The sequence below is a fragment of the Taudactylus pleione genome, unplaced genomic scaffold, assembly GCF_031769625.1.
Source record: "Taudactylus pleione unplaced genomic scaffold, aTauple2 ptg000116l, whole genome shotgun sequence".
NCBI classification, from domain to species: domain Eukaryota; kingdom Metazoa; phylum Chordata; class Amphibia; order Anura; family Myobatrachidae; genus Taudactylus; species Taudactylus pleione.
The window spans coordinates 28,449,040-28,576,356 of NW_028284518.1; the positions used below are offsets into that span (position 1 = coordinate 28,449,040).

At 42.5% G+C, this 127,317-nt stretch overlaps 1 protein-coding gene across 1 annotated transcript; it reads right to left on the reverse strand.

Annotated features, from left to right (window-relative positions):
• Nucleotides 1-49,086: 49,086 nt before the first annotated feature.
• Nucleotides 49,087-117,339, reverse strand: LOC148524852 (UPF0489 protein C5orf22 homolog). The gene is made up of 7 exons (XM_088471750.1): nt 117,212-117,339; nt 101,698-102,151; nt 100,815-100,877; nt 98,354-98,475; nt 84,948-85,014; nt 72,882-73,021; nt 49,087-50,260 (listed from the first exon to the last, which is right to left on the reverse strand). Exons 1-7 carry the CDS (start codon nt 117,337-117,339, stop codon nt 50,128-50,130), a joined length of 1,107 nt encoding a protein of 368 aa, XP_088327876.1. The 3' UTR covers nt 49,087-50,127.
• Nucleotides 117,340-127,317: the final 9,978 nt, after the last annotated feature.

Here is a 127,317-nt window from a genome sequence, read left to right on the forward strand (position 1 = left end):
TGCACACACTGCAGCAGGTATTTTGGCCCACTCTTCAATGCAGATCTTCTCTAGGTGTGTCATGTTTTGGGGCTGTCGCCGGGCAACACAGACTTTAAACTCCCTCCACAGATTTTCTATTGGGTTGAGGTCTGGAGACTGGCTACGCCAATCCAGGACCTTGAAATGCTTCTTACGGAGCCACTCCTTAGTTGCCCGGGCAGTGTGTTTGGGGTCATTGTCATGCTGGGAGACCCAGCCACATTGCATCTTCAATGCTCTTACTGAGGGATGGAGGATTTTCCCCAAAATGTCACGATACATGGCCCCATTCATCCTCTTCGTAATACGGATCAGTCGTCCTGTCCCCTTTGCAGAAAAGCATCCCCAAAGCATGATGTTTCCACCCCCATGCTTCATAGTGGGTATGGTGTTTTTGGGATGCCACTCATCATTCTTCTCCCTCCAAACACGGCATGTGGAGTTTATCCAAAAAGTTCTATTTTGGTCTCATCTGACCACATGACATTCTCCCAATCATCCAGATGGTCACGGGCAAACTGTAGACAGGCCTGGACATGTGCTGGCTTAAGCAGGGGGACCTTTCGGGCTCTGCAGGATTTGAATCCATGACGACGTAGTGTGTTACTAATGGTAACTTTTGTGACTGTGGTCCCAGCTGTCTTGAGGTCATTGACCATGTCCCCCCGTGTAGTTCTGGGCTGATCCCTCACCATTCTCAAGAACATTGATACCCCACGAGATGAGATCTTGCATGGAGCCCCTGGTCGAGGGAGATTGTCAGTGATCTTGTATTTCTTCCATTTTTTAATAATTGCTCCAACACCAAGCTGCTTGCCTATTGTCGAGTAGCTCATCCCAGCCTTGTGCAGGTCTACAATTTTGTCCCTGGTGTCCTTGGACTGCAACCTCTCCACCATGGCCAAGACCAGAGAGCTGTCTGTTTGAGGGTGTGGACAGATGTTTTTTATACAGTTAACCAGTTCAAACAGGTGCCATTAATACATGAGTGGAGGATAGATGAGCTTCCTAAAGAAGAAGTAACAGGTCTGTGAAAGCCAGAATTCTTGCTGGTTGGTAGGTGTCCAAATATTTATTTTCCGCAAGAATATACAAATAAATTGTTTAAAAATCATACAATGTGATTTCTGGAATTTTCTGATCTGATTCTGTCTCACAGTTGAAGTGTACCTATGATGGAAATTACAGACCTCTCTCATCTATTAAAGTGCAACAACTTGCACAATCAGTGGCTGTCCAAACACTTTTTTGCCCCACTGTACATATAACCTCATTGTCATTGGCTTGCTTTTCCATATCTTCTTACCCTGCACAGTCTGGAATGTTAGATCTATCTGTGTTATGCCTTCAGCATAATATGTTTGATGTGTCCATTTGTTCTGTGTAACTCCACCTAGTGGTCAGTATGATATCAATTAATTCTGATCTATTCATGCTTCTGTAGTAGCTTCCCAGTGCACTGTGGGTAGGTTATAGGTTATAGTGCAGACTCCATCTTAGTTTTTCCACGTGGTCTACTACATACAGGTGCATACATTCCTCCTCTCAGCACATCATTGATGGTAAAATCTGCTGACAGTTACAGTTCAGTTGTTTTCATGTTGTTTGAATTATAGCTGTGCATGTTGTAATTGCATTCTACTATTTGTGTTTTCACTACAATAAACACCATTTTTCATATTTTCACATCTAGATTGGATTATTGAAAATTAGGAGTGGTTATGCTGTCTATCTAATTTTTATCAGAGGAGATTATAGTGAGGGCAGAACAATCTGCAACATAATCCATCCATTGACAAACTATGCTTCTCTAATACGTTTAGTCTCCTTACCACTACTGGCACTGCTTCACCTATGGCTCTCATCTATAGGTCACGATTTCACTAATAATTGATGGAGTAGGATTTCTGCCTCATCTGGCTGCAACTTCTGAATCATGCAAAGAGTTATATACTGGAGCCGCACTGAAAAAATCCTGCAGGATTAATTGAGTAGATTGAGTTAATATCTCTTGAAAATACCTAAAATAGACTTGGTAGATACCACACATATGTGTGTCAGTATTCCTAATATGGATCATAAGACCACAGTCAAGACCTGTCACTAGGAAAGTCTATGGTGCTCCCCAGAGTCAATGTATCAACATATAAACCAAAAAAAAAGGGAAAAAGGACTCTTGGTGGGGGCACACTATAGGTATTGAGATTAGCCATTAAAAATTAACTTTTATTAAATACAATATAAAAATTTAGCAACTGAAAATGATTCAACAAATACAGAGACATATAAAACATGTATACATAAATCAAAGGAGATGCACTCTCCACTATGGATTTGAAGAGCCAGGTGAGATAGTAATAGAAAAGTATAGATATATAAAGGCGCCTTTAGCCACAATTTGATATTCTATACCACTTAATTTCTAGGCATATATAAATAAATCCAAGGAGATGTAATCTCCACTGAGAATTTAAGGGACCAGGCCAGTATATACTATGATGTTATATATGTCTATGCCTATGGCCATACCCCCTGCACTGCCTAGCGCATCAGGGCAGATGGCCACCTAACCTGACAGCTTATTGATTTATTACTTCACATCACATACACTTGCTGGATTATCTCCATACTTCACTGGCTTTATTTTTGCAGCATTATAGTCAATCACATTAGAGGGACTAGCGATTCATCCTACCATATACCCTCATGATATGCTAGTAATCTGCAATATTTATTATATTGATATTTATTAATGAGGTTTATCCTGGCTTTTTCCCTGTGATGTCTATGTTTCACATTCCTTGGAATTTTTTTGTGTGAGATGCACAATATGTGTTGAATTTTGGCATGTACCCTATTCTAATTAAACTACACTAAATTATCTCACAGAAGGAAGGTTTATCTGATAACATCTTATCTGGATCAATTTTCAGTGCATGTGGGCATATAAATATATATACATGATCATCTCTTATGTTTAATAGGAATTCATCACATTAGGAGATAGATACTAGCATCTACAGCAATTGTTTCTGTTACTATATGCCCTAACTGTGAACATTCTGATATAATTATCATTACATTGTGGCTATAGGCATATACTATTAATTATAAATACCATCTCGCCTGGCTTTTTATAACCTATAGTGGAGGATAGATCTCCTTGGATTTTATTCGTATATGTATTGTGTTTTTCCTTGTTTGTCAAATCATATTCAGAAGTCTATTCTTCTGATGCAACGTGGATTCTATTTATAAATTCCTTTTCTTCTTGATGTAGTACGTTTGTGGCCATAGGCATAGACATATTTATATATATATATATTTATATATATATTTATATATATAGACATTTATATGTGCCTAGGAATTAAGTGGTATAGAATATCAAATTGTGGCTAAAGGCGCATTTATATATCTATACTTTTCTATTACTATCTCACCTGGCTCTTCAAATCCATAGTGGAGAGTGCATCTCCTTTGATTTATGTATACATGTTTCATATGTCTCTGTATTTGTTGAATCATTTTCAGTTGCTAAATTTTTATATTGTATTTAATAAAAGTTAATTTTTAATTTCTGAATCATGCCACTAGAATCCTCCTTTGAAGTTCACATAATCCATCTCTTCATCTCTGTGATGCTGTCATCTATCATCTTGCAGGCCCAATGTCCCAATTTTCTGTCAACTTTGCTGCATTACTTTCTCACTTCCTTTCCACTCTTATTCTAAGGGACTTCAACATCTCCATTGGCACTGCTACCTCATAGCTCCTTTCACTAACTTCTTCTGTGGTCTCTCTGATATGACATAATCTCCCTTGACTTCATGTACTACCATATGTGTGCCATCTCCCATCGTTATTAGCCTTTTCCTTTTACCTGAGAATATGAGATATGAGTAAATCTCTCACTTCTGCAATGAGAGTCTGGTACTCAAATACATACAAACAAAGCAACACCTAAAAAGTCTTGACCTGATCCTCTTGTCAGAATCACTTTCTCTTTCTATCCTATCTAGATTGTTGTACAAAGCCTCTTTCTACAACACTGCATAAACCATAGCTTTAGACAAGGCAGCTTCAGCTACAACCATGTCACTCCTAACATGATTAGAGAAATTATATCTCAAGTGCTGACTTCCTCTACTGGCAATGATCCTCTCTTTTAATTATACTGCTCTTCCTCTTACCCGACACACCTACTGTAAGTTCATAATATTCACCAATTTGGCCAGCCATCTTTGATACTATCAACTTGCTTCTTTGTGCAACCTGCTTCCCTTCCCCTTCTTCCTTTAATGCTTATGACTTCACCATCTTAGTAAAAGACAAAATTTACACCAGCTGTCCAGAAATCTCCTGATGTAACACCCCACACACAACCTCTCCATGAGTCATCTACCCAAACTCAAGGATAGGGCATTTCCTCCTCTCCTCTCACTTCCAAACTACTTGAGAAGATTGTGTACTACCACCTCACCCGCTTTTTCTCCAATCACTCCCTTTTCAACCTTTGTAATTAGTCTTCTAATCTCAACTTACACTGCCCTCATGCCTAAATCATTGATTCATATCTACATAATAATCCTCTGAGCTGTATTGCTGCCTTTAATACACAGTTGCACACCCTCTTCTCCTTGACACCCTTCACTCCCTTGGCCTGACAGCATTATTAGAATCTGGTTCACCTACTCTCTTTCTGAATGCTGCTTTAGTTTCTTAACCACTGACATAAATACCCCTCTACTCATCTATTTTGGTTAAGTCTCTGTTCTCAGCCCTCTGTATTTCACTCTTTATACCTCTTCACTTGGTAAACTGATCATTTTTTTTGCGTCCACTACCCACTCTACACAGAACACAGACAATATATACATCTCCACTTCTGACCTCTCAATCTCTTGTGTCCAACTGCCTCTCCAGTGTCTCTACATGGATAACCCATTCTACATAAAATTAAACATTTTCAAAACAGAACAATCTTCCTCCCTTTCAGTATCACTACCTCACCCCTAGTCCCCCTCACTGTAGAAAACATCACATTCTCCCCAGTTCCGCTATCCAGCTGTCTTAGTATCTTCCTCAATGAATCCCTCAACTTCACTCTAAATATTGCCCTTTTATCTAGTATTAACATTTGTGCTTATTTCATTTCTTTCAGACTATATTAACCTATTTGTAACTTTACATTGGTATATATTAGAGATAAAACAGATGATTGCTTGTGTAGAGAGACTTTTCAACCTATTTCTATCATGATAACCAATTACTTCCTAATGTGTGTCAGTATAAATTAATTTCAATCATTATATAAATATATTCTACACAATGCTAATATCATAGGCAAGTGTAGGGGAAGCATATGTAGCTTGGATTAGTCCTCTAGAGCAGACTTGCTTAAAAAAATAAAAAAAAACTTGCCTGCAATTTTAGCACTTCCATTTACATCATTCTGCACAGTTTTGTGATTTTAAGTATATGTATATACAATTTATATAATTTACAATTTATATTTTATTTTGGTAAAAGGTGACATTGGAGTTCTCTATTCAATGTTCATACTAATATTCTGCCACTATGTATGTGCTCTGATGGATGTTCTGTCTGCAGGGTTATTCACATGTTGCTGAGTGAGTGCAACCATACCAGAATTCAGGTCTATATATCAAGCCTTACTTGGAGATAAAGTGAACAAAGATAAAGTACCAGTCAATCAGCTCCTGTCATTTTTCAAACACAGCCTGCGACATGGCTGGTACTTTATCTCCATCCAAGGCTTAGTAAATAGCCTGATGATTTTGAACTTGCTTGTTCTCATGGTTACTGACCTCACTTTGGATTGTTCCTTTATTTTTCTAGTATTTTGTCTATTCTTACTCAAAGTAGCTAACTGCATATTAAAGTCCTGGAGACATCTGTCTATATTTTGTGTATATGTAACTCTAAAGGGAAAATATGCTACTATAAAATTAAGGAGATTATTGGTATTTACAAAACGTACTGTATGTGACAGTCTTACATTGCATCGCAACAGACAATGGCCCTCATTCAGAGGTGGTCGCAAGAAGCGATCACTCTCTCTGAATGAGGATGGAAGCTTGATTTTTTAAGTGCGGCCTCCTGGTCGCTAGCTAAGCTGTGTGTTACCACCCACAGCTTAGCGACTGACCAGGGTGATGGTCGCGATGGTCAAGACCAAACGTGACCATCGGGGCTTGCGATGAGACCCTAAGGTTGGGTAGTGATCTCCGAAGCGAGAGAATTTCTCTCTAACTCCAGGGCTTGCGCACACAGAGTGCAGCCGCTGCACGTGCGTTGGGCCTTAACATCGACCCAGTTGCGAGTGCTCAGTGCTCACAACCGGGTCTGAATGAGACCCAATATCTCTTTCATCTATGTAAGCAAATTAAGCTCAGGTATTGAGGGATTTCCACTGCCTTAGGTAATTCAAAGAGTGGGTTACCATGGAGATGGTTATTACTTCTCCAGCGGCACCCCTGCTTTGTGAATAAATCACATCACCAAACTTTTGTATGGTGAGTGAAAATCAGGAAAGAATGGATAGCTCAGCTTTCCGTTACTCTGCAGTGTACTGATTATGCCATCACAGTATCTGTACTGTGAACCAAACAGAGCAGGGAAGTTGCATACTTCCCTGCTCTCTGCCCGGCACTCAGCGCTGGCTCTGCCCCCTTTAGCCCAGCATCCTTTGCAGCAGGTGTAACATGACCTGCTGCTATCAGATTCCAGTGCATGCACAGTGGGAAACAGACATATTGGGCTCTGTTACATGAAAATTCTATTTTTCACCATTTAAGCAGTAGCAAACATTTTGTATGGTCCTCACAGATACTGGTCATTTCCAAATATCTATCTTAACCTTTTGTGAGTAGAAACCAGTTTTCTTGTTTTCATTTAGCATATGAAAAGATCAGGCCACACACACATTGGGTTAGAAGCTTCTTTTGTATAGAGATTACTTCCCCCATTTCCTGTGAATGCAGTTACACCCAATATCCAGATAAGAGAATTAACTGAGTCTGAACACACACAGTTGTTTGTACTGTTCACTGAAGAGCTTCTAAGGCCTGTAAACTCCAAGGGCATAAATATAATTTACTATTATATTACATCGCTTACATTGAACAGTTAGAATATACATATATATGTAAACTGTATTTTATATGTGTAATTGAATATATAGTTTTGTAGTTATTTGTAGCAGGTTTATGTATGTACTATGTAATCCTATTTTGATATAGTAAATATTATACAGAGAGCTCTATGGGCGTTTCAGGTTATTTCATGTGGTAAAAGGACTAAGTGGGTAAAGATTTATAAAGTAAAGAGCGAGTTGGTTATAAAGAAATAATGAGGATGTTACAATCCATTTATATTGGCGAGCCAGGGCCCTACTGTTTTAAATGTTATTTTATACTAGGATAGAGTGGTGGAATCAGGGTTATTCTGTAGACCAAAGATTTGGTAGTAAAGCGGGGACAGGTAATAGGTAAACAGAAGGAAGTGCTACTGCATGTCTTTTCTAGAAATTTTGACAGATAACAAGGTTTTGCCTGAATACTAAACAAAAAAAATATAATTTTTCTAGGTTCACTGTAATTAATTGTAAGTTCCCTGGATACTCATTATTCCTGTGTTTCCCCAAATTTGAATAGAAATCAAGGAGCGGATTGTCGCACGCTGAGGACTGGAACGCAGTTTTGCTTTTTGAAGTATTTCCACAGTCCATTGGTAGAGTTCTGCTGGATGGAGAGACATTAAGGATCTTCCTGGATGCAGCAAGTTAAGTCTTGGTGACTTAAGGGGGAGATTTACCACAGTGAGAAATAACGCAGATCACAGAAAGACAATAAGTTCTACAAAGGGACAGATGAGTATGATTTTTTTTTTAGTAGCGGGAAATTATGCAAAAACAGTACATATATTTAGTTGTAATTCCCAACTAAAACACCTCAGCTGAGATATTATGAGCCACACTGTCAGGCTTTTACACATTATTTTTATGTATAAATAAGCACAGTGTGTTAAATAAAAATGCAAATGTTTCCAAATATTAACTAAACTGGAACATGCAGTTGAGGATACAATTTGTAGACCAGAACATGTTGAGATGCTGGTTAACAACAAAATTATTAATGGTGCCAATTCTCATTGCCAGTGCAGTGTTGAAAGTTAAAAAGAGAAAAAAAAAAGATATACTGCGCTCAGCTAGCAAATATTACTAACGTGCGGTGTCTATGAACCAAGTATGGAGTTAATCTATGTTTAGCACGTATGATATGATAAGACAATATGTAACAAATACTTAATAGACAATGTGGATATTATGTAATAAAAAATGATTTATTATCAAAGTGGCTAAACCATATAGAGTGGAAAACCTGCACATGCACACAAACAAACTATATCCTACCAGATCAGTTAGGAATGAAATCAAATCAACATTAACTAATCAAGGACCATAGGATATATGTGTCAGGATAGAGTAAATGGATAGTGAAAATCAAGCCAAGGGATGATATTACTAAAAGTGATAAAGTGCACTGAAAACCAGGGGGCTACTGCTCCCCGGCATTTACACCGTACTCTTGTCCCCGTGAAGATCATCCCGGGCACCATACCTCAGACTGAAATTTTTACCACTTCTTGCTGCCACTACAGCGGGACGCCGCTTTCTGACTAAAAGACTGACATTAAGCATCCAGATTCATTTGGGATCGTGCACGCCAGTGCACTTTATCACTATATGATATGATAACACATGATAACATATGATAACACATACAGGCAAACGCATCTTACGCCTACAGCTCCACCACAGGGTGTATGGAGCAATGTGTGTTGTCATGCATGTTTAAAGTATGGACATATACAATGTAATTGTCCACAAGGGGCACATAGACACTATGTAAACAACCTGAGCAATAATAATGGATTGAAAAAAAGCTTTATTATAACAGACAGGTAGGAGGCCCAATTTATGTTAATCCACTTACTCAAACACAGATGCAGCCCATAGCCCAGATGCAAAAATGCATTGTACTGCAAGTACACACACAGGACAAGTAGAAGAACTGACCCATGTGCAGCCACATACATCGGGACCTCTACAAAAACAGACACAGAAATACCTAGAGCAAGTGAACAGCTGCACAGTACAAAAGGCAGTGATAGCAGTTGGCACAATAGATGTCCCTACTGGAAGTCTGGTGAAACTAGATTAACGGTTACAGGTCCCTAAGGGTCTGTCTCCAATATGTGATCTTATATTGGATTCCTCAGGGAGACCCCATATAATGGCCAGAATAAAAAACAAATTATTGAAATTCATGCTCGACACTGGAGCAGAAACTGCAATCACCAATGTTGAACATGATTTATAGTCAGACAGCCCTCAGTGTGTGGTTATTGGACTTGATCACCAACAAGGGGGGAGATGAGAGCCCATACAATTAGCGAAGTCACTTTAGAAATCAGCAATGACCTCACATTAAAAATCCCAATGTGGTAAACCTCTGGTTCAGATAACTTCATTGGAACGGATGTAATTATACAGAATTGGTGGATCTTAGATTTAGTAAATTGCATGTTGTGGAGTGGCCTGAGGAACTCAAAGGTCTGCATGATAAAGCAACATCACCTAGGACCACCCATAAATGCAATTTATGTCACTGCTAATATGATAATACACAAATGGCCAGAGATCTCTCACAATAAAGACCTTGAACCAATTGTGTACCAATACCCAGAACTATGGGCCCAAGGAAAAATTACTGTGGAAAGATGGTTGATGTCCAAGTGGACATACAAGGTCCAGATCCACAACCTCAACATCAATACTGTTTCACCCCTGAAGTCATGTAATCAGTTATATAAACTCAAACTGATTTAGAGTCAAGGGGGTGGTCATAAAGGGAAATTTCAATTGCAATAATCCTCTATGGCCTGTTTAAAAGAAAGAGGTTCACCATTAATCTTAGAGCTTTGAATAGGTACACCACAATGTTGGCACAAGTGGTTGCGGAAACACCAGACATAATGGCAAGGATAAATGGTAAAATCCAAATATTCTCTACTATTGATGTAGCCAATGCTTTCTTCTCAATATTATTGACAGAAAACTGCAGTTACAAATTTGCATTCACTGTACAAGATGCACAATTCAAGTTTTGCATTACCCCAAGGATCACATAGCAGCCCCACATATTTTCATCAGGCACTAGCAAAAGTGCTGAATGTGTTTTCATGACCAGATTGCCTGTTGCAATATATGGATGATTTAACTCCTCCATACAGAAACTATGGATGAGCACTTAACTCTTCTACAGGAATTGTTATGCCTCTTTTTTCATGCAGGGCTTGAACTTAGCCCTCATAAGGCAAACCTGGCTAGGTTAGAGGTTAAGATTTCTCATGGGACAAAAGGTATAATGGCTGCCCATGTTTGAACAATGGTCAATTTTCCCAGACCTGGCACTTTACAAGACTTATGCAAGGTCATGGAGGTTAAAGCTTCATGAGGGAGTTAATAGAGGATTTTGTAACAAAAGCGAAGCTCCTCTATGAACTGCTAAGAGGTGAGGAACCTTCATTAAAAGACTGGACAGAAGCACAGGAAGTGGCATTTTCTACCCTGAAAAGATATTTTTCCTCTGCCCCAGTGCTAGCCACTCCACACCCAGAAGGTGAAGTAGCCATTCAGGCCCATGCTGGCCCAGAGTCTATATCAATGGTCCTGCTACAATAAGTAGGATCTGTGAGTAGACCACTAGGGTATTTCTCCAAGCTTCTTTCTCCAGTAGAAAGATGTTTTGATGAATGTGCTAAACAACTGGCTGCAATCCATTATGCATTCAAAGTGACAGAACATATTCTAAGTTTCAGACCACTGGTGGTGCAGACCCCTCATTATTCTTTAACCATTCTACTTCGGGACTGACTCCCTGGAGTCTCCCAACAGAGGTTTGGGAGATGGATAATTGAATTAAGTGGACGTAACCTCACCGTAAGCCACAAAGCCAAATATGTTTTGTCTCAACTGCTAAAAACAGCAGGAACAGAACATGACTGTGGAAAAATTCCATTCACTGAACCTACCCACCTTTTCAGACAAACCACACATCCTGATAACAGATACTTCTTTGTTGATGGCTCCCAATCACACAATGAAGGGTTATGTGTGACAGGTTATGCAGACTTGGATGAGACTACAGGACATGAGAGTCTGGTTAGACTATCTGGCCACCTGTCAGTACAAAGGGCTGAATTGAAGGCAGTAAAGGAAGCAACTACTTTAACCTCCAGGATCACGTACTATATATATATCGACAGTGCATATGTAGTTCGGTCTCTTACTCTGCACCTGGAGACATGGCAGAGACATGGATTTGTGGACAGCAAGAAGAAACCTCTGGCACATGGTTCAGTGCATTAAAAAAAATCTAGGAATGGGGTATGAATTATCCTAATGATGCAGCAGTCATTAAAGTCCCTGCCCATCAAAAGGGCAATGATCCCTTGATTACGGGCAACAACTTTGCAGATGAAGCAGCTAAATTTGCATCAGTAACTGGGACTTTCCATGACGCAGACTTTACCTTCATTCAATATGGCAGTCTGTAGCAAAACCCTGAAGAAAGGGCGACCATCATTTGAAGAGGAACAAGCAAAGCATCCCCTCCTTATGCCTCATATTTTTACACCACAGGGCCCCTAGTCAATCAAATAGGGCATACTCTGTTATGCCAGTGATAGAGACTCAGAACCCCTGCCAGAAAGTCCTGCACATCTCCAAGTAGAGCTAACAAGACTCAACCATCAGCTTCTAAGACACCTTGACTGGGATAAACTCCTTTCACTTTTAAAAGAGACGTTAAACTGGAGAGGATTGGCAAAAACTGTAGAAAATGTAACACAACAATGTCTTGCGTGTGCTCAAATGAATCCTAGAGCACCAGCCCCCAAATCAGTCTTACAGCATGTGCCTCCTGCAGAAGGGTCATGCACTGCTTTACAAATTGATTTCATAGGACCACTACTAGCCGCAATTGTCGGTATGCATTTGTAGTCGTAGATGTTTTTTCAAAATGGACAGAGTCGTTCATCCCAACGGTGAACGACTCTGCTACCACAACAGCATGCATCCTATGAAAACAAATTTTGTCACATTGGAGTATCCTCAGGATCATTGAATCAGACCGGGGAACACACTTTACCAGCAAGGTAATGAAAGCACTTTGTGAACTGCTGGACATAAAACCAAAAATTCCATGTACCTTATCATCCCCAGTCAGCTGGGATAGTGGAATGGATGAACCAGACCATTAAGATTTGATTAGCCAAAGCATTGTTGGAAAAGGGTTCTTCATGGGTCGCTGCTCTGCCAGCAATTCTCATGGCTGTTTGGGTAACTGAAGCATCCACTACAGGGATCACTCCATTTGAAATCAAAATGCCACTTTGCTTCCCTAATGAACCGCAACTATCAAACCCCATTAAAGATGTCATTGCCAGAGATGTGCTCCTACAACAGGTACAATATAACCTGAAGAAATTACCACCATATGCAGCAATATGACTGCACAAACCCTATCCACAAGAAAAGACACCCATGCCTTCTGTGGGTAACTTTGTTATGGTCAAAACATTCCATAAGGCATGTCTTTGGGATGCAAACTGGGAAGTTATTGAAGTCATGGGTGATACTATGCTAAAAGTACAAAGACCAGTGGCAACTAAAAAAAAGTCTCAAAAGGAGATGTAAGGTATTCTGGGTCCATAATGATCAGGTGTGCTGAGTTCACACATCTTATTTAAAAAAAAAAAAAGGACACCTCAACAATTTTTTTTTCTTAATGTGTAAATAACAGTTTGTACAGTATGTTTGGAATAGATAGGAGTAAGTTACATATTGACATACCTATATACTAACATTTCTTTCTATTTTTGCAGTACATCGAAATGCAGGTGAAATGTGGATCAAAGAGCCCAAAACATCTCTGATTCTCCTTGCCAATTAATACACAGACTATAGACAGAAGAAAAGGGGGCACTATATGGGTATTTGAAGGATGAAAATTTAGGACTTCCCAGATTAAAGATATTTTGGAGATTTTTATTGGTAATGAGAAAAAAGTAAAGGCATTGTAGGTATCTGATAACTGAATGGACTTTAAGATGAGGACCTTAAGATGATTGGATGGAACACAGATCAGAAGGACCAGGACCAAGAAGATGACTACACCCCAAAAGTGCCCCCCACCTCATTTGGTGAGTAAGATTACATCAAAGAAACAACTATAGAACCTCCGTTTCCAATGTTGAGGGATATTAGGAAAGTGTTTGCCTCACATATGAATTTTTTTTTAATATGTTTATACCTTTGGTATTAACTCTGTTTATCATATTTTATAAGTGTATTTTATGTACACCACCTTTACAGTATATAATTCTGGAGTGCTTTTATTCCCTTTTTAAAGGGTAAGATCAATTGTATGTATAAATAAACCACTCCCATTTTTAATCAATTTTACAATGAATTGGATTGTTTTGCAAAAGATTTTATCCATATATTGTTTTCTCTAAGTCATTTTACATTGGATTGGATGGTTTTGTATATTATTTTATTTACATATTGATATAATATTGTACATATTAGAGGTTTTATCGCCAAAGAATACACACAAAGTTCAACCCACGGCAAACCAAATAACAATGATATATAAAGGAGACAGGTGTTTCAAAGATGGTGCTAGTGAGGGAGGGGAAAATGAAATAGGAGTGCACATGGTATAAAATAAATATAACTGGATAACATATGTATGGGAGATTATAGCGCCAGAGAGAAACAAGATCCCTTCACAATTAGAGTTTAACCCGTAATTCAGGTAATCAATATATTAAAACGTTATAACAAAGTACTCCCCAAAGGTGTGGGTGTCAGCTTATCAGTAAAATATTTACACATTTTTCTTTTAACAAATCACAAATGTTAATAGCAAAACTGATATAAAGCGCACTTTGCTAAGTAGATACAACCATAGTGTAAATAGTATACTAGATGATACCAATAAGAACTAGTGATCTGTGTACATATATATGTGTATACATACACATTTATATATATATGTAGACGTAATGTGCAAATATCACAATATAAAGTGTATAGCGTGCATATGTGATAAACAAGGTAAAAAATCAGATTATTATATAATAAATAATATATAAATTTAATTACAAAAATACCCTGAACATACAAGGCAACAACATACAATTGTAATAAATATGCCACTGATAGTTGTTAAAAACCAGTGAGCATAAAAAAAGATTAAAAAGGTGAGGAAATAAATAGGGAATGGCTTATCTGGATATTAAAAGGTAAGTTCATGTAAGGGGGAATCAGGAGTCTCCAACGCGTTTCGTCCGGTTGCTGGACTTCTTCAAGGGATGTGTAGCTCCTGTGGGGTACCTGGTATAAATACCCACTTGCTGGGACCAACTGAGCAGTGTTTTCCAATTGGAAGTGACCTCACTTCCGGTTTCATTAATTAAATATTTGTTATATTATATAAAATAAAACCATTTAGTAACCATCTATTATTCATATTGCTAAATAGCAGAATCGCCCTTAACTGGATAACACTTCAGGAAAGTTCTTGGTTGGAATTCAAGGGGCTTGACAATGCATTTATAGAGCGATACCAGTCTTCTACAGGGAATGGGTACGGTATAACTTACTATTTGAGTGAAGTATATTTTATTGCAAGTGGAATGATACTTCCGGTTTCGCATCTGCATATGGAAGCCAGAAGGAACGATAAAGTATGGTAAACTGTTTTTTTTTAAAAACAGTACTATAATCCTAAAGGGATTTACTGATGAATTCAAAGATGAAAAAAAGCAGTGCTTATGTAATATCACTTATATTTCCTCAGATTATAAATCCTGCAAGGTGTACTGTGTGCTGCCGTCACCTTGGAATTCTTGCAATAGGGGTGATGGGGAGAGTCACATGTCTGGACCATATGACAGACTACATCCACATGTACTGTAGTTACTGCGTCAAGGTCATCAGGTGTTGGTTTCCCTTTTGAAGTGAAAGTAACAATCTTAATCAGATGGAGTGAATATGCTTTGTTGTTCTTTGTGCTTATAGAAACCACTTTTACATTTCCAAACACAGTAATAGATCATTGCATGTATTCTATGAAGGAATAAGCATGATGACATACTGTATATAGATCATATTAAATGAAAAATAGGTGCAAAGACATTTAATAATGAAACAATATGTGCTATATAATATATGTAATAGGACGTATTAATATGGACATATATAAAATTCTATAAAATAAGAATGCATAACATATGATTAAAACAGAAGCATATACAGATGTGTCCTCATACATTGTTGTTCCTGTTACACCAAACAGCCCCTCTTGGCACTCCAAGTGCCCTGTGTCTTTTTAACATTTTGTTTTTGCCCGGAAATGCATCTTAGTTGCAAGGTCATGTGACTAAGACGCACCAGGAGACTGCATTGATTAATATGATATGCTACACTTGTATATCTGCGTGCAACTCTCTGAATCTGAATACGAAGTGCTATGATGTAGCAGTATTCAACACCAAGTTAGTTGTGCTTCATTTACAGACTTATACCCCTTTTACACCTAATTTTCGGGTCTGACCCAGAGTTGAAACAGGGTTCCAATCCGGATTAGACCTGGAATTTAGCCGGCGCCGACCCAGGACTTTCCTGAGCCGGTGCCGTTCACACCAGAGTCGGGTCTTCATAGACCCGGCTTTTCTGGTGTTGAATTGGACACTTGGAAATGACGTCATCGCCAAGCGCCACTGAAGCCGGACCGATTGGCTGGCATGTGGCGCACTCCAGGTCATCGTGACCCAGAGTGCGCAGTTCACACTGCAGGGTTTCACAGATCCAACCCTCTTCCCTTTTAAACCAAGGAGCTACCCGGGTTAACCCTGCAATAACCCGGGTTTTAGCTTCGGTGTAAAAAGTGTATTAGTGGTGACTCACCAGTTCGGGAATCTGCTCATGCACAGAACGGGTCTGCAATCACACACACAGTGTGGCAGCTGTATTCTTTACAGGGATTGTGGAAGGGGAAATACTTCTGCACTAGTAGGTAATAGCTCTCGCATACAGTAGCTAATAAGATGGCCCCAGTTGTCTATCTTGAACTGTAATGCTAAACATCTAGGTGCTGCCAGAGTCCATAAATACACTCAAGCATAGAAAGAAGAAAAAGAATGTCCCAGAATTTTGTGCTCCAGATAGCCTCTAAATAATCTCATAATAAGATAGCGTGTATGAGAATATGCATTAACATTCCTTGATTGATCCAATGATATTATTCAACCTGTTTCCATAAATAAGTAATGTGGATGCATTCCAAAGTGGTACCATTGCATACAGAAAAAAAACTAGTCACTCTGATATATAACTCTAGTAATTCAGACACTATGTACTTTATGTGTTAAGATTGCAACATTGGATACAATTAGCTCACAGGAGATATATAATGTAACCAATGCACATTAGAAATAAATAAGAAATAGAACATTGGGAAGCGAGATAGACTTAATATTTTCTTTATTATTAGAATAAGTTTTATTCATATATTTACATAATTAATTTTCTTTAATACTGGAGAGGTATAGAATTTCATTGAACATGATAAAGGTTACGTTTTAATATATTTTTCCTTGTGCGCCAACAAAGAGACATTCTTTTTTCTCTTTTGTCAGTGCTGGACAGCCTGCTGTCATTTATGAACAGGGAGGGGGCAGTGTTGTCACCACCAGTGGGGGGGGGGGGGGGGTTAGTGGAGAGGCCAGAAAAATCAGTCAGCGGTTGCCGGCTTGCGTGACCCCATGAACTCAGATGGGTGATGGGATTGCAAATGATCCAATGCTGCATCCTTATATTAAGCTTGAATCAGTAATGCATGCAGGAGGCATGGCACCTTCTGGTGCATTATCATATTAGTGCTATCACAGTTGCTACAATGTTAGCAAGTGCATTCGTAGCTGAATCACCCCCTCAGTCACACACAGATATACAAGTGTCACATATCAAATTAATTAGTGTAGTCTCCTGGTGCATGTTAGTCACATTGCGACCAAGACGCATTTTCAGGCAAAAAACACTTGGAAACCAGAGCAATCGCTCTGGACCTGGCGGCTCACTCACGCCAGGTGTCTCGTACCACTTGGTGTATTAAGGCTAGATGTATGAGAACACATCTGTATAAATAATGCAGGAATATGTATGGTCAAGAGAACAATTAAAAAGGGAAAGGATAACCTCATTCATATCTCTCCATGCCCCTTTCATATTTTTGATTTCTATGAATTTGACAATTTTGTTTGTAGAGCAAATATGATTCACTCTAAAATATTTAAGAGATGTGTCCCTTTTTGATGATGTTTAGATGTTATTATCTATGATGCACGTGTCTACATACATCTATCCTCTGTGCACTACAAGTCGCATTACACAACACGTGAGAGCCATGTGAATCAGTAGCGACAAGCATATTTTCGTGCGACTTTTAACCTTCAAATGTGTCTTATTCGCACAGTGATGTGATTAGGATGCACAAATAGCTTCTGCTGATTGAAATGATATGTGGCATGCCTATATTCTCTGTACGACTGCATCTGCATGCTAAGTTAGTGTCAGTGGTTGTGACATTATGGAGCGATATATACATCCTGTGCAAGGGCAGGTGTCCAGCAGATAAATTGAACACAGAGCCAGGGGAGGCCTAGAATGACTGAACTCATGGTGCAAGAAATTACTAAAACTTTTGTTACAGTATTTCCTTATGTAGCTTCCCTACTTTGAACTTAAATGCAGAGGCATCACCGAGTCTGGTGACACCCGATGTGCACTCTGGATACCCCCTACATGTGCCAGAGGCATGCCTATCTGAAAAGGGGGCGTGACCTCATGGGGGATCCCAATAACATCACTAAGGGCAGCCCAGCATCACCGGAGATGCTGGGCTGCCCCCAGAGACTGGGCAGTCGGCACTGTCAGCTCCTCTTCTATGACAGGAGCCAAGTTCTGCAGGATGATGTCACACTGCAGCACTCAGCTCCTGTCACTGTAGAGGAGCCGGCATTTTGGTGTCACCCCCGCCGAGGGTGACACCCGGATGCGCCTCGCACTGCCATCATGACACCACTGCTTAAGGGGTGGTTGAAACTTAATTAGTGCCATTCAGAACCTGTCATCAATGGCAGTTAGAAAAATGGGAATCTCAATATCATTACCAACAACAAAGAAATTAAATTCCCAGTGGCACTTGAATTTATAATAGAGTATATACTAGAGAGCATGATCGACACAAAGGGACAGCTAAGTGTGACCAAGATAGAACAGTCGCCATGACCAGAGTATGTAGGAGTGTTAAGCTGGGTACACATTTAACGATGTGTACCCAGCAGACCTGTCGTGCGACGGGACCCAGCGGGGTTCCCAGCATCAGCAACTGCATACACACTTACCAATGTCAGGAGTGACATCACGATGACAGGGGCCAAGCTGCATTCGACAGCATGGCCCTCGCTGACTATATCGCCCGTCAGACCTGCAACCCCCAATGGGCGATGTTGCTGACGATGGCCAGATCAGATGACCTATCTAGTGTGTACTGTCCATTAGACATTACCTAACTTGGTCTCTGCTAAATTGGTTAAGATTTGGTGGTATATTTGCAAAGAAGAGGTTTCATAAAATACTCCTGCCAGGATTCACAGTGTTTTGGGGATTCTGTATCATCACATACCAGGGTCAACCCAGAGGCACGCACAATAAATGGGGTACTGGTGTTCACCAGGGATTCCCACAAGGGAATGTGGACTGAGGTGCAGTATCCCCTTCTGTGATGCCGCCATAGGAGAGACCAGTCTGCACAAACAGAGCGGCAGCCAAATGAACCGGCAAGGGAAAGAGGCAGTGGCGGAACTCCCAGAGACAAATGAGACAATGAAGTCATTTGCCGCCGGGTGCCAGCCCTGAAGGGGGCACCTGGCTTCATTGTCACCCGGCCGTTCCGGGCACTTCTGAGGAGGAGTTGCATAGAGAAGGAGCTACATTTCTCCGTTCTGCCCCCTCCCCCCCAGCACCAGCCAGAGCTAACTCTGGCTTCCGGGTCCCGCAGTGCACTCTGGGAGTGACGTCATGACATCACTCCCATAGTTCCGAGGAGCGGCCGCCGGGATGGATGGAAGCAGGCACTGGAGCGGGGTTTAAAGTGGTGTGCGTGTGCACATGGGGGGGCTTACTACAGGGACCTTACAAATGGGGGCATCATATGGGGGCACTACAAGGGCTCTTACTACTGAGGGCACTTCAAGAGACATTACTACTGGGGCACTGCAGGTAGCATTACTACTGGGGGCTCTACAAGGGCATTACAGGGGCCCTTGCTACTGGGGGCACTGCAGGGGGCATTATTACCAGAGGCATTACTACAGGGGGCTTTATTACTACTGGGGACACTGCATAGAGGGACCACTACTGGGGGCACTGCATAGGGGGACCACTACTGAGGGCACTGCATAGGGGGACCCACCCTATTGACTACCAGAAAGGCCCCCTTCCCCCGTGAGAGAGACACCCTTCCAGCGTCCGATAACCCTTTGGTATTTTCTTGACTGCATAGAACAATTAATTAGTAAATTGCCAGATAAAGGGCCTGATGCAGAGATGGACGCAATGCACGTTTACGAACTTCAGCGATTATCGGTGTCTGGGCATGCCTCTGAGTGGCATTGTGCATGCAAGTGTATTACCAATGTTGCTTGCAGAGAGAACTTATTGGCAAAATAATTGACAGGCAGGAATGGTTTGTGAGTGGCGACTCAAATCACATTGTGACCATTTTTGGGGCATCTCTGCCTATGACTCCATATGCAGTCAAAATTACTCCAGCATCTCAGTTCGCACACCCATTCTGCATGACCAGAGGGTTACTCAGAAGTCTGATGATCGACTGATCTGAGACCGATGCTGTATCATTGTACACAGTTGCATGGATTTACATAGCTGCTGGTGGGTATCTCAAAATAGATCTCAGAGGCTGTGAAATATACATATTTTCGCACAGCTGCTGCATACAAATTTGCAGCTGTGGCAACATTAGAGTACATATCTGAATTAAGCTCACAGCACAGTACAAGTTGTTTTTGAACTTGTGACCCTAGTGCAGCGAGCCATAAGCACTCCAGTTGCCTAGGCACGTCTCATGACTATTACAGAGGCTCAAACAGAGGAGCCAATCTAACACATCCTTGCTTTTTTCTCAAGAGCATTTTTGAAAACTAATGTCCATATCATTGCACAAGGAAATCAGATTGTCTAAGAAGGCAAATTACAAGAGGCTAGACCACAACCTTATTGTTTCATTGTAGCTATTTTGTGAGCATGTGGAATTGTTCTATTGTACATACTGGTCCACTGTCCGAATTTCCTGATGGAGCCTAATTAGGTCAGCGGCTGCAAAAGAGACATGCTCTGGATAACTGAAAATCCTCAAAAAGCATTCCAGGAAGATAAAGCAGTTATTAATCGATGGGTCATGCCAGAATTTGATCAGAAGCGAATAGAGTATATACAGTGCATCCGGAAAGTATTCACAATGCTTCACTTTGTCCACATTTTGTTATGTTACAACATTATTCCAAAATGGAATAAATTCATTTTTGTCCTCAAAATTCTACACACAATATCCCATGATGACAACGTGTAAAAAGTTTTTTTGAGATTTTTGCAAATTTAATTAATAAGAAATCACATGTACATAAGTATTCACAACCTTTGCTCAATTCCTTGTTGATGCACTTTGGCAGCAATTACAGCCTGAAGTCTTTTTGAATATGATGCCACAAGCTTGGCACACCTATCTTTGGGCAGTTTTGCCCATTCCACTTTGCAGCACCTCTCAAGCTCCATCAGTTTGTATGGGAAGCGTCGGTGCACTGCCATTTTCAGATCTCTCCAGAGATGTTCAATCAGATTCAAGTCTGGGCTCTGGCTGGACCACTCAAGGACATTCACAGAGTTGTCCTGAAGCCACTCCCTTGACATCTTGGCTGTGTGCTTAGGGTCGTTGTCCTGCTGAAAGATGAACAGTCACCCCAGTCTGAGGTCAAGAGTGCTCTGGAGCAGGTTTTCATCCAGGATGTCTCTGTACATTGCTGCATTCATCTTTCCCTCTATTTGGACTAGTCTCCCAGTTCCTGCCACTGAAAAACATCCCCACAGCATGATGCTGCCACCACCATGCTTCACTGTAAGGACGGTATTGGCCTGGCATTCACACCAAAGATTTAAATCTTTGTCTCATCAGACCAGAGAGTCCTTCAGGTGCATTTTAGCAAACTGCAGGTGGGCTGCCATGTGCTTTTTACTAAGGAGTGGCTTAGTCTGGCCACTAATATACAGGCCTGATTGGTGGATTGCTGCAGAGAAATGATTGTCTTTCTGGAAGGTTCTCCTCTCTCCAAAGAGGAATGCTGTAGCTGACAGAGTGACCATCGGGTTCTTGGTCACCTCCCTGATTAGGGCCCTTTCTCCCCCAATCGCTCAGTTTAGACGGCTGGCCAACTCTAGGAAGTCCTGGTGGTTCCGAACTTCTTCCATTTACGGATGATGAAGGCCACTGTGCTCATTGGGACCTTCAAAGCAGCAGATATTTTTCTGTACCCTTCCCCAGATTTGTGCCTCGAGACAATCCTGTCTCGGAGGTCTATAGACAATTCCTTGGACTTCATGCTTGGTTTGTGCTCTGACATGCACTGTCAAGTGTAGGACATTATATAGACAGGTGTATGCCATTCAAAATCATGTCCAATCAACTGAATTTACCACAGGTAGACTCCAATTAAGCTGTAGGAACACCTCAAGGATGATCAGTGGAAACAGGATGCACTTGAGCTCAATTCTGAGCTTCATGGCAAAGGCCATGAATACTTATGTACATGTGATTTCTTAATGTTTTTTTTAATTAAATTTGCAAAAATCTCATTATGGGGTATTGTGTGTAGAATTTTGAAGACAAAAATTAATTTATTCCATTTTGGAATAAGGCTGTAACATAACACAATGTGGAAAAAGTGAAGCATTGTGAATACTTTCCGGATGCACTGTACTGTATGTAACTTTGGGTTTCAAGGTAGGGAAGTTGTCGAGAAGTAATTAAAATTGGATTGTGCATTATAGGAGAAACAAACCAAACATCATGGGATTACCATGATATTTGGCATACATGGAAATTCATGGATTATGAAATACTGTATGGCAGGTGATTCAGCAGCATCTAGTAGAGCAAGATTAATCATTGTATTCTGGAGGGCATCTAAGCCTGTTGAGAACAATTACAGAAATGGCATTAACTGTACTTGAGTAGTGTCTCATTGCTTCATTAGGCATCAGAGTTAAGGTCAGTTTTCTTGCAGGATGCACTTACTGTGTGCCAGGATTTCACAAGGATGTAATGTCTATTCAGTCAGTCCAGTTTAAAGCTATATACTATGGCATTGCAGAGTCTAATGTGGAGCAAGTGATCAATGGTGACCTCCTGAAGGTGGTATAGACTTCTGACAACACAGTTTACAGTCACCTGCATGAGTACCAAATGTGACTGCCAAAAACATGTGACAATATGGCACAAGGATAGCACTGGAAAAATGAGCAGCTGACAATGTCATGTGCAAGTTGTGAAATATCTGAGAAGTACATGTTTCCACCCATTCCACAATTCTGGTTGACCATCTGAAAGATGCTAGTAGAAAAGTAGAAGACATTGCAATTATTTTATATTTAGTTTTGACCATGCAGGCATTATCTTTCCTTCTATGGAGAAAGGAACATCTTAGTCTTCACCACAATTTTTAGATCTACAGTACTGCAAGATGATTGCTATTGCATGCATGAATCTACAGACAAAAAGTTGCAATAGAAAAGAAATGAACAGCCTTTGAGATGTCACTGGCACTAATGGACACCAGAAAAGAATTTATTTGAAAAACACCTATTTGAATTTTTTTTTTTTTTTAGAAAAGTTCTCCTCATTCATCAAACTTCTAAAAGGTACTCCACTGTATCCTCCAATGCCAGGTATGTTTAGATTTTTGCAGTCATCCTTAAGAGATTGTGCCTCAGTTTAGACAAGGCACAATTTGTTTCATCAGCCCTCTCCAAATATTCAATTCTTAGACAACGGTCTAAAGTTAGAAATTTCCTAAATGGAGCTCTTTTTGGTTCTGGCTGTAATAAAGAAACTTAATTTATTGCCCACTAAAGAAATCTTACTGAATAAATCTCTAATATTCAACTTAGACAGCAAGGAGCAATTTACACTAGCTTCGATAACCGGCATTGCCTTGGCTGAAGAATGGACTTTGAAGTATATCTGCAGCCTTCATTTCCATATTGCAAACCAACATTGGAGATCATGACACATGAAAATGTGCTTAAAGGATTAAGAACTGTCAGTGCAGGTGCAGTGTGACAATTGATCCTGTCTCTCACAGGTCTGGCCACGGGCCTGGCTTGGCTGCCAAAACTTCACAGTCTTAAAGATTTGCTGTGCTTCCTATCACCTGCAGGTCTGAACACTGCCTCCTGGCCTTCACAACTCCACAGCCTGATTGGTCTGCCTCAGTCCTCCTTCGACTGATTCCACTTGGCAGCCATTAGGTGTAGTCACACCATTTTCTTCCCTGTGTGGGCAGATCCATCCAGCCCCACAGAATCCATGGCTCACTATCGCCACCAAGCTTTATCTCGCCAGTGTGGATTCTATTTTTTATTTTGAGTCATCTTTCCTGAATGGCAGTAGCCAGTTTCTGGCTGTGTAGCTTTCCAAAATACAAGTTTATAGTGGCAGAAGGACAGTGTGACGCTTTGTAATTTTGCTTCTATAAAGGAACTCACCGAAGACAGTATAGCTGCGAAACCCTGAGGTAGTACCCACGGGATACCCTGAGTTGTTTAACACAGAAAGCACAAAAGCCATAGGTACAGTTGAGTACCTAAAATGCGGGAGTTTGGCAGTGTGCAATAAGGCGAACAGATGTTGGAAATGTTTGTACAAAGTGTAGTGTGCAATGAAATGCATGGATTTCACTGTTTGAACAACGTGTAGCATGCAATGAGAGGCACAGATGTATTGGCATGGTTTGTGCAGCGCGTAGTATGTAAAAAGGTACATGGAGGTATTGGCACTGTTGGAATAGTACTTGGTGTGCAATGAGGTACATAGAGAAGATGCAATAATCCTGGAGCTCAAAACCAGGCAGCGAGTATGTCAGAGTATACACATGCACATAGATCATAAAGGCAAACAAGTCAAATTGGCACAACCAAATACATTGGCGCCGATTCTAAGACCCCCACTGGATTTCACCAGAGATCCCTGCAAGAGGACATGGAATTTACTGAGGACAAAGGTTGCAGCCCAGTGTAGTTGATTCCTACCTGGAAACACCGCTGATGGAAATGCAAGTATGGATGTGCTGCTGTTGAATTGTCCAACCAACATTGGAAGCAAATTATACTGGAACATATAGTTCTTAAGCAGCAGCATCTATGAAAACACAATTGATGCTAAGGCATTGGAACTGTGAACTGAGCAGCTTTTTATAGTGGCTGGCTGATAGTAAATTCCCTTCACAAGTCATCAGTGCTGGAGGTTTATAGATAACATCTGACAGGTGTTATGTCATCTCTATCCTGAGCCCAGCTGAGTTCTGAAAAGGAATTTAATTGAGAAGCAATTAGTAACCTGCCAAGTGTTGGAGGCAGACCAGTGATGTCTAACTGCTGGTACTGATAGATAGCTTGCAGTGACATCATAGTACTGTGTTTAACAATAGTTGCAATAAACTACAACTTACATTGCTCTTTTAAAAATGTTATACTATACAGAATGTATACGAATATGATAATTTAAATGCTGAGAGTAGAACAAAACCAACTGATGGCACTTTAGTAGTGCAGAGATGGTCATTAATATGTATTAATAGTGTATCCACAGTAATATATCTTAAGAACCACCAGCAAGTGTTTCTACAGCAGTGTATATACAAATAAATCAGAAATTATCTGCACCTTATACATAATTATATCACACAATGTACTAAAAAAGCCCTGTGGAAAAAGGTTCAGTATCAGCAGAGTAAATTATATAAATATTTCACAGTATATCAAATTGTGTAAGTAACTGTTCTGAGTAACAGCAGACAAAACAATATATAGGGATATATTTATTAAAGGTCGATTTTAAACAATTAAATGAAAATCGATCAACATTGAGGTGTTTCAGGGGCTAAATCACACATTTACTAACTGACAATTTTTTATTTGGTTTTTAAGTATTAGTAAATGTGTGATTTAATCCTAGAAACACAACATTGATTATGATCAATTTTACATCGATCAAAATTGACCTTTTGTAAATATACCCCATATAGTCCTAAATCAAATGTTAGTAACAGACCAAATATTCCACAAATTTATGCAAAAGGATAGGCAGCACAAAATCGCAGTAAAGAAAGGAAAGCCAAAGTCATAAAAAATAATAGTGTACAGAACCAAATCCAAAGAGGGTAAGGAAACTAATCCCTCCATGCATTTTAAACTCTCAGAACACAATGAGATCAAACCCACACATTAGTGTTCAGCTGAGCAATCGGTGATGTGGTCAAGTGAACGCTGCAGTGTATAAACCAGCATCCCATCCAACTGTTCATGAGCCACTGTGTTCCAATACATAGTAGGGTCTGTTACGTAATATATTGGATATATAGTATCTTAGCATTCATATCAAACACATTTATTTATTGTAGGTAGATATTTGAGGATCTTTCCTGGATAAAATCTGTTGCAATGTCATGGAAAAAGTAAACAGAATATAAATTCACTGTATATATAGCAACTTCATCCATTACAAATATAAAAGACCTTTTACTTTTCATATAAAAATCTAGGGGTGGGGACAACTAATTTCTTAAATATTTTATTATGCATGGATAATAATTGTGCACTCCCTCCAGCAATATTGTTTCTGAAAAATGGGCTAATTATTTTAAAACAACAAAAAAACACTATTGCTTCCATCTGAATGTTGTTGCCCAGGCAAATGTGTCTAGCAGCTTTAACAACTTAACTGTCATGATGGCATGGTCACATGGGATGTGACCGCAACCAGCTGGGCTCTTGCTGACACAGGCGCATTTCATGTGGCCGTGCTGTCCTGGTCCATCCTCCAGCTTTGAATGAGGAAATTCGTTCTGCACGTGACTGCCAAAAGCAATGCTGTAATTGCGCCTCTAGAATGACGTGCTAACTGCACTCTGGTGCAAATGCATCAGAAACTAAAGTGCAAAGAGGGGAACCTAGTACCTTCCCCCCCCACCCCCTGAGCAGTTTGGCTGATCACTGTATGCGCAGAGATCAGCTGCAGCAGGGTTGAAAGATCACCAGTCCCCCCTGGGCAATGCACTGCTCTGTAGGATGGAGGAGGGGTAAGTGCCCCAGGGCGGTTGGGTAATGCCCCCAGTGGTGTGATATTTTGGCACTGGGGTTGTGTAGGTGTGTGTGGTAGGGCCCTACATAAGTTTGTGTCCCTGGGGTGAGGGGGAAGGATTAAACATATATGTATATTGACACGTGGTGGTGGAAGGGGAGGTGCTTTAGTAGGGGTCTATGGACACTGGTTGCAGGGGGATAATGCCACTGGGGCTCTATTACAACTAGGGGGGTGGGGAAGGTAATGCCACTGGGGACATAGCGCCGCTGGGGGTTCTATTGCCACTCAGATTTAGGAGGCACTATTACAATAAGGGCCTTTGGAGATGGACAGTTGCGAAACACCCCCTAGGCAGGCTTTTTGCAAAAATATGTTCTAAAGGTAAATAAAAAAAAAAAAAAACGTTTTTGGGGAGATAATTAGTCAGTAAAGTGGTTTAATTAGGCCATCTGATTACGCAGTTACATCAGAAGGATATTTGTACAGTAAACTAGTCACTGTAATTTACTACTGAAACCGTAAAACATGCTTCTAATCATGACTGAAATAGCATTTTTAAACATGACCCCAACCCAATTGATATATTATTCATTGAACAACAGCATGGGCAACACGGCTATCAGTGTAGTTTATTTTGGTCATTTTGGTTTTCATTCTAGAAAAAAGCAAAGTACATACAGTTTTAATTTAAGTTTTTTTTTTAAGTGCTTTCATTTATTAAACACATTACAAAACATTTATACACAATAAAATACACAAAACATTATTGAAATGAAAACATGAATGCACACATCTGTTTTTGTAAAAGGCACAGGTTAAATGATAATTACTCTATGTTTAACCAACAGCAGCATCTCAACATCTGGCTAGAACACAGCAAATAATAAAAAAAAAAAAGATCACATAGCTGAAATGATCAACATGCTAATTTTTCCTCATAAGAAGACGGGTTAACCAGATATCAGCATATAAATTACCATGATGGGCACTTTTACAAAAAATACATAATTGTACTGCAAAGCAGAATGTGTTTGCATTAAGAATACTAGATTTTGTCCCTAGTGTATTTTTTCTCTTTCCTCCCTCTCTTACTCCATCTCTCTCTTCCCACTAATAAGTCTATTTCACTTATCAGCACTTGATTTTATTAGAGATTATCCTTTTTCTTTACTTTTTTAAATGCCCTCACTTTTCTCTTCTACTGTAAGCAGTTGTTTTTCTTTCTGTATGTGGCCTGTGCATCCCTGTGTGCTTTTCTCCTTTATTAAAAACATTTTTTTGTTTTTGGATAAATATTGTAATGTTGGTTTATTTTCAAGAGTGTGTCTGGAGACTGTAGATGGAAGTGATATCACTGACATTGGTGGGAGGGGTCAGGGTTCAAAGTTAAGACTATTTTAACCACCCTTAAGCGATAGATGGATGACAGATAGACAAACTGATTGGTGCCGAAGTAATTCACACTTACGTACTGACTTTTTCCTAGGAATAGACTTTTGGATCACAGGGGCTGATGTATAAAGCAGTGTAAAATTGATCAGTGGAGATGATGTCCATAGCAACCAATCAGCTTTGAGGAAGAAGTACATTCTACAAAATGCTCGAAAGATACGGATTGGTAGCTATAGGCAACTTCCACTCTCTTCACTGGCTGATACAACAGCCCCATAATATTATTGCTTACAGTAGGCAACCTGTGGCACTCCAGCTGCTGTGGAACTACACATCTCAGTATGCATTGAAGTCATACTTGCCTACTCTCCCGGGACAGCCGGAAGTCTCCCGAAAATCAGGTGGCGCTCCTTACCCCCCGGAGAGGCAGGCAAGTTTTCCATGTCCAACCGGCTCCTACCCCCAACCTCCAACACAAACCCTCGCAACAGGGGGCCAATGGTGCGATTTGCACAGAATCACAATGCCATTAATCTCAGAATTGTATAGCGGGGCCAAAATTGCGCAATCAGGTGGTCATGCTCCCGCTTCATCCCTAATATCCATGACCCTTTTGCCGCACCACCCAGATATGCTGACCTGGCTGCCCCGTCCCGTAGGGTGGCAGCCGGTATGTCGGCAAGCATCCTTGAAGTATTAGCATACCTTAAAAGCAATACTGTGGCAGGGCATGCTGGGATGTGTAGTTTCACAGCAAATTAAGTGCCAGAGGTTGCCTACCCCTGGCTCACAGAAGGAATTCATCTAGTTGGAAATTTATGGATGAATGACTGAATAAATGCATTGTAACATAGGATTTACTTGGAAATACAGATAGCTGCACAAAAGTGATATTGGTTTTTATTGCTATCCCTTATTTTAAATTAATGGAAAATGCATGGTCTGAATATCTAACTTTAAATTAGAGATTTAGGGGGGAACTCAATTAGCCCCGATAAAAACTGGACTTTTATGCTCTTTTAAGCTTTGGACAATTTAATTAGAGCACACTTTGTTGTGGCGTCCGAAAAATTATGTTTTTTAGGCGAAAACACAAAAGTTCACAGACCTACGTGCTTTCGCTGCTGGCTTCCCAAAAACAGGCTTATCATCAGGGTTTTTTTCTTCGGAGCCTGCGATAAGTGCTGCCAGCGGCTGCGTATTGGGGCTAATTGAATAACCCTGGGGGGTCAAATAGCCTTCAGTAAATTACTATGGATAACTGAATTCCCACCTTGGTCATCTTAAATTGAAATTGGTAGCTCAAAAGCTGTATGACCACCTAAACTCGGCACACAGAGTTTTGACTGGTTCTGCCACATATCCCTTCAGCATTTACACACATCCCTGGCCAATAGATATGCCAATAACAACAGCTGCACTTCCAGGCTGTTGCAACAGTTATAGCAGGTCAAGAAACTTTAACAACTCTAACATAGATTTAAACAATAATTATAAAACAGCAAAGCAGTAATATCATACCATGGAAAACAAGTTTGGTTTCTTGAACTCTAAGAAGTTAAAAATTATTATTATTGCTTACCATACATAGCTCGTGGCTCTGTCCATTATGTTAAAGTTACAGCATGTATCTTAATTTATTAGTGGAAAACAAATTGAAAATAAATGGTGCTTCTTTAATAAGCTAGGTTAGAATATAATAGGTAATCAATAAAGAAATAGACATGCATACGTACATAGGCGTTACAATATAAAGATGTTTGTAAACATTTTTAAAATGTTATCTTATGACTGTATTGGCAGCTACAAATGTTGTTCACCATAAACAAATGCTGTCCTTCCTGATCAACTTCATTCAATGTTTATGCAAGCACAGATGATGTTGCTTGGCAACTTTTAAGCAAGATTACAGAGCTTCCCTGAACAAAGCAATATGTCACTGATACATGGAAAATTCACACACCTGTGAAATTGGCTTCTATTCGAGACAATGAATTAAATAATTAAAAGTGATGTTTGTTGCAATATATTATGCCAATTTTAAGTCTTGTTATTCATGTTAAAAGTGGGAATACATTTTAAACTGACTCACTTTCTTGTAACCGGAAATAATTTTCTAGGTTGTCACTTGTGCAGAATTTCAAACAATTAGCCATAATTTGGTCCTCCTTAGTCCCGATAGGCTAGGGCAGGGGTATTCAAATGCAGCAGTCCAGATGCTGTAAAACTACACATCCCAACATGCCCTTCCACAGTTTTAGCATGTCCCAATAGCAAAACTGTGGGATGTGAAGATTTAAAAAAAAAAACTAGAGGACTGCATGTTGATTCCCCCTGGGCTAGGATATTTATAGCTTTCCAAGTTTATGTAAGATCACCCCCCTGATGAAGTCCTAGCTGAATGAAATGTACTAAGACAGTGGTTCTCAAACTTGGTCCTCAGGACCCCACACAGGTCACGTTTCCCAGGTCACCCAGCAGGTGCACAGGTGTATTCATTACTCACTGACACATTTTAAAAGATTCACAGGTGGAGCTAATTAGTTTACTTGTGATTTTGTGAGACCTGGAAAACATGCACTGTTTGGGGTCCTGAGAACAGGGTTTGAGGACTTATGGATACTATCATTTGATACTTACCTGCTGTTCCATACTCCTGATCAGAGTTTGTGCTTCCAGGAATGGTATTATGGTAAATTATACTATTTTTTATTATAATCTGTTCCAAATTTTGAAAACAATACACTATGATTGTGTCTTTATGATATGATTAAACAAACTCTAATGGTACATCTTACTGATGGTATAAGATCTCCACCCAAGACCCAGAGTTGCTAAAGAAAGATATCAAGTGCCATCAAAGAATTCTTCTGGTATGATGCTTTTTATCAAAACATTATTTCAGATTTTATACACTTTTTTTAAATATATTATGGTGGTACTACACTGTATACAGTACAGTACTTGTTCTTCCTTTTATGTATCCATCACATTGGGTCAGGGGCAATTCACAAATCACCTACTTGAGGAAACAAAACTAACTTTTGGTAGAAGGATTTGTAAAATACAGTATGGCATATTTTGAATGTATCAAGATTTGCAGTTTTATTCACCTGAATGGCACAATCCTCTACAACTTTCTGTATATACTTACAGTGGTGGAAGTGGAAATTTAGAAGTAGCAGTATGTAGAGTGCCAAATGAATGGAATTTGATCATTTAACAATGAAAACAGTAAGAGAAGTGGCGGTATGGCATACCTGTTTACCAGCCCACTGTATATAGATCTTCGGAATGAAGCTCACCTGCGGGTAGTTGTAGGTGCCGGCAATATAAAAATGACTACTTTAACAAGTTTTAGGAGAGAAAAAGACTACCTTTTTGTGTTATTACGTGTACAGCAATGAGAATGGAGAAAAGGAAGAGGTCAGGCACAGTAGAATAGTCAAGCATGGACAATTGCAAGGCTATGAAATCAATCTGCAGAGACCATGATATACCCGTTTATACCATACATAATATTAATTAAGTAGATTAAGGCCTATGGCACTGTAGCCAACCTCACTGTATATAGCCGCAAGCTAACATTTGCACAAAGACTGCTGCACAGATTAAAAAAGATTCAAGATGACCTTTAGACAAAGACAGTTTCAATTTGTACCATCTGTCCCAAACTTAGTGAAAAGGGGTTATATGGTAGAAGGCCCAGGATCCACCATTTACAGAGAGATAAAACATTGATTGCCTGATGCCAGGGCATACCACTCATGAAGCTCCAATTGGTAATTCCTAGGGAATATGTTCACAAGCTTCAGATTCATTCACTACAGGAGGTAGGATCGTCTTTGTTCATGGTACCTTAATGTGACTTTTTCTATATGGTTGGTTGGTTTGTTTATATCAGATTACAGTCCTCCATCTGCTACATTGGTCTAGAATATGATATAACAGCGCAATGAAGAACCCCTAGCACAGAATTATTATATATATATATATATATATATATATATATATATATATATATATATATAAAAAACACCTTCTCTGAATAATCAGAAAAAAACAGCACACCAGCTCGGCAAAAGATTAAATTGTATTGAAATACTGAGTAGCATGAAAAAAATGGTCACACATCATAAAGTGCTGTTATGCATAATTTCTTAGAATAGCAGCATATACTTAACAAGCTCCTCTTTAGGCATCAAACTTGTGTGTAACGGAAAGGTTCCGGGGTAAATGAGGCAGGTCTATAGTATAGACCATAGGATTGTTTATCAGACATCTACACCCCCACGTCTGCGTACCCACAGCGCCTTTATTGTTATGGTTACTGCTGTTCAGTGTTTGGCCTTCTATTAGTATCCTTTACCCATATTAGAACGCATAATGGAGTTCCGGGCATTTTCTTGATGGACCGCATACGTCAACTTCGGCTTCCTAGTGAGCCGCGAGGTCGGACCCTGGGTCGCCATGCTGTACGTGTGGGGTATACATGTTTTGGTAAGTAATCAGATCAAACTCCCATTAGGTGATTTGTTATTTTTTCACAGAAATAGGTTGGGCTTGCAGCAATGTCGTCATTCCGTGCCCCGTGATAAAGGTGCTAGCGAGCACTGAAACAGCTGTTGGGCTGTGAGATACGCCTAGGTTCCTTAGGTTCACAGCTTGTTGGTTCGTTGGCAGTCAGGATGCATGACAATATTGCAGCTGCCTCATTTACCTCGGTACCTTGATGTTACACACAAGTTTGATGTAACAGCTAGAACCCCTTCCGTAGATTGATCATGACATCATCAGCAGTGTCCAACGTCATTCCCTACAATCCAAGTAGGCATAGAGTGGGAATATAACCATGTGGCGAGCACAGCGAGCCACCGTGCCTGAACCGTGGCGAGCGAAGCGAGCCCGCGAGGGGTTAACTTTCTTATTTTGGTGCACTGTGTGGGCAGGAACTACACTTCCGCCCTCAGTGCACGTCACTTCCAGATACAACAACTGAAGTGGAACTAGTCTTTACCACAAGTTTGATGCCTAAAGAGGACCTTGTTAAGTATATGCTATTCTAAGAAATTATGCATAACAGAACTTTAGGATATGTGACAATTTTTTCATGCTGCTCAGTATTTCAATACAATTTAATATTTTTGCTGAATTGGTGTTCTGGTATCTTTTACTAAAGGTACTTGTATGAGTGAAACACGCCATTTCTGTATTTTAAATTTAATATTTGTATATGTACATTTTAGCTACATACTATAATATGTATGTTTAATATTTATATATTAAACACATTCACACACACATATATACACAATTATATGAGCCATTTGTGTCAATTTCATTTTTTGCGGCAGAAGTATATTGGCGACAACTCTAAGTTGTAGGAACACATTTACTTGATTAAGTAGCTCATGCACTTCTCATATTATTATTATTATTATTATCCTTTATTTATATGGCGCCACAAGTGTTCCGCAGCGCCTTACATAGTACATAGAACTAATAAGTGAACAAGAAACAAGTAACTTACAGTACATTACAGTGCAGGACAGGGACACAACTTATATACATTGCTGAAATAGTGATTAAAGCACTCACAATAAGCTGCCGGGAGTTGGCGGTCCCGTGTTAGGTGCCCTAATGGGGAGTAGAGAGTAGAAGAAAATGTAAAGAGAAGCACATGAGGTAAGAGGTCCCTGCTCATGAGAGCTTACATTCTAAGGAATTCATATCTTATAAAGCTGCAATAAAACAAATACACTACAGAATATTGTATACTCAAAGGAAAATAAAAAAATTGTATAATTTTCTGGTTAAACAGCATCTCCACAAGGACTATCTGTCTTGCAACCAAAATCATTACTGTAAGTTAAAGTTTTTGGAAATACATTTTATAATACATATCAAAAGAGCCGGAAGCTCACCACTAACATCACGAGTGATGTCAGTGGGGCCGCCCCCAAACGGCAGGCATTCCGTCGGGAATGCCTCCGTTTGGCAAGTCACCCCCCGCCACGCCTACAAAACGGTGCGAGCTGTTAATCACCATCGATAGCCGCCCCTTTTGTAGTAAGCCCCGGAGTGAGAGAATTTCTCGCTCAGGGGCTTGCGCATGTGCAGTGCAGCCGCTGTGCGTGTGCAGGGCCTCTACATCGACATGCTTGCAAGCGGCAGACGAGACCCTACCACAAGGGTCTCATCGCAAGCCCCAATGGTCGCGACCATCAACCTGGCTGCTCGCTAGAGCTGTGGGTGGTCACCCACAGCCTAGCGAGCGGCCAGGAGGCCGGGCCGGAAAAAAGATGCAGCCGCCCTCAATCAAAGCGAGCACCTCTGAATGAGGTCCAAAGTGTGATACAGTGAAAACAAACACAAGTTGTTCCTGTTATTTTTTGTGCCAAGAATCATGGGAAACAAAAAGAAATATTCTACAAAGTTTAATTCTCAATTTAGATAGATGGAAAACCCGGGCTGGCGTTTACCGTCTGAATGTGAAGAAAGTCGGTTACATGGAAGGGATTTAAAGCAGTTTGAAATCCTCTGTGGTGAATCCTTTCAAATTTATGGTGTAAACAATGTTATTACGTTGAAAGAGATATTTACAAAGCAGAATAAAGATGTCAGTGTATGGTGCAAGGTCTGTCCAGAGAGGACTATGGGCCTGATTCAGAGCCGGACGCTCTGACCAGAGCGCTCGCTCTGAATCAGGGCCCTCCTACCTAAAATTGGAGCGGCCTCCTGGCCGCTCGCATAGCTGTGAGTCACCACCCACAGCTTATGCGAGCGGTCGAAAAGATGGTCGCGATGGTCAAGACCATCGGGCTTGCGACGAGACCCTGCGGTAGGGTCTCGCTGCCGCAAGCCCAGGAATGCTTTTGGCTCTATCAGAGCCAAAAGCACTCCCACTGACATCACTAGTGATGTCAGTGGGGCCGGCCCCAGACGGTAGGTGTTCCCATGGGAACGCCTCCGTCTGGGCAGCAACGCCCCCGCCATGCCCACCAAAGGGGCGTGCTGTCCTCACCATCAACAGCACGCCCCCCTTTGGTGCCAGACCCATAGCGACAGCTTGGCTGTCGCTATGCGGGTCTCGCGCATGTGCACGACGGAGCTCCTTCCGTCGTGCGCATGCGCACTAGGGTATCATTGATACGCTTGCGAGCGGGTCTGAATTAGGCCCTATGTCAGCATGGAAAAAGTTGACTCTCTGTATGAAGTTTGGCGTGAAACACTTATGCGCTATTGCGACCAGATAAGCGACTTGGGAGGACAAGTCTACAAAAAAGAAGCTTTTGCATGCGCAAATTGAAAAGACATTACAGAGTGAGTTGTCATCTTTGAAAATGGCATTTGAGCAGGAAAAAATTAAAAAATCTGAAGTTCTTAAAGAGACAGACCTCAAATTAGCGGTTATGTCTGAACGCCTTGAGGAGGCTCAAATGTTCCAATGTGTTACCAAAGTATGAGAATGATGTGCTCCTAGCAGTGAATGATGTATTAGAGCAAGATATTGTTGAAATGCAGCAAAAGTGTGTGGTACTTCAGCAGGAAGTAGAAGAGGAAAATGTGTCCAGAGACATCAGAGTGATGTAGAGCGCACGCAAGTGAAAGTGGTGGATCTGACTCTGGTGGTAAAAGAAAAAGACTCTTAATTGAGTCCACTCAAGTAAAGCTTAAAGATTGTGAATTGGAGAGAAATTCTCTGGCAGAAAAGTTTTGTGAAGTAAAAGTGAAGTATCTCCAGATGCTGCGCTCAGTGGGAAACTGACCGTGAAGGAAAAGAGATGGAGATGGTCCGTCTTAAAGTCAGCTGTTAGGAGCAAGTACAAACTCTCCATTCCAATTTACTTGCAGCTAAAGCAGTTTCAGAATGTCTGACAGAAAGAAATGTATTCCTGGAGGAAAGTCTGCATAAAGCTGCAAAGCAAAGTGAATTTTTGGAGAGAGAGCTTAACCTTGCCCATGGCAGGGCTTGGACGTTGCAAGAACAGAGTGAGAACCTGGAGAAGTGTTTACTAAGTACACAAAACCAGTTCCAAAAATTCCAAGTGGTGAGGAGTACCAAAGAACTGGAGTTGCAGAGTGAATTGGACGTGGCAAAGTCTGAAATAATTGTACAAAAGTTGAGACTTGCTGAACATGAAGTTGTGGAGCGCAGTCTGCGGCAATCAAAGAACAAGTTGGAAAGTGCCATGGCGAAAATTGCCCAGCTGGAAGAGCAGCTGTCTACGGCTCGAATAAAGTTCCACAGGGTAGTGGGAAAATCAGAAGAGGAAAAGAAGTTAAGTAACATTCTGAAGTTGGATTCTGAACCTAAAATGGCGTCTGATGTCTTTGCTGAACCCAGTGTGGCAGAAGTACATAACCACAAGCAGCAATTGGTTCAAGTTGATCCTGAAAAGGCTGGCACGCAGAGTGATATGCTACCATTGCCGAGTGTCTTGTGTGATGAGCAAGGGACAAACAATGAATTGCGGGAACTAAGATGTTCCTTAATTAGGTCTTTCAGCAGCAATGAGACAATAGAGATGTCCTCATTAACGATACCAGTGTACAAGAAGGGACAGAAGTATCAGAGTTTGGAAATTCCCTAAAGGTCCGTCTTGAAAAAGTGGATGAGATTCCTTGCAGTGACTTCAGCTTGCAGTGATAGCTGAGGGTATGAAGTCCTCCAAAAGGGGCACAGGTCCAGATTGCAAAACTGTGTCCAAAGTTTATAGTAAAGAACTGACGTATACAGATGGTGATCTCATGACCTGTGAAGCAAAGGTACAGGATGTACAGAAGTTTATGGAGATAGTGATGGCTTCAAAGGATGAGTTGCCGAGTGTTCAGTGTGGTGAGAAGGTGACTCAATCACACAGTTTTGCAGGGCAAAGCAGAACCTTGGAGAAAGTTAATTCTGGGAGTCTCGTAAAGAATCACACTCATGTATGTGAAACAATGCCTTCATGCAAGCAGGATGTAATTTGCAGTGCTGCTGGATTTGTCTATGAGGAAGTAGAGTGGTCTCACATGATAAAGCTTGAAGCAAGAAGTCCAGCTAAAGTGAATTGGAAAATAAAGACCTCTGTGGAGAGTGAACTTCAACCTGTGCTGGTGGAACATGTTGAAATTGTTCATTATATTTTCATTGCTCAAAAATTTTGAGCACAAGAAAATCCAAGAGATCCATGCCTTAATGAAGTGGCAGATAGCCATCAAAGCCATGAGATAAATTATGTGGATCAATTGAGTAAATATTCAAGTATCCTACATGGACATGGGAGTCCAGAATCTGAGGGTGACTGTACCAGTACGTTGTCCGTTGACATAAAGTCAAGGTCCAGAAGTTGTGATGCTGGTGACTCAGGATACTGTTTGCTCCTCTTCTTCCAAGGGGCCATCAGTGAAGTATGCCAGTAGCCAATACAGGGCTTCAAGGCTGCAGGTTAAAGATAGGTCAAGTAGAAGTTGGCCAACAGATGTGTCTTTAGTAGGGTTAAGTGGCGGATGCGACCCCCAGAAATGACCAGAGTCAGGGTGATCTTGGATCCGGTGGATGGTTGAGAATAATGAGAATGCCTTGTCCCATGTCGCTGAACCAAAGGGTTTCAAGCTGGGGAGGGGGATATGTGGCAGTAACACCAGAGATGGCACTGGTGAGCAGCAGATTGTGTGTGGGGCAGGAGAGATCCGCCCACACAAAGAAAAGGGTTCTGGGAAGATGTGTAAGTGCTGCCTTGTGGATAGAGCTCAGGTGTGGGCTGATGAGAAGGCAGACCAGTCAGGCTGCTGTGGGAAACAGTCCATGTGGGATTGTAGCAGCAAAGAGCCCAGTGAAGCTGAGCGAGTCATTGGGGGCCAGGAGGCCTGTCTGGACCTTGCAGGAGGCAAGAGGGACCACAAACTCTCAGACTGAGTGACATTGAGGCAGCTGGGCTGCAGGCTGAGGAAGCCAGGGCCGACTGTATAGCTGGAAGATACAGGGAAGGCACAGAGACTGAGAGAGACTGTTAGCAGATTAGCTGCACCCACGGTAGAGAGGGTTGAAGAAGCGAGTTAGTTGGCCTGATTGGGCTAGGCGTTTATTTTTGTTTCCCGATTATGCTCACATTAAAGTACCATTTCCATTTACTTTACCTGGAAAAGCTGCATGGGACCTCATTTGAGCACTAAACACTGCACCACTGACACCCATCTACTGAGCTAAATACCCCAAGACACCACAATTTATTTATTTTATATATATATATATATATATATATATATATATATTCCAAAAATATACTGGCAGGTTAATTGGCTCCCAACAAAAATTAACCCTTAGTGTGTATGTGTGTGTGCATGTGATAGGGAACATAGATTGTAAGCTCCACTGGGGCAGGGACTGACGTGAATGGCCAACTATTCTCTGTAAAAGCGCTGCGGAATATGTGTGCGCTATATAAATAACTGGTAATAATAATAATATATACACATACACACAGTATATATATATATATATATATATATATATTACACACACAGTAAATATACACATATACATACTGACATATACATACATACACACACATATATGTGCACGCAAGTTTAGTTTATATTTTTAATAATATATAGAATATATCATTATGGTAGACTTGCCTAGACAACTCCTTTTCTTCATGGTCCATAGGATCCACAGGATACCATGGGGATGTTATGGATGGAAGACCAGGCACCAAACAGTTAAAGCTTTTGCTCCCAGAATGCCCCAGGTCCTTCTCCATATATATCCCACCCATAGCCATAGGACTTCAGTTTAGTTAACAAGCCTAAAGGCAGGAGTAGGAAGAACAATCGTACACCAGAAACACTCTTACAGAAGATGAGGGAATCTGTGACCGAAAGAAAATCACTCAATGAAGCCAGGCACGTCAGGGTGGGCACCCTGTGGACCCCGAAGAAAAGGAGTTATCTAGGTAAGTCTACAATAACGCTATATATTTATTCTTCGGGGTCCATAAAGATCACACAGGGATACCATGGGGATGTCCTAATGCAGTACCCTTAGGGTGGGGGACACTCCTGAGCAGAAAGGAGAACTTGTCGCCCAAAGGAAGCATCCTGGGAGGCAAAAGTATCAAAGGCATAAAACCTAAAAAAAATGTGGACAGAAGACCGCGTGGCAGCCTTCCACAATTGTTAAACAGAGGCACCACGACTGAATGCTCACGATGGCCCTACAAACCGTAGAATGTGCCGTCACTGTGCTTGGGACAGGTAGATCAGTGTTTACACCTGAGAGATAGTCATGCGTAGTCATCTCGACAGAGTCCGCCATCTGGCCATCCTCGTTTGTGAAAACAATAATACAAAGGAGAATCTGATTTTTTAACAGTTTGTATGCGCCACATAAATATGGAAAGCACGAACTACATCCAGGGAGGCTTCACCTACAGAAAGATCTGAAACCTGAAAAGCCGGAACAACAATTTCTTTATTTATATAAAACAGGATACTACCTTAGGAAGGTAACCCTCCCTTGTACTAAGAACAGCTTTATTCTGGTGAAAAATAAAAACGGTGAACCACAAGAGAGTGCTGCCAAATCAGAGACTCTGCGAGCAGAAGAGATAGCAAGAACAATAATTGTTTTTGTTGTCAACCACTTTAAATCTACATAGTCTAAAGGTTGAAATGGGGAAACTTGTAACCCCTTAAGAACCAAAGACGAATGCTACGGTGGAACAAAAGGAGGCTGAACTTGCAGAACTCATAGGAAAAAAATTCTAACATCTGGTAATCATCTGGGGCAGCACAGACTGTGTAATGGTAGCATTACTGCCTCACAGCACTGAGGTCGTGGGTTCAATTCCCACCACGGCCCTAACTGTGTGGAGTTTGTATATTCTCCCTGTGCTTGCGTGGGTTTCTTCCGGGTACTCCGGTTTCCTCCCACACTCCAATAATATACTGGTAGGTTAATTGGCTCCAAACAAAAATTAACCCTAGTGTGTATGTGTGTGCGCATGTGATAGGGAACATAGATTGTAAGCTCCACTGGGGCAGAGACTGATGTGAATGGACAAATATTCTCTGTAAAGTGCTGTGGAATATGTGTGCGCTATATAAATAACTGATAATAAATAAAATAAATAAAGTAATGATGCAATCTTCTTCTGGAACCAAACTGGCAATGCAGATACCTGCACTCTCAAAGTTGCCAGGCGGAGACCATTGTCTAACTCTGCCTGCAGAAAAGCCAATATCCTGGAAATCCTGAACACCCTAGGATCATATTTCTTATGAGAAACCCATTGATCAAAAGAATGCCAAATTCTGTAGTAGATGCGGGCATGAACAGCCTTCCGTGCTCCAAGCGTCGTACAGAACTGAAAAATCCCTTCACTTTTAAGATGGAAGATTCAAGAGCCACGTCGTCAAAGTCACGGGACAAGTCCAAATGTCGGCAGCGATTCTGCGTTAGCAGATACTGCCACAAAGGAAAAGATATGGACTGTCTACTAACAGATTCTGTCCAGATCGCAGCCTTTATTTACAAAGGTAAATAGGAGAGGGTGTGTTCAGATTCCCTGTTCCTTACTGGCCAGCTCTGGCAGTGATGTAGAACGGAGGGATAACATTGAAGGTCTTCAACACAAAACTGATTAACAACTGGCTCAGCGATCCACAGGATGATGCTGACGCGCCCTGATTGGATGATATGAAAGCCGACTGGTGATCGGCTCAGCGGCTTAGGTGATGACGTCATTGCACTCTGATTGGCTCCCAATCAGAGTGCAACCAGAATAAAGCCATGCTGGACGGCATAATCGTGTTGCCTTGACAAAACTTATTTACTAATGAGATGTACATCGTGTGCGCGATACTACCGCTTAGCTTGTTCACGTGATGACTCAATAGATTGTCTGTACAAACTTGCACATACTAGTTGAACAAGAGACTAGGTATGTATGTGGTGGGGATGATGTGAATTGCTCTCAATTACTTATATAATGAGCCTGATGATATTAACTAGAAGAAGTGCCCTGCAATCCTACAGGGGGCGCTATAACAACTGCATTGTACTCCTATGGGAAATGCTGTAATATGACATTTCTATCCATATAGTAACTACTTGTACTCAACACACAGATCACCAGTATATATTGCAGTCCTACAGTGGCACTAAAACATTCATATTGGATAATTTATTAACCAAACTACATACTCCCTGTATGGTGTGTGTGTGTGTGTATATATATATATTTATTTAGTTATTAGGTACTCAGGTGACCACAGCCTGGATATCCAGTGACAACTATATCAATTAATCTTACAACAATTCAATGTCTATATCCTGAAGAAATGCCCTGCAATCCTACAGGGCATTTCTTCAGGATATTACTGGGGTGCTATAACTGCAATTATTTATAAAAAAAAACCCCACAGCTGTTGTACTCCTATGGGGAGTGCTGTGATACAAAATTCTATTCATACAGTAACTATTTGTATTTACAATACAACTTACCAATATACACTGGTGGCCAAAATTGCGGACATTTTGAAATTTGAATGTTTTTCAACTTTGAATGCTTATAAAAACTGTTTCATTTGACGGAGTGCAATGATTCATATATCAAATGAAAGGAAATGTAATGCTGAATTTATCACAACAAAAAGGAGGTCAAATATTTGCATTACAACAAGGGAAGTTATGCTACTTTCAGTCAGACAAAGAAGAGAAGACTAACGGAGGTTGGCCTAAAAGGTAGGATTCCCCGAAAAAAGCCATTGTTGAATTAAAACAGTGGCAGAAGCGAACACATTGCATGGACATAAGGTCAGTGAAAACAAGTGATATAGAGTGACGAAACTAAGATATCGATATTTGGTAGTGATGGGAGAAAATATGTGAGACGTCACATCAGGAAAGAGGTACATCCAGATTGCATTCAAGCGACAACAAAGAATCCTACAAGTGTTATGATCTTGGCATGTATGACAGCAGATGCTTTAGGCCGCCTTTATGTCATAGATGGCACACTGAACAGCAGAAAGTACATTGACACCATCCTACAACCAAAACTTCTACCTGCTATCAGGGATCTTTTTCCAGATAATGCCCCATTTTTTTCCAGCAGGATTCAGCTCCCTGCCACACTGCACGGATATGCAAAGAGTGGTTCACGGAGAATGACATACAGGTGCTGGGATGGCCAGGAAACAGCCCAGACCTGATCCCCATAGAACATTTGTGGTTTTGTTTGAAAAAACTGGTACATATGTGTCCATCCAATAAAAGACATTAATTGAGGCTATAATTGTCTCATGGCACCACATAATAAAGAAGGAACAGCTCCAAACATTGGTTGGTTCAATGCCACGTCGCTGTGCTGTTGTCTTGAAATATAAAGGATACCCAACTAAATACTGATAGGACAGTAACATCATAAGTACACAGGGATTTTCACCCTAATGGAGCGTACACACGGTCAGATTTGTCAGACTTGTCAGATTTGTCAGATGAACGACTGAACGATTAAACGATTTGAACGATTTGACCAAAGTTTTGAACGATTTGAACGATTTTTAACTGCATTAAAATGAATGGAATCGTCCAAGTCTGACTGCAAACCCATCAGATGTCAGATATCGTTATCTGACAAACGGGAACGCGCATCGTTGATCGTCCATCGTTCAGGCATGTCAGATATGAACGATTTTTCATCAGATATGAACGACTGAACGATTTTTAAATCGTTATCGTCCATATCTGAAGAAAAAATCTGATCGTGTGTATGCACCATTAGTGTTGTTTTCACTGCATAACTTCCCTTGTAATGCAAATATTTGACCTCTGTTTATTGTGTTGAATTCAGCATTAAATTTCCTTTCATTTGATATATGAATCATTGCACTGCATGAAGTGTAACAGTTTTATAAGCATTCGAAGTTGAAAAACATTCACATTTCAAAAAGTGTCCGCAATTTTGGCCACCACTGTATATTGCAATCCTACAGTGGGCGCTAGATTAGTAATATTGGACATCTTATTAACAAACTAGATACTCCCTGTATGGTATATATATTAGGGATTCAGGTGACAATTGCCCGAGTATTCAGTGGCAATTATATAAATTAATCTACTAATAATTTAATATTTGTAGTTTGAAGATGTGTCCTGTAACCCTACAGGGGACACTATATTTGTTTTTCAAAAACACACAGCCTTTATACTCCTATAGAGAGTGCTGCAATATGAAACGTCTAGTCACACAGTATTTATATTTAATATGCAGCTCATCAATATATATTGCAGTCCTACAGAGGGTGCTAGAACGGTTATATTGGATGATTTATTAACAAACCATATATTCCCTGTATGGTATATATATTAGGGACTCAGGTGACAACATTCTATGAATTCCCATAGGGGGTGCTGTAATGAGAACTACTGTGGATACAATTTGATCTTGCAGCAAGATACCTACAAGCTGTGTTCAATATATACTGCTTCCCAAGTTAACACTCCCGGTATGAATATTGCCGAAATGGACATTCTGCCCAAATCAGAACCTTTGTCACTTCTTTCATGTCTGCATAACTTCTTGTGCCTCCCTCATGAATGAGTTAGGCCACTGTAGTCGCATTGTCGGACTGGATCTGGACCAGCCCGTAGACTGTTAATATCAGGAGGTCGTCCAAGTATGGCAGTATCCTGACTCCTTCCGAAATGAGCAGTTATGTCCGCCATTATCTTGATAGACACCCAAAAGGCTGTGGACAGACCAAAAAGGCAATGGTAATGTTGTTGACAAACAGCAAAACTCAGAAACCCTTGGTCGATAGTGCCATAGGTACATGCAGATATTCATCCTGTATGTCCAGGGAACCATGAACCTGTTGAGAGATTTCAGATTCGGAATAAATCGATACCCATTTAGCTTCTGAATCAAGAACAAATCTGAGTAACAGCTCCTTCCTTATTAGCTAAAGGAACCGAGAGTTGTGCAAACAACCTTCTGGGGAGTAACCCCTTAGGAAGGTGTCACTCAAGAATCCCCAGGAGGGAGGGGGATATCCCACCTAATGCACTCTCCCTGTTGTGTGTAAAAGACACTAGTCTTTTTGGAATCTGGAACAGTCTAGCTGGAGTGTTCCACGCTTCCCCCATAAGCTCAGTGAGCGGTTTAGATTGAGGGAATCCAGCCTTAATCACCCTCTGGTGCGGACCACCAGGTTTATCACAGTTTAGGAGCCGGTACTTCATCTTCTGTAATGAAATTTTAATAACTGTCCCTGCTAGAGAGGAACATCCACTGATGAATGGTGCTTCTCCTCTCTGCGATAAGCCCAGAGAAAGAAACTCTGCTTCCTCAAATGATATATCCGAATCTAAAAACGGTGGATTGAAAGAATGGTGCAGTCCCTCTATATGCTTAGACGGCTGATGTGTTATTTGCTTGTAACCTCTGCAGATAGGTAGATGATAAAAAACAGATTCTGATCTGAGTGGACATAATCCTCCATCCAGAAAGGATGTATGGGAAGAGGAAACATAGTAGGCAGTGTGGTAGCTGATACACTGTCCACTAACTGCGTCATAACCGTAGACCAGGAGGACATTTAAGATGACCCCTGAACAGGTGACGGCGAGGTGGACTGTTGTGGTGTATAATAATCACACCACAGTCTAACCTGTATGAAATCCTGAGAGAGCAGATGCACAGGATTACATGAAACATCACAAGTATAACAGTCTCAGGTTTACCCTTGTCCTGCGACATGGGAAATACTTGAAAGTAAACTACAACCAGTGTAGGGTTAAACTGCACTGTTGCCCTTTTCACAGATAAAAACTAATATTAAGTACTCTCTAACCCCTATACACCAAATAGTTTGGGGTTATGAAAAACAAAAAACTTTTTTTTTTCTTCTTTTTTCCAGCAGAGTTATCAAAAGTCACATAAAATGCAGAAAATATATTTGCAAAATGGCATTAAAATCAACTAGCTAAACCCATAAGTTTGGTAGGATCTACATGCATATACAGTAAATAGGATATAAGTGCAATGCATACAAATATACTTACATTTCGGCACTGAATCAGCTTATACAAACACAAAAGTTGTTAGGATTCCAGTGCTATATACCTTGTTCCTAGGAGAAAGGTATACTCAGAGAGCCCAAATGTCCCCTCAGCATACATTTCCATGATCAACTGCAGCTGAGCGTCTCCAACTAATTAGGAGAGAGTGGGGATAGCAGTTCAGTCTTCACAAGTAAATGTGAAGTACAATTTAACCCCCACCATCATGGTAGCTGAGGGTCAAATGGAGCAATAGCAGTGATAAATAAAATCTGCTTCCTTTTTCGCTTAGCATATAAATGGTAACAATGCAATGGGACTACAAGATGGCTACAACAGGTAACCCGTATTGATAAGGTGGCACTTTATAACAGTCAACACACAAACCCTCCTTTATGTCCTGTGAGGACAAACATGCTTTACATGATTTACATGAAACCAGCGCAGGCTCTGCTTTATCTTTTGACATACTCAAAGTAAACGCAAAAAGTTATGCGACAGCCTTCACAAAATCTCCAGGAATGTGAAGTACTTCAGAAAGAAATAACAGTGATAGTTATAACTGAGAGATAGAAATAAAAAATAGTATCAGTCAGCAGTTAGCAAACAGTCACATACAATGCACATGTAATATAATTACAATTTGCTCTAAATCCACTACAGCAACACAAAGGAATGGTAGGACATAGAGCACCATATACCGTAGCCAAGGGAGAGGTATACAGGGAGACTGACCCAGACCTTCGTAAGACCACAGCACTGCGTGGACCGTGATAGTCTCATACAAGTGGAGGGTAGGCGATGCAACCCAGATGCTCTAAACCCTCGTAGGGACTGCGTATGGGTCGGGGGACGAGCTGCCGGGGGAGCGCCTACCTCCCCTAAGCTGCATTTACCAGCTGGGTACACTGGCCTCATGGCAGCAGATTGCGTTTGCTGCCGATCCCCGGCGTCAGACGATAGGGCCCCGGCTAGTGTAGTAAGGACGCGGACAATCCCTGGTATTTACAGTAGCAGCCCCTGGAATGTCTGACACCAGAAGTAAGGACTGCCACGCGCGATTCCTCATAAGCGAGGAATCGCCTTTCTGATCTCTGAGCATCCGGTGCAGTCCAGGTCGTAGCCTCACTGCTAAGCTCAGCCACGACCTGCCGAAATCACCAGCACAATTACCGATTTTGTAACCCGGTGGAGGTCGATGGACTTGCAGTACATGCGTCTTAATACAGATGCTTGGTACTGCTCACAAAAACTTAAAATAAAATCTTAGGACTGCTCTAAGCAGTCCTCCTGTTACAAAGGTGCATCTGGATCCTGCCACACCAAACTGAAGTCCTATGGAAAGGGGCGGGGTATATATGGAGGAGGACCTGGAGCCAAAGTTTCAACTGTTTGGTGCCTGGTCTTCCAACCATAATATCCCTGTGGATCCCTATGGACCCCGAAGAAGAAAATGTAATTATATATACATTAAATTGATTCCCATATCAAATAAATCAATGATTGAACACATACAGTACATACACATAAAAAATTTAAGTAAAATAAAGATTCCTACAGTATGTGGTTTCTGCTATATATATCACAGCAAATTATGGGACATCCTAAAAAATGACACATTGGTATACACTTGTATCATGGAATATAAAATTGAAACAAAGTTGCTGACTTATTTGTACAGCCTTAGATCACCATAGTTCATGAGTCAGCTAATGGATGATGAGTCTTAATCCATATAGGTCCGCAGATGTAAAGTGACAGATAAGAGAAGAGCAGCTAAAATTTCATGCAGCTATTATTGTGCAATATCAAGCCTCTGGGCCGTGTGGCAGGATAGGGAGTTAGCTTTTGAGAGTATATTCTATATATATTTAATTTATTGTATAAAGGCAAAGAGCCGTAGCCGGCTAGATAAAGGCTTTGCAGGTCTTCACGTCTGAATAGACTGATGAGAGGTGAATAATAACTTAGTATCATTTAGCTGGAGAACCGAAATGTTCGCTAACATTAAGCTGGAGTACCCGGTGAGCTCACTGGGAGCTGGTATTTGTTGGTATAAAGTAAGCTGGCACGTACCATTCTGTTGGAATATCCTGTCACTCAGTGTAGCCTCGATCACTCTGGCTTCCTGAGTCCTCTGCTGTGCGTAGCTGCTGAAAAGTAGATTGCAGCATCTTAAGTCTGAACAGTGATCAGAACAGTGCGGCCAAACAGAGAAAAGCACTATGTGCTGCTAAACCCACGGCAATGATCAGATAATAAAAGTTTCGAACGCGTTTAGTCACAGACAGGGATTTCCTCAGAAAGGTGCGACACTTATCGGGTCTATCCTAGGGCCTTATTCAGAAATTGACGGATTTGCACTTCGGCACACAAGTGGCTGTGCAGATCCATGCAGGTGTTAGATAACTCTCCCTGCTACATCATCCCATCGCTGTGACCATCTATCGCTAGTGTTGTCCCTTTGGCCAGGCTGCAGGAGCAGCCTCCATTGAAGTAGACCCAGGTCTCTTAATTCCTGGAAAATGGAGTAGTCACACCTCCATTTCCGTGAATGGGGCCCAGATAGACCCCTACGCCATGGCTTGTAAATCATGCTGCAGGTTGGGGGGTCTGCAAGGAAGATCACAAGACCCGTTCTACACATGCACATAACTGGTCATGCGCAGGCACAGACCCCAAAACATCAGAGATGTACATTCATCCTGGGATGAACGTACATCGCTGAATCAGGCCCTTAGTCTATAGGCAAATCATAATTTGCTCGTAAGTGCCTCATCACAGAGTTTGATACATTCACAAGGAATGTTCCAATTCGCTGCGTATGATAATTGTGCTCCAGCTAATCAGCTACCAACTGTCATCTGTTTGCAAATTGTCATTTGGTAGATGATTGGCTTCTGCACCATTTATCAAATGCAACAAGTTATTTGACTCATTGTGAATGTTAAAACTCAATTATAAATGAGGACATAAATTATGAACATGCACAAAAACCATTCTGAACATGTGTAGAACAGGTCCAAGCAAATTATACCCCTTTTACACCACAGCTAAAACCCAGCTTCCTGCTAGGTGTAGAAGGGGCAGCAGTCTGAAGGGGGTATGTCTCAGGTCTGACCCGCTTTGCAAACTTCTGCAAAATACTGGGCCTGACCCAGCAATTAAGTGTAAACCATGGATCTCCTAATTGACTCAAGTGTTAGATTAATTTAAACTGTATTTTTTATGCTTTTTTTTTTTTACAATACTTCATTTTGTGCCCAAGTTTGTATTTTATATGTTATTGTTTGCATTTGTACAAAAAGTGAGAAGCATATTCTGATGGGGTTTTTTTATTTGAATTTTCAGATGCAGAACATCAGAGGCCAGAGTGGTAAAATGCACTTGTGGCCGAAATGGTGAATCCGGGAACATTTGGGCCACATCCAAACTTCAGTGGACATAATTTTAAAATTGAACAAAATTATTTTTTTGGGAAAGAAAATAAATTTACCGTATATACTCGAGTATAAGCCGAGTTTTTCAGCACATTTTTTGTGCTGAAAAAGCACCCCCTCGTCTTATACTCGAGTCATGCCCGCATGGTTCGCAGCTGAGTAGCGTACCATGTGGGCCGCGGTGCAGGGATTACTACTGGGGGCACTACCAGGGGGAATTAATTCTGGGGGCACTGCCAGCTGCTGCATTTCCCACCCTAGGCTTATACTCGAGTCAATAAGTTCTCAGTTTTTTGGGGTAAAATTAGGTACCTCGGCTTATATTCGGGTCGACTTATACTCGAGTATATACGGTACATTTAAAAAAAAAAAAAAAAAAAAAGTGTTAAAAATAAATATTGTTAAATTGAATATATATATAGTATAGCTTAGAAGTAAAGATCTAATACACAATAAAAAAAAAAAACATTAAAAAACAAACACAGAACTTCATATATTTTTTAAGTAAAGTGTATTTTTAAAAATAATTAAATACTAGTTAGATATATATATATATATATATATATATATATATATATATATATAATATATCTCTAGTTGTACACATTGCACACAGATTGCTAACAAAAAAAAATGTGCCTTTGTACAACTAGTCTTGTGCTGCACTGTATCACTTATGTCACAATGCACCAACACCTGTGTTAATATCCTGAGTCTTTGCTATAAAACTTGCATGACTAAAAGGACCCCTTATTGCCCTAGCTCAGAGGTTCCCAACCACGGTCCTCAAGGCACACTAACAATCCAAGTTTTAAGGATTACCACACTTAAAAATCTTAATTAGTACCTCAGTTACTTTGATTTAACCATCTGTGTTCAAGCATGTATATCACTAAACCCAGGACTGTGTGTGCCTTGAGGATCAAGGTTGGGAAACACTGCCCTAGTTAGTAAAGGCAGAAGAAAGTCTTGGAGGATTATGCACTACCTACACATGCACGTTTATAATGTACGAAATGACGGAGTACCATTTAATTATCAATAGATTCTTTTTTTTGTGGCTTAAATGTCAAAGAACAATTACCATATCAATTCCAATTTAACTAGAACTCAAACTAAAATATTGCTAAAGATGCTTACTACATTTAAAAATTCATCACGCTGTAAAACATTGCTATTTGCAATGTCAAAGACTTATAGAACTTTAATAGCTATAATTTCTATGATACCAGTAAACACTTCTAAGTCTCCAACACCACATATGGGGTCCATTACACAAACTGGACATCTTATTCACTTAGCAAGAAACGTTTCCTATTTTAGTTCTTTTTCTAAGAATAGAAGATGGTCTAAATGTTCCCGTCTCTCCCTTCACTCCATACTAGGGCATAGATCCGTTTTTATAGGTATACTGAAACTGGTCACTCTTTCATTGGAGACATTATTGAGAAAGAGAATAGCTCTCCTGGGTTATCCATGTATATTATCTCATAATGTCCTGTGGTTTGCCCCTTTGTAAACTCAAGCAAAATGAAAATACCAAAAAGCCATGCTGTAGACTACTCTGAGTATAAAGGCTCCTAGTTCCACCAAAAATAAAAAAAAGATGACACCCCTGGCATAACCATCAGACAGAGGATGAGCCAGGAGAAAATTGTAAATGAACATCCAAAGTTCCAAAAAGCGAACGAAGAACATCCAGGACTTTTTCTTGTATGAAATCAACTTGTTCAGAAGGGCAGTAATCATCTAAACTGGACCTATTAAAAAAGGACAAATCTTATTAAATACATTTAAATAAAATAAATAAATACAGTACACAAATATTAATATGTAGAGAAAAACGATGTAAGGACTTTTCATTTACATATATTAATTTATTTTAAGAGCTACCACTTTACAAAACCAGCGTTATACTGTAATTCCATTATCCATTTTAATTTGCATGGTTCCTGTCCCCTGCACAGAGGGAGGCTGCTACTAGTGTGCCACAAATCAGTTATATGTAATTTAATCTTCAAATTGAGTTATTCTGAAGCTCTGCAATGGAAAATTATTGTGCTTCCACAGCAGGAGTTTTCATCTCAATTACTCAGGAGTGTATTTATAATGGGTGCAAGGTGCGTGGTACACCCGGGCCCCTGGGTCCAGGGGGGCCCACGCACCACACATCCTGCACCCAATATCATATACTTACCTCTCCATCAGCCTGGCACTGGCTGCAAAAATCACCAGGAAAATGGCCACCACGGCCAAATCCCCGGTGATTTGCACATGCTCAGTAGAGATGTCCCGGTAATATAGATCGGGCCCCCTCCTCGCTTAAAGCTCCTCTGCAATTACTGCTGCCTATATTGGCAACTGAACACAAGCTATCTGGTAACACAGCAATCAACGAGCACTGGTAATACTGGATTAAATAACTATACAATACAAAATTATCCTAACCCTCATATGGTCTCCCTCAAATATCCACACATTCTTTATTTTGAAGAAAGCTTTCAGTGCTATTGTACACAGATGTGACCTCATACACCGAGCTTCAATACACCATAGGGCACAAAATGCCTGGCGCAAGTGAGCTGTGTGATGTAGCATCTTTCTCGCACAAGGGTGCATCCTAGTCGTAACGTGATGCAACAAAACTGCTTCACGAGACTGCACTGATAAATATGTTATTCAACACTTGTATATTGGTGTACCAATATTCACACATAATAATCTGGAGAGCATGCAAATACATACAGTACATCTAGCCACATACAGTACATCTAGCCTCCTTGCGTGTTAACAGCCCTTCTAGTCGCGCCATGCCGTGGCGTTCGTACCGTTGAGCATCTTTTTACCATCCAATGCGTCTTCATTACATCGATGCGAATAGGACGCACAAGCAGCTTCTGTTGATTAAAATGATATGCGGCATGCCTAGATTTTGTGTGCATCTGTATGCGAAACGCTACATTACAGTGTCACAGCCGCTTACACTGTAACGTGGCAGATACACCCGCAGTTGCACACAGAATATAGGCATGCCACATATTCTAATCAGCTGCTTGTGCATCCTATTCACATCGATGTGCAAATAAGACGCATTGGAAGATAAAACGTTGCATGAAAAGACGCTCAGCACTACAGAGTCACAGGGTGCATACGCGTTGTGTGTAACGTGACTTGTAGTGCACGGATGATAGATGTATGTAGACACATCTGTATAAGAGGGCTGATTGAAAAGTAATAAGACTATATGACTTGTTTCTTTATTCAGAATCAAATGACTGCACAGGATCTGAACATTTTTCTTTCAAAGTAGCGTCCTTCACATTAAATACATTTTTTGCAGTGTTTAAACAACGATTCAAAGACGTGCAGTAGACTGTTCTGTGACATCACTTTTAGTGTTGCAGCTGTTTCATTTTTCACTTCATCATCTGTTGAGAACTTCTTTCCATGCAGTTGTTTTTTAGGAGTTGGGAATGGCCAGAAATCACAGGGCACGGAGTTTGGGCTATAAGGAGGGTGTTCCAGTGCTAACCCATTAATTTCAGTCAGTGCTGCCAATGCAACTGCAGCAACATGTGGTCGGTCTTGGAGCAAAACAATTGTTTCTTCAGCAAATCTGGTCTTTTCTTCAGGACATTTGCATAGTAGTCACCATTAATTGTCTATCCATAATACAGTGCTGTAGGATCATACCGTGCGCATTAAAAAAAAAGCAGAAGCATGACTTTACACTCCATAGGAATCGCATTTTTTTTTTGGCAGAGGCGAATTCGTGTGTTTCCATACACTGGACTGTTTGGATTCCGGATCATAATCGATGTCAGAAAATCAGGTATCCTGTCTGACATTCGAACTGAGGGCCTAATTTAGACCCGCTCGCGAGCGCTGAGCGCTCGCAAGCGGGTCGCTGTTTGCCAAGTGCGCATGCGCATGACAGAGGTGGCTCCGTTGTGCGCATGCGCGATACCCGAACAACGACGGCCAAGTCGTCGCTATGGGTCTCGCACCAAAGGGGGCATGCTGTCGATGGTGACTGACAGCACGCCCCCTTTGCTGGGCGTGCAGGGGGCGCGGTTGCCAAGACGTAGGCGTTCCCATGGGAACGCCTACCGTCTGGGGCCGGCCCCGCTGACATCACTAGTGATGTCAGCGGGAGTGCTTTTGGCTCTGATAGAGCCAAAAGCACTTCATGGCTTGCGGCAACGAGACCCTACCACAAGGGTCTTGTCGCAAGCCCGATGGTCGCGATGATCTTGACACCAAGTTTGCGTAAAGTTAACCTTCTGTCATTTTGCAACATATTCGTAGCTGTTGCAATGTTCTCATCTGGATGGATGGTCTCCCAGAACGTGCTTAGTCAGTCACTTGCGAATTACCCTCTTTGAAGTGCTTCCACCACCAAAATACTGCAGCACGGCTAATTGTTTCTCTGCTTGCGTAACATTTCATAAGTTTCATTTCCGCTTTTTCCAAATTTAACACAAAATTCAGTCACACATTTGTAGTGTATCTCAGACACATCTTCCTCATCCGCCATGACAAAACGTATGAAGATATTCCACTTAGTGTGACCAAAAGACGACTATGGCAGTCCAACTGCAGATTCAGACACATCGCTGTATAAGCGTCACAATAACCAACATAGCATTGCCACGTCTACCTATGGGACAGAATCACAGAGGCAGCCTCGTTTCTTTTCAATCAGCCCTCGTTTATAATGAATATGCAAAATACTTTAGCAACAATAAAACATTTAGTATAGCATTTGTGAACTTACAAACAAGGGAGATTTCTTTTGATGGGGCTCTTTCTCCCTTTACTTCTCTATATTCTACTTCTCATACGATTATCATTATCCTTTATTTATAAAGCACCACAAGGGTTCTGCATCGCCTTACAAAGTACATACAAGGACGTGGCTTATAAACATTGCTGCAACAGTGGTTAGAATTCTCAAACAAGCAGCAGGGCAACAGAAAACGAGTGTTAGGTGCCGTTGTAAGGGAGTATAGAATCGATGATAGTATAAGTAAGGAAAGAAAAGCACATAAAGGGAGAGAACCGAGTTCGGGAGACCTTACATTCTAAAGGTCAGTGGCAGACCTATATGGATGGCATAGGTGGGTGAGAAAATGAACAGGGGGCATGGAGCAATGTGTTAGAAGCTGGAGGGCTTGGATGAAAAAGTGGGTCTTGAAAGCCCATTTGAAGTTTTGTAGAGGTGGAGAGTATGATAGGGGGAGGGAGAGAGTTCCAGAGGTAGGGAGTAGCACAGGCAAAATCTTGGAGGCAAGAACTAATCAGTTGGCAGGAAAGGTCAGCTGAGGAGAGGTAGATCTACATATATACTATAGCACATTGTAAGTTGTAACTTGATATTTATTTGCCCAAAGGTTCCCAAACTTTCTGAAACCACAGCACCCTAGAGTAACACCATTTGTTCAAGGCCCCCATGGCCAAAAATTGAGAAACAAAATTAAATTAAGTAAATTGTATTTACCGGTCAGTTATGTGGTGTTGGACAGGGTTGCGCTCGTTTGATCACGCATTTTATGATTGGCAGCCACCAGCACTGGTTTTACCTATTATATTGACCATAAATAATTTGATTTGGTCCTGGAACACCAACCTGTGGCATCCCTGCAAATGCCCTGCGGAAACCCAGGGTGCCACGGCAACCAGTTTGGGAACTACTGTATTGGTTTATATACATATTTAATACTGTGTGCACGATGGATACTTCTTACGTATTTTATATTTTTTATTCTAGAAATAGTTACTGCACCAATTTGTGTGTGTGCTATTATTACATACTATACTGCATCAGAACTTGGAAAAAAAGTTAATTCACTGTAAAAAAAATTCTAACGCATACCAATATTATTTTAAGCATTTTTAATGTGTATTTTTAAAGTCTAATGTGAACATTTCCCAAAAATGTAAACAAATTGACCCACAAATACTTATCCATTTTGATGTCATCTACAGCTTTTAGAAGTGTTAATGCTAAGTAAAATACAATGGAGTGCAGTGAAAAAAATAAGTGCACATTACCCTATACGCTGCAGGAAAGATTTGAGTCATTATGAAAGTGCTTTCAAGGCGCTGTTAAAAGCAAGGACAAAAGTACAAGGTAATTGCTCACCTCTCCTCCAGGCTGTGTAATGGAGGAGTCATGTGTTAGAAATTTCATTCACTGCTAAAACCCTCCCTCTCTCTTCTAGGACCATCTCTCCTTTCACATTCTTCTAATGTGAAGAGAAACTAGGGTATTTTATTTCAACTTAAACAAGTCATGTTACCAACAATTGAAACAATAAATTATATGGAGTGAATACTTTTATATTGTACGTTTATTAAGTTAACTCTAGCATTAAAAACAATGGAATTTTTGTGCGTCAGTAAAATCCTTTTCTCCGATTTACTGGGGACACTGGAATGATTTGGAGTAAGGAGTGTAGGCACTCTGAAAATTACAGCTTTAATTCAGACTCATCTCTTTATATCCCTATAGGCTGCATCACCATTCAGTTAACTAACAAAACCCAAATGACAGAGTCAGAGTAAGCTATATAAGGAACAAAAATACAGTTAAAAAAAGAAAAAAGAAAAAGGAGTAGACAATAACAATATCATCATCATAGCTGGAGAGACGATTTGAATGCAAGTAAAAAAAGCCACAGGTCTAGCAAACTAAAGAATTTAGTGAAAGTGTGCACATAAGAGCAGGTGGTCTCTGCATATGATCCATACTTTGCCATCCATTTTGTAGAATGGGCCATAACATTTTCCAGAATATGCCTGCCTATCCCAAATGTACAGATGTCTCCTTATACATGAAGCCTCAACATGCCATGTGGCGCAGAAATTTTTATGGCAAACAGTCATGACAGCCCAGAGCATTGGTAAAACAGCTGTCAGTGAGATTTGTTCCAGCACGCAAGGAATTCAATTTGGGACTCCCAGGAGAGGAACTGGGTGAACTGAACTGCTTTAAATGTCAAAACATTTTGCCCAACACGCTCATGCAGAACGAAGGATTTTAATAAAGGATAGATCGAAATGATCAATTTGGCTTCTGAACCAAAATGAGGTTGGATTAAAATCCCTGTGAAGATGAAAAAGACATGTACCCACAAGTAGATAAAATGTATTTTAATATATATTACTAAAACAGATCAGCACTCTAATAACAAATCGTTAATGCATACAAGACAAGACATTAAAGTAATATCAATATACTAGAACATGAAGAATTATTTAAGCATGTCTAAACTGCAACAAGGGTAACTGGACCCAAATCCCGACAGCTCCAATATAAACCACAAATAAATGTATCCAGTTAAATCCTCACAGCTGCATCCAGTCGGAAAGGAATGTCTGTGTGAAATTAATGTTAGATCCACACACCCATTGTGTAAGTTGAGTTCTTGAAAAAATGGAAATTTATTTACACACACATATATATATACACATATACACACACACACACACACACACACACTACCGTTCAAAAGTTTGGGGTTATTTCGAAGTTTCCTTATTTTTGAAAGAAAAGCACAGGTTTTTTGCAATGAAGAGAACATTAATCAGAAATACACTCTGCACATTGTTAATGTGGTAAATGACTATACTAGCTGAAAACATCTGTTTTTTAAAGGAATATCTACATAGGTGTATAGAGGCCCATTTCCAGCAACCATCACTCCAGTTTTCTAATGATACATTGTGTTTGCTAAGCGCGTTAGAAGACTAATGGATGATTAGAAAACCCTTGTGCAATTATGTTAGCACAGCTGAAAATGGGTTTGCTTGTTAGAGAAGCTATAAAACTCCCCTTCCTTTGAGGTAGTCGAGTGCCTGGAGCATCACTTTTGTGGGTTCGATTATACTCTCCAAATGGCCAGAAAAAGAGAACTTTCATGTGAAACTCAACAGTCTATTCTTGTTCTTAGAAATTTAGGCTATTCCATGCGAGAAATTGCCAAGAAACTGAACATTTCCGACAATGATGCGTCGCTTCAGAGAACAGCACAAACAGGCTCTAACCAGAGTGGAAAGAGAAGTGGGAGGCCCCGATGCACAACTGTGCAAGTAGACAAATACATTAAAGTCTCTAGTTTGAGAAATAGACGCCTCACAAGTCCTCAACTGGCAGCTTCATTAAATGGTACCTGCAAAACGCCAGTGTCAACGTCTACAGTAAAGAGGCAACTCCGGGATGCCGGCCTTCTTGGCAGAGTGGCAAAGAAAAAGCCATATATGAGACCAGCCAATAAAAGAAAAAGATTAATATGGGCAAATGAACAGACATTGGACAGAGGAAGATTGGAAGAAAAAGTGTTCTGGACAGACAAATCAGTTTGAGGTGTTTGGATCACACAGAAGAACATTTGTGAGACGCAGAACAAGTGAAAAGATGCTGGAAGAGCGCCTGACGCCATCTGTCAAGCATGATGGAGGTAATGTGATGGTCTGGGGTCTGCTTTGGTGCTGGTAAAGTGAGAGATTTGTACAAGGTAAAAGGGATTTTGAATAAGGAAGGCTATCACTCCATTTTGCATAGCCATGCCATACCCTGTGGACAGCACTTGTTTGGAGCGAATTTCCTCCTCCAACAGGACATTGAGCCAAAGCACACCTTCAAATTATGCAAGTACTATTTAGAGAAGAAGCAGGCAGCTGGTATTCTGTCTGTAATGGAGTGGCCAGCGTAGTCACCAGATCTCAACCCCTTTGGGCTGTTGTGGGAGCAGCTTGATCGTATGGTGCGCAAGAAGTGCCCATCAAGCCAATCCAACTTGTGGGAGGTGCTTCAGGAAGCGTGGGGTGAAATTTCTTCAGATTACCTCAACAAATTAACAGCTAGAATGCCAAAGGTCTGCAATGCTGTAATTGCTGCAAAAGGAGCATTCTTAGATGAAAGCAAAGTTTGAAGAACAAAATTATAATTTCAAATAAAAATAATTATTTCTAACCTTGCCAATGTCTTGACTATATTGTCTATTCATTTGGCAACTGATTTGATAAATAAAATACAGTTTTCATGTAAAACACGAAATTGTCTGGGTGACCCCAAACGTACGTATATATATATATATATATATATATATATATATATATATATATCTATATATATATATATATATATATATATATCTACATATATCTTTGTAGGGACTATCTTTAATTTAACACATTGTTCAGATAGCCATCAGAATAATAATGGATCTCCACTTTAGATATAACCGTTATATCAACAGCTGATGAAGCTGACAGGAGAAAATACAAGCTCAGTCACTAGCCGGTATCTGTGGTCCTGCCGTTAAGCAGCCTCCTCAATGCGGTATCCAACACAGACTGCTGCTTTAGCTCTATGCAGTCATCACCATGGGAAGCAGCCGGCGGACGGCCAGTAGAGCGGCATCTGCAGCGGAATGATACCAAAACAGCGGCTTGGTGAATCCCCCGCTCTGTCTCCTGGTACAGACAATAGCACGCTGCCAGTTAGCGTGTAACACTGTTCCACCTGCAATTTGTCCCGTGTGAAATGAGCGGGTCAAGACAATCGTGTAACGTCCACAGTAAAGTCTTAGTGGAGAATAAAATCTGTGTAAACACCACAGTATAAAGGAAACCGTGCTGTGTAGGTAGTATCCAATGGGATACTACTACACAGCACTGTTTCCATTATACTGTGCTGTTACACGCTAACTGACATGCTTAATAATGCTACATGTTTTAGTATATTGATTTTACTTTAATGTGATGTCTTGTATGCATTCACGATTTGTTCTTAGAGTTCTAATATCTATGTTTTATTAATATATATTAAAATACATTTTATATACTTGTGGGTACATATCTTTTTCATCTTCACAGCGCTGTTTTTCTAACTAATTATTTTTCCTTTTTTTGGTTTGCCACCATTTAACAGCTGCGTGAAGTGAAATATTGTTAGGTTTCCTTTTTAGCGCCTTAGTTACTATATATTTTGTTTTCTTAATTAAAATCCCAACTATTTCAAGGATAGGGATTAAGAATCCTGAGAAAGGCACAGTCTAGATGCTACATTTATCTCCAGTCATTCGTTTTGTCTGTTGGCAGACTTGTGATATAGAACATCTTGGGGAGACAGGTCTATGACATTCACTTGTCACAAACTCCATCATCCAAGCATGGAATTAAGCCACCTGTAATCACAACACACTTCCACCATTGGTGTCCACCGGGCAGGTATCCTGGCAGTCATGTGACTGGCTTGCCGGCAGACTGGGAGCTGGATGGCGAACTGTCTTGGACTGCATAGTTTTGCTGACCTTTGCAGCTGAAATTTGACCTCTTCCTCCTGTACCCAATGTTATAGTTTTGTATACCTCAAGAGTTGAACAAAACATTTCCCGCAAGGTAAGGGACTCCAGAGTAATTCTGGAGTTTGCATCAGTCTGCCAAATGGCAAGGCGCGTCACAACTGCTGAGGCAGAAATCTATGCTCCAAGGAGGCCTGCATCAATGGCTGTTTCTCTAGGTAAAATGAAGCTTTCTGGAAATGGTCAACTAGGGTAAGATGGTCCAACATGGGAATACCAGACCTTAGCCAGTCTTCCAACAGATATACTCACAGCTTCACCGCCTTGTTAACCCAGGCAAAGATAGAAAAATTTGAAGCCACCCTGAAAACTAATCAGTGATAACCTCAAGGGTAGCAGCCTTGGAAATATAAACTGTGGTAGATTTAGATTAGCAAGCAATGGGAAAACTTCCTTTTGGAAGAGATTCCAATTTTGCTCTGTCCTTAGAAGGGAGGAGGTAAAAAGCCTAACCGGTGAGAAATCTCAAATTTCGGTTAAGGAGTTTACACATCTCACACAACAGATCTAACTGAGGGAAAGAAGGAAAACATTGCTTCTTTTAAACAGTGACTGGAACCGTAGCTTAAATAATGCCTTGACACCCTGTGTGCCAACAGGGTTCTCCTCAGTAAGGGATGATAGCTATTGAGTCAGTCTGAACTAGACATTCAGCATCTTCATTAGAAGAGGTCTAAATTGTATCCCTCTCAAGACGTAGAGATAGAATTTAGGATCCTTTACAGGCATGAGGATACCTGCACCAAACAGTGAATAGACCAAGTTAGGCCCAAACCAGCTCATCAGTAGCTGTAGGAAGTAGGGTCTAATGCCCAAGTTCTTTAGTCTCTTTGCCTACATGTGTCCTGCAACAGAATGAGAGTGAGGGGGATCCCTGTCAGCAAAAACTTGCTAAGCGAGCAGACATAATGAGAGCTTTTTGCCGGGCGACTAAGCCAGGTTGGTGGAGACACCCACATATAGACACTCCTCCACCTCGCACCTTGCACAGAAGGTACCCAGAACTTGACATTACCCAAGGGAAATTTGCCTGACTTTATGAGCAGGTACAAACTTTCGCTATTGCATCCCCATTGTTAACGTAGGCCCTGAGAGCACTCCCCTTCCCAGACATAGAATGAGAGAAAATATGAGATATGGTAAGAACTTACCCTTGTTATCTCTATTTCTACGAAGTCCATAGGGTTCCACAGGATACCTTGGGGTATAGGTGTGACGTCAGTCGCAGGGCACCAAAGAGTTAAGCTTTCAGCCTCCCAGGATGCACTAGGTCCCCCTCCTATACCCCGCCCCCGAGCCAAGGCACCTCAGTTAGTTATCAAGCCATAGGCCGGAGGAGGAGAAGGAAGAGAGAAAAAAGATCTGGACACATACAAGAATCACATTCTCACCAGAGGGAGACGGAAAACCGGTGACCAGAGCAAAGCCCATCTGCAGCACAGGTGCGACAGGGCGGGAGTCCTGTGGAACCCTATGGACTTCGTAGAAATAGAGATAACAAGGGCAAGTTCTTACCATATCTCATATTTTCTACTTCAGGGTCCATAGGGTATCCACAGGATACCTTGGGGATGTCCCAAAGCAGTATCCTTTAAGGGTGGGGACGCTCCTGTGCAGAAAGGAGAATCCGCCGCCCGAAGGAAGCATCCTGAGAGGCGAAGGTGTCAAACCTGTATTACCTCACGAAGGTATGGACAGAAGACCACGTAGCAGCCTTGCAGATCTGAACTGCCGAGGCACCACGTCGAGCTGCCCACGAAGGACCCACAGACCTAGTGGAATGAGCCTTCAGAGAAGGAGGGACCGGTAGGCCTTCATGAAGATAAGCTTCAGAAATAGCCATACGGATCCAGGCTGCCAAAGTTTGCTTTGAAGCAGGCCAACCCTTTTTATGGAAGCCATAGAGGACAAACAAAGCGTCCGACTTCCTAAACGAAGAAGTGCGGTCAACATAAGTCCTTAAGGCCCGCACAACATCCAAAGAGGCCTCACCCACGGAAAGACCCGGTGAGTTAAAGGCCGGAACAACTATTTCCTCGTTAACATGAAACTGGGAAACAACTTTGGGAAGAAACTCGGGCCGAGTGCGGAGCACTGCCCTGTTCCCATGAAAAACCAAGAAAGGGGGTCTACAAGAAAGAGCCCCTAACTCAGAAACACGTCTGGCCGAAGCAATGGCCAGAAGGAAAACAGTCTTAGCTGTTAGCCATTTAATATCCACTGAGCCCAGTGGTTCAAACGGCGGTCCTTGGAGAGCCCTCAGGACCACAGCCAAATCCCAAGGCGCCACAGGTGGAACAAAGGGCGGCTGAATACGGAGAACATCTTGCATAAAGGTGCGCACCTCCGGGATTGTAGCAATCCTACGGTGAAACCAGACAGATAGGGCCGAAACCTGTACCTTCAAAGAAGCAAGGCGAAGCCCATGATCTAGTCCCGCTTGCAGGAAGGCGAGAATCCGAGACAGACGAAACTCCCGCGGTGCATAACCTCTCGGTCGACACCACTGGAAGAACGTATGCCACACGCGATGGAATATCCTCGCAGAAGACGGTTTCCGAGCTCGTAACACAGAGCTGGAAAACCCCCGGCACCTCAGCATGGCCGTCTCAACAGCCACGCCGTCAAAGACAGCCGAGTCAGGTCCGGGTGAAGACAAGGACCCTGAGACAGAAGGTCCGGTCGTAGCGGCAACCGCAGAGGACTGTCCACGGACAGACCCTGAAGGTCTGAGAACCAGTGCCGTCTGGGCCACGCGGGAGCTATCAACAGGAGCGTCCCTCCTTCCTGTTTGAATTTCCAATTACCCGTGGAAGAAGGGAGACCGGAGGGAACAGGTATGCGAACCTGAACGTCCACCGGACGGACAGAGCATCCACCAGAGACGCCCCTTCGTCTCCTGTGCGAGACCCGTACACCGGCAACTTGTTGTTGTGCCAGGACGCCATGAGGTCGATTTCTGGAAGACCCCACCTGTCCACCAGTAGTTGAAAAACGTCCGAGTGCAGGGACCATTCCCCTGGATGAACGTCCTGGCGACTTAGAAAGTCCGCCTCTCAATTTAGCACTCCCGGGATGAAGACCGCTGATATGGCCGGAAGATTGCGCTCCGCCCAAACCAGGATCCGAGAGACCTCTACGAGAGCCGCCTGACTGCGAGTTCCTCCTTGCCTGTTTATGTAGGCCACGGTGGTAGCATTGTCCGACTGGACCTGCACCGGGTGACCCTGGAGAAACCGCTGTGCCTGCAGGAGAGCATTGAAGACCGCACGGAGTTCCAAGATATTTATTGGAAGCTCCGCTTCTGTCGGCGTCCACCTGCCCTGGAACAAGTGTGGACCCGAAACTGCTCCCCAGCCCCGAAGACTGGCGTCCGTTGTCAACAGGACCCAAGTTGGAACCCAGAACGGACGTCCCTTGTTGAGGTGGGTCGTCTTTAACCACCATGCAAGGGACAGGCGAACCTCCGGGGTGAGCACAATCGTCTGGGACTTCAGAGACTGAGGCAGCCCGTTCCACTTGGACAGGATCAGGTGCTGCAGAGGTCTGGAGTGAAACTGGGCGTATTCCACCATGTCGAACACCGACACCATGGAGCCCAGTAACCTCATCGCCGAGTGTAAGGACACCCGGCGGCTGTGCAGACAACTGCGCACCCTTGACTGTAAAGCAGAGATCTTGTCCTCCGTCACGAAGATCCTTTGCTGTCCCGAGTCCAATAAGGCTCCAAGATGCAGAATCCTCCGAGACGGGATTAGAGTGGACTTCTGCCAGTTGATTAGCCAGCCGTGCCGTTGCAGCAGTGCAATGGGCAAGTCCAAGTGGTGTAACAGGAGCTCTGGAGATCCTGCCACCAATAACAGGTCGTCCAAGTACGGCAACATGCGGACTCCTTGCAGCCGCAGAGAAGCCGCCATGACCGCCATCACCTTGGTGAAAACACGTGGTGCTGTCGCCAGGCCAAAAGGTAACGCCCGAAACTGGAAGTGGTCGCTGCGGATTGCAAACCGAAGGAACTCTTGATGGCGCAAAAGAATAGGGACATGCAGGTAAGCGTCCTGTATGTCCAATGACACCATGTAGTCCCCAGGTTCCAGCGCCAGAATGATGGACCGTAGGGTCTCCATCCGAAACTTCGGGACCCGCAAAGACTTGAGTGCTTTGAGGTTGAGAATCGGACGATATGACCCATTGGGTTTCTGTACCAAAAATAGATTTGAATAAAACCCTGGCCCCTCTGGGAGAATGGAACAGGCACTATAACTCCAGCCTGGAGCATAGTGTGCAATACCTTCCGCAGCTCCGTAGCCTTGTTCCGGTCTGATGGTAGACCCGTGGTGAAGAATCGAGCCGGGGGTCTGTGCCGGAAGGAGAGGGCGTACCCGTGGGAGACCACCTCCAGAACCCAAGTGTCTGTCGTAGTGAACGACCAACACCGGGAGAACTGCAGCAGGCGGCCTCCCACCCTGGGATCCCCCAAGGGGAGACCCGGACCGTCAGGCCGCAGGCTTGTCATCTGGCTTGGGGGCCGGACGTCTGATACTCCATTCCTGTTTCCGGGGCTTGACCGATTTCTTAGGGCCAGCCTGTCGAGGAAACGACTGTGGTTTGGGCCTGCCCTGGGCCCTAGATGACCGAAAGGACGATGGTCCAGAACCAGAAGGAGCAGCGGCCGACGGGAGACAAGCAGATTTGGCTGCCGCCAGCGTGGCCACAATCTTATCCAGATCCGGACCGAAGAGAACTTCTCCGGTAAACGGCAACGCTTCCAGACCTTTCTTGGAATCTGCGTCCGCCTTCCAGGATCGCAGCCACAAGGTGCGACGAGCAGCTACCGCTGCTGAAGAAATTCTAGACACCAGAGTACTAATGTCTAGAGCCGCCTCAATGTAGGTGGCCGAATCACGGAGATTGCCAATCAACTCCGCCTGTTCGGCCGGACAGTCGGATTCAAAAGAAGCCTCTTATGAATCCGCCCAGCGCTCCATCGCTCTGGCAACCCAGCAAATGGCCATAGCCGGCCGTGCTGCCCCCCCTGCAAGGGAATAAGCGGACTTCAGGCAGATTTCTACCTTGCGGTCCGTAGCATCCTTAAGGGAGGACATGGATGGCATCGGCAATGTGGCACTACGGACAAGACGGGTCACGTGAGAATCCACCTGTGGAGGGGATTCCCACTTAGCAAAATAATTATCCGCGAACGGATAAGCCACCGCCAGGCGTCTCTGCGGCTGGTATCTTTTGCCAGGTTGTTTCCACGCCTCCTCTAAATGGTCCACCAACTGACCCGAAAGAGGAAAGACTGTGGCATCGCCCTTCACATCTTTGAAAAAGGCATACTTAGATTTAGCCGCTGGGGGAACTTCGTCCTCAATCACCAAGGCTGTGCGGACCGCCCGAATAAGTCCAGGAATATATACTTTGGACTTAGCATCAGCGTCCTTAGTATGGAGAGGTTTCTGATCGTAAGGATCCAGAATCTCCCCATCATCAGACGTCCCTTCGTCATCCTCATAAGGAGCGGACAGAGACGCCACCGGCCTTTTATGAGGCCGCATCACAGACTCCCCTTGCAACACATCCGACAAGTGCTGTACAGAACTCGTCAGGGAGTTAACCCACGCTGGCTCCTGAGAACCCGGGAGCGGGGAAATAGGGAGACTGTGGGGTACCACCAATTGTCGTGGGAACCCCTGCATGGGTGACGACACCACAGACTGCTGGGAAAAACCCATCGGAGTAAACGCGGGCTGCGGAGCTAACTGGCCCACTAAAGCTGTTAACGCCTGAGCGAAACAAGCCCAGGGCGGCTCCTGTACCGGTGCTGTAACCGTAATAGGCCGCGCCATGGACAAACACTGCCGGCAAAGGCCCTCCGCGCTACCCTCCCCCTCCGCTAACGGTACTTTGCACGTGGTACACTGTAGCCGGAGGGGAAAATCACTTTCAGACATGATGGCACCACGTATGTGACCTCTCTCACCAATTAAGTATTAAATAGGCGAGAGACCACCCTGCAGCACCGCACCGCAAGGGCTTTAGCAGAAAGAACAGGGACAGTAATAAAGCTGACAGTTTAGAGAAGAAAAGTTACAGGCAGCGCTAGCACAGTCACATACAATGCAGAGAAATAATTCCTGCACTAACAGCGCTGATCACTCAACTACACAGACACAGGGCCTGGTAGGACACAGCGCTGCATACACAGACCTGAGCCACAGCGGAGGAGAGGTATGCGGGGGGACCCAGACCACGATGCTTCCTTACAGACTTCCAGCAGCGTTCACCATGCGTTGCAGAGAAGATGGCCGCCGAGGAGCAGAGAGAAGCTGGCCTGGGGGAGGAGCGCTGACACAGGACCAGTCAGCACAGTGCAGAGAGGGCTGTGTGCAGCGGGGGAGGCGCCGGCTGTGAGACAGGGAAGGCGCGCTCCCCTGGCATGCATTTAACCCCTGGGACGCCGCAGCGCTACCGCTCTGCTGCGGTCCGCTGTCCCAGGGGGTAGTGGAAAGCGCAGGTTCAGTACCTGGCTCCACGCTGCAGCCAGTCCCCAGGGAGCCCCCTGCCTGGGGACTTAGGACCATGTGACCAGCGGGGACCCACCGCGGGACCCCGCTGCTTACCTTTGTCCCCCTTGGATCCGGCCATGGTCAGGAACATCTGGGGTCACCGCTAGCTGTGACCCCAGATGCTCACCAGCATCCCCGGATCGGTACCGGCGGGGTGTAGGGAAGACAGCATGGACGTCAGGCTGACTGTCCATGCTGTACATCCAGATGTGCAGCCACAGCTGCACTGAAGAAAGCTTCAGGGGCTCTTCTAGCCCCCACTCCTACAGGTGCACCCGACGCCGGCCGGGCACCAAACTAAACTGAGGTGCCTTGGCCCGGGGTATAGGAGGGGGACCTAGTGCATCCTGGGAGGCTGAAAGCTTAACTCTTTGGTGCCCTGCGACTGACGTCACACCTATACCCCAAGGTATCCTGTGGATACCCTATGGACCCTGAAGTAGAAACAGGATTTTTGTTAATGGAAATTGCGGTACACAATAAAAGGAAGTGAACTGGTAAAAAGCCAAATAGAATCAAACACACAGAGAGGATATGTGACTGCTGTACTTCAGACACAGAGTAGTGCACTCCCCAGCTACACAAATATCCCTAAAATACACAGAGGACTAATGGGGATAGAAGGAAAGGGATCAATGTCACAAACCTAATAGCAATGAACTATAGAGCTGCTATACACTCCAAATGTTGCATCAAAGTGTCTGAAGGAAGTCTTTTAGCAGGCATTCCTCACTGGGAAGCACACCAAAGTAGAGGGGCTGAACAGGGATTACACCAACCCCAGGGACTGGCCAGAAAAGGGAAGCTGCCATTAAGTTATGGACCATCTTGTCAAGTGGGGCTTCTTGAAGTAGGAGGGTCCAGTGTTCTTTAAGGATGAATTAGAAAATAGGAATTAAGACGCAACAATAAAAATCCTACCTACATAAAAAGGACAATGCGTTTTGGGGAATTTATAAATTAAGAAACTTACAGGTGAATCATTAATATATACTAGTGTTTTTTCAATTTAATACATGGCTGTATCCATATTTATGAGAAAGCACAACTAAAGTCAAACTATCATTATTAATATTACCGCCATTGATATGTAAGGCACAACAGTGCTCTACAGTGCATGACACTGAAGGAATACAGAGTCATATGAAGTGTACAAAATAAATACATATGTAAAAAAAAAAGTAGGGGGTCTCCTAGTGAGAGCATATGATCTAGTGAGAAATTGACTGAGGTGAGAAGAGGAGCAAGTACTGTATGACAAGAGTGGGACAGTAGTGATGGTGTGCCACCAAGTATTATACTGCAGGTGTGAGTAAGCTAGGCTCTAGTAAAAAAGTGGGATTACAGAGAACATTTAATTATTTGACACTTGGAAGTAGTGATCAGGTGATTAAAACGAATTCAACAGGACATGTAGCAAAGCAATCTTGTTAGCGGTAGTCAGAAATGGTTGTCAGAATGAAGTGAAGAGCAAGCTTGAGGCAGGCGAAAAAGGGGTCAGAGGGAGAATTTTTAGATCAGGCTTGGGATGTTTGACAGGATTTCGTTATTGAGGAATTTATAGTTGGGGAGAATAATTTGAAATGAATACATTTGTTTTATTTCCCTAAATGTACAATTTTTTTTGCCAGAACAAATTGGTTTTTTTTTTATACAATTTGTAACAAGTACAAATCAATTATTTACATGTAGTAACGATAATATAAGGTGGTAGGTGCACAAGATAGAGTGATGAATTACTTAATTACAATGCTATGGCATTGGTAATCTATTTAAACATTCAAATGAACAATCAACTTTCTGCATTTAGGGAGATCTACAAGAAGAGAAGGGGGGAGGCATTGCTAATAACATATGCGAGGAAAGAAAATAAGGATTAGGAAATTGTGAAGGAATACAGTAGAGGAGGGCAGGGGGGATGAGTTGGAACAGTACATCTAATAGTCATGTGGTTTATGAGGTGCCTGGTAGCATGGTGAAATGATAGGAAAATAAGGATCCAATAATTTAGGGAAGTTCTTGACATTGTTATTTAGAAGATTAGTTCTATACACACTTCAAAAATAAACCAAATTGCAAATGAATGTTGTGTAAAGGTGGTGGTTTTCTTTCAGTTGCACAACATGGACCCGTTGATTCAGTATATAGAACATAAAAGTAGGTTAGTAAAGGACAAGGAGGAGATTAGCAAGCAGTGAAAAGAGTGGACAAGTGAAGAAATTGCCCATAGCAATCTACCATCATTTTATAAAATGTCCATGATAAATGCTACCTTAAAGCTGATTGGTTGTTATGAGCAACTTCTCCACTCTTTTCACTGCTATATACATTTTTTCCAACTTTAGAGACAGTCCTACAGTGCATTCCAGAATAAGCTAATTCTATGGCAGGAGCAGCAGAATGAAATAGTCTATATGACCACATTGTCCTCTGCACTGCCTTGAAGTGTTAATAATAAGTTTTGTGAACTCACTCTGGAACTAGGTAACTTCTAAGATGTTTTTTCTTTTAGCAACACTAATACCACTTCCAGACAGAAAAAACTCTAAAACCCAATTTTTTTCCATATTTTCAACCCCGGAAGGACCCGGGAATTTGCTCCTAACCCCCTTTCACACAGCACAATAGACTCGGGTAATTCCCGAGTCGACCAGTTTCAGACTGGGGCGACGGTTCATCTTTCAGCAGGACAACGACCCTAAGCACACAGCCAAGATATGTGAATGTCCTTGAGTGGCCCAGCCAGAGCCCAGACTTGAATCCAATTGAACATCCCTGGAGAGACCTGAAAATGGCTGTGCACAGACGATTCCCATCCAACCTGATGGAGCGTGAGAGGTGCTGCAAAGAGGAATGAGTGAAACTGCCCAAAAATAGGTGTGCAAAGCTTGTGGCATCATATTCAAAAAGACTTAAGGCTGTAATTGCTGCCAAAGGTGCATCAAAGTATTGAGCAAAGGCCGTGAATACTTATGTACATGTGATTTTAGTGTTTTTTTATTTTTATTAAATGTGCAAAAATCTCAAAAAAACTTTTTACACGCTGTCATTATGGGTTATTGTGTGTAGACTTTTTGAGGACAAAAATTAATTTATTCCATTTTGGAATAAGGCTGTAACATAACAAAATGTGGACAAAGTGAAGCGTTGTGAATACTTTCCGGATACACTGTAAATTGATCTCTTGGTTTTCTTGTGGTTTTTTGTTTTTTTTTACAGCAAATTCATAATGCAATAAATTGCAATTTAGGTACAGGGCTGCCCTATATTCCAGCGTACCCTGCCACAGATTTTAGATTATGGAGTGCTGCAACTGTGGCAGGTCATGTTGGGATGTGTAGTTACACAACAGCTGAAGGGCCACCAGTTATTAGCTAAAACACCTCTATGCATAGGCCCACCATGCTAGATGGGAAATAGATTGCAAGCTCCACTGTTGTGACTGCTGTGAATGTCCTAAATATTCCCATGACTTTGATGAAGAGTATGTGTGCACTATAGAAAGCACCCTTGAGCACACATTCTCCAGCACCATACAGAGCAGGCCTGGCCAACCTGTGGCTCTCCAGCTGTTGTGAAACTACACATCCCAGCATGCCCTGCCACAGTTTTCATATTAGGGAAAGCTAAAACTGTGTCAAGGCATGCTGATGTGTGTAATTTCACAACAGCTGGAGAGCCACAGGTTGGCCAGGTGTGATATAGAATTGTCACCTATACTATATTTTAATTATTTTGTTTAACTTTACAGAAATCAAAGTTTGGGCTGGGGTGGAGATCCCGGTACTCCTTATTGGAGATGCAGCGTACCCTTTGAGGCGATGGCTCATCAAGGGCTTCACACATCTCCCGCTGTCTCCGGACCAAGTTCTGTTTACCCACACTCTCAGCTCGGCCAGGATGGTGGTGGAAAACGTCTTTGGTAGACTGAAGGGGCGTTGGCGGTGTCTACTTTGCCCTCACCCTGGTGCCGGATGTGGTTGCTGCATTCTGCACAACATATGCGAGCTACAGAAAGAACTCTTTTTACCGGAGTGGAATGTTGTGGACTGTGACCTGTCTGATACTCCGGTAGAAGCAGTAGCCTACGAGGGTGAGACAACTAGTGCCAGTACTGAGGTAATCCGTAACACCCTCACTGCTAACTTACCTACTATGACAGTAGTAGACACAAGGGTTCTGTTGCAAACAAGTTTTTTTATTTTTTATGAAAAGGTCATGTACATGTTACCTCACATGTAACACCTTAAATATAACATGTTTCAGTTTAAAGCTCTTCTTTTAATATTGGACATAAATAGACATAAGCCTTTCATAACATAACCTTTACACATATATGCATTCAACAAGTGAAACTTGTATACAGAAATATGAAAAATAGTATAGCTACAGTTTCAGTGGAGTCAAGAGTTTGTGCAGTCGGGCAGTCTGTAAATTGCAATAGGGGAGGCGCACCAACTCTTAGAACTGTGCTGCAGCCCCACCTTCTGAACCGGCAGTGACATATACAGTAGATTTGGTTATATAGAGGCCACGCATGGCCCTAAGCTCTTGACAGACCTGTTAAGTGCAGGATACACATGAATGAGTAAAAAAGTAGGAAACACATAACTTCTTCTTTGGCTCTGTAGACCAATATTGAAAATAGAAGGTGTAATTTGTGTACATTACGTACACCTCCATATATACACGTAGCTCAGATAAAGGCCACACATCGCCATAAGCTCTTGACAGGCCTGTTAAGTGCAGGATACCCACAAATAAGTAAAAAAGTAGGATTTAAATAAAATAATTTATAAACTGTACTGCAAACATGAAATAGAGAAAACAAGTCTACAACGGTTATGATTAGTGATATGTGAATAAGTATGCACTGAGCCATGTGGAGTATTATTCCCTGTGCCATCTGAATAAGTATGTACAGTGCCATATTGATTAGTATTTCCTGTGCCATCCGGACTATTTTGCACATTGGCATGTGGAGTGTTAGGCACTGTGCCCTCTGGAGTGGTATTGGCATGTGGACAGCTACACAGAGTGACATGTGGAGTTTTATTCCCTGTGCCATCTGGATAACTATGCATTGTGCTATGTGGAGTAATACGAGGTGGATTTGAGGGGTCTGTTAACATAAACGGTACGCCTCTGCTATGCTGTTGGTAATTTCTGAAATGACCCTCAGAGTAGGCGGAGTATTCATTGGATAAGGGTGCAGATTGCGTAATCTAGACACCAGGCCGTTAAGGAAGGACATCTGTGCCTCTGTTTTCCCTCGAAATTCATTTGTGCATACCCACAAGCTGCGTGACAAAGGAATTTTGTAACTCTCATTGTCAAAGAAGCGCTGGAGTCGAGACTGCGATGCCTGGATATCAGCATCGCAATCTCGCAGCTGATTGACCAGGATTCTTGTCATTGTGTCTTTTGCTAGCTCCAGCTTTGAAGTTTTTTTTCTTCCACTCAGGTACATCAAAGACTAGAAATAGAGGAAAAGAAAAAAAAAATTGCAAATCAAATAGCAGTGATGTCAGCATATATATATATATATATATATATATATATATATATATATATATATATATATATAGATGTGCTTGAGGCCTCTCCCTCTTGCACAGTAAGCTTTACACTGCAACAGATATATTAGGAGTTTGGATTTCAGCATAGTGAGTCCGGGTACACACTATAATGGCAGGCAAACCGCACTATGGTCACATCAAAATCCCTTCATCACAGACCATTGGTGCTATTACCATGCAGGTGTGTATCCGCCCAAAGTTATTAGCACTCGTTAATAGTCATAAATGGTGGCCTACAATTTTTCTAATGTTTCCTACTGACATTGTTCAAAGACATGACAGGCAGGAACTGTATGTTTACAGCAACATTTAAAATTAGTAACGAGTCCAAACAACAATACCATTGTGCAATATGGACTATAATGTATAATTGGATTTTATGTATAACAAAGTGGGTGTATAGTAAATAAAAGAAACTTACTGTTCCTACGCAACGTCAGGGTCTCAGTCTGTGCAGGAGTTAGTGTCCCGATCGGTCCCTGTTCTGCTTCCACTTGCCTCAGCCACACCCTCAACTGTATTGGTGTCTGGGACCCCCATGGCAGCCATCAAATCGGTGTCAATGATCTCTGTGATATCATCAAAGAGCATTGGTGGAGTCAGTGGACTGGATTGGCTGTTCTCCGGGGTAACACTTTGTGAGGATGCACAACTGGACGGTGATATAGCAATGATATCAACCAGTGCAGAATTGCCTAATACTTTTCCGCTGGTTATGGTCGTGAACTTTGTTGCAGTACTTTTGGAGAGCTTTCAGTTTATTCACTACCTGCTGCTGGGTCCGCACAATGCCCCTTGAGGTGAATATCTTGGCTATGTTTGTGTAGACTGTCGCGTCCTTCACAATGCCAGTGATCTGTTTGCGGATCTCCTCCTCCCCTCTGACTGCCAGTAGCTAACGTATCTCCTCTTTCCAGTGCGCCATGCACTGGAAAGAAGAGGAGATACTCTCCTCTCCGGTCTTTTCTGCAGCACAATTGTGACATCAGACGCCAACACCACTGCCCCGTCCACTCAGGTAAATCAGTGAGACCCTGCCACTCAGCCAATGCCCCGCCATCTCAGCCGATAAGTGCTGTTTACTGTGACCGGAGTTAAAAAACCCAGGTCGGAGCATTTCACACAATCGGCAACCCATGTAGGACCCGGGAAAAACCCTGGGTCGAAGTCCCGGGACTTTGTATCAGAGTTGATTAGGAGAGCTTAAATCAGGCGTCATTAGGGTAGAATTGCTTGAGATAAGGTTTATATTCATTGTAATTTTATATGTGTATTTTAATGAAATATTTTAAATTTTTTAATAATTTTTTTTTTTAGTTTAATTCTATTTGTTACTAAATGTACACTGTTTAAGATCGAGTTTTTGACCTTTTCATTCTCTGCCATATTGCAATTCATATTTATGTAGAAGCGCAGAATCCATATGTATTGTTCAGTATAGGTAATTTTTATTTCTGTGTAGTAGCACAAACTCACAGAGGGATTCTGCAGCTGTGAGCTAATTAATAAGCAACCCATAGTGTTTATTTAAAGTGCGTGCACACAGCGCTGGAGCAGTTTTTTCTGTTGCTGTCATTGGGGTAGAATGTAAGGCAAGGATCTATTACCCCCTGCAGTTAGGATTGTAGCCACATGTATGCTCATCAATATACCATTTTATTTCAATGTACAAACTGTTTTCCAGGCTGGATATCTTAATCTTCAGTAAAAATGTAATTTATTAAAATATGTGCGTTTGATTTTTTTTCCCCATCTTACACTTTCCTGGATTTCGCATAATTTTATTTTCTGGTTATTTCATAAAACGTACAGAAGGGGGATTAACACAGTTTACACTGTTACAACATAATGGGTAGTAGTTACCTGGCTAATGTTATGAGAGTTGGTTTTGGCAGGTGTTTCAGTAAATGTTGCATGGACTGGACAAGGGCCTCAATCTCTTTCTCTGTGCTGACATGATGTGGAAGCTCTGCATAATCACATGTAAGACCAGCTTGATGGATCTACAGAAACAGAAAAGTGGGATAAATGAAAACAAATAAAAAAAAAACAAAAAACAAATAAATCCAAATTAATGTAAATATTTTTTTTGCAAGAATTCCCACAAGTCACTTGGGCTGCAACTGGAAGATAGAGTAAAAGACATGCCACAGTGCGTTACTGCAATCAATGAAACACAGTATGTAGCAGCGCTGTATGTGACACACTATGTAGCAGGATGATGTATGACACGTCAGTGTCCTTATACAGCTGCGACATTTACCAGTTTGGTGATCCAGTACCAGGGGTGGATCTAGACTTACTTTTAGGGAGTGGGTGCAGGTTTAAAACTTAATCCTGACTTACCGCCTCGCTACTCATGACTCCTCCCACATCCAGCACCCCCTCCTCCATTTTAATAAATTATGCTAAAATAAATAGTTCTACGTACCACAGGCTACATCAGTCCAAACCTACCATAGTAAAGAGTAAGGCACACATACATAATACTGGCATTCCACTAGTACCTTTACATTATATTATTTTTGTTTCTGTGGGATTTTTTTTTTTTTTGCTTTTAACAGGGATTTACATGAACGGGCCACTACTCTCTTATGGTACCATCGGTGGCGTAAGTTCATCCCAGGCGCCTGAAGGCAAGTTATAATTTGGTGCCCCCCTCCCCCGTCACAGCCGCTGACACTGTAACATAGCGTTTTGTATGCAAATACAGCCACAGTGGCACATAGAATATAGCCATGCCACATGTCATTTTAATCAGCAGAAACTGCTTGTGCGTCCTACTCGGATCGTTTCTGTGCAAATAAGACGCATTTGAAGGGAAAAATTTGGACGAAAAGATGCTCAGCGCTACAGAGTCACACTGTGCTCACATGTTGTGTGTCACACGGAGGATAGATGTATGTGGACACATCTGTATGCATTAGTCACAGATAAGATAGTGACCTGTATGGTGCAACTAGCATGAGGCTCAGAGTCCTCCTGATGGAGGCGAAAGCCACCTGATGTGGGGTGGGGAGCCCTCCTGATACCCCTGATGGAGGGGAAAAGCACCTGATTTGGTGGCTTTGAAGAATTTAAATGAAGATACTGTAAGATTACCACTGTGATGGGACTACAAATCACAAAATGCCCAGTCTACTGCCGACTTAATATCATAGTGGGAAGTAACTCCACCAAAGATCTGCCCCCCCAGACTCAGTCGCTGGTGCCCCCAGGCCCTCACCTCCCATGCCTCTAACCCACAGCTCTGTTCAAGGCATCCTTGGTGACATCCAGCTCCTGGAACAACATCTGCAGCCCTGTTTAACCTCAGTCCAGCCACTCAGCACTCTGCTGCAGGGGTCCATGGTTAGGGCTGCTGCCAGTGAGGAGTAGGACAGAGTTTTGGGGGAGTCGGGACTGGACAGGTCCATGGCTAGGGCTGTCGCCAGGGAGGAGTGAGACGCGGAGCTGTTGAGTGGATGCGCCGGGACTGCTGCACAGATCCAAGCCGAGGCTAAGGCTTCCGTCAGGGAGGAGTAAGACAGAGTTGTGGGTGAGGGAGGGCGCCGGATGTGTCACACTGACATAAGAAGCTTCTGAGGAGCAGCGACACAAATGAGTAGGGACAGGCTATAGAGGCGGCAGCTGATGGTGTGACATGGAGCTCTCCACTTGTGTATAGTGGCTTCTCAGGTGCCGGGAAGAGGTGCCATATATTGGGCAGCCATGACGGTACACTCCGGGTACATCGTTACAGCCTTAAGTGGAGTGAAAATATTGTGGGCAATGGAGCCCGGCGGTAGTCGCATCCGTTGTCTCCCATAGTTCTGCCCGTGGGTACCATCACACAAGCAAACAATAATAATCCTATTGATGCAGCCTTATTATTGGCATATAATACAACTTCGTGTATACAACATTGGCACAGGGATTGATTCCAACTGATCAGTAATCAATGATATATGTGGCTGCAGCATACAACCTGCTGTGGAGGAAGGGGGTAGACACTGTACTGCTGTGGGCTGGAAAGTGATCATAGCTACACTGCTATAGGCAGAAAGGGGTTGAAAAGGTGTGTTCGGGTAAGCAATCTCCCTGATTTGTCACTGACCACTGCTGCCCTAGAGTGAAGATGTGGCTCTCCATTGCCTTAAACATTGCTGCTGCTCAGCCCAGTCAGCCACTGATCGCAAGTTTGAAAAAGGAGCCTTCCTTGGTGCCTACTGAGCTGTGATTGTCTCAGCTGAGAAGGCATGTGACATTGTCCACTATTCAATGGGGAGGGTATCCAAAGCCTGTCAACGTCTCCTCCTTCTCCTACACTGTACTACTGATATGATAAGCTGTCTATGCCGAATAGTGTGCAAGTACGATCTATATATCTATACATATCTATATCCATCTCTCTCACCAAACCATGGTGACTCCATAAGGACTTCAAAGTCATACTTTCATCTCTGTGATAAAGTAAAAATTTATGTTTGTTTATCTTTTGGTTATTATTACTTATAGTCTTCTTGCTCAAACTACTAGACACTGGAACAAATTAGCTGGTTTGTTTTACATATGGTTGTATCTGTGCAAATAGAACATTTTGTTTCTCTCCAAAGTATTCACGTGAAAGGGGACTGAACGAACAGATTCTCTTTATTATTATTTTTTTTACAATAGTGACAGATAATTTCCGAACACTGGACAATAAAAGTGAATGATATGAATGATTAAGATATTGTTCAACGATATATTGTACTCTGTATATTGTGTATATATTATCAAATATAGCGCAAACATAGGACATTTGTACAGACATACACACACATATATATATATATATATATATATATATATATATATATATATATATATACACACACACACACACACACACACACATACATACATACATACATACACATATACATACATACACAAATCATACATTCACTCATTATACAGTCAGGTGCATAAATATTGGGACATTGACAGAATTTTAAGATTTTGGCCTCTATTCACCACCACAATGGCTTTGAAATGAAACAAACAAGATGTGATTTAACAGCAGACTTTCAGATTTAATTTGAGGGTAATTACATCCAAATCAGGTGAACGGTGTAGAAATTACAACGGTTTCTATATGTGCCTCCCACTTTTTAAGGGGCCAAAAGTAATGGGACAAACTAAACAATCCTAAATCTAACTTTCACTTTTTAATACTTTGTTGCAAATCCGTTGCAGGCAATTACAGCCTGAAGTCTGGAACACATAGACATCACCAGACGCTGGGTTTCATCCCTGGTGATGCTCTGCCAGGCCTCTACTGCAAATGTCTTCAGTTCCTGCTTGTTCTTGGGGCATTTTCCCTTCAGTTTTGTCTTCATCAAGTGAAATGCATGCTCAATCGGATTCAGGTCAGGGGATTGACTTGGCCATTGCATAACATTCCACTTTTTAGCCTTAAAAAACTCTTTGGTTGCTTTTGCAGTATGCTTCGGGTCATTGTCCATCTGCACTGTGAAGCGCCGTCCAATGAGTTCTAAAGTATTTGACTGAATATGAGCATATAATATTGCCCGAAACACTTCAGAATTCATTCTGCTGCTTTTGTCAGCAGTCACATCATCAATAAATAAAAGGGAACCAGTTCCATTGGCAGCCATACATGCCCACGCCATGACACTACCACCACCATGCTTCACTGATGAGGTGGTATGTTTTGGATCATGAGCAGTTCCTTTCCTTCTCTTCTCTTCCCATCACTCTGGTACAAGTTGATCTTTGTCTCATCTGTCCATAGGATGTTGTTCCAGAACTGTAATGGCTTATTTAGATGTTGTTTGGCAAACTCTGATCTGGTCTTCCTGTTTTTGTGGCTCACCAATGGTTTGCATCTTGTGGTGAACCCTCTATATTCACTCTTGTGAAGTCTTCTCTTGATTGTTGACTTTGACACATATACACCTACCTCCTGGAGAGTGTTCTTGATTTGGCCAACTGTTGTGAAGGGGTTTTTCTTCACCAGGGAAATAATTATTTTGTCATCCACCACAGTTGTTTTCCGTGGTCTTCCGGGTCTCATGGTGTTGCTGAGCTCTCCGGTTCGTTCTTTCTTTTTAAGAATGTTCCAAACAGTTGATTTGGCCACACCTAATGTTTTTGCTATCTCTCTGATGGGTTTGTTTTGATTTTTCAGCCTAATGATGGCTTGCTTCACTGATAGTGACAGCTCTTTGGATCTCATATTGAGAGTTGATAGTAACTGATTCCAAATGCAAATGTCACACATAGAATCAACTCCAGACCTTTCACCTGTGTGTCTGCTGCTCCTTCTCACCCATCTGCCACTCTGCCCCCTCTCACACCCACTCTGCCCCTCTCTACATGCTGCTCTGTCCTGCGCTGCCACCATCTCTGCCTGCTGCTCTATCCGGCTCCAGTCCACCCCACCATCATACTTACCTCGTTGGTGGAGGCGCATTCCTCATTCTCTCCTGCTAGGCTAGGGTTTGTCCCATCCCCTTAGCAATGAGAGACATTAGGGTGTGCGCATCGGCTCACACTGCGCATGCAAGTTGGAGATGGGACAGACCTGCAGATTATATATATTATATAGATATACTGAATATCTATCTCATGTACCGTGGATAAACCATTTAAATCAAACCAGCAGCTTTATTAATCAGCAAACAGTTGTGGCCAATTCTGAAGTAGGACCCTCAGTTGAATCTTAGTGATCTTATTCTTGTGTCCTGTTACTCTAGTGGCAGGAATGTTGGGGACCAGGCCATGAAAACAGGCATTACAAATTTGGTTATTGAGAGGCCCTCCTCTCATTTTTTACGTAGAAAAAGGTTTTATTTTAAATGTTTGAACTGTCTGACATGTTGCAACCTAATTTCGGTTAATATTTTCAGTTATCATTCAGTGATAGCAGATTATTATTTTTTTGTTAATAATCACCTTATTTGTTTCTCAAAATTTGTAGTTTGATTACATACCCATGTGGTTTTCGTTATCTCAACAAGACCAAAAAAGTTTAAAAGAACAGATGGCCCTTCATACATTGTCCGTCCATTCTGCTATTACTAATACCCCTTTCACACACGTGAACGCGCATCAACCCATCCACATTTGTGTGAATGCAAACAACACCTTTTAGTCTGAAAGCTGTATAAAGGAACCAGTGAACAACCGGTTGCGAGACACTATTTGCAGATGGAGCATAATTTATCAGCACTGTTATATGATCATTGATCAGGTCCCATTTTCAGTAAGATGGGGTGACTGATCAAAGAAATTGCTATGCTGTGAATATACAGGTAAGTGATTTCATAAACTGGGTACTTTATACTGTAATGGAATTACTGAAACACCGGGCCTACATTGTTTGTTATACTTTATTTTGAATATAGGTTTTTATATATATTTATTTTGCATACATGTTTTGGCTCTCAGAGCATTATTACCATCAGTCCGGATGGGACTGTCTTGATGGTCAAATCATGTGTACTGGATGATTTTTCTGTATATTTATGAATGCAATGCAGATCGTTGCATTAATTGGGTTATAGGTGTATGAGTGTGTATTTACTTGATGGTTTTCATCCTAGGGCCGAGAACCCTCCTCCCAGGAAATACTTTGTTCCTCAGACCCCTAAACTCCTACGCTAGGCTCACTGCTCTAAATTCTCAGGTAACCATGGAATAAAGGCAGTCTCTAGTAGTCATTGGTGGCCTACTAGGATACGTAATATCAAGAAATTTCTCATGGTCTGCTCCAGTGTCCAGCATGAGATAGCTCAACAGCATCCTACATATACATTATTACCCCTCTTTTCCAGAAAGTCCATGGCACCATATTTTCACAGATTTTTATTAGAGACCTACTTTCCATCAGAGGGTTCTCGGCCATTTAGGACATGGTTGATCGTTTTTCCAAAGAGGGTTTCAAATTACTTCTCAGTGCATCTGTTTTAGCTGCTTTACATGGTGTCCCAAGGAGATGGTCTCAGACTGAGAAGTACAGTTAGCAACTAACTTCTGGAGGGCCCTCTGTAAGAATTTGAGTCTCCCTATATTTTTCTTCTGGATACCACACTCAGAGCAATGGAAAAACAGAAACAGTGAACCAAGACCTCAAGATTTTCCTCCGCATGATCATCTCTGAGAGACAAGACAATTGGGCATTCCTTTTGCCTTAGGCAAAAATGTGCCCTAATAACCTCTATAATTAAATATCCAGTCACTCCCCATTCTTTATTCTATTTAGGCATCATCCCTTTTATCTTCTTTTCTCTCCAATTCCTCCTCCAGGAAATTATCTGATATTTGATGAGACACATCAACTTAAAGCTAGCTTACAATGCTAAAATTTGCTGATCTTAAAATAGATGAGAGTCTGGCTTTACACTAGAAACCTTTGTTTAAAAGTCCCTAGCATGAGACAGGCCCCGAGGTTAATTTACGGTTTTAAGATCATCAGCATAATCAACCCAGTGACTGTTAAACTCGAGCTCCCACCTTCCTTGAAATTTCATCATTTCTTTCACATCCATCTCTCCTTATTGAAGCCATTAGTTCTCAATAACTTCACTACTCGGTTAGCACCTCCTGCTGCTGTTTAAATGGATGATGGTCCAAAGTTTGATTTAGAGTAAATATTAGATCCTGTTAACCAAGTTCTTGGAGAATTGGATGGAATATGGCCCGAAGGAAAGACCGATAGTCAGATATCCATGCTCCCCTCCTGGGTACAACAATTCAGGAAAAATGTTTTTAAAAAATAAATCCTGATTGGAGAGTCCGGTATTAACCCCTTAGATGAAGGAGTAATGTCACAATTCTTACCTTGGGGTTAGATGACTCTTCCCAGGATTGAATTCCTGTTTTTATACTTTGTGGTCATGCGACTCCTGCTCATTTGAGCTCTGACATCACAGGGTGAAGTTTGCTCATTTAGCCTATTTAAACTTCTACTCCAGCATTTACTTTCTGTATCCTAATACCTGTTGAATATTTTGGCTTGCTCCTGGTTCTCGTGCGTCCTACTTTGGTCTCTGTCTCTGTTTTTTTGATCCAACTATTCCTCAGATTATTGGTTCTGCATTGTACTACTGTACTGTATTGACCCTGGCTCTACAACCATTTACTGCTGTTGTCTAGCACGCACCACCTTAAGAGCAGTCTGCTGGGACCATGACCTTTTCGCTTGTCACAACAACGTCTATCACCCCTTGCAAGGGACTCTGGAGATAACCGGCAGCGGCTTATACCCCTCACCCAGTAGTTCGGCAGTGGCAATCTTGATTGGTTTGAAATGCTACTGCTTCCAATGACTGTGGCACTATTCTTTTATGTCTTCGACAGACACTTTCAAAAGTCAACCTTGCATTCATTCTTGATAATCTTAGCTTTTGTGAGGTACTATCCTCTCCTGTCTTACCTCCCATCTCTACAATTGCTCCTCCAGAGTATTTTCTTAATGCACCTGCATCCCAATCTTTTCCTCTGTCGGGATCCCCCAACCCTGTTAACTGAATGCTTTTTTTTTTTTTTTTTAATCCCTCTCTCTTGGTCAACTCATTCACTCATCAGTCTCCAGTATCATCGCAACGCTAATGACATTTTACTGTCCCGTGACCTCTACCCTCCACTTGTATGGCTGAATGCTACATCAAGCTCAACTTAACTAAAACTGTGCTAATCTTTATGCTGGCCAATGTCAAACCCCTCCTCCCATTTTTCCCTGATCATCAAGCTTGCTACCCATGAGGTCATCATTGCACAACCTTGTTGTCGCCATATACATAACATTGCCTTGGTCTGCCTTTTCTTCTCCACAGGTCAAGTTCCTTTTCCATGCTTTTATTATTTCCCACTTTGTGTACTACAATCTCCTCCTCTCTGGCCTGCCTGTCATCCATCTGTCCTCCTTACAGTTGTTGAAAATATAAAAAAAAAAAATGGGGAATCTGTATATGGTGCACAAGTAGTAAAATATAACTTATACAGTCATTTAAAATAATTTTTGAAGTAATGAATAAAGCAAATCAAAATATATTAAAAAGGATAGTAAATAGTGTGTCAGATAGAAAATCTAGTGAGTCAAAATAAGAGTATAAACCTCTTTTATGCAGTTAAGTGTCTGTCAAATAACTCCAAGTTTCAAGGGGTTAAATCAATTCCCTGATATAAATGTCTCAACTCAATATAAATCTCATTCAATTGAGTATCTATTGATGTGATATTTATCTTAATTCAGAATCTAGGGTGTGTAAATAATCTCTGGTGACCTAAAATTGTTACTCAGGATTCTCATAACAATGCAACAGTTGCTAGCTAGCTGCAATGTATCTAATTGTAACAAAATAAGGTAGTTATGAATTTCAGCAGATATATTATCCCAGTGTTATTTGTTCACCCTGTTTTACATATAGGTACATTGTAGTAATCTTAAAATCATTAACACAACACAATGGCTTTAATGCAAGTGGTGAAATTATATAAAATGATCAGCATTAAGATTCTGATATGGTGTATAGCCTGTGTCATTCACTCTGTGAGCTGGGCTATAGATTAAATAGAGGGGTTATAGTTTTTATTCCCTCTTCCCTATGCTCATATATATTCTAACTCTGTGCTTCTATAGCACATTAAATGTCTAAATATTAATTTGTTGACACGATCACAAATCGCTTCTGGCATGTGGAATAACACAGATATCTGTGTTTATATATGACCACCGTAAAATCCTATGTTAAATCTCTCCCTCTCTATTCCTTTCTAAAATACAAGTGGGAGCAGTAATTGTCACATAATCATTGCGGTGAACAAGGTCAGCAGTCCAGCCAGTGATTCGGCTAACACCTTATATATCACACAACAGTTGTTTTTAGTGAGACATGACAGACTCGGCTAGTGCCGACGTATGTTTCGCATAGACAGCTTTAACAAGGCAACCTGAGCCAGAACACAGAGACTCCTTAAGTACGTCCTTCAGCCAGCCACATATCAGTGCAAGTCATTTGAACCAGATTAAGGTGCTATGTCCATTGGTATCGATGCGGTGCATTTTTTATAATGAATACATAATTGGCTTCACTAAATAATGATGAATATTTTTATGTGTTTACCATTTAATTTAAACACATGGAACTTTTTATACATTTTCATTTTTTTATTTATAAGACGGGTTATTATTAAGGCACATCGTAAATTTTTCCATAACATTATATTAAATATTACACTGTTAAATAAAATACACAGGTGATTCATCAATATCTAAATTATGTTCATGAATAAATATATATATGAGATATTAGTTGTTTTATTATCATATTTAGATTAGTTATCTGAATTTAATTACAATTAATTTATTAGATTTTTGATGATTATATTATATATTTTGACATTATTTATAGATTTTTTTTCATCAATTTTTGTGCCTAATTATTATAATATATTTTGTAATATATAGATTTTCATATGTATTTGGGGATGTTATTAATCATTGACTAGAGTGGTAGGATATATACATATATATATTTTAATATTTAATTTATTATCTATAGGATTTAATAACAATGTTCTAGCTCAGATCGGGATAATCTCCAAATAAATACTGATAGAGTAGATGAGAGGCATTGCCAGCAATGGTAGGTAAGCACAGGTATAGTCAGGCTGGCTCCATCTAATCCTGGAGTAACAGGTAGGCAAGAGTTAACGGAGTGATGACCACATCGATGCCAACGGACATAGCGCCTTAATCTAATTCAAATAACTTACACTGATATGTGATTGGCTGAAGGACGTACTTAAGGAGTCTGTGTTCGGCTCCGGTTGCCTTGTTCAAGCTGTTATTCCACATGCCAGAAGCTATTATGATCGGGTCAACAAATTATTATTTAGACATTTAATGTGCTATAGAAGCACAGAGTTAGAATATATACGAGCATAGGGAATAAAAACTATAACCCCTCTATTTAATCTATATACCAGCTCACAGAGTGAAAGACACAGGCTATACACCATACCAGAATCTTAATGCTAATCATTTAATATAACTTCACCACTTGCATTAAGCCATTGTGTTGTGTTAAAGATTTTAAGATTACTACAATGTACCAATATGTAAAACAGGGTGAATAAACACTGGAATATTATACCTGCTGAAATTCATGACTACCTCATTTTGTTACACTTAGATACATTGCAGCTAGCTAGCAACTGTTGCATTGTTATGAGAATCCTGAGTAACAATTTCAGCTCACCAGAGATATTTTACACACCCTAGATTCTGAATTAAGATAAATATCACATTGATAGATACTCAATTTAATGATATTTATATTGAGTTGAGACATTTATATCAGGGAATTGATTTAACCCCTTGAAACTTGGAATTATTTGACAAACCCTTTACTGCATAAAAGAGGTTTATACTCTTATTTTTACTCACTAAAATGTTCTGACACACTACTTACTATCCTTTTTAATATATTTAGCTTTTCTTTATTCATTACTTAATTAATTATTTTAAATGACTAAATAAAAGTTATATTTTACTACTTGTGCACCATATACAGATTCTCCCTTTTTTTTTTTCTTTCCTATTTTCAATGTATATTCTCTCTTGAATCTGTGGTGGCACCCCCATATATGATCCTGATAGATAATTATTAATATTTGAAGATGATTTTGATAATATATATCTCTTAAATCGAATTGTCCTGTGCAACACAAATTATTTCTTTTGTTTTATTATAACTCCTTACAGTGTGTCCTTAATGAGGCACCCAGACTAATTTTTCTCTCCAGCTGTTCAGCTCTTACTGTGCATTGTCTGTATGTTAAATGCCAGTCGAAGAGAAAAATACACCCCAAAAAATAAAGAGGAATGACAGTAACAGAACTTAAATTATTATACCTGTGAGGGAACAGGGTTACATATTTCACGTAGACAGTCACCAGGTATAAATTCTTCTACGTTTTATTAGGTAACAACTGTGTAATTAAGAATATGGTGAACCAATGGGAAAACAAGCAAACAACAACTTCCACTCAGAGGTTAGCAGAGTCCAGCAAGTGGCAGGGCAGAATCACAAAGGCCCGATGGCGTAGTCCCGAACGTCCACAGTTCCCTAATGAAGTCCTGATAGCAAGAGTACCCTGACCAGAGAGTTACCTCTTAAGTCAGTCTTTCCCAAATCGAACAGAGCCTGGGTAGACCTTTTTATACCCATCTCAAACCACCATGGTAACTGACAGTATTCCTGTCAGCCCTGTACCAATCAGGGTGTACCTACTATCTGTGGCCAGACCTTCTCACCTTACACAGGGGATATGGGACAGGTATCACACACACTGTGAGGGCTCCATGGAGTGTAATGGTGGACAAACTAGGATAATGTGACCACTAGCATTAGAACAATGGACAGTTGATTTACTTTCCTTCTGCTTATCCAAAGCCATGCTGAAAATGAACACATTTGGCATTTTATTTTAAGCCTTTGTTGATAAATCCTAGTAACTTAATGTCCAAGTTGCTATTTTCTTACATGCCACCCACTTAGCATAATTTAATCATCAACCAAACATGGTTAACATAACATTGGCATTACAGGTTACACATATAACAATTGCCCTTCTGACCATTGACCTGGTGGTTAACTACTGTATATATCAACCTATCTAGGAGCAATATAACCTTTATTATTAGTATCTGGCACCATACACTTTTAAAATTTATTTTTATTCTCACAGTTGCTATTTTTTTTTTAGATGGAAAAGATCCTTGTGAAAGCCAAAACACGTTGACCTACAAGGTGTAAACATTCCCCCCTCCCCCACAAAGGGTAAGGACACAGGTATTGTTGATTTCAAATGAACATAAAGGTAGGACAATATTTTTGTTAAAACAGACTAGTTTAAGATAATAAAGTACTTTACCATTTCATAATCTGGTGCTTCCATTCGAGATTTCAAACTATGCACAAGTTGGGCAAGACTGCTCATTCTGAAAAATGAAATACAAATTAGAAATACCAAAAGCCAGGTATGACATTCAGAGGAACTAATCAATGTCCTCACAATGGCGTTAGAGAATAGATCCAATAAGCAGCTGCAAGCAGAGGGGTGCAAATCATCCAAAACTCAATTAGGAGCTGAAGCCAATAAGTAAGCAAAACAGAGCTAGAGGTTGGTATATAGATGACTGGATATACTATGTACTTATCAGAGTATGATGAAGATGTAGGAGCGCTACAGGCAAACATGTCAGGCGTTAGGACACAATGCAACAGGACCTCTGTTGGACCCTATATTCATTATACATCAGCTAATCTGGGATATACCAAAATTGGAATGCCTTGCAACAGTTTTAGCATGGCCAAATAGCAAAACTGTGGCAGGGCATGCTGGGATGTCTAGTTCTACAACAGCCAGGGGCCGCTTATTGCCTACCCCTACACTATATGGATCTGGAGGAAAACTTCACAGAGGGGTGGCAATTGGTCTGGGATGCCTAACTTATAATAACTTGAAGATTAAAAACCGGGCAATGCCGGGTATCGGGACCTTTAACCCCCAAGGATGTCTTCTGGGGTCCACTGTTACCACTCTCTAAAGTATTTGGCCAAATTCATTCAGTGGAAAGGCTCACAACAGGGTCAAAATTCTGCCAGGCGTACACCAATGGGAGGTCTGACCGGGATTCTAACCAACCTAAAACATGGACAGGATCCAACTGGACCAGGGGTCGGTGCAGGGGTGCCAGAATGCATAACTGGACAGATAAACAAACAAACCAACCAATTAATTTTATATATAAGATACTAGCTGAAGTCCCCGGCATTGCCCAGGTTTAAATCTTAAAGTTATTAAGTTAGGCATCCCAGACCAATTGCCACCCCTCTGAAGTTTACATCTAAATACATCTAGTGAAAGGCCCAGAACAGGCTCCCCGGGTCAAAGTTCTGTCCAGTGTACACCAACGGGAGGTCCGTCCAGGACCTAAAACCCCTAGTATGTCTTCTGGGATCCAATGTTACCACTCTGTGAAGATTTTGTACAAATCCATCCAGTGGATAGGTCAGAACAGACTTCCCGGGTCAAAGATCTGCCCAGCGTACACCAACGGAAGAAACGTCCGGGACCCTAACCCCCCTAAAGCCTGGCCAGGATCCAAAAAGAACCACCTCGTGTAGGTTTCATCCCAATCGGCGCAGGGGTGTCCGAATGCATAACCGGAAAGACAAACAGACCAATGATTTTTATATATATACACACACACACGTTAGCAGCATATGCTTTAAGTACTGTAAGTTGCGAGGTTTTTCCAGCACATGCCATAGATGCCTGATCGAATTGAGATCTGGAGAATGTGCAGGCAAAGTCAACACCTTGAACTCTTTGTCAAGTTCCTCAAAGCATTCCTGTACAATTTTTGCAGTGTGGCAGGGCGCATTATCCTTCAGAAAGAGGCCAATACAATCAGGGAATACCACTACCATGAAGGGGTGTACTTGGTGTGCAACATGTTTAGGTGGGTGCTACGTGTCAAAGTAACATCCACATGAATGCCAGGACCCAAGGTTTTCCAGCAGAAAATCGCCCAGAGCATCACACTACCTCTGCTGGCTTGCCTTCTTTCCATAGTACACCCTGGTGTAATTTCTGTCCCAGGTAAATGACGAATAAGCACCTGGCCTTCCATAGAACGTAAACGAAAATGCCACCTCCTGCAGTTGATACTGCAGAAAGCACCAGTATTTCTCTTTTTTCTCAGCAGGTGCTTACCAGCACCACCTGCAGTTCACAATGCTCAATATCAAGTATCACCACTTCTCAGCTAATGCTCACTAGCATTACCTGCAGCTCATCCTGCTCAAGCAACTGGTTCTACTATTCTATTTCTGAGTACTCTATCACCGAGCCATCCCGCTCAAGCGTGCTACCACTGAGCCGTCCCGCTCAAGCGTGCTGCCACCGAGCAGATGCTTATAGTCAGTATGCAATTTATCAGTTAATTGACATTTTATCTTAGGTGGAGGCAATCCTAAATAATTAGAAAATTAGAGCTATGAACTATGAGCTTAAACCCAAAATATAATTTAATAGAAATGATGGGATATCGTTTTGATTTAAAAGATATATTTCTATATAGATATATATCTATCTATATATACACACATATATACAGTAACATATAGGGGTGCACTCACCAGTCTCAAGGTAGTTTAAAAAAAAAAAAAAAAAAAAGAAGTACAAAAAAATGCTTTATTCCATGACAAAATGAACAGATTCCGACATTTCGGTCCTCTTTGGAAAACTACCTTGAGAGACTGGTGAGTGTACCCCTATATGATACTGTATCTATTTGCCTGCGGAGATATCCCAGACCAAGCATTGGTGCTGCACCCCAGCAGATAGAACTTTGATAAGTGTGTGGAATTTATATTATATAATATAATATATATATATATATATATATAAATAATAGAAAGAGAGGGGCACTCACCAGGCTTGAAAAAAGTTAATCCAATTTTAATTGACATAATCTAACTCACTCAACGTTTCGGTCACAATCTGTGACCTTCTTCAGGAGTAGCAGCACAGATTATAAATAGATCAGCATCTACAACAATGGATACATACATAATAAATTTATATATATATATATATATATATATATATATATATGTATATATATATATATATATATATATATATATATATACACACACATATACATACATATACATACATATATATGCACACACAGTCAGGTGCATAAATATTGGGACATTGACAGCATTTTCATAATTTGACATCTATTCACCACCACATTAGCCTTGAAATGAAACAATCAAGATGTGCTTTAACAGCAGACTTTCAGATTTAATTTGAGGCTATTTACATCCAAATCAGGTGAACGGTGTAGGAATTACAACGGTTTCTATATGTGCCTCCCACTTTTTAAAGGGCCAAAAGTAATGGGACAAACAAACCAATTCGAAATCTAACTTTCACTTTTTAATACTTTGTTGTAAATCCTTTACAGGCAATTACAGCCTAAAGTCTGGGATGCATAGACATCACCAGACGATGGGTTTCATTCCTGGTGATGCTCTGCCAGGCCTCTACTGCAAATGTCTTCAGTTCCTGCTTGTTCTTGGGGCATTTTCCCTTCAGTTTTGTCTTCATCAAGTAAAATGCATGTTCAATCGGATTCAGGTCAGGGGATTGACTTGGCCATTGCATAACATTCCACTTTTTAGCATTAAAAAACTCTTTGGTTGCTTTTTCCTGTATGCTTCGGGTCATTGTCCATCTGCACTGTGAAGTGCAGTCCAATGAGTTCTGAAGCATTTGACTGAAAATGAGCATATAATATTGCCCGAAACATTTCAGAATTAATTCTGCTGCTTTTGTCAGCAGTCACATCATCAATAAATACAAGGGAACCAGTTCCATTGGCAGCCATACATGCCCACGCCATGACAATACCACCACCATGAGGTGGTATGTTTTGGATCATGAGCAGTTCCTTTCCTTCTCCATACTCTTCTCTTCCCATCACTCTGGTACAAGTTGATCTTTGTCTCATCTGTCCATAGTATGTTGTTCCAGAACTGTAATGGCTTATTTAGATGTTGTTTGGCAAACTCTGATCTGGTCTTCCTGTTTTTGAGGCGCACCAATGGTTTACATCTTGTAGTGAACCCTCTATATTCAGTCTTGTGAAGTCTTCTCTTGATTGTTGACTTTGACACATATACACCTACCTCCTGGAGAGTGTTCTTGATTTGGCCAACTGTTGTGAAGGGGTTTTTCTTCACCAGGGAAATAATTCTTCTGTCATCCACCACAGTTGTTTTCCGTGGTCTTCCAGATCTTTTTGTGTTGCTGAGCTCTCCGGTGCGTTCTTTCTTTTTAAGAATGTTCCAAACAGTTGATTTGGCCACACCTAATGTTTTTGCCATCTCTCTGATGGGTATGTTTTGAGTTTTCTCATGGGGGGGACTTAGGGTTAGGCAGCCCCCCAGGAGGTTAGGGTTAGGCTAGGGGAAGGTTAGGGTTAGGCAGCCCCCGGGAGACTTGGGGTTAGGCACTTTGGGGTGGGGGGGAGGTTAGGTTAGTAAATACAAAAAAAACGTACCTGTCGGGATCTTCACTGCTGGTCCTCCGCTGTCTGTATTTGAACAGCCGGCCAGGGTAAATCATACTGATTCCCTCAGAAGCAACCACCTCCAAACAGACTATATTATATACATACATATATACACATATTAGCAGTGCCTACCAGTCATTGGTGAGCGATTATTAATTTTAAGTAATGATGCAGAGTGCTTGTTCGATTTTGCTTTAGGCATTTTACTGAATCGATTAAAATATTATGTGGACGGGGACTCACTCACTTGGTTGTCAGTGTGATGGCCACCCCTGGTTCACACACAACGCCTCAGTGAGTCTCTCTCAGACTAGTGAAGACAAAAATAGACAATAATTTTGATGTAGTCAGCATTCTGGTGTGCAGGATGCCGACGGTAGGGAACCTGGCTCCAGAAGCCCAACTGACGGCACCTGGAAGGTAAGTATCGGGAGTTAGGGGAGGGTTAGGTTTAGGGTTATGCACAAGTGGGATGGTTTGGCACGAAGGTGGGAGAGTTAGGTTTAGGGAGCAGGAAAGGAGAGGTTAGGTTTAGGCACTAGAGGGAGGGTTGGAGTGTTAGGTTTAATGTGCTGGGGGGAGGTTAGGTTTAGGCACCGGGGAGGGTGGGTTAGGGTTATAGCTACAATATTTACGAATGGGTGTCGGGCTACTGCTGTTGGTATTCTGACCAGCGGCATCCTGACCGCTGGGATCTCATAACCAACCCTAATTATTAATAAGAGTGAAGACAAGTGCACTGAATTAATGTACCAGCTGAACAGGTCACTGAAGTCTCTCAGATTGTGGAGTCACTGTTTGACTGCAGTCACAGTAGCAGTGTCTGGGAAGGAGCGTTCCGTCCAGACCAACCGATAGCCAGAGAATGCCCATGCTGCTGCTGGCGGAAAGTAAAAGATGTCTGGCCGCCGTTGTCATCATAACATGCCCCTCCAGCTGCCCTCCCTCACGAAACTGTGATATCTGGGCGTCTCAGAAGATTGTCTTCGGAACTCCTGGGACACAGAGCCCAATTCCTGATCCTGGACAAAACGGGATGTATTGCATCACTAATGCAATACATACACACATATTCAACAAAATATGGTCTGGATACCAATATTTTATTAACATACATTTTCTACCTACATCCAATATTTTTTTTTAACCACCCTCTAGCACTGTTTTTGCCTACTTAAAAGATAAAACTTTTGCCATAGTTCAGCATGTACAAAATACCCAATTTTATATAAAGGAATGTATTCTTTGACACACAGAATCAAAGTACAGCACCTGTACACAGCAGGAAAGTCAAGAACAAGTTGAGTTCAGGTCAATCAATGACAGATCTGAAAACTGTAGACACACACTGCTTTTTATCAGATGTCAAATGCAAGGTGGTTTTCCCATTATGGAAAGACTCCAATTTTAGGTTCTGCTGTGAAATCATGAATTGCACAGAAATGTATAATAGAACTGCAGAATTCCTACTGAAATTTGTACCTAGCATAATATATTTGTGTGACACAAAGGGCATCTCAGCTCCTAAAACTTGCTTTGCCTGACATTCTCATAATAATAACATCCTTTTCTGCTGTCTTGTTGAAGGTGTGATTTGATGATGAAGCAAATGTCTGTTGACAGTTTAAAGACTGGCATAAAACAAAACTACAAAACCACTGGACCGAACAGAAAGCGTTGATTAATCACTTGGTTCTATATACCTATGGTTTTGTAACAGTAGATGAACATACTTTCAGCTAATCCAACAACTACCTCTACTGGCAAATTTTGAACACTACACTGAAATTATATTTAAGAACTATACCTCCACACTGTAATCTACACATTTCGCCAAACTAAAGTTGAAGTTGTGTGTGCTTTTTTTGAACAGTATTTAACAAATGAACATTAAATGATTGCTATTTGTTTTGAGATGCAATAAAGGGTTTTTCGATTAACTGTATAAGGCATATAGTTGCACACAAAGCTATAATCAGGCATGATGACATATTAAGTACCATGGTTTTACTACATTTTTTTGAGGTTTACATTTTTTTTTATTTACTTGGATACACATTTGAGTGGTGGTCCCTGGTACACACTCTGGACTGTGCTTTTGGATTAAATTACTATTATTAACAAGCCCCTAAGATTATACACAAGTTTGTTTTTTTTGCGTTTTTATCTATCAATCCTCCCCATCTCTATCAGAAAACTAACAGCGATAGGAGAAAAAAAAAAAAGTAAGGAATGGGGAAATAAGAATCCATGGGGTAAATTTACTAAGAATCGAGTTTGTGCGAGTTTGCAAACTCATGCGAGTTTAGCCTGTTTTTCAAACTCGCAAATTTACTAAAAAGACCAAACAAGTGTGATTTTGGAAAGGAGTTCTCTCTTTTCACTGATAGAACTCATGTGAGCTTGCAAGCTCAAGTAAACTCACCATCGGCCAAACTAGGAAGTACTTTAAGTGAAAAAGTTGCAACTCGGAAATTTACTAAGAATCGAGTTTACAATCTGCAGTGAGTTTGGCAGAAACACACACAGATCAATGTGATTTGTGTATGTTTCTGCCTGAATACCTAATATAAAGTGTTTTATTATTTTAAAAATTACGCAGGTTCACCCCCCAAAAGCCTAACCAGCTCCTAAATTGCCTGATAATGCTTTGGCCACAGAGACCCTGTAATAGGGTCTCCGGGCTGTGGCATTACAACCCAGCCGTTTTGTGTCCATGCTGGTTTTAATTATACGGGCACCCCTATTTTTTTCCCCCTATAATTAAAACCAGGACTGGCCCTGCAGCCAGGTGTTGGTTCCTAAATTACTTTGGAACCCTACTCGTGTTTCCCGTAATTTTATGAACCAGGACTGGCTGGCAAGTCCCGGGCTGGATAGGCTTTTCTTTGTAAGGGGGGGGGGGGGGGTTACAGGTAGACCACACAAGCAGCCTTAGCATATTTCACTGATATGTGCGGGCTGCTTGCCTGAGTGCAGTATTTTCTCTCTGCAAAACTCAATCTCGGGTAAGTAATCTCATCTAAACTCACAATTTCGGGGAAAAAAACATGTTCTGCTTCACCATTGGAAAACTCACTTTCAGCTAAACTCACTTCTCTGTAAATTTGCGAGTTGAAAGATGGGAAACTCACCCGAGTTTAGGCGAGTCAAAGGGGGAAAAAAAAAAAAAAAAAACTCGACCAAACTCGATTCTTAGTAAATTTACCCCCCAATGTTTTAGCTGTAAGTCTTGTCATCCAATGCGATCATTTTTATTTCTCATTTTGCGTAGCTTCATGGCATGTCGAGTCACCCTCAATCTCGTAACTGTGTTTTGAGAACTTATCAGTGGTGGCAAATTCTTCATCAGGTATTTACAAAGGTGAATTGCACTTGAGATGTGGGTATTGACTAAGATTCCAGGACTGAGGTTTGCCTTTGGGAGTGGGATATGTGGACTGAGCATTTGACAGTGTGACTGTTTTTGGCTATTAAGAGGAATGCTAGTGGGAGCTGAATGTGGATACAGAATGAGACCGATGTAGGGAGTGAAAGGGATGTTGGAACCCATTGGGATGGCTGTGGTGACAGAGTGGGAAGATTGTGGGCACTGAGTGGGATGAGTATGCCACATAACTGCTCAGACCTCAGTTGCATAGACTGCATGTGTGTATTCCAATGAGCACACAAATCTGTGAATTAGCAGCTCCACCATCTTGTGAGTGACAGCAATCTCACTCCATGAGAGTGCTGAATCTGCAGTTACCTACTGGATGTGATGGCATACCATATCTTCATTGTGCAATGAACACGACCATCAAGGCGTCAGCCTTAATGATCGGAATTGCATTGCTTTTTCGAGTTTGAGTTACAAGTTGCTTTAAATTTTCGATCCTGTATCAGAAGTCTTAATGGGACATGTGAAAGTTTAACTATGGAATTTCCAAATTTTTTTTTTTAAGTTAAAATATTTATGCTTTAAAATTTAGAAACAAAACATTTGCCAGATGCCTCCCCCCCCCCAGTCCAGCCGCTTATTCATCACACATCAGCCTCTACATTTTTCTCACACGTCACCTCCGCATATCTGCTTTTCCCTAACAACCCAACCTCTGCCCTTCTGCCTTTCTCTCACCACACGCTCTCCCCATCAGCTTTTCTTTATTGTTATGGGGTATAGGTCAGTGAACACTGGATATAGGGGTGCAAGGAAGGGATGACAAAACAAGATGCAATACACTGAGGAAATGATATGAGAGATGACGCCAGTGATAATGGGATATGGAGGGTGCAGGGCAGCTAGAATAGGATATGGGGGTGCAGGACAGCAATAACAGGATCATATCTGTGATGACAGTATATGGAGTGTGCAGCACAGTGACAGCAGGACATTGCGCTGCCGAAGATTTACGACAAGAAATGGGAGGTACAGAACGGGACAAAAGTACATAGGGGGTGCAGCAACTATTCATACTGTTCTGTAGTCTCAGATCAGTATGTCCAAAAATGTAAATTTGGAATGGGCTTTGACTTCATTTGTTACAATGTAAAAACTCGAACATTTTGTATTTAGATAGGAAAATGCTGAATTTAATGTAGGAAAAAAACAAAACCACAAACTATGTATAGTTAGAGTCACATGAAAAGGGGAAGGGGAATAATAGCTGTAATGAGCATGGATATAGGTTAAGACAGAGTTTCTCAGGCTTTAAGGATATCTATGCTTGAGTCCAGATAGAATCAAATTGACTCGGGTACTAATTAAGAGACACGTGCTCAAGTATAGATATTCTTAAAACCTAGACTCTAAAAGGCAGAGTTTGGAAAGCTCTGGGTTTAGGGAATATTCTGCTGTACAGTGCAAAAAGCAACGTTACAAAGTAAGGGATTGTAAGATAAGAGCTACATGGTTATGTATGGTAGTAGTTTATGCTTTAATGCACTTGGATATATTGCTAAAATATATATGTTGTCTATATCCATCCATCTCTCTAAATGTGCTATTAAATGCATTATTTTACCAGCAAGAAATAGTCTACATTTACAATGGACATCTATACCACACTTCTACCAGATTACCCCTAGACTATCATATGAACATCATGATGTACACATACAGATGCATATATATGAACTATGTGGACTTTGTTAATGCTTGAGCACCACCAGTACACTGAAGACCCAAAAGTCATGTGATAGATGCCTAGTATCATATAGGACCCATTCTAGCCTGGAGAAATGCAGCATCTAGACATGGCATCATTCCACAAGTGTACAGAAGACCTCTGGAGAGATATTGACCTTTGCTGTCTTTATAGCTTCCCACAGCTCTCTGATTTTTGTAGATGCAGGATCCTAAGTGAGACTGGACATCTCCACCAGGTCCCATGAATGCTTGATCGGGTTCATGTTGGGAGAACGTGGTGGCCACACAATTCCTCGGAACTGAATGCTACTCAACACAATTCTGGACAACTTGGAACCAATGACACTGTGCAATACCCTGCATTATCCATTATTGTGGGGGTACATGAAGTCCATGAAAGGCTGCAAATGGCCATCAATGCAACGTGGTGGTTACCAGTTGACGTGTTCAGGCGGACCACAGCCGTGAACACACTCCACCATTATGGAACCACCACCAGCCTGCATGGTACCTTGTTGACAACTGGAGTCCATGACCTCATGGGGACTGCGTAACATCCAAAACCTACTATGAGCCCGAAACAACTGGAACCATGACTCATTTGATCACGACACATGATACCACTGTTCCAGAGTCCAATTAGCGACATCACGAGCCCAGGTGAGGCGCTGTGTTCGGTGTCAGTGTTAACAGGGGCATTTTGGTGGGTCTTCTGCTCCCATATCCTATGGAAGCTAAAGAACGCTACACTGACCTGCTGGTTATGAACCTGGTACTTACTAGCTAAAATCACATCCACATTTAATGCAGTGTCACTTGTCTGTTACTACGAACAAATCTGGCCAGACACCACTGGTCACGATCATTTAGCACCCATGGTCGGCCATTGCGCTGTCCACGGTGGGTGGTAAATGCCTTTGATGAGGTATTGGCAGTATGCACAGAACACCATAAATCTAGGAATGTTTAATGTTTGCACAACTTCCTCACTTTTGCATCTTCATTCATCCATCCCATCTCCCCACTCACTGGACAAACCAGGTTAAATGAGAGCGGTATCAAAACTATTACTCTTACAATGTAGCCCACACCCATAACACTCCCCAGACTCCCTGTATGACATAAATACATATAATTCTCCAGCTAATGGAATAAATTCTGTTAGCAATTAGAAGTCGGCCATATTGCTCCACTCAAGTGAAGCTATTTATACTAGACCCACTGAGGGTAGCTACTGTCAAAGCTGAATAATTGGCTGAGACAAGTTCAGTTTAAGATTTAATCGCGACGACGCCATCTTGCGATTGGCCGCAAGACGCCATCTTGAAAATGAGATCACAAGACATCATTTTGCGAATGGCCGCCTAAGCGCCATTTTAGATAAACTCACATTTTAGTACATGTGGCGATAATACTATTAGCACCATGCGATTGCATCTTTCACCATTTCTCATACACACATTAATACGCACAATTGCGCTGTTAACTAGTCGCATATTAGTGAATGCATAGGACTTTGTATGAAACCGCTGTTTTATTAGCTTTATGCGCACGCATCTGCCCCAAGTTAACTAGCGTCCTTATATCAAACCCCGAATACTCACACATTACATATTCACACATAAGGTTTAATAAGCTTTAAAGTATATGATTTAAGTTGGTTCAGTTAGTTTAAATGCTGAGAAATAAAGATATTTGATAACTAAGGTTTTTACATGCTAAACAAGTCGTGTTTGGTTTCGTAATGATGCGTACTCTTTCCACAGCATTCCGGTGTTATCGGTGGGGAGATCGCATCATGCATTCTCGAGTTATGGATCGCAGAGACTACAAGCAACAAAATGTATATTTCATGAACAACTGTTAGGATGTTACAGGGGGCGGGAAGGGAAAGACCCCCAGCTGTTAGAGGCAGGGAGAATCTATTTGAACCAGCCTGTTAAATGCTCTGTAACAGATGCTTCTCCCCTGGGAACCAATGACATCAGCAACAAACTTCACTATTGTTCTGTCTATTCTGGGTGGGTATAAATATGTGTGCTCAAACGCTGGGTTCTTAGTCTTCGTGCTGAATGACGAGGGGTCTCTTGCTGATGCCTATCTTCAGGTCCGGAAGCGCTGCATATGTATACTGTACTTGGGTCTGTATAATTCCTTTTGTGCCTAAATTTTGTCTGGATCAATTGCGTGTAACTGTCTGAACTTTTACTTGAATAACACTTTCTGATAAGATTTTTCACTAAATCTGTGCTTTGGAACCACAGATTCCAGGTCTAAGTCTTTATTTACTGTATAACTGCGTACGCAAATTAGCGTCATCCTTAGAGGTTTATAGGAAGGAATTTAGAAGGTACAGGCAGGGGTATATAGAGGTTCATTTTAATATCGTTACTACTTGACTAGCAAAATGTTATGAAAATCCTTATTTTTTAGTACTGAACAATTTTAAATTTTTTTTTAAAAGGAAATTTCTCAAAAAACCTTAAACCCAAGAGGCCCTAAATTGAACAGGAGCGAACAAACCCTTACTCTTAAATCATCCTCTATCCTGAGTTATGCCTTCCAAAAGTAACTCAAAACTGCCACTTGCAAAGTGAAAGTAGTTAGTAATGTTCAACGGTTTAAACAGCCTACTATGAATGTTCAACTTTTATAACAACTTACTCTGTGATCCGCTTAAATGTTTATACATTAAAAATAATTCATATTAAACAGCCTATTCTGAACAATTTTTTACACCTATCCTGTATCTGTTTCACTCTACTCTATAACATCACGACGTACAGCTATTTTGTCACAACAGGGGCGATTCTAGAACTGGTCAGTGAACATGGGTAAATTACCCCATTTGGGGTAAAACTGAAATCCTGGGGGTAATGGACGGACAGCCGGGCATGCATATGAATCATTGTCTGCCCATTACCCCCAGGAATGGATGTCACTGGCGCTGGGTGCAGCGGGTCAGTGACCTCCAGCCCGGCACCGCAGGGAGGCTCTAAGCCGGACGCCAGCTGAGATGTTATTACCAGCGGGCACCCGGCTCCTTCCCTGCAGGGCCGCATTAGCTGGAGGCTGGAGTTCTCTTCTGAACTCCAGCTTCCGGCTCTCTTCATGCGCAGTATGGGAGAGACGTCATGACGTCTCTCCTATAGTTCTGAGGAGCAGCCGGGCGGACAGGACGGCGGCAGCTGCAGGAGCGGGGATTAAGGTAAGTTTTTTTTTTTTTGTAGAAGCTGCACTACAGGGGAATAACTATGGGGGCACTGCTACAGGGGCATAACTATGGGGGCACTGCTACAGGGGCACAACTATGGGGGCACTACTATAAAATGTCCTTCCTTTCAAATCAAGGGGGTAACGTCGCGTATCTAAATATATTTTGGGGAAAAAGGTAAAAAAGTTCCCTGATCCCTGTTCTATAAGATAGATATATCACTCTTGGATTTGCGGTCGTGTACACATATATGCACTAGCTGTTGAATGTGCTTCGCCCACAATGAAATCGCTTCTGCCAACATTGTTTTTTATTTGAGGTGTTCCAGTTGTATTGCTTTGTATAGGGGCCCTGGCGCGGGATTGGCCACGTGACCAGCAGCGCTGATGGCAGCAGTGTCTTCACCCACCACTTGAACCAACATCACTGTGTGCCCTGTGATATAGCCTATTCTATTCAAGTTAACGCGGGCCCAAAGCACCTTTCCCCCCACCCCTAACTGTCTTCTCGTGCATTGATGTCAAGAAATTTTGTTATCATAGCTCAGCTCTAACTTGACAAATCGAGATTGAGCAAAGTGCAGTTTATTTTTAGGCGTTTCCACCACAAAATAATGCAGTTTTCATGCCAACTTGGTACAGTGAGAGACAACGTTCTTATTATGAGTAGAGTTCACTGTTAAGCCAAAGTAAAAGGCAAGTGGTTCTCAGCAGGCCATATCTCCATATCCTTCATTTTCTATATCCTGAGTGCGTAATGTTAAATGTTCTTTTTATCTATATAAAAACTATCATAAAAATAGTTTAATCTGTTAAGGAATACACATTTTTTAATATCCATACCCGGTATTTGAAGACCATCTTTGTACAGTCTCTTCACCATCATCCTCACAAAACTCTCCAAATGCTGCCTCCAGATCTTCAAGCTGACGTATTCGGTTATCTACACAATCAACCAGTGCATCCTGTTAATATATAAGGGAAAACAATCAAATCAATTTTATCAATCAAGATTTCCCTGCAGTGGGAATACATGCCGTGCCAGGGGTATGCGTTCAACATCCCGGCGGTCTGAATGCGGACGCTCCTATTACCGAAGCCAAAAGCCCAGTGCCGGGATACAGAGGGTAAGTATCGGGGTGTTTGCGGTGATTAGGTACTAAGGGGGGAGGGTTAGGCACCATGGAGGGGCAGGTTCGGTTCAGGCACTAGGGGTGGGCGGAGGTTAAGTTAAGCACCAAAACAAGGGGTGGTTAGGTTTTCGGGTAGGGAGAGGGGAAGGGTTAGCATACAGACCAACAAGTGTCGGTATGTTAACCCTTTCAAGATGCCGGCATCGGGATTTCAACAGCCGGGACCTTGAGCGCCAGCATCTCATACCGATTCCGTGCCATGCCTGTCATGCGGCCCATGAGTGGGGATGGCTGTTTTAGCTTTTCACTGTATAGTAGGCCTTATTCACGTTACATCACACATTAGTGCCGCTTAGAACACATTTATGCCCTTTACACATTATGCCACACAGTAATACCTCTTACACATTATGCCACACAGTAATGCCCAGCCTTTATACAGAATGCCGCATATTAATGCCGTTTACACATTATGCCACACAGCAAAGCCCGGCCTTTACAAATTATGCCACGCAGTAATAACCCTTACAAATTATGCCCCACAGTAATGCCCCCTATAGATTATGCATCTCCTTCCCCCCTTACCAGCAGCCCCTCCGAACACCTAATGGTGTACCTCTAGCAGCCCTCATCTGCTGCCTGGCTCCCCCTGGCTCAGCAGGCAACTGCGCCAGCCCTGCACTCAGTGCAAACCTTGCTTGAAAATGGCGCCGCTGTCATACAACTCGGGCACCGTGCAGGAGCCAATCGGAGCTAGAGGACCGCGAGCTCAGATTGGCTCATGACCATCACCTATTTGAATGACAGTAGTGCTGTTAGAAATGCGTGCAGGGCAGATGGACCGTGTCCCGGAGACGCACTGTGCTGCGGCCAATCCCTGGCAGCCTGACAGGGATTGACCGCGGCACAACGCGTCCTTGGCTCTTTTTTTTTTTTTAAAAGAGTCCTTGGCCATTAATACCTGGTAAAATACACACTATAGCGCGTATTTGCGTTCACTGCTCAGTAATGAATAGAATATAGTGGAATCAAATAAATATTAGTTTTTAAAATTTATTATTGATATATTTGATTAATTATGAAATGTGCATATGCATTTTTATTTATAGTTATTAAATGTTTAAAGCAGGGGTTCCCAAACTCGGTCCTCAAGGCACCCTAACAGTTCAGGTTTTAAGGATACCCATTGCTCCTGCATAGAAGGTATAATCAAACTAACTGTTAAGTAAGTCGCCTGTGCTTAAGTATGGATATCCTGAAAACCTGGACTACTAGGGTACCTTAACTACAAAGCTTGGGAACCACTGGTTTAAAGTATATACTAATACTGATAGATGATATTGTCATGGGAAAAAAATCAATCTAGCAGATTTTAATATGAAAACATATGTACACAATCAGGCTTTTCACTGTTTTTTAAAGGTGGAGTAATGGATTAATTATTTCTTTGTGGCGATTAAAAAAAAAAAAAAAAATTGCACATTGACTTAGTTCACTTTATTGGAACTTTAATAAAAATTGGTACTCACTGTTTAATCAATTTCTATTAATCCATCTGAGGACATTACATTTCCAACCCTTCTTTCACACTAATTGGTTTTCACTCTGTTTTTTGGAGTGTGACCCTATTTGGGTGTTTTATCAGGATTTCCCCTGTGGGATTGGTTAGTAATAAACTGAACTCCAAAATGGTGGAGAGAGGTAGACTAGGAGGAGACTGCAGCAAACAAGTTTAGTTTGCAAATGTGGCTACTTCAGGACCACTCTACACCCAGGTATGTCAACAACACTTTTTTTTGGCCATCTTAGGTAGATTTGCTATGCAAGGAGGAATAAGCCAACCAATACCATTTACACAAAAAAAAAATAAAAAAAAAATAAAAGTCTTCTGATAAAACCAGGTATAATTTGTGTGAGTACTACAAAACGGGTATTGGTGTTTGGAATGTGACCAATCCAAAAAGCAATAAAATATGCTCAGGAGCTAAGGGGTTAACAGATCCATTTCAGGGAGGAACAAGGACCTGTACAACTTTTGTTAATCCATGCTTGTGATCAGGTAATACATAATATATATGCTACATTTGAATGATAAAGGATCTCCTTCATATACTACATTTTGCTTATGTTACCAAAAAACCTTATTATGCAAGAATAAATGTATGAGCTACCTCGGTGGAATCAGGGCTCGGCTTCTTGAAGCTGTACAATTGCTGCAAGATTTTATATTCATCCTGAAAACAAAGAGAAAAATAAATAATTGACATTATAAAAGAATACTGTAGTGGCTAAAAAAAACAACATATGAAACATAAGGACACGTTATAAAAGCAAAATCCTCTCCACAATGTAAAGTTAATACAGAAGTAGACAATGTGCTTTTTCAGCTGTAGTTGAGCTACTCCTAAGTAGAACAAGCAGGTACTTAAAATGTTCAGGACACACATTGTAAATCCATTCTTTGGTATTGTCCTGTAAGTCTATTCTGGAAAAGGAATGAACAAACACAGGAGAATTCCCGGGGCCTATGGTATGTTTCTTGGATATTACAAATAAAAATGAAAAGCATTAACAAAATAAAAAACACAACCTAATCCCTCTAAAAAGTAAATATTCAATGCATTTACTGTACTAAAATATATGTAAAACCATTCCCATTTGTCCTTTATGTGTTAAGATTTTAACAAGGCGAGAGACCTGTGAAGGCCATTATTAAAGCCTGCAAAATGCCAATTAATACTGGTAAATCCAAAATATAGTCCACAAACGAACACACTTAATCACAAGTGTCTGAACATGCCACTTTTTAATGTTAGCTGCAGCCTTCACCTGTATTACTGTACAGCATACTGAATATTGAGCATGAACTCCCTGTATATAGGGATTCAGTAAACACACTTTGAACATTCTGTTTTCAGTGAAGAAAGTACAAAATCTCCCTTTTAAAAACACACAATGTGCATCTATGAAGTATTTGAAAAATGTAGTACAAACAACTTCATAAATTAGGGTCTACTAAAAACAAAGGTTTTTAGCCTTGGTCTTAATACAAACCTGTGTGTACATTTCTTTGAAAGGATTCTTGACTGAAAAGAAATCTAGATCTATATCCAAGACATAAGCATTCCCTCTCTCCAAGATCTGAATGATACTGTTAGAGAGTTTAGCATTCTGTGAAGACATGGTGCTGAAATCACTGCTTGTTTCCATGCTGTCACTGAGGGAAGTGCCCTTTATCAAACTGCATTCTGCACTTTCACACATAGCAAAGCTGACTCCCTGTGAAGATGCACATTGAAATGCAGAGGCAGGACCACCCGCTACTTCATCATTTTCCATAAGCTTTAGCTTTTTAGCAGCGGATTCACCCTTTTCTGCATCTTCGCAGTCTGGGTCCCTCACAGGGTTCAACAAGATGACATCCAAATTAAGAGGTTTAGGGTTTTCAAGTTGATGTTCAGGAACGTAAAGACCATCACTTAGGAAGTAATCATCTGTGCTTGTGACCCTGAATTAACAAGATAGAAAACATTTGTAGGATGCAATTGAAAACAATCATCTCATGACTACAGGTCACTGTTTAGCAGCTAGGATTCAAATCAAATCAATAAATGTCTCTATGAGAAGAAGAATATTTGTAAAATTCATATCTGTTCCCTGCAGCACTAAAGCACTTGACAGGAGCTGAGCAGGCTTCACACAACACCATTAGCTGTTGCTGTTATACTTTGAAAGTCAGTGATCTGAATAACTGAACCAATATAATCCAGCGCATAGTTATATTGGATTATATGATTTTGGGCGAAGATAAAACATTTCTCAGTATATTGCTTGGGGCTTTACTTTCTTTTTTATAGTTTTTGAAAAATTATGTTTACAGTTAATATTATTGATAAAAAATAAGAGGTTGCATTGGACCTTACTATCTCACCTCAGTGAGGGATACACTATGAAATGGTCTAGACTAGGACATCTCACTAATAAGGAACATCCTTGATACTCCATATAATTGTTAAATAAATATACTAGATGCACATTACAGAAAGCAATCACATTTTAATTTATTCTAATTACTATTTATGACTTTCACAGATCTATTCACGGTTTTTCAATATTTAAAAAAAGTTTTTTTTAAAGTTTATATATATATATATATTTTTTTTTTTACAGGGAACTATACAGATATCAATATATTAATATTGACTAACATACTGAGCCATATATATTAGATGTAACAATTCCGTTTTAGGCATATCATTGTGTGCTAACCACACTAGTACCCCTTATTACGTTTTTTGCTTGGGGTAGTAGCACACCCATTAGCATGTTTTTTGCTAGGGGTAGTAGCACACCCATCAGCATGTGTCGAAGTCAGATATAAATATGAAATACTAAATAATGTCTTATAGCCAAAATCTTATGCAATAACTGCCCTAGTCTTACAGATTTCAAATGCAATAGATAATTATAGTTTAGCCAGTAACCCTCAAGGAGATGTAAATCAATGTTTGCTGGCCCAGGTTGAATAGGTCAGCTCAAAGAAGCATGGTGTCATAAAATGAAGGATTTATATTCACCAACATTCCCTGTGTTTGATGTACAAATAAGCTGACCCTTACTGGACAATGGATGAACTAGTTATAGGACCACCCCAGGTCTGTTGCACTGAGATTTGATCTTAATTATACGCATTGTATACACACACTTGAGCACATGAGTGCCTAGCCCATTGTTTTAGTGATAAAGACAGAAAAAACCTGTTTAAACTGCCTCCCTAACAAACTAATATATATTTGAAGTACATTAATTCAAGAAATTCACTATTTTGATACATGTATACATACAAACACACATGAACCCCTTGCTATGAAATATATATTAATTTGATGGAAACCACTTTTAATCATTATGGTATATTGATTTAGACAATACCCCTGTGGGCCTGGTGTTATTCAAGTATATTTGATTTTACAGTTGATCACCAGCTGCAGTACCAAGGCTCCCCATTGTGGCCGTGAGAGATTGGTTTGATTAACCACAATTAATTTCCTTTGAGGCATTTCTTGTAAAACTAATCTTTCCTTTATCTTACTATTTAGTAATTTCAGTATATACAGGTATATATATTAGATATTTATATTACATGTCCAATGTAATATATAAATCTCAGCTTCAGTAGCTCACACCATACATATAGTTCAGGGATGGAACCACATAATATCGTGTTTTAGTATCATATTGTGCAGAATTGTGGTATCAGTAATCCGATGATTGCGAATAGATTGCTAATATCTTCTTACCGCAATGTGCGACAATGTCAGATTTATGTTTAATGAATGGTAGGTTTGAGCTAGTTTTTGGAAGGAATCCAGAGGTGAACTCTTGTAACTGCATCATGAGCCTAGGCATCACCCACTGTTTGGAATCAGCCAATGACCCCCAGTGAACTGGATACGTCCCGCCCCTGGACCAATGGAATACGACACAGCTTACCATTATACACACCCAAAATTTAACTGTATAATAATGCGCTCCCCTGATCCAGGAACCAGCAGCTGAAATTCTACCAGTTATCTGGTGACGACTGTACTCTCTGGATCCGGGGACGCGCATGTGAACGTATTTATACTGGTTTGTAACTCTGACTTTTTCTTGAACTGTATTGTACCACTGAATTGCTTGTAATATTAATGTTATATATTCTTTCAATACAATATTTACTTTTGTGCATTGGACCACAAAAACTGGTGTGTGTGTTCATTTGCTTTCACATAAGGTTATTATATATATATATATATATATATATATATATATATTCACATTATAACACTGTAATTCACATTGTATTCTTGATATGAAGAAAGCAATTATTATGCATACTGCTAGTGTTACAATATAGGAAGGTATTGCGTATGCATCATACATTGCATGCACTGTGTCCACGTGGCGTCAACAGACGTAGTGTGATTTAAAGTAGGATTTCACACATGAGTGGCAGTGTGTCTCTAATCCATAACTTTGGGGGAGACCAAACCAAGAATGGTTACTTTTGCAAATTAGGAAGAGAAAGCAGAATATGCAATATGGAGATTATTTAAATCTAAAAATTAAAAGTTACAATAAATTATCAATGATTAAAAAACAACAACATGGTAAAACAGACTGTTAATATATAAAAGTAACTGCTAAGATAGGATGTTCATGTATATCAGTTACTTGTATAATAAAGACAATCTGTACATAGATCACTTGAAGACAACCACCAGAAAGGATTCCACCTGATAAGCAACAAAATAAATTACCCATTGCGGGCTGAATGTAATCCTGGTGTTAAACAGCAGTTACTGTAGTGGCTTCCATGTATGTATCCAAAAAAGAACTTGCAAATCACTTGCAGAGCTTTGACCATAGAAAAGCTTGAAATCATTTGAACCTTAGGCAAATCTGCACAAAGGGGCTAATGAAGAGTGAAACGGGAATGGGTATGAAATACCGCCGGCCGCATGGCCGGCGGTTCGATTCCCGTCAGCGGCAGCCCGACAGGAGCAGAGTGCGACGCAGCGGAAGCCCGACAGCGCTGGAAATCCCGATCGTGGATAGGTAACTATCTACTAACCTAACCCTCCTTAGGGGTGCCTAACCCTAACTTCCCCCCCAAGTGCCTAACCCTAATCCCCCCTCTAAGTGCCTAACCCTAACCACCCCCTTCCCCACTACCTAAACCTAAGTCCCCCCCGGGGGTGCCTAACCCTAACCCTCCCTCCCCCTAGCCTAACCCTAACCCTCCTGGGGGGGTGCCTAACCCTAAGTCCCCCCCGGGAGCACTAAAGCAAACCCTCCCCCCCGCGGCTGTCCACTCGCGGCGCCCGGCATCACTACGATCGTGATGCCGGGTGCCGGTCTCCCGGTGTCGGGGAAATGCGGGCGTCTACATCTAGATGCCTGGCATTTCACCCTTGCCGGGATAAGACAGTCGGGAAGCCGGCTGCCGGTATATAGGCAGTCGGCTTCCCGATTGCTTCCCGTGAAACGAAAGTCAGCTGTAATTAAACCCATATTGTGCGTATGGAAAAGAAGGTGGAAATTTGCCAATTTGTGGCGTTGCTTGCATCTGTGCACAAACACGATTGGAAGCGCCGGGTTTTAGAACCTGATGCTTAGTAAATAAACCCCTTAGTTTAAGAACCATCATCATCATCAGTGTGGACTTGCACCATTACTATAGTAGGTTCAAAAGGTCCTTCTGTAACCAGGAATAATTAAGCACAAGAAACATTTTCTATCTTTCATTAAATTGTATTTCATGTAATTGGTATTCTATGGATTTCCCTGTCAAAAATAGTGAAAACAATTTTACACCTTTTAATCTGTCTCTCCATGACATCATGGTTATGTATCTTTAAAAAGTGCACTTAATTACCTGTTTACATATATAGCTCACCTTACAGGTGAGTAAATAAATTTGTTCCACTAAACATTCATCTGTAGGAGGGCAGGGCGCAGCGCCACGCTAAAACAGCCTAGCGGGAACGCTACTATTGCTCACTTTATACATTGTATATCTATGCAATTTGCTGGTACATTATCATAATATTCAATGAATGATTGGCATTTCATTTGTGTCTTTGTAATTGCTTTTTATATTGGTATTAAATATATATAAACTCAACCAATAGTATTTGTCCTTAGCGCTCAACTCTTTTTTTTCTACATTTGTATTTTTAGTAGTTTTGCAGAAACCACTTTGTGAGTTGCAGACTATACTAGGTAGTTTGAGGTTGATTCACAGCGTACTGTTATATCCATTTGAACTTGTTTTCATTTGCTACTTAGCAGACTTCGGTCCCTCCTCTCTGGGAGCAGCATAAAGTATGTTTAAAACAGGTTTAACAACTTTTTAATTCATTTAAAGGTCACCTCACCCCTCACAAACCAAACCCATCGGGAACCATCCGTGTCCAAGATCGTGCTTCCCACTTCAAAATTGAGAAGAATCAAAATTAATCATTAATCTGCTCAATTCCTTTCCTGATCCCTCTGGCACATTTTCCCCATATGATTCTACAAATTAAGATGAAGTATCTACCATCTTCTTATCTTCCTACTCTACTACCTCTCCGCTCCTGATCCTATGTGCCACAAATCAGTCAAGCCCTGTCCCCTGTGCTTATCTCAACCTTAACTAAAATCTGTAATCTTTCCATCATTAGTTAAGCGTGCGGCGATTACTTCTATAGTGAAAAAGCTAAATTCTGGCATACGCTCTCAAATTACTGTCCCATCTATCACATTTACCTAAATCTCTCTAAGGTTCTTGGGAGACTTGCCTAAACCTTCTTCACACAACCTATAGGACCCACTGCAGTCCAGCTTTGTCCCAATACGTCACAGAGACTGCACTCATGATGAATGATTCCATCACTGCTAGGTTTAATGGCACTCACTCACTTCTAATTCTCCTGGATCCCTCTGCTGCATTTGACAATGCTGACCATGCTCTTCTCATACAAAGACTACAATCCGTAGGTCTTCAGGACAAAGACCTACCCGGTTCTCATCCTACTTGCTTCCTTTATTAGCTGGAGTAACGCAAGGCTCAGTGCTAGGTCCTCTTCATTTTTCTATCTATACTACTTCTCTTACAAAACTAATATGTTTTGGATTTCAGCATCACAGAATCTGTATGTGGATGATACAGATGTGTCCTCATACATCTAACCCTCCTTGCGCGTTAAACAGTCCTTCTAGTTGCACAATGCTGTGGTATAACTTGGTAGCTCCGAGCTCCGACACTCTAGCAATACACCCTACTCCTTAAGCTCGCTGCCTAGGCTTCATTCTTCACTCATAACTGTCCTTTGCTCTCCACATTCAATCTGTATCCAAATCCTAATGAATACATCTAATAAAACATTTCCAGAAAACACATACTTCACATAAGACACTGCAGAAACTTTAATTGATGCACCTATTTCCCACATTGATAACTGCAATTGTCTCCTTCCTGTCTTCACCTAAAATGACTTTCACTTTTATAATGTATTTTGAATGCAACATCTAGACTGAATTTTCTTGCAAAACATATCTTTGTTGCTCCACTCTGTAAGTTCCTACATTAGTTACCTAGGTCATTCCACGAGACTCACATCACATTTCATGTTAATTTTTAGAAGTTTACATGCACCACACTCAAAATTCAACATTTTAAAAACATGGCAACATATGGGGTAGGTAGTCATAATTAATGCTTAAATGCAGAAAAAATGTACACTCTTAGCAGTCACATTTTATTGTTTATATGCGTGACTTGTTATACAACAGAATGGGCATAGAAACGGAGGGGACTCATTTATTTAAACCTGCTCTCCTAAGTATTTTTACAATATGATTGTTATACTATACCAGGTATGTCAAACTCAAACTACCAACCGGGCCGAATATTCAAGGTCTATGAGTGTGTGGGCCGCAAAAATAAAAAAAAGTCAAATATGCAATTTTGAAAGCTTTATTATTACCGTATATACTAGAGTATAAGTCGACCCAAATATAAGCAGAGGTACCTAATTTTACCCCAAAAAACTGGGAAAACTTATTGACTCGAGTATAAGCCTAGGGTGGGAAATGCAGCATCTGGTAGTGCCCCCAGAAGTAATTCTCCCTTGTAGTGCCCCCAGTAGTAAACCCCCCCTGGTAGTGCCCCCAGTAGTAATCCCCCCCCTGGTAGTGCCCCCAGTAGTAATCCCCCCCCTGGTAGTGCCCCCAGTAGTAATCCCCCCCCTGGTAGTGCCCCCACAAGTAATCCCCCCCTGGTAGTGCCCCCACAAGTAATCCCCCCCCTGGTAGTGCCCCCACAAGTAATCCCCCCCCTGGTAGTGCCCCCACAAGTAATCCCCCCCTGGTAGTGCCCCCACAAGTAATCCCCCCCCGGTAGTGCACCCACAAGTAAAGAACCCCTGGTAGTGCCCCCACAAGTAAAGCCCCCCTGGTAGTGCCCCCACAAGTAATCCCCCCTGGTAGTGCCCCCAGTAGTCCTAATAAAATATGAGATATGGTAAGAACTTACCCTTGTTATCTCTATTTCTACGAAGTCCATAGGGTTCCACAGGATACCTAGGGGTATAGGTGTGACGTCAGTCGCTGGGCACCACAGAGTTAAGCTTTTCAGCCTCCCAGGATGCACTAGGGTCCCCCTCCTATACCCCGCCCCCGAGCCAAGGCACCTCAGTTAGTTATCAAGCCATAGGCCGGAGGAGGAGAAGGAAGAGAGAGAAAAAAGATCTGGACACATACAAGAATCACATTCTCACCAGAGGGAGACGGAAAACCGGTGACCAGAGCAAAGCCCATCTGCAGCACAGGTGCGACAGGGCGGGAGTCCTGTGGAACCCTATGGACTTCGTAGAAATAGAGATAACAAGGGTAAGTTCTAACCATATCTCATATTTTCTACTTCAGGGTCCATAGGGTATCCACAGGATACCTTGGGGATGTCCCAAAGCAGTATCCTTTAAGGGTGGGGACGCTCCTGTGCAGAAAGGAGAATCCGCCGCCCGAAGGAAGCATCCTGAGAGGCGAAGGTGTCAAACCTGTAATACCTCACGAAGGTATGAACAGAGGACCACGTAGCAGCCTTGCAGATCTGAACTGCAGAGGCACCACGTCGAGCTGCCCACGAAGGACCCACAGACCTAGTGGAATGAGCCTTCAGAGAAGAAGGGACCGGTAGGCCTTCATGAAGATAAGCTTCAGAAATAGCCATACGGATCCAGGCTGCCAAAGTTTGCTTTGAAGCAGGCCAACCCTTTTTACGGAAGCCATAGAGGACAAACAAAGCGTCCGACTTCCTAAACGAAGAAGTGCGGTCAACATAAGTCCTTAAGGCCCGCACAACATCCAAAGAGGCCTCACCCACGGAAAGACCCGGTGAGTTAAAGGCCGGAACAACTATTTCCTCGTTAACATGAAACTGGGAAACAACTTTGGGAAGAAACTCGGGCCGAGTGCGGAGCACTGCCCTGTTCCCATGAAAAACCAAGAAAGGGGGTCTACAAGAAAGAGCCCCTAACTCAGAAACATGTCTGGCCAAAGCAATGGCCAGAAGGAAAACAGTCTTAGCTGTTAGCCATTTAATATCCACTGAGCCCAGTGGTTCAAACGGCGGTCCTTGGAGAGCCCTCAGGACCACAGCCAAATCCCAAGGCGCCACAGGTGGAACAAAGGGTGGCTGAATGCGGAGAACACCTTGCATAAAGGTGCGCACATCCGGGATTGTAGCAATCCTACGGTGAAACCAGACAGATAGGGCCGAAACCTGTACCTTCAAAGAAGCAAGGCGAAGCCCATGATCTAGTCCCGCTTGCAGGAAGGCGAGAAGCAGAGACAGACAAAACTCCCGCGGTGCAACCTCTCGGTCGACACCACTGGAAGAACGTATGCCACACGCGATGGTATATCCTCGCGGAAGAGGAGCTCGTAACATGGTACGCACCACAGAGCTGGAAAACCCCCGAGACCTCAGCATGGCCGTCTCAACAGCCACGCCGTCAAAGACAGCAGAGTCAGGTCCGGGTGAAGGCAAGGACCCTGAGACAGAAGGTCCGGTCGTAGCGGCAACCACAGAGGACTGTCCACGGACAGACCCTGAAGGTCTGAGAACCAGTGCCGTCTGGGCCACGCGGGAGCTACCAACAGGAGCGTCCCTCCTTCCTGTTTGAATTTCCGGATTACCCGTGGAAGAAGGGAGACCGGAGGGAACAGGTATGCGAACCGGAACGTCCACCGGACGGACAGAGCATCCACCAGAGACGCCCCTTCGTCTCTTGTGCGAGACCCGTACACCGGCAACTTGTTGTTGTGCCGGGACGCCATGAGGTCGATTTCTGGAAGACCCCACTTGTCCACCAGCAGTTGAAAAACGTCCGGGTGCAGGGACCATTCCCCCGGAAGAACGTCCTGGCGACTCCCAATTTAGCACTCCCGGGATGAAGACCGCTGATATGGCCGGAAGATTGCGCTCCGCCCAAACCAGGATCCGAGAGACCTCTACGAGAGCCGCCCGACAGCGAGTTCCTCCTTGCCTGTTTATGTAGGCCACGGTGGTAGCGTTGTCCGACTGGACCTGCACCGGGTGACCCTGGAGAAACCGCTGTGCCTGCTGGAGAGCTTTGAAGACCGCACGGAGTTCCAAGATATTTATTGGAAGCTCCGCTTCTGTCGGCGTCCACCTGCCCTGGAACAAGTGTGGACCCGAAACTGCTCCCCAGCCCCGAAGACTGGCGTCCGTTGTCAACAGGACCCAATTTGGAACCCAGAACGGACGTCCCTTGCTGAGGTGGGTCGTCTGTAACCACCACGCAAGGGACAGGCGAACCTCCGGGGAGAGCACAATCGTCTGGGACTTCAGAGACTGAGGCAGCCCGTTCCACTTGGACAGGATCAGGTGCTGCAGAGGTCTGGAGTGAAACTGGGCGTATTCCACCATGTCGAACACCGACACCATGGAGCCAAGTAACCTCATCGCCGAGTGTAAGGACACCCGGCGGCTGTGCAGACAACTGCGCACCCTTGACTGTAAAGCAGAGATCTTGTCCTCCGTCACGAAGATCCTTTGCTGTCGCGAGTCCAATAAGGCTCCAAGGTGCAGAATCCTCCAAGACGGGATTAGAGTGGACTTCTGCCAGTTGATTAGCCAGCCGTGCCGTTGCAGCAGTGCAATGGTCAGTTCTAAGTGGCGTAACAGGAGCTCTGGAGATCCTGCCACTAATAACAGGTCGTCCAAGTACGGCAACATGCGGACTCCCTGCAGCCGCAGAGAAGCCGCCATGACCGCCATCACCTTGGTGAAAACACGTGGTGCTGTCGCCAGGCCAAAAGGTAACGCCCGAAACTGGAAGTGGTCGCTGCGGATTGCAAACCGGAGGAACTGTTGATGGCGCAAAAGAAAAGGGACATGCAGGTAAGCGTCCTGTATGTCCAATGACACCATGTAGTCCCCAGGTTCCAGCGCCAGAATGATGGACCGTAGGGTCTCCATCCGAAACTTCGGGACCCGCAAAGACTTGTTGAGTGCTTTGAGGTCGAGAATCGGACGATATGACCCATTGGGTTTCTGTACCAAAAGTAGATTTGAATAGAAACCCTGGCCCCTCTGGGAGAATGGAACAGGCACTATAACTCCAGCCTGGAGCATAGTGTGCAATACCTTCCGCAGCTCCGTAGCCTTGTTCCGGTCTGATGGTAGACCCGTGGTGAAGAATCGAGCCGGGGGTCTGTGCCGGAAGGAGAGGGCGTATCCGTGGGAAACCACCTCCAGTACCCAAGTGTCTGTCGTAGTGGTCGACTAACACTGGGCGAACTGTAGCAGGCGGCCTCCCACCCTGGGATCCCCCAAAGGGAGGCCCGGACCGTCAGGCCGCAGGCTTGTCATCTGGCTTGGGGGCCGGACGTCTGGTACTCCATGCCTGCTTCCGGGGCTTGGCCGATTTCTTAGGGCCAGCCTGTCAAGGAAACGACTGTGGTTTGGGCCTGCCCTGGGCCCTAGATGACCGAAAGGACGATGGTCCAGAACCAGAAGGAGCAGCGGCCGACGGGAGACAAGCCGATTTGGCTGCCGCCAGAGTGGCCACAATCTTATCCAGATCCGGACCGAAGAGAACTTCTCCGGTAAACGGCAACGCTTCCAGACCCTTCTTGGAATCTGCGTCCGCCTTCCAGGATCGCAGCCACAAGGTGCGACGAGCAGCTACCGCTGCTGAAGAAATTCTAGACACCAGAGTACTAATGTCTAGAGCCGCTTCGTTGATGGAAGTGGCCGAATCACGGAGATTGCCAATCAACTCCGCCTGATCGGCCGGACAGTCGGAATCAAAAGAAGCCTCTAATGAATCCGCCCAGCGCTCCATCGCTCTGGCAACCAAGCAAATGGCCATAGCCGGCCGTGCTGCCCCCCCCGCAAGGGAATAAGCGGACTTCAGGCAGATTTCCACCTTGCGGTCCGTAGCATCCTTAAGGGAGGACATGGATGGCATCGGCAATGTGGCACTACGGACAAGACGGGTCACGTGAGAATCCACCTGTGGAGGGGATTCCCACTTAGCAAAATAATTATCCGCGAACAGATAAGCCACCGCCAGGCGTCTCTGCGGCTGGTATCTTTTGCCAGGCTGTTTCCACGCCTCCTCTAAATGGTCCACCAACTGACCCGAAAGAGGAAAGACTGTGGCATCGCCCTTCACATCTTTGAAAAAGGCATATTTAGACTTAGCCGCTGGGGGAACTTCGTCCTCAATCACCAAGGCTGTGCGGACCGCCCGAATAAGTCCAGGAATATATACTTTGGACTTAGCATCAGCGTCCTTAGTATGGAGAGGTTCCTGATCGTAAGGATCCAGAATCTCCCCATCATCAGACGTCCCTTCGTCATCCTCATAAGGAGCGGACAGAGACGCCACCGGCCGTTTATGAGGCCGCATCACAGACTCCCCTTGCAATACATCCGACAAGTGCTGTACAGAACTCGTCAGGGAGTTAACCCACGCTGGCTCCTGAGAAACCGGGAGCGGGGAAATAGGGAGACTGTGGGGTACCACCAATTGTCGTGGGAAACCCTGCATGGGTGACGACACCACAGACTGCTGGGACAAACCCATCGGAGTAAACGCGGGCTGCGGAGCTAACTGGCCCACTAAAGCTGTTAGCGCCTGAGCGAAACAAGCCCAGGGCGGCTCCTGTAGCGGTGCTGTAACCGTAAGAGGCCGCGCCATGGACAAACACTGCCGGCAAAGGCCCTCCGCGCTACCCTCCCCCTCCGCTAACGGTACTTTATACGTGGTACACTGTAGCCGGAGGGGAAAATCACTTTCAGACATGATGGCACCACGTATGTGACCCCTCTCACCAATTATATATTAAATAGGCGAGAGACCACCCTGCAGCACCGCACCGCAAGGGCTTAGCAGAAAGAACAGGGACAGTAATAAAGCTGACAGTTTAGAGAAGAAAAGTTACAGGCAGCGCTAGCACAGTCACATACAATGCAAAGAAAATCAATTCCTGCACTAACAGCGCTGATCACTCAACTACACAGACACAGGGCCTGGTAGGACACAGCGCTGCACACACAGACCTGACCACAGTGGAGGAGAGGTATGCGGGGGGACCCAGACCACGATGCTTCCGTCCAGTGCTTCCAGCAGCGTTCACCATGCGTTGGAGAAGATGGCCGCCGAAGAGCAGAGAGGAGGCTGGCCTGGGGGAGGAGCGCTGACACAGGGCCAGTCAGCACAGTGCAGAGAGGGCTGTGTGCAGCGGGGGAGGCGCCGGCTGTGAGACAGGGAAGGCGCGCTCCCCTGGCATGCATTTAACCCCTGGGACGCCGCAGCGCTACCGCTCAGCTGCGGTCCGCTGTCCCAGGGGGTAGTGGAAGCGCAGGTTGGTCGCCTGGCTCCACGCTGCAGCCAGTCCCCAGGGAGCCCCCTGCCTGGGGACTTAGGACCATGTGATCAGCGGGGACCCTCCGCGGGACCCCGCTGCTTACCTCTGTCCCCCTTGAATCCGGCCATGGTCCGGAACATCTGGGGTCACCGCTAGCTGTGACCCCAGATGCCCACCAGCATCCCCGGATCAGTACCGGCGTTCTGGTACCGGCGGGGTGTAGGGAAGACAGCATGGACGTCAGGACTGACTGTCCATGCTGTTCATCCAGATGTGCAGCCACAGCTGCATGAAGAAAAAGCTTCAGGGGCTCTTCTAGCCCCACTTCAACAGGTGCACCCGACTCCGGCCGGGCACCAAACTAAACTGAGGTGCCTTGGCTCGGGGGCGGGGTATAGGAGGGGGACCCTAGTGCATCCTGGGAGGCTGAAAAGCTTAACTCTATGGTGCCCAGCGACTGACGTCACACCTATACCCCAAGGTATCCTGTGGATACCCTATGGACCCTTTAGTAGAAAGAACACCACTTACCTGAAACCCCGCTCCTGGTCTGACAGACTCTTATCGGCTGCTGATTACAACAAACACACAGCTGCCGGCTCCGGTGGCTGTGTTTTTGGCAGTGTGTAGTGCTGACCAAACTCCGTCCGGTCAGGGCTACACACGCGGTGCAGCTGTGTCACAGAGACACAGTCTGCACCGCGGCCCGCATGGTACGCTACTCAGCTGCATACCATGCGGGCATGACTCGAGTATAAGCCGAGGAGGTGCTTTTTCAGCACATAAAATGTGCTGAAAAACTCGGCTTATACTCCAGTATATACGGTAAAAAAAAAATCAATGCAATGCCCCCTGTAGTACTGCCCATTATGCAATTCCACCCTGTATTCGAGCCCCTTTTGCAATGCCCCCTGAATTTGTGTCCATTAAGCAATGCCCATTATGCAGTGCCCTAATAATGCCCCTTATGTTGTGCCCCCAGTAATGCCCCTTATGCAGAGCCCCCAGTAATGCCCCTCATGTTGTGCCCCCTCCCAGTATAGAACAGGCCCAACCCACTTGTCTGTGCAGTACTTACCTTTCTTCACGACAGCCGCTGGGCACCGCTCTAGTCCACGCTGTCCCGCGTAGACGCTGAAGCTGACTGGTTCTAATTAGATCCAGAGTAGCAGGCTCCACTCGTCGCAGGCGACTCGGGTGACGTCATTACATCGCACCCGCGCGCTGCATCACTGGGATCGCTTCAGAGACCACTGTTGCCAGCTTGTAATAGTAAACTCTGCCCGATCGGAGCTGTGCTCCGATTGTGGCAGGTGTGTGGGCCGCATATTATATATATGTGAGCCCACACTCTGGGGCCGCAGAAATGTTTATTCGGGCCGCATGTTTGACATGCCTGTGCAATACAATTATTAGACCCTAAGTATATGATTGAGACACAAACAAAACTAAATGTTAACCAAACTATACTTAAAATCAATTTTGACATTTGACTCATTACATTTCTCTCCCCAATGAAAGTGCTCTGATACAAGTTACTCAAACCTGTAGAATCAACATGAATTAATGTAGGCCTGTTAATCTTCACAGTTAATCAGAAAGATGAATAAAATATTTAATCTGGTTATGATAGCCATTTCCAGCTGCTGCCACCTTGCCCCACTGTGCTCATTAAGTTTTCACCATCTTTGATGTCCTTGATCTCACCTGGGTAACTCTTTCCATCACATTCAACAAGAACCAGTCACCGTTAACTACATCATCTGTTACATTAAGTTCACCAGGATATTGGGTGATCCTCGCTACTTATTAGTTTTTCTAATTTTGTTTAGTTTATTTATTTTTTTCTTTTTCTCTCTAGGCTGCAGAGCCTGTAGTGTTGCTTCACTGTGTAGGATCCCCATATTATTTGTTACAATGCCCATCACTGGAATCGGTATGATTTACCGCCGGACCCATGCCCGGCGTATGGAATCCCGACAGCGGCATCCCAGCAGAGGAGGAAATCCCGATCGTCCTAAGGTAAGTATTGACTAACCTATTTCTACCCCCTAACACTCCTTAGGGGTGCCTAACCCTGACCTTCCCTCCCAGTGCCTAAACCTAACCCCCCCCTTACCCGCCACCTAAACCTAAGTCCCCCGGGGGAGTGCTTAACACTAACCCCTCCCTTCCCCTAGCCTACACCTAACCTCCTGGGGGGGAGTGCCTAACCCTAAGTCCTACCCGGGAACCCAAAACCTACACCGTGGCTATCCACGCTCGGCGTCCCTTCCATCGGGATGCCGGGTGTCGTGATCCCGGCGTATGTCTAATGACAGGCGTTGGCATATCGACACCTGGCTTTAGACCCTTGCTGGGATATGACAGTCGGGATGCCGGCTGTCGGGATTAGGTCCGCCGGCTTCCCGACTGCATACCCCATCACTTGCCTTTCTATCATTGCCAGAAATGTTCACATCTTCATTTGACCTTTAAGAAATTGTGTGAAGACGTGATATTATTGCAGGAAACTCAACTAAAGAAGAAAAAAAAAAAAAGGGATTCCCATCCCTCACTCTCCTCCAAAATTTTTCCTAATGTTTGGTACTCTAATCATGTCTCTAAACGTAATGGGGTAGCAATTCTCATCCGAGGTTCCCTCCTGTTCCAACTGCTGGACAAAATCTGATATATTGTGATACGTGGTAAAATTGGACATGAGGCGGTCACGCTGGCTAACCTGTACGCCCCTAATACTGGCCAATCCTGTTTTTTTCGTAATTTTTTCTGCAAACAATCTTTACAGATGGGGAAAGATGCTAGTAGGTGGCGACTTTATTTTAGTCATCACCCCTCATTTCTATAGATCAGGCCTGCCCTCATATAGTGGTGTGGCATTGAATTCTTCTGCACTCCATAGATCTATGGCAGAGGCTGGTCTGTTTGATGTTGGGCGCTCCCTTAATCCCACCACCCGAGACTATACTTTTTATTCTCATCCTCATGACGTTTATTCTCGTATAGACCTCTTCTTGTGTTGTGCCTCCCTATCACAAACAGCTCACCGCTCCTCTATTGTCCCGAACACATGGTCAGACAATTCTATTTTAATAGCGTCCTTTGACCTTTTGGAAGCGACAGGGGGTAGACCTACCTGGAGACTGAATGAAACATTGTTGAAAATTCCTCAGGTTCCAGGAAAGTATTAAAACCAACATTCAGGACTACTTCACTCTGAACCCCCTTGGCGACTGTAGCATGTCCATGATCTGGGAGGCCCATAAGGCCGTTGTACGAGGAGCTATAATTCAATACGCTTCTCGTAGAAAGAGAGATCAGGAACACTATTAATTCTTTGACCGCCACTATAGCGAATTTGGATAGGGGAAAATATATGTGCAATAAATTCTGCGTTACCTATTTCCCCATGTAAACCAATGGTCAATTAGGTAAATCAATACACTAATATAGAACCAATCAAATGAGAACAAACACTACCCATGAAATAAGTTAACTTATTCATTGTGTGGTGTTTGTTCTCAATTTATTGGTTCTATATTTAGTGTATTGATTTACCTAATTGATCATTGGTTTGCATGGGGAAATAGGTAACGCAGAATTTATTGCACATACAGTATATTTTCTCTATTGCATTCTTAGGGCTGTGGATGTACATCCATTTGTGCAATTTCTGGCAGCATATCCTATTTTTTTACAGCGCACTGTTTATTAGTACTTTTTTTCCTTACGAATTTGGATAGGGAACAAACGCACCCTTTCTAAAAAAAGTTCTAGCTCGACCTTTTCAGGCCTGCGACAATCTACAATCTATTCAGGCTGAAAAAGTTGAATGTTCTTTACATTAGGTCAATCAGAGGTTTTTTGATGAAGGTAAAAAAGCCCACACCTTATTGGCTAATAAACTCTGTGCTAAACGGGTTTCTCAAGCCATTTCCTTCATCGGAGAGCTCTCCGGGAAAGAGACTTACAATCCTAAACGTATTAATGCTTTTTTCAAATGCTATGGAGCCCCCCACCTTCCGACCCACCTGCTCATAAAAAAAAGGAATGTCAGGAGTATATAGATTCCTGTAACCTACCAAAATTGATATAGTGTCTTCCCAAATGTTTAATGAAGATATCTCGCCAGACGAATTAGAAATCGCTATTAAATCTCAAAAATCATCTAAAGCCCCGGGCCCGGATGGGTTCCCGATGGTGTATTATAAATCATTTGCCCCCCAACTTATGCCCTACACGATTCAATTATTTAACAAAAATTATGCACGGAGCCCCATTTCACTTATACTCGACGGCTTCCCGAATTATAGTCATCTCGAAAACAGGTAAGGTTCCTTCCCTCTGCGATAATTATAGGCCTATTATCCTTACTGAACACCGACCTTAAACTATTCGCCAAAATCTTGGCTTCTATCGTGGATCCTGATCAGGTGGGCTTTGTTCTAGGTCGACAGGCTTCAGACAACACAAGGACTATTGACATAATTCACCATATCAACTCTACTAAACTTTCTCCAGTTGTCCTGGCCCTCGGTGCGAAAAAGGCATTGATCGCATCTCCTGGCTTCTTTTTTTTTTTTATTTTCAACGCCGCCTTGTCTCGGTGTTCAGGGTAATTTTTTGTCTGTAATCAAGGCTCTATATTTAACCCCTCGTCAGCGGTTATGACCAATGGCCTTTGCTCCCCACGGTTTACTCTGTCTAATGGCACATGACAAGGTTGCCCACTCTCACCATTAATTTTTGCTTCATGTATTGAACCACTGGCGGCATGCATTAGGACCAATATGAACATTGGAGGGATCATTATAAAGCAAAATCAATACAAATTGTAATTATTTGCGGATGATGTTCTTTTAATATTATCTAACCCTTAAGTATCTCTCTCCAATCTCCAGACAGAACTGTTGTTGTATGGTTCCCTCTCGGGTGACAAAGTAAATCATTCAAAATCGGAAGCTCTTGCTTTAAATGTTCCCCCCCGAATTCAGGCAACACTGACTTCTAAATTTCAATCCCTATGGAGACCATTAGCCATTAGATATTTAGGAGTGTATTACTAAAACTTAATCATGGGGACATAATTTGCTTTATAGAGGCATGAATAAGACATTTACGCAAGACCTAGACAGGTGGCCTAATCTGTATATTTCATGGATAGGCAGGATTAATACAATTAAAATGAATTTCCTTCCCCGTTTATTGTACTTCTTTCAAACCCTTCCGGTTGGTGTTCAGTGTTCAGCACTCGCTTCCCTGCAGAAGCTATGTAACAAGTTCATATGGGCTGGACATAAGCCCCAAATTCGTAGGTCTATCCTAGCTAAGAGTACAGTCTCGGGTGGTCTGGGTCTCCCCATTTTGCAAACCTACTATTCAGCATGTCTACTTAATCATATTGTATCATAGCACTCTGCAACAGGGATTAAGAAATGGGTAGATATCGAAAACTCCTTAATTCAGGGAGGGTCTGTTAGCTCTCTGGTATGGCTTCCTGGATCGTGCAGACCAGCCTCTGCCTTTTCAGTTCCAAATGTATATTTTACTATTGGGTTATGGGATAGACTTTGCAGCTCCTGTGACTTATCTTTTTACCCATCGCCCCTGACCCCGATTTGGAACCATCCTTTGTTTACCCCGGGCTGTTACAGTAAATTTGCTGCTTTGTGGCATTGAACGCTTCACCCACATTAAAGGTGCATTTGCTCCTTCCACATTCTCAGACCTCCAGGACCACTATGGCCTGCCCTCCTCGCTTTCAGTATCTTCAAATTCTTAGCTGTGTCCGTTCTCAAACCAAGTCCTCTACTTTACACTCGCCTACTCCTTTTCAACGGTTATGTTTATTCTCTATTGGCCAGAAGGGTAACATATCATTAATCTATCATTCAATTTTGGGCCCTAACCCCCCCAACCTGTGAACCACACAAATTGGCTCTGGAGTCTGGTATAGAGAATCTTTTTTGGAATCCGCGCTACGCTAATTATGGGTATTTAATAATTTAGCTGAGCTGCAGGGTCCAATTAGGGTACCTGTCCCTAAGTGATAGATAGATATCTATCTATACGTGCTCAACATGTAAATCAGCACTACCATAGGCAATATAATAATTGCAAATCGAGACTGTGTTAGACCAGTATTTATAATAATGTGTTTATTTAGATACAATGGGTCATAATCGGGAGTAATATAGCTCCCGATTATGATTTGTGATTATCACGGTTAGCGAGTGCTGTTTTGCAGTATATACAGTGGTGGATCATCTCAGTGTGGGGATACATACGATCCACCACTGTATATACTACAAAACAGCACTCACTAACCGTGATAATCCCAAACCATATTACTCCCGATTATGACCCATTGTATCTAAATAAACACAATACTATAAGTACTGGTCTCACACAGTCTCGATTTGCAAGTATAATATTGCCTATGGTAGTGCCGCTTTACATGTTGAGCGCGGATCTTTCCATAATATATATATATATATATATGGCTTGGGAGTCTGACTTGTCTTTAGCTTTGGAGGATGATCAGTGGGATGAGATTAGATTACGTACAGCTAAGGCCTCCATTAGTGTATCAAATTAGAGAAACTTGCTACAAAGTTATTCCCTATGGTATCTAGTACCCACCAAACTCCATGCCATTTTCCCGGCTACATCCAATTTATGCTGGAGACTATGTGGAAAGGAGGGCACATTCCTTCACATCTGGTGGTTCTGTCCTTCTATACTTCCTTTTTGGGACCAGGTTAATTAATTGATTTGCTGTGTTCTTGGGTTTAGGGTAACTTTAGATCCTGTAGCGTCCCTATTGAATGCTCCTATACCTGGGATTTCCAAGTCTCAAGACAAATTGCTTGGACACATATGCAATGCAGAGAAATACCTAATTATGGCCAAATATTGGAAAGATCAAAACCCGCCTCCGCTGCCTGCCTTAGTAGCAAAGATTAACATCATAGCCGCCATGGAGTATATTACCAGTTTACAAATTAATGGGGTTGCTAAATTTCAGGTGATTCGGTCTCCTTGGTTCCAATTTCAGTCTCTCATTACTCCAGGTCTCTGCTGACCTTTCTATTCCCCCCCCCCCCCCCCCCCCCCCCCTTATACATTTCATTTTTTAAATGTATTCATTTATTTACCTATCTTTCTTTTTCTTTCCTTGTTCATTATATTTTTCTTTTCCCATTACAATACAAATTTTTGGGACTTAAGCTACTATTTTTGTGTATTTTACAACTTAATTTTTTTTTTTGTCCATTCTGTTTACTTTTTATTGCAGTGTTTAGATTTTTATTTCCTATGTTTATGTCATTAATATTTGATATGTATTTTGGATGATTTTTACTTATTTTGTGATCAACACTGTATTTGATTTATGTTGGCTGCACGATTTACTTCAATAAAATAAAAACTTTTGTTTAAGTTCACCAGGAGAAAGAAATTAAATTTAAAATGTCTTGCCATCAGCTGTCATACAATTTAAATTTTCATGTATTGTGTACTATATTTCATGAAACGACCCACCTGTTTTTTACTGAATTACTTATACTTACACACTACCAACATACATTTCTTCACTAAATCACAAAATGTCTCCCACCTTCACGTCCCACACTGCAAAAGATCTACATCTCTCAAACACGGATAATAGATTTTATTCCAGCTTTGTGGAATGCCCTCACTATTTCAAGACTTTATGAACGCCCTGAAAACGTATCAAATTAATGAATGACTAACATAAACCTCAACTATTCTACCTGATTAACATCCTTTTACACAGCTCACACAAAAGTTACGTGTTCTCTTTATATACTCACACAACCCTAACACCTAGCAATTTGACAGGATCACATAGACTACCCAGAATGTATACCTTTGCAAACTAGCTGGACCTATATGTAATATATAGAATTGATCCCATCTCCGAATAGCAAACAAGGCCCTGTTACATAGTTGTCTTTCTTATCATTAGATTACCATTTTTTCCCATTTGTAAAGTGTAATGGAATACACTGACGCTATATAAATAAATGTTAACTCTGGCAGGTATGTATTAATTGTATTAGATAAACACAATTCAGGAAACACTGTATAGCATTAACACAAAATACAGTAATAATAATAATAATAATAATAAATAAGATGGTAAGAACTTACCCTTGTTATCGCCATTTCTACGAAGTCCATAGGGTCCACAGGAGACCTTGGGGTATAGGCGATGACGCGGTCGTCAGGCATCTCAACAGTTAAATTCAGTCTCCCAGGAATGCATCGGGGCCCCTCTCCTATACCCCGCCCCAGGCTAAGTCATCTTCAGTTACGTAACAAGCCAATGGCCGGAGGAGGAGAAAAAAGAGAGAGAAGAAAGTCTGGAACACACAAGAATCACATTCTCACACAGAAGGAGACGGAAAACCGGTGACCAGAAGACAACCCATCTGCAGCACAGGTGTGACAGGGTGGGAGTCCTGTGGACCCCATGGACTTCGTAGAAAGAGAGATAACAGGGGTAAGTTCTTACCATATCTCTTATTTTCTACTTCAGGGTCCATAGGGCTTCACATGAGACCTTGGGGATGTCCCAAAGCAGTCTCTTCAAGGGTGGGGATGCTCCTGTGCAGTAGAATCCACCGCCCGAAGGAAGCATCCTGAGAGGCGAAGATATCAAAGGCATAATAATACCTCACAAAAGACCACGTGGCCGCCTTGCAAAGCTAAACAGCTGAGGCGCCACAGTAAGCTGCCCACGAAGGACCCACAGACAGAGTGGAATGAGCAGTAATAGAGGGCGGCACTGGAAGGCCCTCATGAGTGTAAGCCTCAGAGATCGCCATGCGAATCCACCTTGCCAATGTTTGTTTCTTGGCAGGCCATCCCTTCTTATGGTAACCATAAAGGACAAACAAGGAGTCCGATTTCCGAAGAGAACTGGTACGGGCAACATAAATTCTTAGTGCACATACTACATCCAATGAGGCCTCACCAGCTGAGAGGTCTGGGGAATTAAAGGCCGGTACTAGGATTTCCTCATTAATGTGGTCTAAACCCGCCTGTAGGAAAGCCAGAACTCTGGATATGCGAAACACCTGGGGATTGTACGGTTTAGGGCGACGCCATTCAAAGTAGGTGTGCCACACCCTGTGGTAAATCCTGGCAGAAGCAGGTTTCCGAGCTCTGAGCATGGTGTTAACCACAGAGCTGGAAAAAGCCCTGGACCTTAGGAGGGATGTCTCAAGAGCCACACCATCAAAGAAAGACGACTCAAGTACGGGTAAAGGCAAGGACCCTGAAAAACAGGTCCTGACGTTGAGGCAACAGCCACGGAGTGTCGATGGAGAAACTCTGTAGATCTGAGTACCAGTGATGTCTGGGCCATGCTGGAGTTACCAGAAGGATCATGCAACCTTCTTGCTTGAACTTTCGAAGCACTCAAGGAAGAACAGAGGAAACTGGTATGCAAACTGGAAGGACCACCGTACCAACAGAGTCTGCCAGAAGAGCCTCCGCGTCTCTTGTTCTTGACCAGTACACCGGCAACTTGCAGTTGTGCCTCGAGGCCATGAGGTTTATCTCGGGAAAGCCCCACTTGTCCACTAGGAGTTGAAACAATTCTGGGTGTAGAGACCATTCCCCAGGATGCACGTCGTGACGGCTGAGGAAGTCCACTTCCCAGTTTAGTATTCCCAAAATGAACACTGCTGAGATGGATGGGAGATTGCCTTCCGCATATGTCAGAATGCGGAACATCTCCAACAGTGCCGCCTGACTTAGAGTACCTCCTTGGCGGTTTATGTAAGTCAGTGTGGTGGCGTTGTCCGACTGGACTTGCACGGGTTTCCCGTGGAGAAGCAGTCTTGCTTGCTGAAGAGCCTTGAAGACCGCCCTGAGTTCCAATATGTTTATCGGAAGGGCGGACTCCTCTGTTGTCCACCTTCCCTGGAAGAAGAGTGGACCTGTCACTGTGCCCCAACCTCGGGGACAGGCGTCCGTCATCAGGAGGACCCAATTCGGAATCCAAAAAAGGGACGCCCCTTGGTGAGGTGACTTGTCTGAAGCCACCAAGTCAGACAGAGACGCACCTCTGGAGAGAGCACCATTGTTTGGGTGCATATGCGGTGTGAAGATCCGTCCCACCTGGAGAGGATCAAAGTATGTAGAGGCCAAGAATGAAACTGGGCATACCATGTCGAATGTCGACACCATGGAGCCCAGTAACTGCATTGCCGAGTGCATCGACACCCGGCGTCGGTGCAGGCAGCTGCGTACCCGCACCTGCAAGGTGGAGATCTTGTACTTGGTCAAGAAGATACTCTGTTGTTGAGAATCCAACAGTGCCCCGAGATGAAGCATCTTCTGTGAGGGCGTCAGGGAGGACTTATTCCAGTTGTCAGCTGTAGATGGTAGAGAAGTACCTCTGAAGACCTGGCTAGCAACAGCAGGTCGTCTAGGTAAGACAACAGGCGGACCCCCTGCAGCCACAAATGAGCCGCCATAACAGCCATAATTTTGGTAAACACCCTGGGCGCCGTGGAAAGGCCAAAACGGCAGGGCCTGAAACTGGAAGTGTTGCTGTAACACTGCGAACCTCAGAAACCTCTGGTGAGCCGAAGCTATCGGTACATGCAGGTATGCATCCTGAATATCCAGAGGCACCATAAAATCCCCAGGTTCCATAGCCAGTATAATAGACCGCAGGGTTTCCATCTTGAACCTAGGTACTAGGAGAAACTTGTTTAGGGACTTCAGGTTGAGGATAGGCCTTTATGAACCATTTGATTTCGGAACCAGAAAGATATTGGAATAATAGCCCATTCCCCTCTGAGGAGTAGGTACCGGAACTATGACCCGCCTGGAGCATAGAACGTATAACTTTCTGAAGTCCCGTAGTGAAGAATTGATGAGGAGGTCTGCTGTGGAAGGAGAGGGCGTACACCAGCACTGACCACAGACCAGTTATGGTCTGACACCAGTACTGGGTGAACTGAAGAAGTCGACCCCCCCACCTTGGGATCCTCCAAGGGGAGGCCCGTCCAGTCAGGCTGAGGGCTTGGCGTCAGCCTTGGCAACTGGACGTCTGGTGCGCCAAGCCCATTTCTTGGGATTTGCCACCTTCCTGGTTCCTAATGGTCTAGGAAAGGACTGGCCCTTAGGCTTCCCTGGAGGACGGTATGTCAGACAGGACGAAGTCCCAGAACCCAAGGGCGTCGGGGCAAAGACAAGCCTATTTGGCTGCTGACAATGTGTCCACAATTTTGTCCAAGTCCGGCCCAAAACAGGACCTGTCCATTGAAGGGTAAGCCCTCTAACCCGTTCTTGGACTCAGCATCTGCTCTCCAAGATGGTAACCAAAAAGAGTATTGTGCCGACACAGCCACAACTGAAATGCGAGATGTTAAGAGACTAACATCCAAAGCGGCCTCATTAATATATGTAGCAGAGTCTCTGAGATAACCTACCAGTTCAATCTATTCACTGGTAGCCTCCAAGGGCAAGGACGCCTCTACGGAGTTTGCCCATTGTTCCATGGCCCTTGCCACCCAGCAGATAGCCATAGCTAGCCTGGAAGCCCCTCCGGAGAGGGAATAAATGGACTTCAAAACACACCTCCACCCTCCTGTCCGTGACATCCTTTAAAGATGACATGGACGGCATAGGAAGAGTCACACTCTTTACCAGGCGTGTAATATGCGAGTCCACCTGAGGAGCCATTTCCCATTTAGAGAAATAATTTGCCTCAAAGGGATAAGTGGCCACCAAACATTTTTGTGGCTGAAATCTCCTTCCTGGAGATAACCACGCTTCTTCCAAATGTTCTACTAGCTGATCAGACAGAGGAAAAGCAGTAGCCGAACTTTTGATGTCCTTAAAAAAAGGCATGTTTTGAATTAGTGGCCGAGGTCTCCTCATCTACAATATCCATAGCCACTCGGACCGCACGGATGAGGCTGTGGACATAGATTTTTGACTTAGGTTCTGCCTCCTTCTGGGGGAGCTCTGAATCCGGCAAGTCATGAATTTTCCCCATCATCAGTCGACACATCATCCTGATAATACGTGGACTGAGAAGACAGTAAATCTTTCTTAGCCGGCTGCAGGGGGGAGTCCACCCTGCAAAATCTCCATCAGGTTTCGCACTGTAGTGGAGAGGGAATTAACCCACATGAATTCCGGCGACAGATGAGAAGGTGGTGATTGTATAGGAAGGCTCTGTGCCACAACCAGCTGTCGGGGGGCCCCTTCCATGGGAGATGGTAAAGCTGCCTACGGAGTGAACCCAATAGGAGCATCATTCTGACCAGATTCACTGCCAGACATGATAACTATGTGTCACACCCCACAGAACAATATTTTTGAAACTGTGAAGTGACCTTTCCACCCTGACACTGTGAGGGCTTGTGAGAGAGAAAGTACAGGGATAGCAAAATGGCTGACAGAGAAAGCAGAGTATTCAGAAAGACAGCGCTAGCATAAGACACATACAATGCCAGGAAAAACCTGCAGTATAACGCACCTCTATCAACTACACAAAGCTGTAGTCTGGTAGGAACAGTGCTACATACAACGACCTTCTGGAGGAGAGGTATGTTAGGGGATCCAGGCTCCGCAGCTCCCATTGAGATCAGAGTGTAATGCGCAAAAGATGGCCACCGGAGAGCTCATAGGAAGCGGGTCCAGAGGAGGAGCGCTGACTAAGGCCTCCAGACCGCAGTGGAAAGGCGTCTAGTGCAGCAAGGGAGGGGCCGGCTGTGCAGTACAGGGAAGGCCTGCTCCCCTTACATGCTATTAACCCCTGGGATGCCTGCGCATCCGTAGTGCTTCGGCCCCAATATCCCTGGTGGTCTAGTGGTAGCACAGGCGCAGTGCCTGGCTCCACACGCAGCCCTTCCCAGGGAGTCCCCACCACTGGGAAGAAATTAGGACTGTGCATCTGCGGAAGCCCACTGCTTATCTGTAATGTCTTCCGTGAAGTCCAGCCACAGTCCTGGGTCTCTGGGGGTTTCTGCTAGCTGAAACCCCAGAAGCCCACCGCGATCCTCGGCGCAATGATGATGTCTCGGTGCCGGCGGGGTGTCAGAGTGGCAGCACGGACGTCCGCTAGACTGTCCGCATTGCATTGAATAAATTTTCTGGGGCTGCATGACGCAGCCCCCCTTGAAGTGACCCGACTCCGGCCGGGCACCTACGAAACTGAAGGTGCCTTGGCCTGGGGGCCGGGCATAGGAG

Bases quoted from the DNA above. Each gene is read 5' to 3' on its own strand.
- LOC148524852 (XM_088471750.1), bottom strand. From the start codon at position 117,339: ATGGGCCTCCCAGATCATGGACATGCTACAGTCGCCAAGGGGGTTCAG. The intron at 98,476-100,814 runs GTAGCTCATACA...ATATATTAACAG, and splicing joins CGAGCCCTGATTCCACCGAG to GATGCACTGGTTGATTGTGT. The intron at 50,261-72,881 runs GTAACTACTACC...CTTTTTTAATAG, and splicing joins ACTCTCATAACATTAGCCAG to GTCCAGTTTAGATGATTACT.